The 132,022-nt window shown below is 44.2% G+C and overlaps 3 protein-coding genes across 3 annotated transcripts in view; 2 read left to right on the top strand and 1 right to left on the bottom strand.

The window, feature by feature from the left end:
- Window positions 1–982, bottom strand: part of MAL (mal, T cell differentiation protein (MAL blood group)) — a 5,165-nt gene extending 4,183 nt beyond the window's left edge. The window contains exon 1 of the mRNA XM_075046402.1: window positions 866–982. Coding sequence (XP_074902503.1) covers window positions 866–952 — 87 coding nt within the window. The 5' untranslated portion in view covers window positions 953–982. The remainder of the gene's footprint in view (window positions 1–865) is intronic.
- Window positions 983–23,760: 22,778 nt separating this feature from the next.
- MTCL3 (MTCL family member 3) lies at window positions 23,761–68,626 on the top strand. Its single transcript, XM_075046913.1, has 9 exons — window positions 23,761–24,717; window positions 25,070–25,294; window positions 28,783–28,941; window positions 53,610–53,681; window positions 54,319–55,494; window positions 56,395–56,409; window positions 56,783–57,118; window positions 64,112–64,210; window positions 68,603–68,626. The coding sequence occupies exons 1-7, from the start codon at window positions 23,761–23,763 to the stop codon at window positions 56,891–56,893; spliced, it is 2,715 nt and encodes a 904-aa protein (XP_074903014.1). The 3' UTR covers window positions 56,894–57,118; window positions 64,112–64,210; window positions 68,603–68,626.
- Window positions 68,627–68,666: 40 nt separating this feature from the next.
- Window positions 68,667–77,298, top strand: KIAA0408 (KIAA0408 ortholog). Its single transcript, XM_075047027.1, has 5 exons — window positions 68,667–68,801; window positions 71,583–71,921; window positions 72,268–72,347; window positions 73,683–75,057; window positions 77,230–77,298. The coding sequence occupies exons 1-5, from the start codon at window positions 68,667–68,669 to the stop codon at window positions 77,296–77,298; spliced, it is 1,998 nt and encodes a 665-aa protein (XP_074903128.1).
- The last annotated feature ends 54,724 nt before the right edge of the window (window positions 77,299–132,022 follow it).

Genomic DNA, 132,022 nt, shown 5'->3' with positions numbered 1-132,022 from the left:
AGTGCGGGCTGAGTTGCGTGACAGGAAAGGACTTGGCCCCAGATGGCAAAGTTGAAGTTTTTAGGGTGAAATAGTCTGAATGCCATCCTACAACACCCAGCCAAACCCCTCAATGTCAGATGAAAGTGCTCAGGCTTTGGAAAAAGCCTCTCAAACTGTTGTGAGAAGAGCAGGTTTTGTGGGTGGGTGCAGAGGACAGAGGAAAAAGGTTCCACTTGAAACTTTCCCTCTTTTGGTCAGTGCTCACAGCAACTGCTTTTAATCCCCTGTGCCAAATCCATTAAGATTATGATCTTCTCCTGCTCAATGAACTTACAATATGGGAAGAATTTACAAGGTGTTTGTTCACCATTGCCCACATACCCAGGTCCAGCACTTTGCACCTCCAGCTCAGGAATTTTGGAGCTAAGCAGTGCAGCTTCGACAGCCCAGGCTCTTTGCTGCTGCGAACAATTACCTCGGTTAGCCTTTACCCCCTGCTTTAAGCAAGCCCTTTATCCTCTGCCTGTATCAGCGGCTAAAATCATCTTCCAATTAACTTAGTGGCTCAATTTGGCAATCTAGTTTAAAACTGCCAGCAACTCCTTCAACTTTTTCAACTAGGAAATGACAAAACCTTTTTACAGGTGCCACAAAAATCCCTTGCAGGCTAAAGGAGCGCTGCCGAGCCCCAGCTCAGGGCTTTGTGTTTTTTTCTTTGCGGGTGAGCCCCATCAAGGGCTGTCCCCAGACCTTTGTGGCTCAGTGACCTGGTGTGGTTCCTGAACGGTGTCTGGTCTCATGCCTCCGACACCTGCAGCACCAAGAGTGCTGGATGCCCCCACCAGCAGCATCCGCCCTCCCGCAGGGAAAAGCCAGCACTCACAATTTCAGGAATGAAGAGCACATCTGGGAAAGTCGTCAGGACAGCCAGGCCGCTGGGTAAAGAGGCGGTGGAAGTTGCCGAGGACATGTCGAGCCTCTCACGGTGACTGTCAGCTGCTCTGGCTCTAGCTGCCGGAGGTAGCTGCCGAACGCAGCCTCCTTCCTCCCTTCCCTCCCTCCCTCTTCCTCCTTCCGTCCCCTTCTTCCTGCTTTTCCTTCTTCCCTCCCTCCGTCCCGCTGGCAGGTGAAGACAGCTGTGAATGGCACGGTTGTGGCCAAACCCTGCGACCGGGGGTTACTCGGTGGCTGCCGGGAGGTTTTCAGGAGACGTGGGCAGCCCTGAGGCGTTTTCGGAAGAGCTGTCTACACAGGCTGAGCACACAGGGCAAGTCCCTGGGCGGTGGTGGGTGGCACTGGCTTCCATCTGATGGCGATAAGGAAGACCTGTGCCCATCCAGCCGGGCAGCCTCCAATCCCCTTTATTTGCGCAGTAAATCAGCCCGTCCCCACCCACGTGAGCTGGCCACAGTGTGGGCTCAAGGCCAGCGGGCGGCCAGGGCAAGCCAGGACATGGCAGCTACCGCCGAGGAGTGGGGCTGAGAAATGTCTCATGGCCGGAGACGCACCCCAAGGCAAACCACTTCTGTCGTCTCAGAAGGAGATTAGATATGCCAAGGTGTTGTTTTGGGTTTGTGTGGTGGGGGTTTGGTAGAGGAGTAGAGGCTGCAGGGCCGGCTCCTGTCAGAAGCTGCTCGAAGCTCCCCCGGCTCGGAGCCGGACCCGGCTCTGGCCCAGGCCGAGCCCCTCAGCGACGGCGGTACCGCCTCGGGGAGAAGAGATTTCAGAAGGGGAACGCCCCGTGAGGGAGTCGGGGGAGTGGGACGTGAGAGGAACCCCTCTGCGGATGCCGAGGTCAGGGAAGGAGGAGGGGATGCCCCCGCAGCCCGCGGGGAGGCGGCAGGCTGTCCCCCCCAGCCCGTGGAGGGGAGCGGGGGAGCGGATGTCCCCCAGGATGGCCGCGACTCCATGGGAAAGCCCGCGCTGGAGCAGGCTGTGCCTGAAGGACTGCAGCCCGTGGGAAGGACCCATGCTGGAGAAGTTCATGGAGGACTGTCTCCTGTGGGAGGCACCCCACGGCGGAGCAGGGGAAGAGTGTGATGAGTCCTCCCCCTGAGGAGGAAGGAGCAGCAGAGACAACGTGTGAGAAACCGACCCCAGCCCCCATTGCCCGTCCCTCTGCGCCACTGGAGGGAGGAGGGAGAGAAATCAGGAGTGGAGTTGAGCTGGGAAGGATGGAGGGGTGGGGGGAAGGTGTTTTAAGATTTGGTTTTTACTTCTCAGTAGCCTTCTTTTGATTTGATTAGTAGTAAATTAAATTGATTTTGTTTCTTTCCCAGGTTGAGTCTTTTTTTTGCCTGTGACCATAACTGGCCAGTGATCCCTCCCTGTCCTTGTCTTGACCCATGAGTGTTTCTTTATATTTTCTCCTCCTCATTCCACCGTGCAGGAGGAGTGAGCAAGTGGCTTCGTGGTGCTTTGTTGCCGGTTGGGCTTAAACCATGACACAAGGCAAAAAAAATTACCTAAGATAATGAGATTGCCCAAGCCATTTGGCTTCCTTTTTTTTTTTTTTTCTTTTTTTAGTCTGGAGTCTATGGGAGTGAGTCATTCCCCTCTCCATAATATGGAGTGTTTCCTTCTTTTTAACATGCTTACTTGTTAGCAAAATCACATAACTCTGGAAGCTAAGGACAAAGACATGACACATCAGGAAAAGAAAAGGAGCAATGTGGCAATGCACATTCCTGTGGTCCAGTGACCCATGGAAGAAGTGCCCATTTCAGCCAGGCCCTATATATGGTGCTTGCCCTTCGGCAGCTGTCCCCATGCACAAGTCTTTGGTGCAGGGTGTGGAGCAGGAGGTAGGACTGCCTCATTCCTGGCCCCACACACCTGGCACATTGTCCTGGTTTCAGCTGGGATAGAGTTAACTGTCTTCCTAGTAGCTGGTACAGTGCTGTGTTTTGAGTTCAGTATGCAAAGAACCTCAATAACACGGATGTTTGCAGTTGTCGCTAAGTAGTGTTTAGACTAAAGTCAAGGATTTTTCAGCTTCTCATGCCCAGCCAGTGAGAAAGCTGGAGGGGCACAAGAAGTTGGCACAGGACAGAGCCAGGGCACCTGACCCAAACTGGCCAACGGGGTATTCCATACCAGGTGATGTCCCATCTAGTATAGGAACTGGGGAGTTGTGGGGGGGATCGCCGCTCAGGGACTAGCTGGGTGTCAGTCGGCGGGTGGTGAGCAATTGCACTGCGCATCATTTGTACATTTCAATCCTTTTATTACTTACTGTTGTCATTTTATTAGTGTTATCATTATCATTATTAGTTTCTTCTTTTCTGTTCTATTAAACCATTCTTAAGCCCACGAGTTTTACTTCTTTTCCCGATTTTCTCCCTCATCCCACTGCGGGGGGGGAGTGAGTGAGCAGCTGCGTGGTGCTTAGTTGGTGGCTGGGGTTAAACCACGACACTCATGCAGCCCCGATAACTGCCACCGTCAGCTCTGGCCAAGAGCCTCCAGCCCCTCCTCACAGCTGTGACGGGGGGCACATTCCGGCATCGCTGCTTTGCTCCCAGTGACGGCAGCAGCTGGTGTCGCAGCCCTGGGGCAGGAATGGGGTACCCTGGGCAGCACTGAGCGTGGTGGCGAGGCTACGTGAGCCAGCTACGTTGGAATAATGGTGGCACCTGCACCGTTGGTGCAGATCCTTCTGGCTGGGAGCATGACGGGTACATTTTGCAGCAGGCTGGCAGGCAGGAGGAAATGGGGAGAGCTCTGCAGGGAGGAACAGAGTAAACCCCTGCCCTGAATACAAGGGAAACAGAGAGACTGGGGGCATCAAGTGCAAGAAAGGAAGACAGTGTGAAAACTTTCCCTTACAGAGGAAGCAGTGGGGCAGATGGCTGGAGGAGGCTGCAAACTCAGAAAATTTGGACAAATGCTTTTAATAAGCAGATTAAGGGAGGGGGATGGTCCCCACTTTAGGGACATCCTCACCTTATTTTATGCGACTTGCACAAGAGTGTGACCAGAAAGGGAAGGATCCTCTGGCATAGGCCTGAGCCCAGGTTGTTTGGAGTACCAAACCTGCCTGAAAAACAGTCATCACCAGGACTTGCTATAAGCATTGCAAGCACAACGAGCACATGTTAAAGTCCCTGGGCAGCCTTGGCAGGACACACCAGACAGGGTCCAGGGGTGCTTGAAGAGGCCTTAGGGGGTAGGTGAGGGTGAGGGTTAGGTGGTAGAGCAAGTGCAGAGCCCCAGTGTTGGTGAGACTGTGAAGGGGTGTGAAGGAATAACCCTTACTGAGATCTTGAGCGCTCCCCTTTTTCTTTTCTTCCCCCAACTAGTTCATTGAAGCAAGACAATTTGAGTGGGTAATTCTATGAGTTTTCTTCTGATGACGTTTTCTCACTTAAATGCAGAGTCCATGCTGACCACTCCCTGCCACACGTACCATGCAGGGGACTCATGACTTCTTCAAAGGTTGGAGAGTGATTTTGCTGTATGTGCCTAATTTACTGCTTATCTAGTGAGATTACATGTGCTATAAGATTACACAGGTATACATATGTATAAAAACTTACCTATGTGACAGACATACAGACTGGTCAGCAAACAGGTAGAGCAGAAAGCAGTGGGAGTGCAGGCACAGACCTGCACAGCGACAACTTCAGAGCGGGGATAGCTCTCTCTGTAAGGGGTAGAGCTCAAGCTACGTAGCCCTCCTGTTCTTGGGACCACGGGACTGGTCCTGTCCCGAGGACACCAGTGCTTGGTTCGGTTCAGCAGGGCTGAGTAAGCTTTGAAGAACCCCTTCTTTGCTTGTTATTAGAATATAATTTCTTGAAGCTATGGCTTCTCCTATTTTGTTTCGTGTCCTCCTCTGTTGGCTGGGAAGCAGCATGTTACTAAAAGCAGCTATCAATATGTTGGGAGTTGCCACACCACTGCAAAATTGTGACCTGGTGTTGTTGGTGGTTCTCAATACAAGAGAAGTTTTCTTAGAATTGGTCCGTAACAGTTGACTTTCCCAACTGCAATTGATAATTTCCTTTGCAGCTCTCTGTTCCTTGCATTATGGCATGTAAACCATAATTCCTTCTTCTCCTTCTCTTCACTTGGGGTACCACAGCTCTCTTTGAAACTGCCTCTGAATTCTCCTTCCATAACATCTCAGATGCATTTCCTTTGCCTCATTTCAAGCCCATTCCTCCTTGTCCTCAACACAGTGCACAGGGAGAAGTTGATTCCCTTTTCTCTTTGCAGCATCCTTTTAGAAATGTAAAGGCCCTCACACAGCTCTCTTCTGCCTTCTCTTCCTGACCGTAAACAACAATTCCATTCACCTTATGATTAATCCTTCTTCAGAGACCATGCTTTCCAAAACCCTGATCCTTCTCAGTCATATTCTCCGGATGCCTCTAATTGGCGTGTACCTTTCTTGAACGGTGATCCTCAGAAACGGACACCGTGTCAACGGAGAAAGACCAGGAGCCCCCAGCCCAGGCATGACTCAGCCATTAGCCATCAGCCATTAGTGATTTGATCAAGACTAATGCCTGTTAGCTTGCTCATGGGAACATCAGGTGAGAGGGTGTGGAGGCTTTCTGGAGTCCACATCCAGGTACCTGCCCTTGATAAGGTGTTACGCTCTCAGAAAAGGGAACTGGTTTGTTGCTCCTTTCTCACAGTCCCCTCTTTGTAGTCATTTTTGGTTGTGATTGCCTGAATTCATGTGAACTATTGGATAATTTCTTTCTTTGAGTATTTTTGTGGGTGGGAATGGAAATTTAACTCATGACTTAAAATAATGTGATTTAATTTCTAAAGGAAATTAATGAATTTTCAACTTGATTTAATTTTTCTTTTCTCCTCCTCCCTCTTATTATCCATTCTTCACCTTTGCTGTATGTGGCGCTCTGTGCTTGAAGCATAGTGCCGCCCACAGTTATATTTAAATGGGCATGTTTTTATGAATGATATTTCTATAAAAGTACTGATATTTTATGACTGTCAATATAGATTTTATGTCTGTCAACATCCATATGTGGATTTCTACAAAATGTACGCAAAGACATTTGTAATTAACATGGGAGGGGGAATGTCTCTGTATGAGATACTGTCAGCTTGGTGCTTTTTTGGGAGTTCTCCACCCTGGGGCTTTTTGGACCTCTTCACCATTTGTTTAGGAACCCCTTAAGGTTTGTTTTCTTCCTGGAATGCTACAACACCCAGCATTTTTTGGAGTGCTTCGCAGCTGCTGTGGAGGAGTGCTTCACCACTGCCACCCTGGAGGAGTCCTTCACCGCACCTGCCTGGAGGAGTGGATCAATGTTTGGTTTTCTGGGAGCCCTTCACCATTCGGTTTTTGGGAACTTTCCACCCCGAGGCTTTTTTGGAACATTCTGTTGCCTGGGTGTTTAACGAGCACTCTCACCCGGAGATTTTGGGGCATGCTTCAGCTTGGGGCTTTTTGAGAGGTCTCTGCCCCTGGGCTTTTTGCAGTGCTTCATCATTTTGGTTTTTGGGATCCCATTAAGGTTTGGGGGGTTTTTTTAGACTTCTACAACACCTTGTGTTTTTGGAGTGCTTCACCATGCGGCCCTCAGAGGAGTCCTTCATCACCATTGCCCTGGAGCAGTGCATCACTGCGGTGTCCTAGAGGCATGCACCGGCGTATGGTTTTTCTGGGAGCTGTTCACCATTGGGTGTTTTTGTTTGCTTGGTTTTTTAGTAGCTCTCCACCCTGGGGCTTTTTGAGAGTTCTCCACCCGGGGGCTTTCTGGAGCTCTTCACCTTTTGTTTTTTGGGGATCCCATTAAGGTTTTGTTTTTTTTTTTTTCCTGGAATGCTACAACACCCAGCATTTGTGGAGTGCTTCACCACTGCTGTGGAGTGCTTCACCACTGCCACCCTGGAGAAGTCCTTCACCGCGCCTGCCTGGAGGAGTACATCAGCGTTTTGTTTTGGAACCCTTCACCTTTTGGTGTTTGGGAGCTCTCCACCACCCAGCTTTTTGTGTGTTTCAATGTTTGGACATTTTGAGTGCTTCACCCCGCTGCATTTTAGGGCTGTTGCACCCTGGGTTTTTTTGTCAGCTCTGCTCCTTGGTGCTTTTTTGAGAGTTCTCCACCCCAGGGCTTTTTGGATCTCTTCACCATTTGTTTTTTTGGGATCCCATTAAGGTTTTGGGTTTTGTTTTCTGGAGTGCTACAACACCCAGTATTTTTGGAGAGCTTCACCACTGCTGTGGAGTAGTGCTTCACCGCTGTCACTCTGGAGGAGTTCATCGCACCTGCCTGGAGGAGTGGATCAACATTTCTCTTTTTGTGAGCCCTTCACCGTTTGTTTTTTAGGAACTCTCCACCCTGGGAGCTTTTTGGGAGGTCTCCAGCCTCAGGGTTTTGGGAATCCTCCAGCCTAAGGCATTTTGGGAGTGCTCCAGCCTGTTGTTTTTTTGAATCATTTTATCATTTCTCTATTTTCAGCGCTTCACCCTGGTGGTTTTTTGCATGTCTCCAATCTGGGGGCTTTCTGGGAGTTCTCTACTCTGGGGCTTTTCTGGAGCCTTTGATTGCCTGGGTTTTTGGGAGCATTCCAGCCTTGTGCTTTTTTGAATCCTTTTACCGTTTTGATATATTGAGCACTTCACCCCGGGCTTATTTGCATGTCTCCACCCTGGGGGTTTTTTTGCTAGGTGTCCATCTGGGGGCTTTTAGGGAGCTTTCCACCCCTGGGACATTTGGAGCTCACTTTCACCTGGGATTTTGGAGCTTTCCAGCCCCGGGCTTTTTCAGATCACTTCACCCCAGCACTTTTTGGGAGTACTATGGCTTGGGCATTTTGGGAGCTTTCCACCCTGTGGCCTTTTTGGAGCCCTCCACTGTTTGGGTTTTTTTGAGCCCTCCACTGCTGGGCATTTTTGGAGCACTTTGCCATCTGGCTTTTTTTGTGGGAGCTTCACTGTTGTCCTTTTTTGAGAAATTTTGTGTCTGGCTATTTTGGGGAGCTTCATCAGTTAGCATTTTTTGGGGTGCATCACCATGCAGCTCCGGATGAGTGCATCACCGTGCTGCCCTGGAGCAGTACTTTACCATTTGGTTTTTTGGGAGCCCTTCATTGACTGGATTTTTTTGAGCACTCCATCCCAGGGCTTTTCCAGAGCGCTCTACCTCAGTGTGGCACAGAGAATGGTGAGTATGTACATTACACTGGTATCCAGTATGTATATATGCAGAATGATCTGAAGGTGGTGAAATAATCTGAAAGAAACGCAATAATCTGTAATTAGCTGTATTCTATGAAGTAAAGGGTAACCAGCTACATCATTAGTTAGCTTTTTAATGAAACGGATCTGCAGAAACTGGTCTTGGGGCTGCAGTACCTGACAACTGAATGTGCTTTGGCTGTATTTCAGGAACAGTTTTTATGAAAAGGAATCCTAGTGGTGTATTTTATTAACCAGATGAGTGTAGGTTAACCACGCAGCAGTACCTGATGTCTGCCCAGAATGGGCAATGCCTTACCTGGAGCTTTGTTTGGGCATCAGCGATCAGATGCACAGAAAGAAGGCAGGACAGCTGAAGGGGAGAGTAAAGGTAGTGTAGTCTAGGCTACAGAAAATTGGGGGCGGAAGAGGAACGAAAGAAAAGGTGCTGCAGAGAGACATGTAATCACCTTCTGGCTCTTCTGTAACAAGAGGCTGGGAATAAGGCCAGGAAAGAGAACTTTCTGAGTGAGGAGGTGGCTAAGTGCTGCAGCAAGGGTCAGAGAGAGATGGCACAGCTTTTCATGAGAGCCTTAAACATAACTCCCAATTTGTCAGCATCGAGTAGGGCGCTTTTGTTGATTCTGTCTCTTCAAGAGGAGAGAGACCCAACTCAGTGGTCTCTGGGAGGTCTCTCTCATTCTGTATTTATGATTCATAACTAGAAGACATTTTTGTCCCTACAGGAAAAAGGGCTGTGGAGAAAGACAGTGACAACGATGATGAAGATGAACCAAATTAATACGACCTTAATGACCACTTGATAGATGACGAGGAAGAGGTGTGTGAGCCTATTGATGAAGACTCTGACTGGGAACCAAGTTCAGAAGACAAGGATAGTGAAGATGTTGCAATGCTTTTGCAAGGAGCACGTAGATTTATTAAGACCAAAAGGGAGCTGCACAGAAGAACAATACAAAGGTCCAATCTGGTTGTGTTAAAACATGGATGTGCAAGGAGAGGAACTGCTTTGAGAACTGTTTGTTTTCCTCAGTGAGGTAGGCACTACAGGAAGATCATAATGGGAGCGAGGGGATTCAGCAATGCCTTTCTTGCCCATTTGTATTATTTTGGTGGCATTTTTTGTTTGCTGTCTTAAGTGGTGGAGCCAGAGGATGGAGCTCTGGGATTATATTCTGTGGCAGCTGAAGCAGGACTTTTTTAGAAGAGAATTTTCTCAGCTACTGCTTTTCCAGCACCATTGGTGTCTCATAGTTTAAACTATACTTTTAAAGGTTATTAATGCTTTATCTTCTGGTGCTTGGAATAAATATTGGCATTAGGGAAGTCTTCAGGCTTTTTTTCTCATTAGAGTAGTACCTCTTTCTATGCCTGTACATCACTGGAATTGTGTTCAGTTCACCACAAAGCTGAAATCTTGATGACTGTATTTTTACACCATTAAATGTATAACAGACTGTGGGGAAAACTTGTAACTGTCTCTGTGATTTCTAAGGACTTTGTTGGAATGTCTTGCCTTCAGTGTGTTCACCACTTTCCTGAGCTTTCTAGAACAAAATTTGGTCTGCCTTGAGTTAAAACGTTTAAGCGTATTTGCCGGCAGATGACTGGAACCATGTGAATTTGGCACTTTTTGTGGACACAATCCTGAAATTCTCGTGGGGCTCTGGCTCGCCTGTGACCATCTGCCCAATTGTGGTGGACAAGGGACATCCAGATACACTAGAGTTTACAGCTGGGTGGCAAAATGTTCTCTGCAGGTGCCCTTCAGGGAATACCTGCTCCAGCTGTTGTGTGTGGTGCAGCACAGCCCCAGCACCAACAGCAGTGCCACAGTCCAGGGCTTCAAAACCAGCAGACCCTTGTAGTTGTCCCTTCTGCCTACTTGGGCTACCGTGCAGGATCTTGGAGCAGAAGGATTTTTCTTCACTCTGCTGTCAATACTGTCCCCGCCTGTCCCATTGCCCACTTGCGTTTAGTGTGTGAAGCCAGTGGAGGGTGCAAGGGTGTGCGTCTGTAAGGAAATAAATGGGACGAAATACAGGAGGCTAAAGATCAGAGGAAAGGAGACAAAGTGGAGAAGTGATGTGGAGTTCAACTCCCACAGAAGGCTGATGTTCAGGTTTGCATTTGAATACAAAATGGGAATGAAGTTAGAGCATTCACGGCCTCAGAGTGCCCGTGTGTTGTTCTTAAAGACCACATATAGTAATTTCCTATCTCTTTAATATGGTTTTGCAGTCTTACAGCTTTTAATCTTTTCTTTTTGAATGCAATTGTATGTATATCCATGCTTGAAGAGGTTGAATTACATCAGAAGCAAAATCTGCTGTTTAGATCTGTGCTTGGACATTGTCATGTTCTTGCAAGGTCTTCAGAAAATCAGTTAAATTAAAATGCATGTTGCTGCAAACTGGCCTTGGGCTGCTTTTGGCTGCAGGATAATCTTTTGCCAATTGTGTGTCAGAAGTTTCTCTGAAAGATTGTACATATTGAAAATCTAAACATTCACGATGGGCAACTGTTCAGCCTTTGGAGAACGTTGGATTCTGTTGGCCAGTGGCATAATGTTTGTGAAAGCTATTTCATACAGAAAGAATCCAGTTGGTGTTTTTTTACAGGTCTGGTGATTTCTGTGACCGTAACCTTCCTTGAGCAGAAACACTCTGTGTCATAGTGGTATCCTGTGAATGGCTTTTCAAGCTCAGTAGCTACTAGCCTTTACTTTGAAAGTAGAAATAGCTTTTTAGCACTGGGGGCTCCCAGTCAGATACATAATCACAAAAGCAAACTTAGAAGTAATTATTGGATGTGCACGATAGATCAAGTGTTATTACTGATAAATCAGGCTGAAAAAATGAAGTATGACCAAAGCAGCACACTGGAAATGTCAAAGCCCTAATCAAGCCACTCCATACTGGTAGACTGAAGCTATCTCCATTAGGTGTATTTTCCTGTTCTTGTATTCTTTCCTTAACAGCAGAATATGTTTTTATTCTTCTGGAGGGATGAACTTGTAACTCCAGGATGTTTGAATATTGACTGAAACTACTCCATTTGAGGTGTAGGTGAGACAACTCAGACACTCCCCAGACCCTCCAATGTCCAGTGTTTTTCCAGTGAGTCAGGAATGCATCACAACTGAGTGGGCTCAGTCTACGGATAGTCCTATGGTTAGACTCACTCCGGCTAGAGTTTATTCTGTAAATCTATTATTACTGCTTTGGGAGGGATCTCAGTGTGATCTGAATTTAAACACCAACATGAAGCCAAAGTGTGTCATCAAATGTTTCAACCCTTGGTTGTTCCTATGAAATGTGACAAACTAACTTTAAAAAAGTAGCTTAACTCTATTAGGGTTGTTCTGAAACTTCAGAAGTTAACCAGAGGCTTGGCTTGCCAGTCTGAGATGTTAAGACAGTAACTCATAAGAAAGAGAAGCCTACATCAATTTAATGAAATTGTTCCTGTTTCTGAAAGAACCCTTGAAGTAAAGTAACAAAGAATGTGAAATACAACATGTGAGTTGACTTCAGATCTTTTCTCCTGCCTCTACTGCTGCCTCAGTGTGCTGGTTTTGGATGGGGTAGAGTTAATTTTCTTCACCCTAGCTGGTATGGGGCTGTGTTTTGGATTTGTGCTGGAAACAGTGTTGATAACCCAGGGATGTTTTCGTTCCTGCTGAGCAGGGCTTACCCAGAGCCAAGGGCTGTTCTGCTCCTCACCCCACCCCACCAGCGAGCAGGCTGGGGGGGCACAAGGGGTTGGAGGGGACACAGCCAGGACAGCTGACCCCAACTGACCCAAGGGACATCCCAGACCACGGGATGTCATGATCAGTAATATAGAGCTGGGGGAAGAAGGAGGAGGCAGGGGGACATTTGGAGCGATGGCGTTTGTCTTCCCAAGTCACCGTTAGGCGTGATGGAGCCCTGCTGTCCTGGAGATGGCTGAACACCTGCTGCCCATGGGGAGTGCTGAGTGAATTCCTTCATTTGTTTTGCTTGTGTGTGCGGCTTTTGCTTTGCCTGTTAAACTGTCTTTATCGCAGCCCACAAGTTTTCTCACTTTCATTCTTCTGATTCTCTCCCCCATCCCACTGCAGGGGGGGAATGAGTGAGTGGCTGTGTGGGGCTTAGTTGCCGGCTGGGGTTAAACCAGAACGGTTGGGTTTAGTGATCCTCCACTGTTGGACTCTCAGCAGAATCCGATTCTGATTCCTGTTGTGGGATGATTTGCATGGCCCTTGCCTGCAAGGCCTCAGAAGTGTCATGTGTGTGGCTCTTCAGTGTCCCAAGAGGCACAGAGCAGACAGTGGCAACATTACTGAGTAGATCACAGAAAAAAAGGAGGTTAGAACTACCCAGCAGTCTACTGCAAAAAGGAGTGGGTTTCAGGGAAATCATTGAGTGGACCCAGCAAAAAATCACTGAGAAATCCTGTCAAAGGCAACCACTGCTGTAGCAAAGATGTACGTTCTCAGGTAAGACACAGCAGAGCAGCTGTGAAGGCTGTTGCTGCTGTTGTAGAAGAGAAGAGAGATCTGCAGTGGTAAGAGTTTAGTATACTTGAATTACCAGAACGATAGAGCACAGGGGTTTATAATGCTCTTCTAGAGCCTGAGAGCAACTCTGGTCCCTGTCAGTTGAGTATGATAAGAGTGTAGTTGGTTTGTAAAAATAAGTCAGTTGTCTTGCTCCATAACTAGTGGAGAGCCCAGGGCCCGTCGAGCTCTCCTGCACACCAGGATCTCCCCTTGAGTAGGGACACCTCTTATGGTTACTCCTCGAGGTTGAGAGAATCCTTATCACAACAGGTCCTTGGTAAGTGATTGATAGCACACTAAACTTTGAAATCTTAGCTGAGGAGTATAAAGGATTGATTGCGCACATATAATCCTTTAGACATAAACCGTTGATCAGGTCTGGGACTAAGTTCGGATCCAGCCGCAGCTAGATCCCTCTCTGAGAAGGAGTTTAGAAAGCAAGGGGGTCCCTTCTGAACCTTGTGACTCAAGAGGAGGGTCTCCCTGACAGTTTTGTCTGACCCTGTCCTTTGTGCAGTAAATATCAAGTGAATCTTGCCATCCCATCTTGTTAAACCGCTGTTGCATTTGCTATCAAACTTTGTTAAATTGCTGTTTTATATCAATAAATATATTGCTACTTCTCTCTTATGAGTGAAGTGTGTCACTCCATCAGCAACAACAGCAGGGTAAATTTATGTGCTTTCCTTGGACTTTCTCCTTCAGTAATCAATGAAACCTGTAGGGCATCCTCTCCTGTATATATATATATTTCATTAATAACTGATTAGTTAGGCCAAACAAAAACACTTGGATTTATTGCTGACTTTGCTAGGACAGATAGCAAGTTAACCCCATACTCAGACTCAGAGGAAAGGGAGAGAGAAAGAGTCACGCAGCAGCACCCTTTCCAACCCAAAGGCATTACCTTAAGCTTAAGGGTACCCTTTAATCATGGTCTCTAGTGCCTCAGATCAATAAAGGATTATCTCAGATCTGCCCTGCAGGATTCTGATTCTTCGCCGGCAGCAGCATCAGCTGCCCAGGGTTTACGTTTTGCTGTGCCAATCTGACCCAGAGTTTTGTCGCTGCACTCCGACGTCACCTGCCCTGCCCTTTCCCCACAAAGCCTGATATTGTTATTTTTGCTTGTAATAGAATTACACCAGGGTAGCTGTGCTGTGCTGAATGACGTTCCTCCACCGGGACTCCGAAGGCGCTCAGCCTGTCAGCGCCTTGTCTCTGCCGAGTTTCCGCGAGCTGCATGGCACGCAGGAGGGAGTTAGCCTGGAGAATCCCAGCACCCTCCAGAGCTTGCCCTGCAGCAACAAGACCTCTCCTATTCCCGTCCTCCAAGACTACCGTAAGGGCTCCAGAGGTAACACACCAACTCGGATTTTTCCCAGGCTCCTCCTCGGAAATGCTCCTTCCTCCCCTCCACCTCCTCTCCCTCCCCGCCAGCAGCGCAATGGCGTTGAAGAGGGGCTGCTCGAGGGGTGAAGTCACCATAGAAACAGGGATTCTGGCCTCCTTCGCACACCCAGCTGCTCCCCAGCAGCCCCGGGAGAGCCCCAAAGCTGTTGTAGGTACAGTCGCAGCCGATCGACACCGCCTGTCGCTCAACACCCTGCAAAGCGGTATCAGCCTACGCAAGGAAGGGCATTTGGGGCAAATCATTTTTCTCAATTGCTCTTCAAATATGCGGTCCCCGAATCAAAAGCCACGCAACGTACCTGTTATATGTACTTCTCGACACAGCTACAGAGCTTTTTCCGTGCACACGTACCAGGTGGAAAACCTGATATCCTGATTTTACTATTTTGATGTGTGCCAGAAATCCTCTAATTTCTCCAAAAGCACTAGGGTGTTATGTAAGGAGCTTGGGTATGATCCAGGATGGAGATAACAGCATAACAGGCGTCACAGAAAGCCCAACAAATTGGTGAACAAAGGATCTGATTCACTGTTCCTTTATTAATTTTCAGCTTGCCTAATTATGGTGATTTTTCCCTAGCCTTTGCAAGGGTAAATTAACAAATAAAATGTCAACTCACCATATTAAAAAATCCATTAAGACATAGGAATGAAAAAGCTTATTTTCAAAATTACTTATGTTGAGCTCTCACAGGCATTTAGGAGTATAAAGAACAGAGACAAATTTGTCAACATTTTCAAAAGTTCCTACTCCAAGAGTTAGCTCCGAAAACAACATTAAGCTCACAAACAACTTAGATCTGTACAAAAATCCACTGATCTTGAAATACAAGCTGTAATGAATAATTGCCAGAGTGACTAAAGACAAAATAAAAAGACAGAGTATCAGTAAGAAGAGAGTAATTCAGGAGGAACGACAGGTAGAAAGGCAACCAATTGTCTAACACCAGCTCTTGGAAAAAATCTATGTTGCATTTTGCATCTGGAAGCTTATCTGTATGGTAACGTGACGCCACCTGGAAGTCAGCGTAGCAAGACACAGTTCCAGCCTAAACAATTATACACATCCGTAAGTTATCAAAACAAGCATCCCAAATTAACAAGGAGGAAATAAAAATTTAATTAACATTAAATAAGGAATAAATAAAAAAGGAAACACTCTCAAGCCTCTCAGCTAACAAACCACAGACTGTTTCATCACCCGTTCCCTCACTTCAGCCACTGCCTTTTCAAGGCAAGGGCTGAAGTCCCCCAGCAGTCCGGGGGAACTGGGCACTTTAGTGCCTTCAAAGTTGCTCAGCTTCATTTTACGCTTGCCAGACTGACGCAGTGGCCAACTGCTAGGCTGTAATGGATTAAGGAAGAAAAAATCACCTACTGCGGAGACCTCTGGAAAGGACTTGGCCTTGTTACTGGCCAGATGTATGAGGCTGGGATGGCCCTGCTTCTCCCAAACTCTCTTTAGGCACAGAGGAAGGGGTCTGTAACCCCCCGAGGATGCTAGAACCGCTCTTGCCACTTACTTTAAACTGCGGTAAGAAGCTCTGCAACCTGCTTGAGCAAGTCATGATAAGGACTTTAAGGTGAGCAACAAAACCTTCATATTGACCATGGGCCACCGCTCAGTGCGATGAACAGTTCGTGGCACATCGTCCCTCGTGGGAGGAAGCAGGCAGACCCCGGAGTAGGGCCTGTTCATGATTAACTTCTTTTAAGACCACCCATTTAATGCTAGAGAAGAGCTCTGAGGTTACTTGCCATCATTGTCCTTTATATTTGAAATCTCTCCCTGGAAATGGCTGTTGGAGCATATTGGTACTGTGTTAGTGCCCAAACAGGAATATTGTTTTTCTTCAGCAGCCAGTGAGCATGTTATATAAAATGCAATGAGATGGGTTACAAGACTGGTTAGAGAAATTCCATATTTTGGTTTTCATTCCTACAGTCTTAGCTATAAAATTTTCTGTACTGTTCCTCTCCTGTTAGCCTCATTAAGTAATCAATGAGCTTTAGATACTAATGCAATATACAGACTATGCAGATATATGCATTCATGGTAGGGTTTATGCAAGTTTGGTATAATCCTATCCTCTGAATATGAAAAAGTAGAGTGGCAGCAAACACAGTGATACAGAGACTTTTTTTCACCGTAAATAATGTCTTAAGTTCCAAATGATTTTTTTTTTTTTTTTTTTTTTTTTCCAAATCAGTCTAGTGACATAAGGTATAGCAAGTCCAGGAGAGACTGGTAGAGGTCGTTTTTTCATTAGAAATGGTTCAGCAGCAACTGGCCTGTTTCAGAGCATGCTCAGTTCTGTCATTATCTCTGAGCAATAGGTACAATTGATTGCTGTAGGAATAAAAAGCAGGAGTATAAAATTTCCTGAAGCCTTCAGAAAAGCTGAAGGAAATGTTTGATAGCAAAAATAGAACTAAGCTTTTATTTTAAAACTCTAAGAATTGAGTTCTAATACGCAACAGACCCAATTTCACCTAGTTTTATTCTCCATTGACAGAGCCGAAGATTCCTCTAATTTTCATTACAATTTCATTTTTTTGTGCCTTCTCACCCCCTGTGAGGCTGAGAAACCAACCAGGTGTTGGAATGCAAGGGTTAAACCAAGACAGGTACGACACAGTGCCTGACATACAGACTTCCCAAACCAGGATATAGGAGATCCCTTACAGATACGAAGGCAGAAGCCGTTTCCTCTACGTGGTGGTGAAAAGCAGCATGACCTACTTCTGCCATTGGGATGAACTGTCAGGGAGGGTGCAGATGGTATCGCTGTCCCTTCGGTGGGGCATCCCGTCCCCAAGGTGGGGTCTGTGGGTGTGAGGACATGGATGAAGAGAAGGCGCAGCCTCAATGTGCCATGCTATAGCTATCTCTGGCTGAGGAGCAGCCATTAAAGAGGAGGAGGAGGAGGAAAAAGGAGACACATGACAACCAGCACCACCATGATTTTATCTAATGATCTGGTCAAACGAGTATGCCAAAATATGCCCGTTTTAACAAACTATTTGGTGCTGTCAGCATGTTTCTATTCGATGAGTTGTATGAACTTAAAATGTTAATTTGTTTCTTATCTTTGCTTTTTCACTCAAGTGTTATTCCTCTTTAACATAAAGCTTTCTTCTTTTTGGAATATCACGATTTGGTGCTGTGCAATTCTTCTATGCAGTACGTGTGGAAAGCTTTTCCATTTCCAAGTAAATAGGAAAAGAGAACAGTTATAAAGTATTCATTGTTTATTCTCATATTATGTCTTGGTACAATAGACATCAGGGCCCTTTAGTCAACACATTAGAAATTGGTGAGTTAAAGTCTCAGACTTTCAGTTTTTCATGGACAGAGAAAAAGGGCTCTGGTCTGGTGTATAATTAGTCGTGTCCGGCACATCTCCTTGGGCAGGGAGATAATCTGCAGCCTGTGCCAGCTGGGGCAGCGCCAGTGCCATGAACTAGCACAGCACGCTCCAGCAGCTTCTCTTGCTGCCCCAGCATAACCCAGCACATTCCCAAGAGGGCAGAGGAGGTGAGTAAGCAAAGTGGCAGAAGTACAGCGAGTGCGTGACACCCAGGCATCCTCCTGGAAAAGCATCCTCTCCAGCCCGCTTCTGAAATCTCTTATTAAAGCATTCTCTGCTGAAAGCTAGGAGGTCACGCTTGGGTCATACTTTTAGGGTGTTATGTAAAGGGATTCTCATCTTAGCTTAGGAAAAGAAACCTATATGACTTAAACTGAAACTCTGCTTGGAGGAGAAATTCTTCCTCTCCTTCCCCTTCCGCTCCTCCTCTTTCAGCCATGTCCTTTCATGTCTTGCACAGCTACATACAACTGAATGCAATTGTAGGCTGAATAAAAAATTATATGTCTCTATGTGAGCAAGCAATAATGGGGACTAGAAAACAAGGTGTTCACAGCTCTAATTTGAGTCAAAATACTTTTAGCTTTTGAAGGCAAAAAAGTACTGAAAAAGTCATAGGTATGCTCTAGCAGGGTGCAGCAAGGTTACCAATGCTCTGCATGACAAGAAATCTAAGGAGGAAGAATGAAAAAGAAATTAAGAAAATAAAAGAAGGTGGGAAAGAGAGAGGCAGCGCTAGAGGGTGATACTAACAGGATAAGAATTTTCATATGGAGCCAGATCAAAGATCTTTTAGCTTACTAATAGGTATCTGACAGTTGTCAATAGTGGATGCTAGAAGAGAACACAAAACCACATACCGATATCTCTCCCAGATGATTTCCCAGCAAAAAAATTGTCAGTGGAGAGGTTTTTTGAGCTACATGTTTTGCCTTTGTTGTCCCCAACTGATTTGTCTTCCAAGGCTTTGTTCAATCACTTTTTAAACCCACGTAGACCCTTATATTCACAACAACCTGTGGCAGGGAGTTGAATAGCTTAATGACAAGGACCATATTTTCTTTTCTGGTTTTTTTTTTTGGAATCCATCACCTGCTTGTTTCTCTCATTCACATTTGCATCTTTGCACTACTTGTACGGGAAAAGACTGTGAGTAACAGTGAACCTTTTACCCTCGTTTACCTTCCTTACTACAGGTTGTAGGGACCTGCGTTGTATTTCTCCTCAGTGACCCTGTTTCCAGCCTGAAGACTCCGACCATACCCAGTCACTCCTTGAGCGGAGCCACTTCAGCCCCTGGCTGCCCCGCTCTGTACCTCAGCCCCTTGCACCATGCCTGGTTTGAGATGAGGGACCAGAACTGCTCTCGGTAATCAAAATCTGTCTGTACCATCAAATTATACTGGAGCAATAATGAGGTTTTTCTGGTTTGTTCTCTATTTCTCCCTAAATAATTTCTAATATTTGATTTCCATTGTTTTGGCTGCCCATGACATTTGAGCCCATGTATTTATGCAGCTGTTCAGCATCATGTCAGTGCTTCATACCTGAACAGTAGCAGTCAGCTGAAAGCCCCTTGTTTTCTATGTGAAGTTAAGATCTTTCTTTCTGTGTATTATTTCCATCCACCAGTTTTTAGAGACTCTACAACAAAATCTTATTATAAATGGAACTTCTACTGTATTAACTTTTCTGTATAGGTCTCTTCATACTGGACTTATTCTTGGGTAGACATAATTATTCTATCTATTATATCATGACCTGCTGGTGATGTAAAATGCCTATAGAGGTCTAGCAGCAAGTTTCCTGATGGAAGTACAGCTTTTATTAGTGAAAGAGTGCTTTGGCTTGTGTAGATTGCACCCATTCCCTCCAAAAAGTAAATGATATGAGCAGAAGCATTTTTGTGCCCATGTCAATTTTTATAACTGTGCCAGCACAGACGTTTTAGGCAGAATAGAAATTCAGAGAATGAAGTGAACAATCCCAAATAACTCTGAGAGATGGGCAAATTTTTCTACCATAAGATTGGTCTCTACTGTCAGACATATGGCCTGATAATACGGGTGGAGATAATCTGATGACCTGGTTTTCATTTGGACACTACTGTGAGAAAATAAGGATCTATCTCTATCTTTCCAAATGCACAATAAATAATAAAATTTGTTGTAGGTGGTATGAGATGTCATCACATCCCATTTTTGTTTTATTGGGGAAAGTCCATCCAGGGATCTCATCCACCGAGGGAGCAGAAGGGATGCTAACTGCTGTCTGGTGCTTAAAGGAAGGAACTGCTGTGCTTGTCCTTCTGGAGCATATTGTGTAGACAAAATGTTATGTTATTGTAATGACCTCATCACTGCTATTCTGCATATTCATTGGGTCAAGGAGCCGAGGTGTTCTTCTAGCAGAATCTATCCACCACTTTCACTGGAAAATTTCCCAGCTCCGCCTGCAGAAATATTTTGTATTGTCATTCCTCATGTTTTCAACCAATTATTCTGTTCAGTTGGTATGACTGCAATCAATATTTATGAGTTTCAAAGGCCTAAGAAATCATTAAATATTATGAATTTTAAAAGTAGCTTTTCATCATCCCAGCATAAATCCCATCATCTTCAGCATAAATGTTCCATTTCTTATTTTCTAATTGGCCTTAACTCATCACATCTATATATATATCCAGTTCACACAGTCCCTGGGCTCAAGGCTGGAGGACATGCATCTGCATGGGGGGGGGGGGGGGGGTACCTTCCCACATCCCAGGATATGCTGTTCCAGATGTGTTGGGTCCCGCTTGCCGTATCAGAAGAGGTGGAGAGGACTGTGGGATGGGGGCAGCTGGTCTCCCCAAGCTTGCCTTCCCCCAAGGGCTGCACAAGGACCTCACAGATATGTATATATATGTAAATACAATATATAAAAACATGCATATAGATGTATATTTTATATGTGTGTTCACATGTGCGTATGCACACACATTTATGTATGCACAGCGTGTTTGTGTGTATATATTCTGTACATGGATGTATGTGCGTATGTATATGCTGGTATACCTATGGGCAGGAAATCCTCTGTTAATTATCCCTGGGGAGGAATTTCCAGCCGGGAAACCCAGTCTCCCCCAGCTGGAGCACAGTCCCGGGCCAGCCCCACCCCCCTGAGAAAGCACTTTTGGGGGCTGAGGCAGAGCCCAGGACCTCGCCTGGACCTGCCAGCTGCTGCAGGAGGAAGGAGAAAGACCCCAAGCCGCGCACTGCTCCCCCCAGCCTGTTCTTGCCGGGTGTTCCTGCGGGGACACAGACACCGGTGGGTCCCGGACACCCAGGCACAGCCATCGGATGGAAGTACTCCCTCCTCGGAGGGCAGGGGAAGGGAAAGGAAAGGAACGAAAGCCTTTTTTCCTGCTTTTCTTTGTCTCTGTTTGGGAAAGACTTCAGGTGCCAAGTCTTAAGAGCCATCTAAGGTGCTTCAGAGCAAAGGTAAATTCACCTCATGGTAAAATACAGAGGTGAACCAGATGACCAGCTCCGGGGTTTGCCCGCGATGGGAGCAAACGGCGGGCGGCCCATTAGCCCCCGTCTGTATTCACGCGAATAAATAACACCAGGGGATGATCTTCAAGAGAGCAGAGCGGCTTGCCTTTGTTTCTCCCCTTCCCGGGGTAGTGGGCTGCTGCCGAAGGGGCGCGGGGAGGACCCGCTCGCAGACGAAGGCGGGGAACAAAGGAAAACCCAGTCACCGTCCCGCTGCTGGTGCAGAAGGCGCCCGGCATCCCTGCCTGGTCAGAGCAGGCTCCCCTGAAGGGGACACTGAAGAATTGATCGGAGACGATTGCCAGGACGCGCTGGGGAGGGAAACGGGGAGCATCCCTTGCACGCAGCCTGCTCCTTCCCCCCCATGTGCGCTGTAATCCTATTCCACCATGTGCAGCTAGATAAGGGGACGCAACTCAGCCTTCAGGCCTGGGCGGGGTTCTTGCCGTTTAATCTTTTCTCTTCTCTTCCCTTCGCTGCTTTCATCCCTCCCTCCCCCCCGCCCCCCTTTCCGTCTCCCAGGCCCAGTGAGGTCAGCTCATGAATATTGCTTCATTTTCCTGAGAGGCTCTGGCAGCGCCGGGTACCTCGTGTGCGGGTGCCCGTCTCTCTGTGCATGCATTTCGCCAGCCCAGCAGCAGACAAAGTGGTGGTGAGTAATGCGGCTGCTTTAGATCCAAGCCTTTCTTTTTTTTTTTTTTTTTTTTCTTTTTCTCCTCCAAAAAGGGAATGTTACTCGGGATTCAGATGCAACAAACCCGCTAGGTATAAAGGGGGACCAGCAAAAATCCTCCTGTGCCTTTATAACCCGGACAAAAGGCAGGAGCGTTCCCAAACCTTAAGCCGCGTTTGCAAATTGGGATCTCGCAGAGGGAGAGGTGAGGGGAAGGGGGGCCGGGGCCAGGGAGAAGCCCTGCCTGAAGCCCCCGGCTGGGGAGATCCCCAGGCCGGCAGCTGGAGCCACCAGACTTTGCCCTTTTGTTGCTGCCGTTTATTTACCTCTTTTTTCTGCCTGGGCAGCTGTTCCAAACCTGCGGAGATGCCACGTGGGTCTGCCTCTGGGGAGGAGGCTGTGTGGCGGAGTTTTGTGAGGCCGGAGGTTTTGGACTTGGGCTCAGAAGGGGCTTTCGTGGTGCCAGTTAAAAGCAAAACAAACAAAAAATATACAATCGTCCAACTGAACCATAGGTGGTGGCCAGGCCTGGAATTGGGGGCATGCACGGTGCGGGTTGTGCTCCCGGCAGATCACGGCTGAGCCTGATGACTTTGCTGCAGTGAAACTTCCCGAAAAGATCCAGGTATAGTGTAGGGTTCCCAATTACTATTTTTAATTTCATTTTGAACAGTAGGTAAACGGCAGAGTAATGAGTAAGATAGAGGATCTAAGCTGCGTTCTGGCTTTTTGCAGTTTCTTTAGGTTTGGATTTCAAGAGTGGCATTTTGTACCTGTACAGCTCTGAACAACAGTAGTGTGGGAATTAGGTTTGTGATGGGTAACAAACAGAGATGCAAAGCAAATCTTTTGTGAAGTGTTGTGATACAAGTGTAAGTTTTGATAGGTTTACACTCCCATGCTCCCTTTTTACTAATTAGTGCCTGGGAAGTTTCTGCCAAATTGTGTTCTTTTGAGCATTAATTCCCAGTATATTGGTTAAAATCAGGGCGATAATGACAGTGCATTTGAGAAGACACCCTGTGCTCTTGCCAGTGAGAGCAGAGCAAACACAGTCTCATTGTCTAGTATGTTCCAGGGAGTAAACCAATCGTCAGGGTACGGTATAATGTCTACATTGACTTTGCCCAGTCGTGTTTCTTTCTTTATTCCCTCTTCTAGCAGGGAATGGTTAAGCCGTGTTCTAGGAGGGAATCGTTAGGCCGTATTGGGAATGCTGCCGTTTCTACTTTTGCCGGTGTTTTGCCTTTAAGGAGAGTTGAATAAAGGCTATGTGAAAGCAGTTTGTGGATCATAGCCATTATTTTCAGCATATATTAAGGAACGGTAGCAGCACGATGTGGCCTTTCACAGCCCTTTTTAATGATCTGCTGTGGCCATGAAAACTCTGGTTTTGCCACTACGGGGGGGAATCGCCACGTGAGCACCCTTCGGCAAACACCCCGTACCATCTCGCGCTGGGCGAGGGTGTAGTCCTTGCTTCCTCTGACCTGAAAATCTGCCGGAGAGATTATGCCTCAGCCCTACGTCAGCACAACCCGCACCAAACCTGGCTGAGTCTGGAGGCCTGACAACGCCTCTGGAAACCAAGCAGGGGCAGGTCTGGGTTTAGAAGCTGCTCGAGGGGCCCCCTTTTCCTCTACGGCCCTCGATTCCCGAGTGTCGGAGGCCTGGCCTCGTCGCCGTCGAAGCCGAAGGGAACGCCGCTGTCGCTCGCAGGCTGCGGCCCCTTTGCGGAGCCGCCTGTCCTCGCTCGGCCCCCGCAGACACCTGGAAGGGGCCGAGGAGGAGGCGGGCGGCCGCGGCGGCAGCCCCGGGCGGCTCCTCCGGCCTCGGCAGCGAGGCAGCAGCGGGAGGGAAGGCCGAGGGCGGGCGGCGGGGGCCGGGCCGCGGCTCGGGGAGCGGACGGGGCGCGGCGGCGGCCTCCCCCCCGGTCGCCACGCCGACCGCCTTCTCCCGCTTCTCCCCTCGCAGCTCTCAGGGCGGCGGCGGCGGCGGCGGAGGCGGAGGAGGAGGGCGCCGCCGGTGATGGACGTCTCCCCGAGATAGCCGCCGCCATGAGCCAGCCGCCTGCAGGGGGCGCAGCCGCCGAGCCTCGCCTCCACCCCGAGGGCAGCAGCGGCGGCAGCGGCGGCAGCAAGAAGCAGCAGCAGCGAGCCTCCTCGCCGGCCAGGGCCCGCGACACCCCCCTCCGCCCGCCGCCCGCCGCCGCCGCCGCCTCCCGCCTCCCGCCCGCCGCCAAAGCCGCCTCGGCGCGATCGCCGCCGGCCCCGGCCCCCAGAGCCGCCCGCGGCCGCGCCGCCGACAAGGCGCCGCGCTGCGCGGGGCCGGCGGGAGCTGTCCAAGCCGGCGCCGGTGCTGAACCGCCGCCCGCCGCCGCCGCCGGCAAACCCGCCGCCGCCGCCGAGGAGCCGCCGCCGGGGCCGCCGGGGCCGCGGGCCGCCGAGGAGGCGCCCCCTGCAGGAGGAGGCGGGGGGGAGCGGGAGGGGGCGGTGGCTCCGCAGCCGCCGCCGCCGCCGCCGCCGCCGCCGCCCAGGCAGTGGCGGGGGAAAGCGGGGCGGTCTCCGCTGAAGGGCGCGGGGGAGGCGGCCCCGGCGCCTCCGGCGTCTTCCTCGGGCGCGGGGAAGGGCCGCGGGGCGGCGGGCGGCGGCGGGTACTGGAAGGAGGGATGCCTGCAAAGTGAGCTCATCCAGTTCCACCTCAGGAAGGGGCTGGCGGCGGCCGCCCAGATGCAAACCAAGGGCAGCAACCACAGCGGCAGCGCTTCCTCCTCCTCCTCCTCCTCCTCCGCCTCCTCCTCCGCCTCCGCGGCCGCCGCCCCGGCCGAGACTCCCCCGGCCGCCTCCGCCTCCTCGCCCTCTGCCATGGCGGCGGCGGGGGCGGAGGGGCTGCGGCAGGGCGAGGCGGGAGGAGGCGGCAGGAGCGGCGGCCCCGAGGGCTGCCTGAGCCCGCAGCTGCAGGAGGAGATGCAGGAAGAGATGGAGAAGCTGCGGGAGGAGAACGAGAGCCTCAAGGTGAGGGGCCGGGGGCGGCGGCGGGGAGGGGGGGGAGAACCGGGGCCGGGGAGGGTCGGGGGGGGGAACCGGGAGCGGGCGGCCTCCCACCCCCGCGCCGGGAGGAGGCTTCCCCGGCTGCCTCTCGGCCGGCGCTAGCGCTGGAGGCAGAGCGAAGAGGGCCCGGTGGTGGGGCGGGCGGGCGGCGGCACTTCTCCGCTGCTTTGCGGTGCTTTTCGTGAGCTGGGTTGTGTTTAGCTGGTGCGTCCCTGCGGGCAGGAGCTCCGTTTCGGCCGTCTTCCCCTCTACCGGCTGGCATTTGTGCTTTTGACCCACCTGTTGCGTCCTTGTCCCCCTCTCGCCCCGGTGCCAGAATGAGATAGACGAGCTGAGGACAGAGATGGACGAGATGAGGGACAGTTTCTTCGAGGAGGACGCTTGTCAGCTTCAAGAAATGCGCCACGAACTGGAGCGAGCCAACAAGAACTGCCGGATCCTTCAGTACCGGCTGCGCAAGGCCGAGCGCAAGAGGCTGCGCTACGCCCAGACCGGCGAGATCGACGGCGAGCTCCTGCGCAGCATGGAGCAGGACCTCAAGGTACAGGCGTGAGCAGGTGTCGAGGGGAGGGAGCGCCTCGGACGGAGACACGGCCGTGCTCTCGGTCCTCATGACTCAGGCATTTCCATCCCTTCTGTCGTACGCTCTGCACCCAGTGCAGCTCACAGGATAGCAATGGCCAAGCTCACCTCGGTAACAGAAGCCCTTCGGTACGTAGGTAGGCTATTTTCAGCTTTAGTCCGATAATTTTTTGTGAAGTTAATGTGCAAGAAGCAACTCAAATACAAATTAGGATCTAGAGGTCTTGGATCTTTTACGACAAACACGAGACATACCCTACCACTGCAAAATTAAACCAACCTCACCGAATAGTCCCACTGACTTTGAGGGGATTATGGTACTCTATAGTAAAGATTTCAGAGGACTGGCGGATTGAATACTTGCAGAGCCACAACAGAAAATCCTGACTCCATTGGTGTCAGTGGAAAAACTGCTGTTATCTTTAGTGAAGCCAGGATTTTCCACATCCCCCTGAAACCATAGACACAACCCATCAAATTTCAGTGTGTAATCAACTGTATTTCATCTATAATGTCTGAATGAACCACAGCCTGTTGTTGAGGAAAAGCTTCAGTCCTTGTTTAAAGATTGCCGTTGGTAAAATATCCATCATTTCCATTCTAGATTGGTCCAATTACAGAAAAAAAACCCCTTTCTTGTGCTAGTTGGAAGTTGTTTAATTTCTGCTTCCGTCCACTAGACTTTGTGAAGGCTGCTACTGAATCAGGACTCCTAAACTTTTTCAGTTGACTGGTCTCCTGCCATTTCTCATGGAAGTTCAGACCTCTTTTAGCAAATGTGAGCTTATTGACCACGCTTCTGCCTAGGACTCTAGTTAACTATGGCTCATTGGATTCTGTGGACTGCAGTTGGAAATGCTAAGTTAATACATGATCAGGAAGAAGGTAATTTTCAAACTTCTTTCTGATCAGTATAATGGGTTGAGAGTCTGCTATTCCCAGGCCTGGTTTACAGACTTGGATCATCTTTTCTGAATAATTTCCAGCTTGTCATCATTCTTATTAAACTGTAGAAACCAGTCCAAGACATGTATCAGTAATTTTCTCACTAATGCCATTTAAAATGCTAATATCTTTCTCTCTATTTCTGTTTGATATTCCTTTTCTGTATGTATTTCAAACCCATGTTTGCTGTTGTGGCTGTGACGGTTCTGTAAGTACAGCCGTCCGGGTGGCTTTTGTCAAAATAGTGTCTTCCTGGTCAGAAGCAAAACAACTCCTTTGTCAGGGGAATTTCTGATAGAAACGAGGGATGTTTTGCACATTCAGAAGGATGCTTAGGTGAATAGTTGAGACATGCACCTTTGCGGGCAGAATTTGAATGTGAGCCTTCATGTCCCAAGTGAATATTGTGATTCCAGCTTATAGAGTTATAGAGCTTATAGAGTTGATTTCTTTGTTGGCTCAATGTTGCTTTGTATTAACAAGTCATACATGCGCAGGGCCTGGGAGGCAAATGGTGAGGGCACCTCCGGTGAGGTGCTCGCCTGCAATAGAGGAGACAGCAGCTAAGGCCTTAGGTTGAGCTGGACAAAGGGCTCACTTTAACTAGGATTTCTCCCATGTCTTTCCCAATAACCATACGACTGACTCTTTGGAAAGGAATAGTGTTTTTGCAAAGTGTTCCCACAGATTGTGAATGTGTTCTGCTTTGGAGTAGGGATGGATGTCTAATGCCAAATTTCTGCCCAGTTGAATTCCGGGTGCTGGCTAACCATAGTTGTAACTCATCTGCAGTTCTCTGTAGTGTACCCAAGACCTCTTCTGAAGAATTTCTAAGCATAATAACATTGTTTATTTTGCATGGGTAATATATTAGGGGACTTAATCCTTCAGAGATACAGTCTTGCATATAGCTGTATTAAAATGCATCTTGCATAAATGAGTCCCATTTCCCATGTGATCTAGAATGCTCTGTAGGATTTCCCTGCCTTAATTGCTACTCCACCAAATTTTGTGTCAAAAAATCACTACCAGTAATGGTTTTGTTATTTGGTTGTATTTACCGAGCCAGACTGTATCTATGGACTGAAGACAGATTCTGATAGGATGCTGTTAAAAATGTCCCCCATGATTTTCCACTTACGTTGGTTGGACAACAAGATGAGCAGTTTAATACCGAGTGGAGGAAAAGACATCAAGCTGTAGCCCTGTGGTGTGATTCTCAGCTCATCCTGCAGTCTCTTCGGAGTATGGTTATAATTGAAATTCCCCTCCACTCGCTCTTTCTGTTGGGCATTATGTGTCTTGAGTGCGTGTGCTGTGGGGGAGGTTAGTGAATGATCTTGTGCTACACTGCAGTGTTGTATCTGTAATTCACACACACTGGGTTTCTTGTCAGGGGAGGCTGAGTCACTTGCTGCTGCTGTTTTCTGATAGATCGGATTCTTCTAGACTGCTTGCTTAAAATTATTTTTTTCTTTAGAGTTTTAGTATGACAAAGAGAGTTCTTTGACATAAAAGCATAAAGATCGTTCTAGTGAAAGCCATAAAGGATAGCTCTCAGCTCCCCTAGCTAATGCTAAGAAAGATCAATTATACTTTCCAATGTTCTAAAAAAAGCAGGACATTAGGCTTTTCAAACTATGTGTCTAAATCCCCATCATAACCGTGATTAGTGTATATTTAAATATTTTTGGTGCATGATTGTAGTTTCTGGTGGTTTCACAAAATACAGTCCTAGTGGCTTGAATAGCAAAATCCTCAATACTTCACATGAAGAAGAGGAATTACATCTTGGCATGTGCCTTTTAACTCTATTCCTGTGAAAATGCATTAAACCAAACCCAAACCCCAAAACCTTAGTGTTCATTTTCATTTTATGTCCATCATTGGACATCTTTCGGGTGAACACAACATCAGTAAAAATGTTGTTTGTTCATATTTTACTCTTCAAATGAACCAATAGTAGTACATACCAGATATTTAGATTAACTGTCCATGAAGGAGAGAGAAACTAGCAGGGTCAAAATAAAGATGTGTCCATTTGTGCTCCTATACAAGGCACAGGTGGGGAAGGCCTGGAGAAGGTGGCCCTTGCTTTTAGATGCTTCTGCATGTCGAGTGTTGGAAGGGCATATGCCTTAGTGCATTGAAAAACATTAGCTAGCAGTGGTCGAGAGAAAATAGATGCTGCACTGTCTCCAGGAATAATGAAGGTCCAGTTGCACCGTTGACGTAACAGAACCTAGGAAGGAGTTGGGGTTTAGTGTCTAATGTGGTCCCCAGTGAAGTCCATAGGAATAGTGTACCATTTTTTGGAAGGAATTGGCTTGAATTTGGAATAATTTAGAATTCTGTCTGTAGATGTCCTTGTCTACATGTTTCCTTACATACCGCTTCCATCAAAACATCCAGAATTAACCTCTAAGTGCTTGCTTAGGCACTAAGAATTGCAGCAGTAATTCTTCTTTTTTAATCTTTCTTTTGAAATACCATTTCATTTAGGTTGCGAAAGATGTATCGGTGAGACTTCATCATGAGTTAGAAAACGTGGAAGAAAAACGTACTGTAACAGAAGATGAAAATGAAAAATTAAGACAGCAGCTTATAGAAGTTGAAATTGCCAAACAAGCACTACAGAATGAACTGGAAAAAATGAAAGAGGTTAGTGTTGCTTTTTGTTTCTACACAAAGTATTTGAAGTTCTCAAATTCTTGTTGCTGAACTAACTGTTTTTCTTCCTATAACTTGTTTTGGGGGCAAAAATACGGCAACAAAATACAGCAGGCAAAAGCTGAAAGCTGCAAAGAGTGCTGAAGTACAGCTTGGTGATTGGGAAGCTGAGAGCAAACTAAAATATTTGGTGTTTCCTAGGCCAAATGGAAACCAAACTATGGTTTTGTTTTTCCTATACAAGGAGGGAAATGTGGAACTGATGGTAACAGAGTTCAGAGGCTTTGAGGCATTCTACTTACCTTAAGAGACATGCAGAAAGAGTGCTGGAGGGAGTCGGGGCATCTAACTTTGCAGATGATGTTCCCCACATGTTTTTACAAAGACCAGTATTTTCCCTTGCTAACTACTACTAGGGACTAGTAGGCACACGGAGGCTGGGGATCTAGCCACCTCCCCATCTTGTTCAGTCATGCTCTTTGGAGTATTGGGAAGTGAGAGACTCTACCTGGCCTTTCAGTCTGAGCATAATTTTACATTATATCTAATTCATCTTCAAAATTACACCATTCACCATTATATAGATGCAAGATACTGTGCCATTAAGTAAGCAGAAAATTGTATTAGAGCAGTAATAGCTTGGCCGGCAGAGATAACAAAGCATGCAGTAAAAAGAGAAACTGTTGACTAAGAATGACTTCTCAGAACAGATTTTAGAAACAGCTCTCCAGTTCAGTGTTCAAAATTCAGTGAATGCCACTGATTTTCACTTTTAGTAGTATTCCCTAGCAGGAATGCCAATGTCCACTTTGATCTTGTATGAAACAGAAGAGATGTATTTCAGTTGCTAAGAAAGGCGGGGAATTTTCAGTTGTATGCTAAGTTACAGTATTTTTAGGAACTGCAAGTGCTTACTTTAAGTGATGTAGTATTAAAAATATTCATATGTTTTCTTTACAAGAACTGAATTTCAAACATGTTAGTAGAGGATAAACAGGTGGCTTTTTCCCACCTTCTGCTGCTTTTCCAGATAATTGCAGATTTGAAAAGGGCACGAAATCTGAACTTATTCAGCTTCCTTCCCCTCTGCCTGAGACTTTCTTCTTCCCTTTTCACTCTGGCTTCTGCCATCAAATGCAACTCGGTTTCCAGGACCATCTTCTTTATAAGAGCATGATCTTTCTGCAATTATCCTTACAGCTTGTTGTTAAGCTTGGCTTTACTCCAAATTTTTCATTTTTCTTGTCCATTCAGACCCAACTTACTTGTAGATTCCCATTTCTGGATCCTTTCCTCCTACCCTCTAGTAGGTTGCACCACTGTAAGCTTCTTTTGCCTTGCTGCTTCATACGCGTCTTTGGATTACAATGAAGTGCGTGGCAATTTAATAGCTTATGTCCTTTGGGAGCTGTGTACCTGCAGGAAATTAACCCAATAAGTAGGCTTCTTTGTCATCAGTAGTCACTTTCTCCTTACCCTGATTCTTCCCTCTGGCCCACTATGCTGAACTATGGTTCTGTGGCTCTCACGCTGCTCTCCACTTCTTTCTTTGGGTTAGGTGTTTGCCCCTTTCTGTCTTTGCTGTTGGTATCAGTGGAAGGATACTGAAGACTCCAGGAGAAAGGAGAGTGTCAAGTTTTCAAGAGCTAGGGGCTCTTCTACACAGTACTGTTTTCATGAAGCTGAAACAGATGGGTGATTCCCACTAGCACAGATCGGGGGCACTGAGCCAAAATGGAAAAATGCAGTAAGACTTTACGCCAGAGCAGAGGTGGAGTGGACAAAGAGTCAGAAATACATCTGTGATGGGTTGACCCTGGCTAGATGCCAGGTGCCCACCAAAGCCGTTCTATCACTCCCCCATCCTCAGCTGGACAGGGGAGAGAAAAATATAACAAAAAGCTTGCGGGTCGAGATAAGGACAGGAGAGATCATTCACTAATTACCGTCACGGGCAAAACAGACTCAGCTTAGGGAAAATTAGCTCAATTTATTACAAATCAGCCAGAGTAAGGTAATGAGAAATAAAGCGAAATCTCAGAACACCTTACCACCACCCCTCCCTTCTTCCCGGGCACAACTTCACTCCCAGATTTCTCCACCAAGCCCCCCCAGCGGCACAAGGGGGACAGGGATGGCGTTTACGGTCATCACATGTTATTTTCTGCCGCTTCACCTCCTCAGGGCGAGGGCTTATCACACTCTTCCCCCGCTCCAGCGTGGGGTCCCACCCACGGGAGACAGTCCTCCACGAACGTCTCCAACGTGGGCCATTCCCACGGGCTGCAGCTCTTCATGAACTGCTCCAGCATGGGTCCTTTCCATGGTGTGCAGTCCTTCAGGAGCACACTGCTCCAGCGCGGGTCCCCCACGGGGTCACAAGTCCTGCCAGAAAACCTGCTCCATGGGCTCCTCTCTCCGCAGATCCACAGGTCCTGCCAGGAACCTGCTCCAGCGCGGGGTTCCCACGGGGTCACAGCCTCCTTCAGACACCCACCTGCTCCGGCGTGGGGTCCTCCACAGGCTGCAGGTGGAGATCTGCTCCACCATGGACCTCCATGGGCTGCAGAAGGGCAACCTGCCTCACCACAGTCTTCACCACGGGCTGCAGGGGAATCTCTGCTCCGGCGCCTGGAGCATCTCCTCCCCCTCCTTCTTCACTGACCTTGGTGTCCGCAGGCTTGTTTCTCTTACATGTTCTCACTCCTCTCTCCAGCGGCTGTTTTCCGCATCCCAACTTTTTTTTCCTTCTTAAAAATGTTATCACAGAGGTGTTACCACTATCACTGATTGGCTCGGCCTTGGCCGGCGGCGGGTCCGTCTTAGAGCCGGCTGGTATGGGCTCGCTCTCTCTCGAACACAGGGGAAGCTTCCAGCAGCTTCTTACAGAAGCCACCCCTGTAACCCCCCCCACTACCAAAACCTTGCCACATAAAACCAGTACAACATCCTTATACTGAACTGGAGAGGAGAACTGCCATGCCCAGTCATTATATGTGTCATCATAATTAGGCAGGAGTTTTCATTTATGTATTTCGAACAGGCTGCTGAGTGCCTTTCAGTAGGAGAAGGCTGTTTTTCAGGCTAGGACTTTGAGCACAGCATGGGGGAAGTTGGAGGATGGTTGAGGAAGTGCAAGTCAGAGAAAAGCAAGTTTGAAGTGAAGCCAAATTATTACACACTTTGCAAGCATGCCATGACTGGGGGGACTGATGGAAGGATGCTGGTGAAGAATACTAATTCTTACAGACTTGAAACTTAGAATCTGTGAAGAAGCTATAAGAATGTTAACATGAAACAACAATGAAAACAACCTAAAGCAGTCTGAAGTGCATTAGAATTTTTCTGTGACAAATGCCTTTTCTTCTTCTCTGGCAATCGAATGTTTCATGCATCTTAAATGTCATTGGCAGGTAGTTGTAATGTTATTTTTCTATTTGCTTGTGAGTTATTTCCTCTAGTTTCATGGGTTTACAACCCTTTCTCATTTCAGTACAGCCCTTATAACCAATGGAAACTCCTGCTTAAGGAAGTTCTGCTCAGCGTAAATAGAAATACAGAATCAAGGCCTTTTGTCTGGATTGTGATCTTCACTTTACTGAGCCTAGAATTAATGGGAGAGTTAATCTCCAAAGACAAGGAAGCATTTTTATTTTACAGCATAATAACAGGGCTCAGAGCATGTAATGACTGATTTCTGTACTTTTATGTCATCAAAGGTACTGCAAAACCACAAAACTTTCCATTCTTGTTAAAATCTATTTATGTATAACTGCCATGGGAAATTTGTTCTCCTTTTATAATGAACAGTGTGAGATAGCAGAGAATGGTTAAAAGACTTAATAGAAAATGTTGGAGGCAGAAGCATAATTTTTTCTTAGGTAGTCTCTAGAGCAGGACCAAAGCCAAAGTTCTCTCTGTGTGGATTCTATATTGTTCTAAAAAGCGTGGTAAACTTGACTGGAAACATGTATAAAAGATAAATGCTAGCAGATGTGTTCATGTAGAGACAAATCTAGAGTTCTCCAGTAAACATTTGGGTGAATATAGACTTGTGAATGTATTAGTCCATTAATAGAGAGAGATCATTGCTGTTTGCTTCCTGGGTTTGGAGCTTTTGAAAAAAATAGTTATGATATATTCCATGACAAATAGAAGTTGTTGTTGATGGCAGCAGTAGCTTGCAAGCATCCAGGATTTGGAAGGTGTTCCAGCAAAGCATACATTTTCTATCAGTTACTTCTACTTTCAGTTCCCCAACCTGCAGCTATTTCATTTAGTGTTATTCCTGCATACATCCACACAGAAAGACGAGATTTTTCATCTGTGTTGTCAGTTCTCGGAATTTATTTGTAGCAACTGCTGCCGATTTCCTCTTTATTAGTTGTTTAATTGTAATGCTTTTTGCGAAGCTGAAAACAAAGTAGAGAAATTGTTTCTTAGAAGAAAGAGAAACCAAGTGTAGCTAGGTGTAATTTTTTCAGATATAAAGAATTGTTAATGATTTGTTAATTAATTAATTAATGTTCATTAATTTGTTGGTAACCATTTTTTAAAGCCTAACTTACTCTTGTAGAGCTTTTTATGATCTTAGCATAAATGAAGAATTCATACATTTGCTATAGCTATGTAGGAAATGCCCAGTTAGCCATGCTTTAGATGGTATGTTGTGAGCCAAATGAAGTAGGGGGAGAATATGACAGATGTAGTGGACCCTGGGCCTTACAAATCCTCACTGCAACGGACATGCGTAATTGCAAGAGGCACAGTGTTTTTCAGAGACATATGTCTTTCTGGATAGAAATAGATTGCTCTGCTAGTGCTTCAAGCTGCGCAGATGCAAGACAGCTCAGTTCTTACAGCCCCATTAGGGTGATGTTGTCAAGCTACCATTTTCTTCTTCTAAGCATAGGTTATTAGCTCAGATACAGAGTTTGCAATAACCATGGCTACATGACATGTGAACCAGAGATGCCTTTTGTCCCTTCAGTTCAGACTGCAGGCAGAGGAGTTTATGCCTCCCTCCATGGGTCTGTGTTTTACTGGAGTGTTACCTGTCTTGTCAGTCAGTCTGGTTTGTATGCTGCAGGGAGGTGGAAGAAGGCGGCAGGGTCTGGGGAACTGGGCACTGGAGCTGGGAGGAGGAATCTGAATTCTGTTCCTGATTTTGATACTAACCTGCTGCAGGACCACAGGAAAGTAATTACACCTTTCTGCTTGCCCTTACAACCTTTGCCTGCCCTTTTAATGCACAGATTAGCTCTCTATACATCTCTTAAGTGCTCAGGCTGCAAAGAAATCAGGAGGGTAGCTGGAAATTTCACAACAAAAGCTGCTGTAAAAAAACCGCAACAAACCCGAACACACACACACACACACACACACACACACACATGAAAAAACCCCAAACCAAAAACTGGAGAGCTGTGAAAAGAACTGGTGAGGGATGATCTTGTCCCAGTCCCCTTGATCACCTATATCAGCTTGCCAACTATGTCTCTCTGATAAAAATCCAGTGTCTCTCCTTTCTCACAGCCCTTTCTCTAAGCCCCTTCTCCTGCCATTTAACCACAATCACTTATTTCCAGTCTTTCTCCTATAACTCACAATGTCTCAGATTCTCCAGGTTCTCTCTCTTGGTCTTGATCTTATTTCTGGTTTTGTGGGTTTTTTGTTGGTTTTTTTTTTTTTTTGTGTGTGTGTATATGTGTGTCTTATAGTAGTGGCTATTTTGCTGTGTTCTGGTTCCTGAGTCCCAGTCTTGTCCTCCCTTCCACTCCCTCCTTCCCTGCATCTTCTCAACTCTTCATGAGTGTCCAATCTCCTCCTTGGATTTCAAGTCTTTTCCAGTTCATTTTCCTCTTATTCTACTCGAAGTATATTGTCCCCATTTCTTAGTTACAGCTTCTCTCTTCTGTGAAATTTGTCCTTTTCCCCTGATTCTTCCATCCCCTCATACAAATTTGCCAAGCTTCCTTGGTTTGTTCTGTTCCTTTCCTTGTTTCCAAGCCTTAGTTCTTCACTTTTGCATCTGGACTGAGAGCAGTGGAGGATCACTCACTGTGCTAGGAAACAGCAACTCTATCAATCACTGTGAGCACTGGAGAAAAGGTTTCTGGTTCTAATGCCTAGCCTCAGCTTCATCTAGACCTGCATGGAGCAACAATTGCAGGACTAGTTAGGCTTTGCCTTCTGGCCTGGAGTTGGAACATAATCTGTCAGCTGGAGAAAATGTGCAGATCGAGAGCTGGGGTGTGAGAGGATGTGGTAGTTTGTAAATACAGAATTTTCAGCAATTTGAACTGGTAAACTCCAAGAAATAATTCCTTGGTAATGTATAGGAATGGAAGATTTCTAGAAGGTTATGGTTTGGCCAGACATGATTTGGATGAATTAGAAAAGTATGAGGTATATATCATATACAGACAAAAATGTTCCAGAGCACAGGCGTACTGGAACTTCTCAAAAGAATAGTTGCTAGAATAATTTCATATGAGCAAACCTGGATATTCTTTTCTTGGAAAGAGCTGAATAGTTTTGCTGAAATTTTCCAAAATACTAACAATGTTGATAACTTATCCTGAGATAGATGCTTGGTGTGGAAAATCTGCACCATCCAAAACGTGGTGAGCTTGTAAGAAACTGGAAACAAGTCTCATAATGGGTGGTGGTTTGCAAGATTTCCAATAGGCAGGGCAACCATATCCAACAGCACCATTACGTTTTTGGATGCCTTCAGAATTGAAACTTTCTCATCTGCTATTTTTCTTGGTCCCTTCGCTCAGGACCTTAAACTTCACGATCGGACAGTTGGGACTGCCAGTGCTACCATTGGCCATCAATCCCCTGATCAATGCTTCCCTATTTGCAAGAGGTCCATTCAAAGTGATTGCCACAGCTGACTTACCACCTGTGGCAAAAATTGTCTTCAATCCATTGCAGAAATCATGTGATGTCTTCTAGTTGTCTGAAAAACGCTTCATCTATTTCCTCTTATTCATCAGATGGTCTCTAGAAGATACCCCAAGTGATGCCACCGATGCTTCTCTGTTCTCTGATTCTTACCGATAGCTCACAGCTGGCCCATCACCCATTACAAGGCAATGCTACATGCAATTGAACTGCTCTTTTGTGTTGAGCACAACCCTTCTTCCTCACCCTCAGAGTTTTTATCAATCCATGGCTGCACTCCAGGCATGTGAGCTATCCCATCATGTCTCTGTGATCCCAGTGCGGTCATAGCGATGTAAATATTCATGGATTCCTAGCTTCTGTTTGTTGCCCATGCTGCACGTATACAAGTCACTCGAGATGCTTTGCAAAGGAAAGTTTGAGTCTCCTCCATCATGCTGTCCCCCAAGCACTTCCTAATTGCACCTTGTCTTTTCATTTCTCTTCAGAGTCTGAGCCTCATTTCAAACAGCTGGTAATGGAGGGACTAGGGACAAGGCAGAGAGAGAGATGAGACGCTGGTACGCCTGCTGATGCCCCTTATCAGCTTCACAGGATCAGTGTAGTAAACGGTACTCTTCGAAGAGTTACAGTAATTTACTTGCTCCTGGCACCAGATGGCAGCAGGGGAGGATTTAATAGGTCTCTCACAAGCCTGGTTTCTTCCTTGGGTCTTTTGGAGGACCCAAATATCAAATCTATCAGCGACACTTCTACTAAAAGTGCCTTTAAGCAGAGGGTTTCCATGATCTGGAATCTCAGTTTGTCGCCTCATGAAAATTCAATTTGCTTTGGTGAAAAGAACAGGACAATGAGGAGGGTTGTTGTTTTTAAAGAGATGAGAAACAAGTCTCTGCCTGAGCTTATACAGGAGAAAGCAGAAAAGTCCTCTGTCTCCAAGCACGGCTCAGTGATTCTCTAAGCACCACATCCCCACAGATGCAGAACCCCCAGTCACTTCTGTCAGACTTACTTGTGTGAAATTCTGTTGCCTTTGGTGTCCTGCCCAAATATTTTGTTCCTTTAAAAACAGTACTCGGCAGGGATGCTATTCATCATCTGTGAGGGTGTGATTCTGACATCTTTGCTCAGAGCACACTGTGATCGGTTCCACAGATTTCACAGTGAGCAAGATAAGCAGAGTTTACTTCAGTTTAGTTCTTTGAATATGGGAAAAGAATCATAATGCAGAAAGAAATGAATTTGTTACAAAATCTGTGGTAGTAATTGTCTGAAAATATCCTGCCATAAACAGGAAAAAAAATACATGCATCTGCGAAGCAGTTTACACTTAAACCTCATAAAATTACATTTTAATTATGTATCAACCATCAGGAATTCACATGAGCCATTTGCTTCAAGACAGTTTATCAAAACCGAACAGCCTGATGTCAATAATAATATAGCTCCAAAACATATGTAAGAAATAATGAATGATTTCAAAAGAATAAAGCTCTATAAATATCTTATTGTGAAGAGGTTTTGTGAGTAAAGATGCCTAGAGGCAATTTTTTTCAGTCATTGAAGCTGGTGTGCTGCCTTGTGGATTCCTGTTGAATTGTCTTAAAGTTTGCAAGGATGTGTAAAAGGAGTGGCAGGATTGCTTGCTAATGAGGAATTAATAATGAAAGAGTGGCAACTGTAGTAAAAAGAGTGTACTGGAATATGTCTAAAACAGAAAAGAATTTAACCATTAAAAACCAAAGTTAAGTTTGATCAATTCTTTTGCATCTGTAAACTTAATGCTACTTCTCTGGTTTAATGGGGGCATGGGAGTCCCTTCCTTGTGGCAGTGTTACCTTATTTTCTTTCCTTCCTGTGATGAATATGAGCATTCTTAGATTTGCAAGTTCTCTTGTCAAAGTTGTTATTACTGATACTACATACAGTCTCCAAGTAATATCAGAGTCTCTTTGCAGTAAGCTCTGTGTAAAAAAAAAAAAAAAAAAAAAAAGAAAAAGAAAAAAGAAAAGTAATGACCTAACCAGAACGGAGTCACAGAATAAAAGCTGAGTTTCCAAACACATAGAAACTCTGTGTTAGAGAAAGGACATGAGTCCCTACAGTCTGGTCTCAAGTCAGCACCTGAGACCATTTTTTTGCTTGGGTCATGCTTCTCAAAGTTGTTCTTTGCTACAGATTTACTTCCATTAGTTGACAACTAGGTTTGTAAAGTAAATCAGGCTAAGGAAGGGCCCACGCACAGGCAAGCAATGCTAGCACATCCCTCAGATGGTTTTAGCCTGGGTCTGCTGCCACTGCTTCAGTGCTTGGGCATGATTTGGGGTCTAGCCTGGGGCAGAGCTCGTATCTGATTGACGGGTTGGATGCGGTCATGCTTGTTTGAGAGGAAGCTGTGGGGGAGTTTAGCTGTATTGTCATTGCAGCTGAAAGGACACCAAGTTGTGGAGTGCCAGTTGGCATCAGATCCTGAGAACAGTCCCTGACCATTTCATTTACTAGTGTAAAAACTAGGCAAAGGGTCTCTGGCTTGGTATGGAGCCAGATGAGATGGCAAATGAGACACAGAACAGCAAGTCCAGTCCATTGCTGCCATGTGAATTGCTACTGCTGAGAATTACTGGCAAGGGGCAACCAGAAGCAGCGACAAAGCCAACACAACTGGCACGTCCAGTTGTCTGTGGGAGTAATGGACCATGCGGTAACAGTGGCTCAGGTGGTGGATGGTAACCGGTTACCAGAGAAAATGGTTTGTGAGCATGAACTCACAGTGGGGCAGGCTGGAGAAGATGTATCTCTGTTGCCTCGGACTTTAGAGTATGACTTCCTTGAGATCTAAAGGAGAAAGAAGATCTTTCTAAATCTCATTACCTAATGAGGCAGTGTTGCTAACGACTTCACTAAGGTCCTCAAAGTACCATACCACATTAACAAACAGAGGAAAGTTTGGGAAATCCAGTATCGCTTGGTTTACATTTAGTCATCTCCTAATCTTTTTTTGGCACTGTGCTGTTTGTAAGCCTGAGAAGTTTACAGATTTTCTATGAAAAGACATAAAGCTTTGTAGGAGTCTGTAATGATCCTCAATCACAGAAAACAAATTTTTAACTTTGCACTTCCCAGTTTCAGTTGATAGATGTCATGCTGCCTTTCACAGTTGTATGTATAGTTGTATCCATAGACAGTACATAATCCACATTGGTTCTTTTGTTGTTGTTTCACTTATGTTTTTTAATAATGTTATGTTTTTTAAATTCCAACTATAATTTTATTTATGACCATTTTGTCATTTTTGGCAGAGCTCTGGAATTTTTTTGTAAGACACTGTGTATGATTTGCGTAGTTTCTTAAAGAAAGAGATTGCATGATAGAGAGGCCAAATTCAACCCCTTTGCACTGCTAGAAGAGTGCGAAGGGGAGTATAGAAGTAGGCCACGTTTCTCTAGACTTAGAGGAAATCCAGATGACTTTGCAAAATTGCTCTCTATCAGCTGGAAGGCTTTATGGAAGCAGAACAGGGTCATTTTCTAAGCGCTGAACCGGAGGTCCAGATAAACGTTTTCGTACAGAATCTATATACACCAAATGTCAGAATCTTACTGGAAGTCTCACCAAGGCTTTGATGAATAATAGTAATACATGATTTCTGCCCCTTATACCACTGTGTTCGTGGTGGACTGTGTGTCCACTTCTTAACTGTGGACTTAACTCCTTTCAAAAAACACCTGGAAAAACAGCACTTGCAATGTGCTGATACAGGTCAAAGCTGAGCATGTTTCAGATTGAAAGGAAAATTACCACAGCTTTATTTTTACTTAGTGCGTGTGCTCGCTGCTGGCTTCGGGCTGTCTTTCTCATAGTCTTAAATTGAACTCTTCAGCAACCCCACATGAAACAGTTTTCCGTGTTTACATTTTCTGGTGCTGCTAGCAAGTCCACAGTTAAAAAATCTGGGCAGTATGTAGCCTAGTAGATTTATTAGTTATTCTACACATAGAAATTCCCAGTGCATCTTTGAGGTGCCTGCATTCCTGATGGCTCTTTGGCAGAGCCTCACAGCCCTAGGTAGTTTGTCCTGCCTTTAGGACAGTAAGCAGAAAGTAGCACCATGGAGGTAAGTGCTGTCCTGTGTTTCAGCTGAACTCAGCTGCCAGTGTGAGGAAGGAGAACCTTCTCCTGTCATCGTACAGATGGCTATTCTGGAGCATGGCATGGGCCCTCGGGGAGTAACCTCAGTGCAGTTTCCAGCGTGAAAACAGGTGAAAGAGATGGGCAAAACCTCAAATGGGAACAGAGACAACAGAGCCATATGCAACAAAACTACCACAGAAATCGCTATGTTTACTATTCAATATATTACTCATGACTTCTTCAGAATGATGGTTCTGAGAACTTGGGTGGCTAGCATAATTCTTACAGAATCAGAAAAGCCAGCTGAAGCAAGTACAGCTTCTATATGTGCTGCTATATATGATTAGTGAGTAGTTCCTGAAAGAGAGAAAATACCGTTTGATTACTAGTGTGCTAATGGCACATAGTAGGATGCAAAAGATGTAGTGTGATACATCTAGGCTTTTGATTGGACTGTAAGTCTTGGTCCTTTTCTTTGAAAGTTGTTGCCTAAGCCATCCTTTTTCCCCCCAAAAAAGAGGTAATCCAACTTAAATGGCTTGTTGCAAGTGCTTGATAAAGTCTCTTGTGTTTGTCTCCAATGCACTTAAAAATAAAAAAAGTTATGCAGTATGGTGAGGCTATTGGTTGCAGTGTTGTGGATTTTTGAGCGATCCATGCCAGTGTGTAGGAAATCAAGTAAAGGTGATCCTAGAAAAAAGCAGAGACACTGTCCAAATATACAGGGATGGGGTTAGAAAAGCCAAAACTCACCTGGAGCTGAGTTCTGGTGAAGGACATTGAAGGTCAACAAGAAGGACTTCTACAGGTGTATCAGCAGCAAAACGAAGATGAGGGAAAACGTGTACACTCTGGTGAATGGTGCAGGGAATCTTCTTTGCATTGGTTTTTGCTGGTAAGACCAGCCTTCAGGAATCCGAGGCCTCTGATATCAATAGGGAAGTCTGGAGCAAGAAAGACTTACACCTGATGGATGATGACCAAGTTAGGGAACATTTAAACAAAGTGGGCATGCACAAGTCCACGGGGCCTGATGGAGTGCTGAGGGAGCTGGCTGATTGTCATTGCAAGGCCAGTCTTGATTATCTTCGAAAGATCATGGTGATCAGGGGAGATTCCTGAGGACTGAAAGAAAGCAAATGTCACTTCTGTCTTCTGGAAGGGCAAGAAGGAGGGTGTGGGTCAGCCTCGCCTAGATCCCTGGGAAGGTGGTGGAGAAATAATTCTGGAAACTATTTCCAAACATACCAAAGCCGAGAAGGTAATTTGAAACAGTCGGCATGGATTTAAAAGAGGAAATCACGCTTGACAAAACTGATAGGCCTCTACGAAGAGATGACTAGCTTGGTGGATGAGGGGAGAGCACTAGAGGTTGTTTATCTTGACTTTAGTAAGGCTTTTGACACGATCTTTCATAACGTTCTCCTAGACAAGCTGATGAAGTATGGGCAGTGAGGTTGATTGAAAACTGGCTGATGAACTAGCAGGCTCAAACAGTTGTGATCAGCAGCACAAAGTCCATATGGAGGCTGGTGACAAGTGGTGTGCCTGTCAGGGAGCAGCAAGGGCCAGCTGCTCTGAGGAACGGGGAGCCCCGAGCCAGGCACAATAACACAGCCTGTAGGGCTGGGGCCCCACCAGCCAGGGCCCGTACCTGAGAGAAGTGACCAGAACATGGCCCGGGGAAGGCAGCTGGGATCAACCAAGTGTCCAGATCATCCGACAGGTTTGTGTGACAAGGTGGGTCTGAGACTAAGCCGGGAAGTCAATCCACAGGTCCAGCAATCATTAAGTAAGTGGTGAGGCCAGTACAAGGCTAAGCCGGGAAGTCAGGCCACAGGTCAGGGTTAAGATCAGGAGAGTCCATGGCCACGCACAGCTATGACAGAGCGGGATACAGCTACAACATAATTCGGGCAGGGACTCAAGCATCTGAGGAGAGCTGGGTCCATGAGCAGGGTGTGGGTGTGAGCCCCTGCTGAAGCTCGTCAGGGTGATGAAGCCCTATTAACACACTCAGGCCTCCGGCAGGACCCCAGGGATCAACACTTGGCCAGTCGTGTTTAACGCCTTCGTTACCAACCTGGACGATAAGGCTGAGTGCACCCTCAGCAAGTTTGCATACGCTACAGAACCGTGGAGGGGTTGATACCTGTGGTAGCGTTACTGACATTCGGAGGGACCTCGGCAGGCTGGAGAAATGGGCTGACAGGAGCGTCGTGACATTCAGCAAAGAGAAGGACTAAGGGCTGCACCTGGGGAGGAACAACCCGAGGCACCAGTTCAGGCTGGGGGCGAATTGCCTGGAAAGCAGCTTTGTGGAGAAGAACGGGAGGGTCCTGGTGGACACCAACTTGGCCGTGAGCCAGCAATGTGCCCTTGGCAGCACAGGCGGCTAATGGTGTCCTGGGCTGCATGAGGAGGTGTGTCACCAGGAGATGGAGGGAGGTGATCCTTCCCCTCCACTCGGCACTGGTGAGGCCACACCTGGGGTGCTGGGTCCAGTTCTGGGCTCCTCAGTACGAGGGAGACATGGACACACTGGAGAGAGTCCAGCAAACGGCTGTGAAGATGACTGAGGGATTAGAGCACGTGTCGTAGGAGGGGAGCCTGAGGGAGCTGGGACTGTTCAGCCTGGAGATGTTGGGGAGCAGCGAGGGCTGGCGGCTCGCGGTGGGGTGGGGAGCCGGGCGGTGACGCAGCCGGCAGGACAGAAGCGTTGCCAGCCAAGGCCCAGTGCCGCTGTACCCAGACCCGGAGCTCGTGGCCAGGTTCAAACAAGAGCCATGGTTACCCAGCAGGTTCAGGTCTGAGGTGAAGCCGAGAAGGCAATCTGCAGGTCAAGGCCAGATCAACAGGGTCCGTGGCGGGGAGCAGGCACAGCCGCGGTGAGCTGGAGACCCGTACCCCTCTCACATAGCTTAAGCGGGACCTGAAGCCCCCCGGGCTGAGCTGAAGTGGGGGTCCTGGGCCCGTGGGCAGGGTGTGCGGGGAGTCCCCGCGTCAGGCTGGTCAAGGCCTGTGGGTGCCCTCAGGGCCCTGACAGGAGGAGTAGGGGGCTCTGTGTGTGTGTGAATCTTACCAACGTGTATAAATACCTGACAGGAGAGCGTGAAGAAGAAGGAGTCAAACTCTTTTCAGTGGTGTCCAGTGACAGGAAAATGAAGAACTTTTTTTGTGAAGGTGGTCGGGCACTGAACACGTCGCCTATAGAGGAAGGCGTCTCCATCCTTGGAGATATTCCAGACCCCCCCAGCACATGGCTCCGAGAAGCCTGTTTTAGTTGACTCTGCTCTGAGCAGGGGGACTGGATTAGATCTCCAGAGGCCCCTTTCAGCCTCAACTGGTCTGTGCTTTTTCTCAACTCTGTGGTCTGTACTTGTTACTAACAAGCAGAATCTAATTTCTCATTTTGCAGCAGAGCATACAGGGGTTAGAAAAGGTCACTCCTGGAAGGGGACAAAGGAAATGGTTTCCAGGTTATTTCTGTTAAACAGGAAGAGTTCATGGTCTGTCCAAGCTGTCTTTCTTCTCAGGCAAAACACAGTGAGTGAACAGGAGGTCAGAGGCGGGTATGTGCCACCAAGCAGGGCATTTTTCCTGCTGCACTGCTACGCACGGTGTTTTGCGCAACTAGTTGTGTTCTGTGCAATACAGCTGTACGCGTGTGTGTCTGTGCGCGATGTAATAAACCTTCCATCAGGTGGATACCTTACACGCAATAAGGGGAGTGATGTACGAAGAACAACAAAGAGAGTATTATACACGGTACAGTGGTGAGGAATACTGCCTAACAAATGGCTTCTGTGGCCGTGCCACAGGAGTAGAGACTGTATGTGATTGTGCAAAGCAGCCAGCTGATTCTTCACTACCAGTGTGCTACTTGTGCTCTACCTCTGACCTGCTCTGTAAGTACTATGCTCCGGGAGAGCAGAATGGCATGTTTTGAGCCACATTCTTTTTTAGACCCTCTCATTTGCACACATTTATAGCCATATTCTATGGTGTATGTCACTGCATGTTAAATAGAGATGAGTCACTTGACAAGGAGAACACCCAGCTATAGGGTGCGCGGGGCTCTGGGATCAGCCCAGCTGCTCTTCTGAATTACGTGGAATCAATACTAGCCAGGAACAAGAACACCAGGCTTTTGATGTTTGTTCACTACAACCTGGAGGTTTATTTTTCACTTACAGCAGTGTTCATAATATCAAGAAAGGCAACCCCCTGGCATTTAGGCAGATTCAGGTTTTGATAACGCTCCATAGTTAAGAGTTCCAAGCACTGCATTACTTAATTTGAAGTAAAGGACAGTGGCTTAACCTTTTAGAAGTGCAGGTGTGCTTTTCTGAACTGTTTGTTTCTGCTGACATGTTTTGACATATTATGTGATTTTTTTTTATTTTTTATTTTTTTTTTTTTTAACAACAGCATATATTGAGATGTGTAAAATGAGACCTTTGGGTATCAATTCTATTATGCTTTGTCTGATCCTAGTTGTATGGTTGTGTTAATTGACTTTGGTTATCTCAGCAATGAATCCAGGTTAGGATAATAACCAAGCTCTTTGCTTAGGTCACAGATGAGTACTTGCACTTAGAAGGTATTTGCCATGCATCTGTTTCCATCAGTGTTGTGTGTAATGAGAGGCTTCTACATCACTGTAAAGCATGACTGATGATGACATCCAACTGGCCCAATTATCAAGAGTGTTTTATATTACAGGCTTGGCTGAATTATTTTAATTTTCACAGATGCTAGCAGTTTAGATCTTTGATTACATGATTAATTAGAAGCACCAGTAACAGTGCCCCAGAAGGAGTTTTGAACTGGAGCATTGCCTTGGTGGTACACATAGATACACTCAAATGTTCATTTGCCTTGTGGTGTGCTTCTGGGAGTACTGTTGCTGAGTTCCCAAACTTTGGTCAGGTTTCATGCGTTCAGAAATTGTGAGGCCAGAACTGTACAATATGATCAACCAGTCTGGCCTCCTGCATAACATGGGTCATAAAATACTCCCAGCTATTTTATTTAAACTGATGCCTACTTTTCAGAAAAGGGTGCTGGTCTGTGTTAAAAAATGACAGCTGAGAACAGTCTTCCACAACTATTCCTGAACTGTCCCAGGAACAGTTAAAAATTTGCACGTCCCTTCTCATCTGAATTTGCTGAAAGCTGGTTACCAGCCAGGAAATGTATGTTCTTACTACCATGCTAAATTCAAGAATCCAACATCAATCCTTTTGTGTTGTTTTTTTGGTTTTTTTTGGTTTTGTTTTTTTTTAAATCTGCATGCTTAGGATTGATATAATTTAGTCATTTAAAAATTAAGCATTTAACCTAAGTTAGGAATTTGGCCTCCCTCGAAGGAGAAAGATGGGCACTACTTGTCTGAGGGTGGTTTGACTCTGGTGAGGCACATCCCTTTCTAGTTATTGCACAGTGAATCTTGTTTTTGACATCTACATCCTCGGACTAAATGAAGCCTTTTGGTCACAAAATTACACTTGGACATTATTTCAGCTGATTATGCCTGTAGTCTTTTTCAGAGATGTGGCTTTTCAAGAGATCTTCTCTATTCTCTAGGCTGTTTTTCTATTGTCTTAGAATAGGTTTCACTCCTTGTTCTTACATGTGTGTCTTCATATTTAGTTATATTAAAACAGATATTATTTGATCGCACCAAGGTTTGTATCAGTGACCATCCTTTTCAGTATTTAACATTTCTCCAACCTTTACTCTATGTGCAGTCTTTACCCAATATTATATTATGCTTTTTCCAGGCAGTGGCAAAAAATGTTAATTAGTGTAGGACCAAGAACTGATTCTTGTGTAACCCCATTAGGACTGCTGTGGCATTAATTTGCAGGTGATTTGCTGGTTCAGTGACATTTATGATAAATGCTGAAGAGTCAGATGTTTGTTCATGATAGCTAGTTAAAAATGCATCCCAGTGATCAAATATTTATAATGAGCTGAAGACTGTCAAACTCCATTTCACAATGAGATTTTTCACATTTCTAGTAAAGGGAACCTTTAAATAACAGTCTCAAGTCAAGCTCTTCATGAAGGTTTTAAGTCAGCCTAAGAGCCGCAGCCCCTTCCTGTGCTGGGAATAAGCATTTCCCTTAAGAACCTGAGCAAGTTTCATTTAGGGGGAAGAGTCATCATTTAGGAGGATGAGGCATGGGTATCAGTCACAGGTCTTCTGAGCCTTTTGTAGTCAGTGAAGCCACTGGACACTGCTCCAGCTGGCGCTGCAATGTTCTACTTCCCCTCATCTCCGTTTTTGCATGGTTGAAATACCAGGAAAAGCACTGGGTGCAGGCTTATGGGCGAGCAGACTGGTACCAGAGTGAGAAAGGTAGTTGTGGGGATGTCCAAACTGCTAAAATGTCTTCCTTCCATTTTAGCTTCTAGCCTCCATGGTTTATTTTTTCCAGAGCACCTTCTTTACATGAACTGCTCAACAAAACTTAGATTAAAACTTAGATTTAATTTGTGGCAGGATCACACTGGCATAACTTCAGAGCACTGCAGAGTCTGATACTCTGTTTTCAATAACCTAAGTTCCCAAACATCTTTGAAACTTCTCCATATGTTGTATTATGGAAAATATTTTTCAGCCAATTTACAAACAGCTAAATTTACAATAGAACTTTCCCAAGTAAACACAGACAAAAGAAGAGACAAAGAGTAACAGAAGACCACACCTTATAGTCAGAGTTGTGATTGCTGACATGTGAGAGATGGAATTCTTGCCCCTGTTAACAGAACATCTTCTGCTCACTGCTCAGACTTCTAGACCAAGTGCAGATTTCAGAATTTTTCCTACCTGAATTCATCTTAAATTTTTGCATCCTCTCAAAGGAACTCTAAAATCTGATTTTTTTTTTTTTTTTAATTTTTTTTTTTTTGGTGAGGTATTCCTGTAACTGGAGGTGGTGTCTGAGGTGCACAGTCTGGTAGGGCGAGCTGCAAAGCCCCTTTCTCTGCTGTGTGCCTACAAACCTACACAGATGTGCATGTTCTTGATGCTATCCTGCCCTGTGAATCCAGGTGAGGGACTGTAAGAGCTGTCTGTGTATTTAATACAACTCTTCAGCATGAAATGAGTTTGAACGCAAATGTGCACGTGTGATCAGCCCACAACTTTGCAGAACTGGCTTCTGTATACATTTCCAGCAAGTGGTATAGAGGTGCACATTGTGTGCAGAATCATTCTTATTTTCCTTCTCATTACTATTCATTTTCAGACTAACCTTTTTTGTTGGGATATGGTAACTACACTTTGGTTTATATATTTGCATTTTTGTAACCAAGGCAATGAACCTAATCTGGTTGCTTGCACTTTCCCATTCTCATGAAAATTTCTTTGGAATCTCTTCTGAGACATTCTTCTAAGAAGACTGAAAAACTCCACGTGTGATAATAGGTGTGAGAAAGAAAACTCTTTAGATCTGGCAAAATCTCGTATGTATTTAATTCATAATTGCCGTATCCAATGTGACTGTGATTTTTGCTATTGTTATGTGGTGGTGTTTTGAACTATGTTGACACGCTGTCTGTCATACTGGCACTCCCAGATAAAGACTGGGACAGTGCATTATATTAGGCATTGTGCAAACCCTGACAAAAAAACCTGACTCTCTCCTCCCAAAAAAGACAAATAGCTGAGCTGACAAATAAACAGCAACTTAGGAAGTCCTAGGAAATAGGTTTAACTAGCATCACTTTGCAATAAAAAACCTTATTCCAGCGCTTTCCCTCCAAAGGATGCATAGTGTTCTGAGATTTGCTTTTGTATTTCAGGATTAGGAAGCTGAGTGTAAGCTGACTGTGATCTCTGCATCCATAATGAGGCCTAGTTGGATAGTGCTGGGGGACTAAGCACATCTAGGTCTTCCATCTTTTGAAAGGTTCAAATGGCAGGAGACCTCTTCCTCTTCAGAGAAGTTGCTTCCACTGTTTTATAGCATCCTGGTGGGTGAGGGAGTGTGCAATCACAGAAAGCAAAGTATCAGAGTTTGGCTGGCTATTTGACCAGGTCATACGGAGAGCTTTGAAAGACACCTTTCATCTTCTACTGCTCAGGACTTTTTTTCAAATAAGAAAAAGAAGGAAGCAAATGTAATGGAAGCATAAATGTGCTGCTTCATTTTATGCACTGCAAAGAATGCTTTTACCTGGTTCTATCACAGAGTTGCTATTATTTGCTCTAGCAATGTGGTTTTGGTTCAAAATGCAAAGGTTTCTCTGGGTAAAGTGCAAATGTTGTGTATCTTTTCTCTCCCCCCTTTTTTTTTTCTCATTTAATTGGCAAATGAATAATGGCAAAGGATCTGAAAATGATAACTGAAATAACTCCTAAATAAATGCAAATGAAATAATACAAATACTGGAGGGCAGCTCCTCTTTTCTCTTCTGCAGTATGAAGACTTTCAAAAGACTACATAAGAACTATTTTTCTCTCCATGGTGAAGTAGAAAAGATTGCTTTCACTTTCTATCATTCCTCATCAGTGTTTTCAAATATGCCAGTTTTAATATGAAGAGAGCATTGCTAGAGCTAGTAGGGATATGCTTAGTGTTTGCTTTATGGACAGGGTGCTGTGCTTCTTCGCATTTCACTGATCCCCTGCTTTTTCTTTCCTGCCTTAATTTTGCAAACAAGTAGAGTACTGAAATATGCAGGACTCCTCCTGCCCTTCAAGGAGGGTGGAAGGAGTAAAGGGTTGTATCATTCTATGTACTTATGCCGATGACAGACAAAGGCAGTGTCTTGAATTTGTTGCTGGAAAATTGCACTGGTAGAGTTGCAGAATAAGGGAGACATTTTAAACACAAAGTTGTTTGTGTTTTGGTTTTTTTTTTAGGAGAATATGCATTTTCAATTTGTCAACACAGATAGTGTCCATTTAGTTTTTACTACATATTCTAATACATTGAATTAAATTTGGAGGCAGTAAACAAAAAAATCTGTCTTGCTTCTGTTTTGATCCAGCTCCATGAGCTACCCAACTGTATTGACTGAAGGGAAAATGCAGAGAGAGTCTTGGGGCAAATTTCTATTTCCCTGGTCATAGTCACTCTGTGACAGACAGAGGCAGGTTTGTGCAGCCCAAAAGTTGTTCCAATACTCAGCAACATTTCAAGACTGTAAAGATGGTGTTCGGTTTGCTCTGATTTTTGAAAGCTCTGCAGACCTGTCACAGCAGTTGGGAGGCAGCTAACTGTAACTGTGTACAGTACAGTTGTGCGCAGAGGAGAAGGTTTGGTTGTAGCTGTGGAGATTCAAGCAGCAGCACACCCTTTGCCTTAGCCTGCTCTGTAAGGAGGGATAAAGGCTTTTGTGGGGGCTCTGTGCACCCATAAATCCCTTTGTGTCAGGAATTGCTCCTGTGGTTGCCTACATCATTTTTTAGATCATATATCCCCAGATCAGGCTTGAAATAATCAAACGTAAGCATCTTGAAAAATCTTGGTATGTTTTGCTTAGGGCTTCTTTATTAATTGCTGAGAGATTTACTGTGGCTTAGGATCAGGTAGTGAGAATTTGAGTTCATTTACAGCTTTCGTACTCAGTGGAGTGTGATGCTATTATTTCTGCATTGTGTTACTCTCAGAGTAGATTTCAGGTCTTTTTACACCTGAGAAGCACTGAGCATCACAGGTGATGTTAGGACTGCACATTTGGCTTTCAGTTTAGGGCTGGCAAGAGAAAGATTATACCATCTGGTCTTGAGAAGTGCTTAGCATGTCCAGCAAGACATTGAATAAACTCCAGTGAAAGTCACTAGAGAATTGATCATCACAACAGAATTGGCTGTTGCCTGTGATCTGGTGTGCACATAATATGAACGTTATCTGTGGTCTTATCTAGGCTGTGGAAACTTCCCAGCATTGCCAGAACACGCGTGCAGCCCCACGTGTGCTGGCTACAGTGAATGCTCGAATAGTCAGTCAAACCCAGTTTTACCTCCTAGTCTTTCAGAGGTAAGAGATTATACAAAATAATAATACATGCCTCAGTTGCTGGTCGTCTTATCCCCAGTGCTGTTGAAATAGTTCATTAGTAGTTGAGCAGTTTAGCAAACTCCCCACTGTAGAGACAGTATTATATGCATTTTTTGCTTATTCTTTTCTCCTGCAGATGGGTACCTTTGTTCAAGGGTATTAAAACCATAATGCTGTCTGCTAAGCATTACTGATCAGATAGAGACATAAGACTACTTTTGCACTTACTTTATCTTTGCCTTTTTTAACTCATAATCATTAGAGTGAACTGAATATGATTTTTAAAATTATATGGCATAAGAATTATCTGAGCCCTCAAATTATCCTTCACAACAAGCTCTTAAAACCAATTCTAGAATATGAGGGGCAGATTTTTTTGCTACAGTTGAGAAAACAGCAGAGGTGGCTTTTAGTGGCACTACAGTATGCTTTGTGGTACTCTGACATGGGAAAAGGATCAACAAGTGGTGAATTATATTAAAAGGAGATCTAACACAAAAATTTTTGAACACACAGGTTTTGTACATGAAGGTGGCTGAATCATTCACTCACCCTGTCTAACATTTGTTAGTATGTCAAAACAAGCAACACGCAGACAGTTTTAATAGTGTCCAGTTGCAGGGATAATATGAAGATTCACTTGCAGAAGTCTGGGTTGCTATTTTTCTTTTTGCCATATGTTTATTTGAACTTTTTTTTTCCTTTTTCTGTTTTGTTTTGATGAATTTCTTCCATTAGCAGCAATAAATTGTTTAATGTTGAAAATTGGATTGGAAGAGTGGACTAGTACAAGGCTTGAGAGAAATGATAGAAAGAGTAGCCACTGTAAGTTGTGAAATGTACCTCTGAAAAAGCTCTCAGAAATTTATTATTTATAGCAGGATATACTGCTTGATATGTGGCATTCTTTGATCAGTATGAGTATTGCCTCAGTGCCCTAACATGATGTTATGGGACACTGTGATTCTGCAGATGTCATCTGTCAGCTGAGATGTGCAAGTGAGATCTTGACCTCTAGTGATCAGAAATTCTCATGGTGGTTTTCACAAGAAAAGAGATCATACCAATTCCAGCTGGGCCTAATTCACTTACCCAAATCATCCTGCTAATTGAATTGTGCATGTTCTTCATTGCTTTCTGCTACAAAATTTTGTTGCTAAACACCATTTCATTGGTGACTATTACAAGCTCTGAGGACTGTTTGTTGTAATTCAAGTAGAGCAGAATAGAAAGTAGTGGCTATTCATTACATAGACACAGCTATTGTCTTAATTAAAATATTGCTATCCTGACTACCAAAAGGAACACAAAAGATACAGAAAGAAAGGAAAAAAACAGATTTTTTAATTTATGTCAAAACTAGGAAAATACCTTTGCTCTCTGTAGTTTATCTTTAGGTGTTGTTTTATTTTGTCTTGGGAAACTTTTTCATATATCTCATCTTCTGAAAAGTTGTAGGGTACACAAGAAGTTGCAGGTCAGCATTTCAGAACCTCATTACACCTGGAGAGATGCTGAGCTCGGCAGGATGAATAGAAGGCATTTGGGTAATCAAGCAGAAATATAGTTTAACTATCCCTTAGTTATTTTATCAGTGGGTGGTATTGGCAAGAATCTGGAGCAAGAAGTTTGCAGTGCTAACTGATTTGAAAAGGGTTTTTTCAAAGTGATAATACATAGTGGTGTAATTAGTGGTAATATAGAGGAGGAAGCTTCTCCTCTGAAAGTTTATCGCTTTATAAATTTGCCAATTCAAAAAGAAAAACAACAAAAACCCCTCCACATGCATATACCATTTCTGCAATACTGTAACTGGTGGGTGACCCTGGAGAAGAAGCATTTTGTTTGTAGACTGGATCCCAATTTGTTGGCTTTATATTTAAAGGAAAAGTGAGTTATTTAACTATTTTCTGTGTCTTTTCCTTTAGAAGCCCATGATTCACAGCTATCCAGATATATGGCTATCATAGCTGATGATCTTTGATTGGTTTTATTGTTTTGTTTATTGAGAGCATTCAATGTTTCTGCAAGAGACATAAAAATTTTAACTTTGGTTCTTGGTGGACCCATCTGTGAATTTTAGTTCTGATTCTGAATGTGAGGTCATTTTTCTTAATTCTTGCATAACTCTATAGTAAATTTGAGCAAAAAGCATCATGAGAAATCATCTCTTGTGGTTGCTCAGATTTATATGTGAGTCATTTCTATGGCATTGATTTTTCCTTTGGAGTGAGCAGGTCATGAGCTTAGTATTTGCTACGGGGATGATCTGCAGAAGAAAGAGAACAATTGGTACCAGCAGGTGAATAGTGCACAGGATTGTTATGTACAGCATACTTGCCCACTGTACTCTGTTCCTTGAGGATTATGAACGTAATTTAATTCCCACCGTATGGAACTGGATGGCTTTTAGCTGGATTCTCCCCTGGCTGGTGCAGGGAAATGCATGTTTCTCTGCAGCACAAAGGATCCTTCTACTAGAGAATAATCTCAGAGGGAGACGGTGTTGGTTGTATCACTGCCTGGCCTCAGGGCCTACATTTTACCAGGGGAACATAAAAACTGGTAACAGCTGCAAGTGGGATGTTATGTATTAACATACTCTCCCACTCGCTTTCCTTTCTCCTGCTGTTTTCTTGATGCTCTCTATTGAGTGTTGACGGTGGGGTGGTTGCAGTTGTTTTCCACTGCTACCGCTTGCCCACTAACAAACTTTCTACTGTCAGCAATTACAAGATTTTTGCTGGATATGCTAGTAGGCTTCAGTGCCAGTGCATCCTGCTCTAAAAGCAGGAGTTTCTTTTCTACTCACTTTGGCTACATAGCAGATGAGAAGACACCAAAGCAGCTTATTCATGTGGTGGTGTGTACATGTGTTTGTGTGGTGCTGTTCTTAAGCTAATATGCTTTGTTTCGCCTTAGGACTTTGGAGTCCAAGCAGCTTTAAATTGTGTTTACTTGAACATGTTCTGAAAACGGAACAAACCTAGCGACCAGATATATGTGTGAGTTTGTCTGCACAGAGTTTTGTCTACAGTGCACACCTACAGAGGTGTGACTGCGATACACCGCAAGCTTGAAGTCCATGGGTGGGACACAGAGAAAGGTGCGCTTGTAGATGTACACTCAAGTCAGCTGACGGGACCTCAGTGACACTGTTTTATGTAGCTCACCTACCACAAAGGCTAAGGCTGCATGTCTGGCTAGACGCATCTTTAAGTGCCTTGGCCCTAATAGGGTTGATATCCAATGGGCAAGCGCGGTTGCTTGCCTCAGCTTTCCATCTGTAAGTTACCACTTGGGACACCTGCTTTCTTACCTCTCTTGTCATGTGCTAAACATTCATTATGCACTAGTCTTAAAATGTGTTGAATAAAAAAGGTAACAGACTGATTAAACCAATACTTTACTTGTATGACATTGCTGTGTCATTTTGGGGCAGCTGTGTCTCCCCTCTATATTTGGTATTTGAAGGATCACAAGAAATTAATTCCTTTATAGTTGCATTTGACTTGCTATCTTTTAAAATGAATGAAATATGAATTATATACCTTTTTAGTGAAATATTCAGCACATCTCATTTTGTTGTTGTTGCAGCAATCACTGAAAAGAAGAGGGAGCAAAGACCTACCAAAATCAGAAAAAAAGTCACAGCAGACACCGACAGAGGTATGTTGTAATAACTGTAGCCTGGATTCTCATGTGGAGGCTTCAGGGACACTGTGGAAATGATGTACATGACTTGTAGATTTGCACTTTGCTTGCTTGTTTGCTTTGTTCTTTGTTTTCCTGTATTCTGTGCAATGGAGAGCTCTTACCCCGGATCTGCAGTCAGACAACACTATGTCAAGGACCACCTAAACAAACTGCTGGTGTTGCAACAGAACCCACCAGCTTTCATGTACTCTATATTTTTGGCAAAATAAGTAAATGGGAGCACCAGTGTAACAAGATTATAGGCCCTTTGTGTACTGATTTCAGGATTTTTGAACACTGTAAAGTCTATTACAGTGTTGCAAACCTAGAAAATATAAGGATTTTTTACAAGCCACCCCCACCCCCACAATGTATTTTCTGGGGACTGTGTAAACATTAGTTGCAAGTAAAATAGTCTGTTCCCCTCTTTTAAATTTAAGTATTTATTTCCCTCTCATTTATTGGTCAGTGAAAAAATGATTGCGGGAAAATCTCTTAGTATCTAAAGCTGTGTACCTGTGATTGTTAATCTTGTAATTGAAGGCCATCCACTGGAGGTCTCCTGTTTTACATCAGGTTTCTTCAAATACTACTTTTTCTTTTTTCTAAGGAGGACAATGAAGATCTGAAATGCCAGCTACAGTTTGTCAAAGAAGAAGCAGCCTTGATGAGGAAGAAAATGGCTAAGATTGATAAAGAGAAAGACAGATTTGAACACGAGCTGCAAAAATATAGATCATTTTATGGGGATTTGGACAGTCCCTTGCCAAAAGGCGAAGCAGGTGGGCCACCTACCACAAGAGAAGCTGAACTCAAGCTTCGATTGAGACTGGTGGAGGAGGAAGCTAACATTCTTGGGAGGAAAATAGTGGAACTAGAAGTAGAAAATAGAGGACTGAAAGCAGAACTTGATGATTTAAGAGGAGATGATTTCTCAGGGACTGCTAACCCGCTCCTGGGAGAGCAGAGTGAATCCCTGTCAGAATTACGACAGCATTTGCAGCTAGTAGAAGATGAAACAGAATTGCTGAGGAGAAATTTAGCTGATTTGGAAGAACAAAACAAGCGCATAACAGCTGAGCTGAACAAATACAAGTACAAGTCTGGGGCCCATGAGAGCTCTAGGCACCATGATAATGCCAAGACAGAAGCGTTACAGGAGGAGCTAAAAGCTGCACGAATGCAGATCAATGAGCTGAGCGGCAAAGTCATGCAACTCCAGTATGAGAACAGAGTCTTAATGTCCAACATGCAACGCTATGACTTGGCCTCTCATCTTGGGATTCGTGGCAGTCCCAGAGACAGTGATGCGGAAAGTGATGCAGGAAAAAAAGAGAGCGATGATGATTCCCGCCCCCCTCACCGCAAAAGGGAAGGCCCCATTGGTGGGGAAAGCGACTCCGAAGAGGTACGCAACATTCGGTGCCTGACACCCACGAGGTCTTTTTATCCGACACCATCTGGGTGGCAGAAGAACTTCACTGACAGACAGCAGATGAAGGACATTCGCTCTGAAGCTGAGCGGCTGGGCAAGACAATAGATCGCTTAATTTCTGACACCAGCACCATCATAACAGAGGCGAGAATTTATGTAGCTAATGGGGACCTCTTTGGACTGATGGATGAGGAAGACGATGGCAGCAGAATACGCGAGCATGAGCTTCTTTACCGGATCAATGCACAGATGAAGGCCTTCAGGAAAGAGCTCCAGGCTTTCATCGACAGACTCGAAGTTCCAAAGTCTTCGGATGATCGAAGTGCAGATGAACCTTTGTCAGTGAGTCAGGTAGACTTTTACTTATTACGGCCTACAGGTAATAAGGCTCTGCCAAGTGAATTAAGCCTTAAATTCGATGTATGGCACATGAAAATTCTTTATTCTAGACAGTGGACAAAAATCTCCATTTCTTAAATTATTTTAAATCCTCATTTGGCCATATGAAACCTTGTTCTATCAATGGGGCTGTTTTTAAACAGTGAATAAGTCTGGTCTCCTGGAATTTAAAACAATTATGCTCTAGGAGGTGGAAGTTTGTGCTCCTTTCTGGCTTCGCAACCGCATTTGCCAGAGTTGTGCCTTCATCGCCAGTAAAGGCAGCGCAGAGAGCATTTTTGGCACATAAATGAACATGATTGTTTTCTTAGTGGTTGGGTTCCTGTTAAATGAATAAAAAGAAAATTTTATTAATGTTAAACAGGAGTAAACATTAGATTTCCAAAATTATAGACAATATGACAAACCACAGAGAAAAATAAACCATGCAAATCGACTTTACAGAGTCACAGAGCCATGTGGTAGCGTGAATCTTGGAATTGCTGTAACTGTTTGTATCTTGTTGAAGGCCTGTGGGTCACTGCTTACATGCAGCAGTGACTAGCATCTTTTCTGTAGTTCATTTTTATACAGAATTGTTCCAGAGAGGTTTTGGGGAGCAAATTCCTTGCTGACTTGAGATCTTTTGCCATGAAAAATGAAAATTACCTACCCTTATCTTATCATGCAATCCTATAGTTGGCAAATCTTGTTATTGCTCATGGTATTATCCAATGTTTTAGTAAGTCTCTTGCTGTGTTAATTTACTTTGTGCGGTCGTGCTAGTTTACAGTCAAAGTAGTTACCAGGTGAAGCTGAAAGCTATTTCTTATTCCTATGCTGACTAATTAGTCTTTTGTTTCCTTGTATCAGAAAGTCACAGACGCAGTGAGTTTAAAGTTAATCAATTACTCTACATGTATTGCATGAAATCAAACAGAAACGGCATTTAGCATGCTCACTTTCTGATCTAGCAATAGCTCTGAGCTTGTAGAGCTCCCATTAGCTTAAAGGCAGAGCACTGCATGGGCTTATACAAATTTAAACCAAACTAATTAGTATTTTCTCTAAACAAATAACAGCAATAGTTAAATTGGACATATTGGGGCTTGACCATGCAGAACTCCTACTGAAGTCAATGGGAGATGGACACTTGGTCCCTCCACAAGCATAGTCTGGTTCACAATTTATTTTGTTGAAACTTTGGACTTGCTATTCCATTAATTGACTGTTCTCTTTGTCTTTGTATTTACCTTCCCAGATGTTCCAGCCTATCATTTTACTTATTCTCATCCTTGTATTATTTTCATCCCTTTCATACACAACAATATTTAAACTTGTCTTCCTTTTTACACTGTTTTTTGTACTGTAAGCCATTCATCATTTACTGTTCGTTGTAGTATTATTTTCAGTTTGTTTATTTTGTCCACCCTCCAAGATAAGAAGTGCAAGAGACATAGTTTCTGTAATAGCCACTGCTGTAAAAACACTGAAGACTACTTGTTTGCCAAAACCAAAACAAAATCAAAAAAACTGCAAAAAACATACCAAAAAGTCACCCAGTTGAATAGGAAACCCGCTCACCACAGTGTTCCAGGTAAGCAAACAGAAAATGATATTTTTCACTTTATCTGGTTTTATCATTTTTTAATAAAAACTCCCTGAGTGACTGGAACCAATTTAATATTCATTAATTTGCACCAAATCAGAAGCGAACCAGAAATATGCAGAGTGGGTGTGAGGAGTCTGTTCCTTTCCTCTTCCCACTCCCAGAAAAAGAATTTGTATTCTAGCCACATATGAATAGTAAAACCACATTCGATGTGTATTCTGCAATTGTTTGTCACAGCTTGTACATATTTTGCATGATTGTGATGATAATGATTTTCAGCACTGTATTATGTGGATTAGACACCACGGAGGGGACAAGATCAGAACAGTTGGTATATAGAGCACTAGATCTGGAAATATGGCAAAGAGCTGGAGCCTCTGAGAATGAGATGCACAAGGAGGAGGTATCAGAGTAGGCGAGGAGTCTTCTGAGAGATGTAGGCTGGCTGCATTCTCTCTGTGCTCTAGAAAAATGGCCACGCTACAGTCTGACTTGAACTGAAGAGAGTGATGCTAGTCACCTTGTCTTATGTCAAATATCTTTTCCTAACAACCTAGTTTATCAGATAACATTTTCCAGTCTGTAGCCGCCAAGGCTCTGGATTCTGTCTCCAGGTTTCAGAATGAGTTTTGAATGAACATGGTAACTCTTGGCTTGCAGAGTGATCCCCATCTGACCATGCTGTTGGTAGTGAGCGACCATAGGTGAGGGAAGCTTGTATACATGGGTGGGCATCAATAGTCACTAAATATTCCTGTCTTGCCTGTGAGAGGCTGCACTGAGAGCGCAGGTGACTCATGATCTTTCTATTACACTGAACATGGTTCCTACAAACAGTAGAGCTCCCACTATGAAAACCTCACCTGAAATGCCTAATGAAGCTCAGTTTTCTTTTCTGTTTTATTCAACCCATATTGAAACCACTGAGTCCCACAAATTTGCATTCTCCAAAGGTGATCGTTTACAAGTAAGTGTATTAATGAATTTTTTTTGTGCAGATGCCCTGATAAAAAAATCTAGTAATGAATAGTGGTAATAAATAAAGCAGCTGTTTTTCTAGCTGGCAATAAGGATTCCCTTTGATTTATCATGCTAGCACTTAGTTCACTTAACACATTCCCCAGTGAGAACAGTTCATCTTCGTGTGTGGCTTGTGCTCTGCTACCTGAAATAGTAGAGAGACACCGTTTTGAGGGAAACCCCTCAGACGGAAGCAGAGGTAGGGCAGTAAAATTTATTTTATGAGAATGAAAAAAATAGTAAACTCAATATTCAGTATTAAACAAAGTTTGTGTTTTTCTCCCTGTTTGTCTAGCTTTCCCTCAGCATACTCTGCAGCTGTAGTAACCTTGATCAGTTAAATCATTTAACCTTCATTTAATCCAAATACTTATTCCTACCAGGGGATGTTGTCATCAATATTTATTTTGTAATTAGCAAGATATGTCTAAAGGAAATTATAATCAATGTATGTGAGATTAATAGACAGCCTTGCCTGGTGTCCTCATTAAAGAGAAAGTCAGGCCCAAAGTAATTTCAAGGAGTTTCTAAGCTGCTCTAATTTATGCTCAGTTGCCTAAAAGTTAAGTTCCACATATTAGAAACTATGACAAGATATGGTCAAGCATATCATCCTTTCACAGTGATTTTCTGTTACTCAAAAGATAGTTCTCAAACCACTGGGAAAAGGCCCTTCTGCTGCTTTTCTTTCAGCAAGTGCTGTAAGAAATTTTTCAGCAATTGCTCGAGAAATTCTCCCCCCCCCCCCCCCCCATGGATTTGCAGTTTGGACATTAAAAGTATAATAATTTGAGGCTTAAACTTGTCATACTAAATCTTAGCATGAGACTGACTTTTTGAGTTTCTTTCTGTTTTAGTGTCTCTCTTGGGGGAAGAGAAGATCATTTGGGTTTTGTTAAATATTACTGGCTCAGTCCCATAAAAGAGAATAAATCATACTTAAATCTGATCTGAAGTTTTGGGCTTTCAGGTTTTAACCCACACTTGTTTATACCTTTCTCAGCCTTGTATGTAATAAGGATGAGTAGAGACAGTTTGATTTACACTGAGTGTATCAGTAACAGTACTACTGTAAAGTAGTAGGAAAGTTTAATACGTTGAATTCATATATTGAATACATCTTGGAAGTAATTGGGAAAGAATTGCTTATTTCTCAGAAACCAGAAAAGGTGAGGATGAACCTCCTCAGAAAAGTGGAGATAACCTCTGCACAGGACTGGCGATTATAACCCCATTGATGTCTCACAGTGTTTTTTCTGGTGTTTAGCTGGAACTTTCCTCATCCTAATTCTGCCAGGCATCAACAAAGCAAATCAAAGCTGAGACCTTTTGGGACATTTAGGGAGCTATGGCACAAGCTACAATCTGAAATTAAAACATACCGAAGCATACAAAATCACTTTAGAAGCTCCCCACAGTCTTTGAATCTGTGATGAGCAAGGAGAACAGTGAGGACCTCTGCAAACCTCAGTACAGAGAAATCTCAATGAGAAAAGAGATGTGTTTTTCGTGTTCTTCTGCATTCAGCTTGAAGGGAGTGATTGGAGCTGCTTCTCTGTTTCACACCAGATATTGCAGGGAAGCTCACAACCCTCCATTTTTCACTATTTTAAAAGCTGCTGAGGAAGCTAATAAAATCAGTACGGACACCTGTCCATAGCCAGAAGATAACATCTAGCCAGAGAAATTCTTGCTAAATTGGAATAACTTGGTCTCACAAAGAAATGCAATAATTATACTTGCCAAGAAAGGAAGCAGATTCTTCCCACGCAGCTACTGGCCTGGTGGGCAAAGTCCACCTCGCAGGTGAGTGAGTAAATGCAGCTGAACATGTCCACATCCTCTAGCAGGAGTGTGGGGGAGTCAGGCGGGACAGAGCCAGCCAGAACACTGCTGATTCACTAGGTTCTGTCTGCCGCATAGCGTCTAAATCTGCAGAGCGATAATAAGAAGAATATAAGATTTTTGCTTTTATGTGGCAACAAGCTGGATATGCCAGGTTACCTATCAGTTCAAATCTTACTTAAACCACTAGCGGATTCATAGTTCCTATTTTGGAATATTCTGGGCAAATATTAATATTCTAGCAAAAACGGCATTGACTTTGAACCCCAAGATTGCCTTAATTTTACATTGCTCTGAAAGATTAAATTTCTGTTTCCTATGTTCCCAGAGAATTCATTCTATGTTCTTTCAGAAAGAAGAGATCTTGCATCTATAGATCTAATTCTGACATTTTTACACTTGTGTAAATTGGCAGTAACTCCAATGAATTTTTATGCCGTTTAGAAACTAGAGGCATTTTTTCCTTTAATGCAACCAGATACATTCAATTAAATTTGTTTCCTGTTCAGAGTCGGCTCTGAATGCCCTGACAAAATACCTCTACAACTATTTTCTTTACTCTTACTGAAAAATTCCCATGATACTAGAATGATAATCTTCTCCAGGATCAGAGATACTTCTTTCAACCAAAAAAATCCATGCCTGAAGCTCCAGTTAGAGATAGAATAAGTGTGTGCTGACACATGTCACCAGTGCTTCAGAATCAAAACTAGAAGAGAGCAGGTGCTATAGTGCAGAAATATGCCTGGCAGTCGGAAAATAGAAAATTGCCAAAAACATGGCTGTCTAAATATGTGTTATAAAAAGAGATGAACTGCACATGAACTTTGGGAGTTGTTTACAAAAACAAGCAGAGCTTTAGGATATTAGATGCCCTTCTCCTTAATCACCCCAGAATTTGATAGGTGAGTAGGAGACTTCTAAAGGCATCAGTATCAGGGACGTAATTCCCATTGGCTTACATTTCTGTCTCTGATTTAATGCCAGGGGAAGTGATATTCAAACCCAACTTTTGCCATTACACATGCAGTTGCCTATGGGGAAAATTACAGTGGCTCTATTTAAAGTAAACATCTAAAGTATCTGCCACCGATTTCCAATGTAACCTTGGAGAAGTGACATGACATAACACTGTTGGCTCTATTTCTCCACTAAGTTACATACTATCGCAGAAGTGCACAACAGTAGGAGGAGACAGAATTTGTATTCCCTTCTGACCATTTCCCAATTTATATATTCACTCTTGAGATGTATTTGCCAGGATTATCAAGGTGTACATCATTCAGGAATCTGAGGTTGTGGTTGGGTTGATTACAGTGGCAGCAGTGCTGTTCTTCCTTCTTGTTACCAAATTTATGTGGACATAACAAAATGGGTGTGCCATAACCAAGCTAGTACAGCAGAACTGAAGATGTTCTAAAGTGATCTTGAGCACAGACTATTAACCAGAACACACACTACCCTGAGTATAAAATCAGATTATAGCCTATGCTGAAACTCATGCTCCTTTGTCTTCAGTCTTGCATGATGAAGAGAAATTTAGCAAGAGGACTTGTTTAAAATGCTCTTGCACCTTTTTTGTTGAGATGCTTACTTTTAACACAAGCAGAGTTGACACTAGGTATGGACAAAGTACACTTTGCCTGTGGAAGCAGTGTGTCGGATGTAATAAACCTACAATAGCATTCCTGTTTATTTTGCCTGTGCCAGAGGCCAGAAAGCCACATTTGCTGCTTTGTCTGCTGCTGGTGGAGGAGGGACAGTCTCTGTTGCAGAACTTTTTTTTCCTCAAAAGCAAAAGTCACTACTGCTACACTTAAGGGTGTCCAGAGCAATGAGCCCAGGTTTTTAGAGCTCACTTCTTCATGTTTTCTTTGTCCCAACTTTTCTCTACCTTTCCCATATTAGCATGAGTTTAACGTGGCCCTGTGACCTATGAGTGGGGTCCAGCTCTTGTCTCCTAATGAGCCCCTCAGTCCCACACATTTCTAATTCCTCACACTGACAGAAATGTAGGATTTTGCCTGAGCAAAAGCTCAAGCCTGGGATTTAGTCCATTGTTTTCTTTAATTTTACTGTGTTCTGCTTCAAAGAGTTCGCGTAACAAGACGAGGGGCATTGAGTTAGCAATATTAAAGACACAAGAATAATAGCCTATGCTGACGGATAAGAGTAAAAAAAATGTCTTCAGAGTCTGTCTTGATTTGCGGTGGTGCAGCTGCGCTGGCTTCAGGGAGGAGGCAGGGCTGTGGCACCCAGCCTCCAGCTGTGGGCTCGGTGCTGCTCCCAGGCACTCGGGCTTCGCTCCCAGCCGTGTCAGCTGGCGTCTTGGGACGTAACCTCCCAAAAGAAAGTCACGCTGTTGCTTTATGAACAGGGAAGTTTTAAATCCTCAGAGTTTAGAGGCTGGGGATTTTCTTCAGGAACGTTCAGTTGTTTACTTGGGCAACTTTGTTCAATTTTTAGATCATCTTTTTGAAATTTTCACGAACGGCCCACGTCCCATTATTTATGTTACATGGGAGCAGAATAACCACCCCAGTAATGTATTCCCCGAGACTTACAGCTAGACCATATAAGGAGAAAAAATGTGTTTTCCCTGAAACCTGCTTTGGTATTTACTACAAAATACACCCAGAGCTAAAATATTTATGCTGTGCATGGATTTTATCACAGATAAAACCTTATTGTTCTGAAGAGGAGAGTGCTGACTGAGCAAAGGATGTGTGAATCCTCATATCATGTCCTTCGTCTCACTGATCCTCTTGTCATCAGCTGCTCTGCCCACAAAAACATATGCCACTCCTGCTTAGTGCATTCGAAGACGCCCATCTTATAGCAGAGTTTGTCCAGACTTTTATGCTGCATGAGTCAAGTACTTTGTGGCCCTTCTCCAGGGTACACGTGGGGACAAATGTTCCCTGAAAAGTGAATTTTCTGACTACAGGTGGTCTCAATCACTGACCGCAGCTGCACCCAAGCACAGGTACCTGGCAGGGCAGTGGTATGTGCATGAAGCTTCTGCCTCGGGTCTCTCTCGGCGTGCCAAATGAAAGCGATTTAACACACGGTGCAGCAGGAGAGTTGCTGTGGTGGGCAGAGACGCAAGGAGTGAGCCGAGCTCCTCCTGCCTGCGGCTCAGCAGGGGGAGCAGCTAAATCTCGCTGTGCTGCCTTCAGGGTCTCCCGTGGACTGTCACTTGCTGGCTCATTTTTTGTCACATACGCTCCCTTCCCTCAGCCCATGCCGACACTTGCTATGGGCACTCCCAGTGCTTTAAATTCAGGCCGAGGTGTTTTTGGACCTTCCTTGCTCGCCTTATGCCAGGGATGAGTTTCCCTGCGCAACGGAGATTCTCCATCCAATTTCAAGTCCTTTGCTTTGCTGAGACACAAAGTATCTTAACAGACTGGAGAATCTGATCCAGAAACTTTATAAAGTAGCAGGAATATTTGGGTATATCCCAAAGAAACTGTTATCACCATTCCCAGAATGCAAGACAGTAGGATTACAGAGTGCCCAATAATTCTGCACTTTGTAAGTGGTAGCATAGTTAGAAGACAGAAGAAGATTTTAGGGAGGAATGGTTTGCTTTTAGCTCTTTAAGATAGCTGTTAACCAACAAAACTGCTGCTTTAAAGAAAGTACCTTTATCAAGCAGTTTATGAGGATCAAGTTGCAAAGCTCAAAATGTTCATACTAAAAATATAAGCCTGAAAACTGGGTCTGGAAGGCAGCAAAGAATCTTCCTTTACAACATGGACGCTAATAAAAGAAACCAAAAATTGCCTATTGTCATAGCTTTAATATTAACACTGACTGCTTTGGCAAGCTTTAAAGACTGGACTGCACTATAAAACCTAAAAATGTCCTGGACTTGGAGTTGTTTACACAAAATATGAGGAGATATAAAGTTACAGAGCTGGGGGTTGGAAGAGATGGCTTTAAAACCATCCTCCGTGCACTGACGTCACGTGGAAGCCAGCTGCTGGGATGATGCTGAACGGAACTGTTTTTCAGTTTGCAAAAGTTGCGGAGTTATTCAAAGACAGTTGCAAATGCTGCCCCAGTTGAAAGGTTGTGTCTTGCTTAGCTTTCTTATTTCTTTTAAAGATCAAGATTCGCAGAACTGGATCCCAGCTAGCTATGCATTTCATTGCTTTCACTGCTGTTTAGAAATGGACTTCTAAAGGATTTCTTATTCCATGAAAGGTACGGTTACGGTTTATTTTAAATCAGTGGTTTTGAACAGTTAAGATTAAAAAAGAAAACAATTTACTAATGTGGCAAACAGTTATTTAAATATCTCTCTAATGTTATTTATATGTAATGTGGTGTTCGTATATGTTAGATATTGTCTTTATTCTTAGAGAAAGACTCTTCATTAGTTCAGTCAGTTTCTTCAGAGCAGGCACAGATATATCAACAGAACAGGGATGACAGGTAGCATTGTGAGCACTCGAGTCTCTTCCCTTCTTTCTTTCTCGTGCTCTCTCCCTCCCTTCCTTTTCTCCTTCTTTCTTCCCTCTCTTCTTTTTCTTTTTTCTTTCTTTCACTCTCTCATTCCTCCCTCTTTCTTTTTTCTTTCCCTTCTCTCTTTTTCACTGTCTCACTCAATAGTAGTTTATTTTTATGTATAAAGTGCACAGTATTGTGACACATGACACACTTTTGTAGTTGAACAAATACATAAATTTACAATTTCCTTAGTCATCTAAAATACAGCACTTTCTTGGAAATATAATTTAATCACTTTTTTCCCTGTAAAATCAGGGGAAGATTTGTGTATCTGAATGGTTGTGCACATCCAATCTAATTAATCTCTGTTGAAAAATAACTTCTCAGCTGATGTCACTGTAGATTATTTTCAGAAGTTGATAGAGGCTGGTTGCAAACTATGTTGCATTTTTAATATGTGGATAGAAAAGGCACAGGTAAGATATGGGGGAATAATAACATTAACATCAATTAGTTGCTTAAAACATTTTTTTGCTTGCAAGGAGGGAGGGCTAAAGGAAGAGTTACGGGAAAATGAAGCTGATGTAGGCAAAATTGATTATTTGTTTGAATTTGATTGCTGTAATGAGCTTCTGACCTTGTCTAGGACATGCAGAAAGTGCCAATACTGCAAGAGCACAGATACTGTTCTGATTCACACAGCAAATTATAATGTGGCATTTTACATCCCTTTGGGTTGCTTAAGCTAAGTGAAATACCCATGGGGACATCTTGGTGCACTATACAGACAGAGGGTATACTACCAGGACTACAAATTGGATTTTATTGCTAAGAGGGAAAAAAACTAAGCAACTGCCCCCCCCCCCCCCGCAAACCCCAAAACCAAATACAAAGAAAAAAAGGAGGGAGGAAGTCATAGAAATAAGAGTTAAAACTCTCTGAGGAATTTATCCACTGTACAATAGCAGCAAAACCGTATAGTCATCCAGCTGCTAACATCAATAAACATGAGTTTTCTTCTCAGAATTTATGTCAAGAGGAAATCAGAGAAGCATAAGAAGCAATACAAGTTTTTTGTGGATCTTAGAGCTACAAGTGCCTATCTGTAATTTCTGTAACTAACCTCTTCCAAGACTTGATTTCATTTTGGTGGTGTCCAATCCCTTTTTATAACCAGAGTCCCATATGAAACAACTTGGAAACTGTTAAGATGAATGCTAACATGGCAATAGTAGTTCCCCGCACTCAGAAACCACAAGGGGCCTTTTCAGTGCTATATGCATACTTGAGAGGAGTACATATTATATGTCTATTCTTATTTGTGTAAAGAAGAATATGCTATATAGTGTTGACTTTCTAGTAATATGCTGCTGATTGAAGCATGGTCATTATTACTAATAGTGCACTAGCAAAAATTACCATTTGTGCAAGCTGTAGACAGATTAGGCCTGCCTCTCTTGTTCATGACTTTACAGCATTTATATGTTTTTCTATTTCTTTCTGACATGGATTTGAAGGATTCTAGTGGAGTGGAGTTTTCTTGTTTGTTTCTCAGAGATGACTTGAAAGGTTATAAAGACATAAATGGAAAAGGAAAGGAAAGGAAAAAGGAAAGGAGAGGAGAGGAGAGGAGAGGAAAGGAAAGGAAAGGAAAGGAAAGGAAAGGAAAGGAAAGGAAAGGAAAGGAAAGGAAAGGAAAGGAAAGGAAAGGAAAGGAAAGGAAAGAAGGAAAGGAAAGGAAAGGAAAGGAAAGGAAAGGAAAGGAAAGGAAAGGAAAGGAAAGGAAAGGAAAGGAAAGGAAAGGAAAGGAAAGGAAAGGAAAGGAAAGGAAAGGAAAGGAAAGGAAAGGAAAGGAAAGGAAAGGAAAGGAAAGGAAAGGAAAGGAAAGGAAAGGAAAGGAAAGGAAAGGAAAGGGCGCAAATTACTGTACTAAGAATTGCAACCTTTGAATTAGCAAAGTGAGAAAGCATTGAAATGTTTTTAAAGTTCATTAGCAACAGATGTTTAGATTGCAACAGGTCTTAATTGCAGTGAAATTTTTTTCTAAGTTGTTTTTGGTCAACACTTACTGAAGCCTGCACAAAGCTGAAACATTGGCCTGGAGAGGTGCAGCCTTTATAGCCTGGCTGCCTTCCCTAAGAAGCCATGAGCAAAGCAGTGCTTCACTCCTTTTGTGATGAGAATGCTGTGCTATCTTTCAGCAGCTCTTAGTTTCAAGGAGTTTTATGGTTTTATAAAGCAGGTGGAGGAAAAGGGGTCTGAAATCTGTTTGTAGATAGTTGAGGGACAGATCGCCATTTCAGAGCTCCAAGGCAGGTGTGAGTCAGAGTTTGAAAGAGGAAGCTCCAATACCACGTTACATGGTGACATGGTTACACTATCGTGAAACGGGCTGACAGAGATGTTTGGAGAATAGTCAACTTGTTCTCTAAGTCCTCTGTCCAAAATTGCTTGGGGTAAACAGTTTTGCAACCCCTGAGTTAGGATTGGGCCCATGGCTGTCCGTTGAGAGACCCTGTAGCAGGACTTCCTATGACCCAAAGACCTGAATAACCCGTTGGGCTTCAGCTGAGCTCTTCTGCTTACTTGTTCATGAAAGAAGCTGACTCCAAGTTTGGCATCAGCTTCCCAGTCAGCTGAAATAACGCAGACACTGGTAAGCAGTGATTACACAGTAGCCACAGCTGAATCAACAAGGCTTGTCCAATAAAATACAGGATGGGGAAGAATTTTGTGTGAATCTCAAGAATGAATTTTTGCTATATCAAAGAAAATGTGGGCGATAAAATGGGCAGTTCCTGTGAGCTGACAATCATTGCCCATCGGTCAGGGAAATGAACAAATTCCATGAGGGTAAACTGGGCTTACGCCTAGTTAATTCTCTGGTAATTCATTTGCCTGCCTATATGCTTGGTTTCGGGCAGGAGACCAAAGCAATGCAGAGGCATTTTGTGACTAGAACTAGATTCCGTGTCCACCCAAGTAACCCAACAGCTGGCTTTGAGAGCCACAGTTAACAAACTCAAGTATCAGTGTGTGTGTACTAGCCATTATACCACAGGAGCTACCGTAACTGAGTGTTATTTTTGCCTTGCTGACATAGTAAATGTGCTGATGACAGTGTAGTTTCTATTGTAAAGCCTAAGGAAGCAAGAGGAACACCAGGCCCATAAAATCTGTAACTGTTTTGCTCCAAAGTCAGATGATCAGGTCCAAAATATTTCCCTTAAAATATACATATTTAGTGGTTCAATTGATAATTTTTCATTCACAGATACTAAGATACTAAAGACTTCTGAAGGGGAAGGAGAAATGGAAGCACAAATTAGTTAAATATTCTGAGCAAGGTTTTGAACTTGATTTGAGTTAGTGCTATTGGAAAATAGTTTCTAGTTTTCCCTATGCTGGTCCTGGAACTAACATTTATAGATTTAGATTTGTAAATCCAAAATACATGAACTCTTTAAAATGACCTATAGTTCTTTATATAGTGGAATGATGCTTTCTACTGTATATGTATTTGTTACGTGTTATTAGCTTTCCTGTCCTGTTTTCCTTCATGTATTCTAAAGCATTCATATAGCCATGAGAATTTTCTGCATGTATCAAGTTTACAGTCCTCAATTGCCAAAATAATGTCACAGTCTTTGTCATGCTACATGCATGTGTGAAAGGAGTGCACAAGCAAACATGATACCTTTACACTTGCAGTTGTCTTTTGAACAAACGTAAAAATAGCTTTCACCCTCAAGGGCAGATGTTGCAGGATCCCAAGGCCCTGAAGTGCCATTCAATATCATGCAGACTCGAATTTCATTGAAAACAGATTTATAATGAAGAATAATGGCAAAGATGCAAAGTGGCCACAGTACAGAGCCTGCTGTGGCAGACGTTCCTGAATTTTATGATGCCGGATGCGTGTCCCTCCTCCCCTTTCCAGACTGGGAATCTGCCTTTGCGCTTGTGTCCTATAATGTTTAGTTCGTCCATATTCTAGTTACACTCCAGGTATATATCATGCAATTGTGTGATGCTGTCTCCTGCAAGCACATTTCAGTTAATTATTTGGGGGTTTTGCTTGGTTGGTTTTTTTTCCCTGAAAGCTCGAATCAAACACAAGTAAGACTTGTTCTGATAAACTTCCAGGAAACATTCAGGGAAGAAAGACAAAAAGCAGAGCTATCTTCTTGCTGTTACATAGACTGTAACCATGGACCTGCGTAAACAACTGGAGAATACTGAGAGGAACTGGAATAAAGAGAAGATGGAATTGCTGGAGAGATTTGACAATGAAAGGAAAGAATGGGAATGTCAATGGAAGGTCATGCAGAAGAAAATAGAAGAGGTACTTTTAAACAAAACTCTGAACACTAACATTTTCACTTGGGGTGAAGTGACGAGGGGTTGCTTCAATTTATTTTTTTTCTGAATTATATCCTATTTCTTATCTGTCACTGGAAGTTTCTAATAGCTGATGGTAGGATGCAAAGCCTGGGGTTAAGCAGTATTTCCAGTTGCTCATTTAATAGTCATGAATACGAGGCAGGAGGTTAAATGTCACTTTGTGTGACGTTTGCTATGATATTGTTGGCTATATATACTGCTGCCAGTTCTCCTGGGCATGAGCCACACTGCTCATATTATACATGCTTTTTTCAAGGACATGCTGAACAACCACATATATGGGGTTTAGGAAAATGCGTATTTAGTAACAAAAAATCCAGGTATCATAATTCTCTGGCAAAAAGGAATTAGATGGCACAGGTCTGCTGGTGTAAATGGTAATATTAAAAAGAATGTCATACATTAAATGCTGCATGATGCAGAATTGTTCTGGCTAGAACCTGCTCCATTTATGGGTGACTTTTAGTAGAGAAAACAGCTACAGTAAATAGCATGAAAGTCCTGACATCACTTGTGTTTACACATACTAACAGACACTCACTTCCTGCCATTTCTAATGCATCTCCTTCCAGAAATAGTTAAGGATTATAAGAATAATTATTTATTATTCTTTTATCCCCAAATTTTCCCTGCAGCAGAACCCTCTGGCACTCTATAATGCATAAATTGAATCTGCCTTGGCAACATATAGAAGCAAGTTTTTTCACCACTGAGCTTTCCACATTTTTCATTCTAATATACACATGGAGTAGTTTTGCTTGCTCTCTGCCAACACCATCCCGTGGCTGAGCAACACAGGAATGTATGGCAGAGATTGCTCACATGAAAATATGAGAAGGAAAATGATCAGAGCCAAATGAATTGCAGCCATACACTGCCCGTTAAACCAGCCTGCAGCATACATAACTCCATAATGGCAGCTCTCTTATATTTACCTGCAGTTCTTGCAGATAGTCTTTACCACATTTTGTCTTTTGTGTTAGGACCTTTCTGTGCAGTCTTACCTAATTTCACCACCAAGGTGAGAGCGCTTCAAAAGTTAGTAATCTGATCTCTGTGGTTGAATTTCAGTTTGTTAGGTATGTGAGCTGTTTTGGAATGACGATAATGTGTTGTGAAAAGGTATTCTGGCTATTAGTAGTCCTGACAATGGCAGCAAAGACCATGTTTTTTCCATGTTTGTTATTAGCATATGGATTAGGACAGTGTGACAGAGACAAAAAAAGAGATAAAGAATGGAATGGGGCTGAGGGGAAAAGAATGAAGCAAATCACTGGGTACTGCAGGAACAGGCAAAACTGCAGATGATATCCCAAAGTTATTGGTATCCTGAGGTCCCCTCTTAAACTGAGACTATAGCTGCCCTTGATTTCAGTTGCCTGACATTTCTTTGCCAGAAGCACCTGGCTGGAGAAAAGGGGAGATACCTTTTAAATGCCATTATCTGTAGAGGGATTTCCTCAATAAAACTTGTGCTACCTTATCAGCTTGTATTTTTATTTGTTAGTTTTCTCTAGCCCACCAAAACCTAACTTAATGCCTGGATTCCTCCAGGAAGACTTACATGGTTTAGGAGATGATATTGTTGAGTTATGAGGTGTTACACTTCCTTTTTACTACTATGCTGAGTCCATATGAAGCCCTCATTTCTTGGAAGTGACAAAGTTCAGCCCTCAGGTTCCATGAGCAGCTGGGCTTTGGGAGTGAAATCTGAAAGCCCAGGATGAGGTCAACTGTCAAGTCTCTGGACATGAGAATACTTCTAATCCACAGCACTACCCATGAAATGGCCACATGTCCTTCATGTTGTTATTCTTTTTCACTGTCCTTCCAAAAGCTGTTGTGATGGCCTTGTGCACTGCGAGAGAGCAGGCAGGTGGCTGTTCAGAGGTCCCTGCTCTGCGGTTTCTTCATAAGAGCAAGTTAAGAATGAATGTTTATAAAGAGCCATGGGATTCTTGGCACTGGAAATGATACTGTAAGCAGAAGAGGTTTTTATGATGTTGCTATTTTTTCTAATTTATAATTTATCACAGTTTCCTAGTTTGAATGTGCTGGGTGACAGGAATTAACACCTTTTCATTTACTAATGAAGCCACTGGCTCTCAGCAGATAGCATGAAAGAAGATAAGAGGGTGACAGCACATCGCCAAACAGTACCATTCTGCAGTACTGATTTATCACTCCAGTCATAGGGAAGAATTCCATTTGCCTGAGAACCAGAAAAGTCTGCTCTAGTGCAGATGGCACTGTGTGTGATGAGAATTCACTTCCCCTCCTTAAATTAATATACTTTAACAGGCTGTAACATAGTCAGAGCCCTCTCCCTCCCTCCCATTCCCTCCCATTCCCCATCCATCACATCAGGGCTGTGTCCACCACTTAGTGTGCTGATATTACTTGGAAGACAACCTTACAGCTTCTTGCTCAAGGCAGGGCCTTTGACCTTGTGAGGTCTCTTCCAGTCCCATCCTATGGGTGGAAGCCATAGATTAAAACCACGGCAAAGAGTTTGTGAATGGTAACAGACCTTTCCTCATCCTGTGACAATAATGGTCTGTGAACTATCACACTATGTGACTCAACACTTTTCTACTAACACATGTATAAAATCTTTCTACCTGGTGTGAAGCATCGTTCAAAACAGAAGTTGCATATGTTCTTTTACCATAAAGTTCATCACAGTACCATGATTTAATAGACGGTTCTATTGTTTTTTCAGCTTTACCAGGAGGTAAAACTTAGAAGGGAGAGCAACATGAACGTCCATGATAATAAGGCCATTCAGAGCAAGATGCTGCAGCTGTCCATGCATTCCCCTACTTTGGAAGAGAGTGACACAGTGGAGCTGAACTATCAACACAATGTGGCAAATGACAGGATGGAAAAAGGGAGTTTGCTCAGTAAAACAGGACATGAATGTAAAGAAACCAGAGCCAAGAGCAGAAATAATAGTCTGTTAATGGAAAATCTGGGCTTTGACCGTGAGGAACCTGAAGATAGCCTCAGCATCAAAACTTCCAAGAAAAATGCCAAGAATTATATTGGTGATCTCAATGTAGTAAGTAAAGTATGAGCATGTTTCAGTTACAAAGGTGAAGAAAATACTGAGGGCTTTGGCCTGCCAGGTTAACCTAAAGAACCAATCTCCCTGATTTTAGCTTTCCAGCAAGGCACTGTCTCTACTTCCACCTTGGTTTGCTATTGATGAGCATCTTCTCACTGTTTAAATGTGTTAACTGCGGGCTCTTTACCTCTAGTCATAACTTGGGGGCATTTTTGTATCTTTCCTTGTGCTACTTTCCTCTGCTGTGAGTCTTAAATGCAAATCACCACAAGTTTCAAAATAATTCTGGAGATACCATTTAAAAGACTTATATTAAAGGACTGTTTTTATATTTATAAAGGCTCTTAAGGAACTTGCCAGAGTCAGTGAAGAATTATGCAGCTATCAAGAGGAAATTCGAAAGAAGTCCAACCACAGAAGGTAAAAACATATTTGGACTCTATAGCTGAGGAAGAAAATGAATAATGAGACTGTGTGTTCACTTTGAAGGGGTTTTGCTGTTGAATTTATTAGGAGTTGGGCAGTTTCTATCCTCCTAGTGTTTCAGTGCTCAGCATAAAGCATTCAAATGAAAAATACTGAAATATGATACAAGGGCACATTTTACTGGCAAAATGGAGTTTATCTATAGAACCTACAAAATGAAATTAGTATTTATATGAGATGAAATTGTACTTGTTTCTGATGACTATATAGAGGATTGGGAAAAATGAACAGATATTTCTGTCTGCCCTGGTCCCATTTCCATCTAGTTCTATACAACACTGTATGAGTTTGTTAGGCTGGGAAGTTTCTTACATTAAGCCTAGATCTAGCCTTAAGTGAGGGAGATGTGTCAGGGACTGACAATCCAAGAGTGCAAAGAAGGCAAGAGAAGGAAGAACAACCATACATTTGTACTAATGGCAAGATAGTAAGCCAAACCCTGAAAAGTATGGCAAATGAACATTCGGCCATCTGTTAAAAATTCAATGTTCATGGTCTCCTTTAGCAAGCTAAACACCAATCTTCCTCCCGAGTTATGCAGAAATTCTCAGAACATAAGACTGAACCCATGGTGTGGCAGGGTGCACACCATGAGAGAGATTGAGAAAGGCTATGTCTCAGCTATGCTGTGACACCATGGAATTCTGCATCATGGAAGATCTTCTCAGATGGTCCCAAAGAGCAGAAGGACTTCTTACACTCCCCCATGCAATCAGTTGGCTGGCTGTCACTAATTTATTGTTGTAGCTGGGTTAGTGTTTGCATCTTTAAAGCAAATAGATTCATAGCTGATGTATCGTTTCTAAATCCTGGCTGAGAAAGGTGATTTTTGAACAGATCTCAGAAGACACATTTGTACCATCATGTGTAATGTTAGGAAACCTACACGAGGGATGCACTGTGTCCTAAAGCTTTCTTCATTCAGTTCATAGTCAGGTAGACTCTCACTGGAGTTATTAGAATTCACAAGATCCCACTGTCCTTACTGTAGGATAGGTAAGAAAACAAGCAATCATCTACAAAAGCTCAGAAAAAGAATTTTAGTGGCAGGGGAAAAGCATACACTATTCCCTTTGCTGAGCTTTCTTGAAATTCCTCGTGTATGTTTCAAATATGCTGGGTGTATCAGCTGCAGCAAAACCGCTCCCAAATCTTTTTAAGCAGCCAGTGTTAAAACACCTGCTCATGGGGAGAATGAACCCCTGCTGAGGTCCCCTGGGGGAATACCCTTATTGCTCATCCCTAAAACACCTCTCCTTTTATTTCCAGAATGAAGTCACTTCCTTTCCTGGGGGAATTTGAGGAAACCCAAAACACAGTTATTCTGCCTGAGATGAACCATGTGTCCAGCAATGAATCACAGACTTCAGTTGCTTTTGAAACAGAGGAACGTAATAATAGGAAGAATCTGATGAGCTCCACCAAGGCTTTGAAGGACATGTCTTATGGTGGTCTTACTGGCGACAGAGGAACAGACTTCAGACCTTGGCAAAAGAAAGAGGCTCCACCAGTTCCTCCACGGAGCACTTCTAGGCACCTAACAAACTCACTTTCTGCAGTTGTACAGCTTTCTGAAGCACCAATAAGAGATCCAGGCATCAAAAGCAATTGCAAGGCTCAGGACTGTAGGATTGGAAGGAAACTGATGAATCCTTCACCTATAAACCAGAATGAAACTGCAGCAGCCTGTGCAAATGAGGGGCAGGCTGTGAAAGGTCCTGTGCTGGTAACTGCTGCAATACCTATAACCAAAAATGAGTGCAATGTACCAGCAAGTTTCTGCCACAACACGTGGGCATATGATGTGGGCAAACTTGGAAAAGTCCATAAAAGTGAACCTTCCCCACTGTCAGCCCAAAAGAGTTGTTCAGATGGAAATATGGCCCAAAGCAACAAGATGCACCAGAAACAAAGTCCCAAGTCTCACAGCAGCCCTTATTACAGTAATGACTTTTATGCCCCTGCTACCCTGCACAATGATCTTTTGGAAGAATCTAGGTATACTTTGGGAAAGACCCAAAGAAATGAAACTTTAGCAGCAAAGATCGATGAGTTTAACCGGACTGTATTTCACACAGATAAACGTAACAATGCTCTGCAAGAAAACCAGGTGCCTCAAACAGCGTCAGAAGATCACAAACCCTGCAGCCCACTGTGTGACTCTGCTGTTAGCAGGACAGAAACTGTAAATACATCTTCTGTTTCAAATCCCAAATTCTCTGCAGCAAAGGAGCAAGAAACTAGCAACCCCAGCAAAGCTGTCAGAGCGGCGGGGCAACAAAAGCAAATAAATGGACTTCCAAACACTAGTGGTTATAGGCACATGCTTCATGAGCATGACTGGAGACCAAGTAATTTATCCGGTCGCCCGCGTTCAGCTGACTCAAGGTCGAACTATGGTGTTGTTGAAAAGCTTTTGAAAAACTATGAAAAATCAGCAGTGACTTCTCCGTGTAATGCGAACTGCTGCAAAGATAAACGGACATGGGCAAATTCTGAATTCACCGATGGGGGTTGTGAGACATTGAGTCAGTATTTAGAAATGCTCCAGATTGAGCAAGGAAAGCAAGAATTTCCAAGGAGTTCAGCCAGGCATATTGGGCAGCAACTCAAGCAAGGAAAAGAGAGACAGAAGTTACCAGAGGTAAGGTTCATAAAAATGACAAGAACAAAATAATTCAGTTTCATGCTAAGCTTCAGATTCTAACATGAGGCAGGCTAACGTGATACTGTAAATAGCTATGTAAAAAAAATAGACACTTTAGGCCAGGATCTGGATGAATCAGGAGTATTTCCACTGAAGATAATAGAGTTGTGGGAGGGTAGAAGCATATAGGTAGAATGACCAGTGAAGATGTGTGCCAGATTCTGATCTCTGCTGCTGTTGTGTAAAGCTAGATTTTTAACTGCCGTGCAGTTATTCAAGGATTGAACTAGTGACTACTGCAATCAGGTTTTAACTCTCTCCCTCCTTGCTTTAGCTGATGAGTTATTTCATAAGCCTTCCCAAAAGGCTTAAGCACACTCGGCCATGTCAAAATCCTGGACAGCTTAGATAGCATTCTTCAGCATCCAGGCTGCTGCTTCATTCAGGATTTCCTTGGAACTGCCTATGAAAAGGGGTATTGTGGCTCCATAAAGTTTCCAGGAATAGAGTGACCTCCTCTTACTTATGTCTCAGTTCCAGGCTTCTCCTATATATTCAAGCATAGGCTCACAGAAACAGAAGAGTATGGCATGATTAATTAATTTATATTTGGCTGTATTTTATTTGCAGAAGTTTAGAAATATTGCCTTTGCCAACATTCTTTCTTGATGAAAAGAGAACAGATGGTTTTGAAAATACACTGTAAGTTGCAGGTTCTGTAAAAGGCCACAAAGAAAGAAAAATCATTTTTTCTGAAGAGCTCCTTGGCCAACAAACACAAAGAGATATGCCCCTTAGCATCTAGGAAAAGAGAAGGCAGATGTGTTTGGAGATGAGAAACTTATATGGGTTCAGACTGTCAGCTGGTATGCTTTAAACTGTCACAAATTCACAGACTTTAGTGGAGCTATGTGGATTTAAACAGCTGAGAATCCGATCATGCAGATTTTCTTCTGCATGTCTTTCTGACAGCCTTGCAGTGATGCAACATCTTGCTTACCAGACACATCTTTACTACAGCACAGAAAGAAAAAAACATGAAGCTTCTGATTTCTTTTTCATCTAATGAACTTTTGATAGGGAAACAAATTTTCATCAGTGAATATGTAGGGAAGAAATAATGACTAGGTAATGACTGACTTTACATTCATGTAAGCCCAGAATAACTTTACTAAGCCAATTGGATTTTTTTTCTCCATAGGCTCACACTTTATGTTGTCATTTCTATCTGTACAAACTAAGTGCAGAATATTGCCTGATTAGGGGGTACCATTTTAGGTCCAGCAGCATTCACATCACAAAGATGTAAAGAACTACACATGGCATGAGGCATTTGGTCTATTTTCATTATTTTCAATTTACATCACTGTAGCTATGATCAAAATCTGTTGGTTTTCCTGTGTATATAAGGCTCTGCTTGGAGATGTGACACTGCTTTAATACATAACAATGCTGAATTAGCTACCGAGTGTAAACAGCTTCACGTTGCACTAATGCAAACAGAGTTCTTAGCAAGACGTGACTGCTGAAATAGGATCTATCAAAAAATACCTGAAGATTATGTAGATCAGTAACGTAAGATGGTATTCTGAGTTCTACGTTTAGAATGGTATATGGTGTTCATTGACAAAAAAACTGCCAAAAATGAAAAGAAATGAGAAGTGAATGTCAGTTTTGCCTTGAATTAACATTTCATACCTTTCCTTGTGTCTGACACTTGTCTCCATATATTTTAAACCGCAACCGATGTGAGAGTCCCTATACATAGAAATAGCTGTTCTTTTGCATTCTACGCATTACTGTGCTCCTTTTAATAGCTTCAGACCACCTGTTCTGAGGTCACCCCAAATGTCTGCCGACATTCCTGCTGCATTCCACAAAAGCCGTAACTTGTTAAAGCAAGGAATTGCCTTTGTGTTCTAGATATCTGTGCCAGCTAAATGTTCAAGTGGGAAGGGTTTCTCCCGGCCCGCTCGGCCAGCAAATCGACGCTTACCTTCCAGATGGGCATCCAGATCACCGTCAGCACCGCCTGCTGTGAGAAGAACGGCGTATAACTGCTCTGTCTCCTTTCGGTCAGAGACCTCAGTAGTCTGAACCCAGAGCTTGGTTGGATGGTGGTGTGAAAGCTCTACGCCTCACTGTAACTGTGTTCGGTATGTGTTATAGCAACCAGTTCCACACCATTGTATCTTGTCCAAGAGTGACCCCCACCACATGCCGGACAAAGCGTTTTGAATCTTAGGTCATCATCACCATGGTCTTCAGTGTTTTTATTGAGATGAAATAACTATACCCCTGGTTTTCTCTGTTTTTTTTGTAATAGCTCACAAGGAATTTCTTTTGAGTGGCATCTTCCTTAATTTGCCAATCAATTTTGAGTTGAAACAATGTATAGTGCTGTATATTCTGACTCTTCTGCAAACAGCAGAACGTAAAGCTGTATGCATGATGATGTGTTTGTAGGTGCATGTGTTGGACTAGGAAGTATACAGGTCTGTATTTAGAAGAGGCAAACTGTGCTAGTGTTGACATTGAAATTACAACCTATACGCGTACATATATATATACTTTGTGTTTATTTTAAAAAGTTTGAATATACAGTCCTGATGACATTTATATTTTGTATATCTTTTACATAGGTTCACAGGTGTAGTATTTAATGTACAAAAACTAAATATGCATTTTTGTGACTGATTGCAGCGATAATGCCTTGCACAATATGTATCTGAAGCAGACTAGCTTGACTGATTCGTCAGTCATGCTTCACGGCATCCTCGTTCGGTTTCCTAACCCTTATGATGCTAGGTCAAAATACCCAAACATATTTTTTCTGAATTAAAATATTATATGATTTGTAATACATTAGCCTTTTTCAGCACCAGAGACATTCCTGAAATGTTCCAATCCCTTTAAAAAGCTTAAATGTGCCATTATATATATAGCATACTGTAAACACTTCGGTAGTTTCAACTAGTGTAACATACAATTTATGAAGGGAAGAAAAGGGTTGTGTATGCTCAATTCTGTAAGACTTACTTTTCCTTCTAGCATTATACTTTGAGGTTTGGCAAAGTCAGATAACAATGGACTTTACTTTCACTCAAGGCAGGAGAACAAGGCCCGTTGTTCCCAGTGCTGCAGCCACACTCCTTTTTTTACTCTCCTCCTAGACTAGAGTGCCTGAGCCACTTGCTAATTTACTGCTCCCGGACTGACTCGTGGCAGTCAGTTACGAAGTTTACTTGCACTCTGGCAACAAGCTGCATCTAGTACGGAAATATTGCATCAAGGTATGATCACAATGGTGCCCGAAATCCTAGACTCATGGCGTTGGAAGTATGTTTTTGTCATCACTTGACTCGGTATTATGGGCCATCTGTATGACGTGCACAGAGCCTGGCTTGTTCCTTCCCACAGCGTGAAAGAAATATGGATGCTACCCAGACTCTTGCTGAACTTTCAGAAAGACAGTGTCCTTCATCCTGGACTTTTTGCACCCTTCTCGAGGCTGTTGCTGGATGCGTAGTGCAGTAACAATCATAAATGTTACCTTTAAACAGCATGTCTAGGTTAAAAGGAGTAAAGAGGCACTTCTTCAACATCAGCCTGATCTTGTCTTGCAACGTTTCTTCTTCTCCTGGAGAAACATAGTGTGTTCAAAGGAATTTCAAAAATCATCCCAGGATCCATTAATGTGCACATCTTCTTATGTGAATGTAAAAAGGATTTGAGAGAGAGTGTAGGCTTTTGTCCTAGTGAATTGTATATGTGGCAATATAGGGAAAATTAATTGTGCTTAATTTGATAGTGATCTATTGTCCTACTCCAGTCATGTTGAGAATCCACGCCTTTTTCCTTCCTTTTAGGTCCTTTTTCTTCTTTCCTCCGCACAACTTTGGTTTTGCAGAGAGAGAAAACAGAAGGCCATGTGTTCTGATCAATATTGCCTGTATGGTAGTATCAGTAACTGTTCAGGCATGCCAGTATTGGAGCGAGCAGGCATTAGAGCCAGAAATCCCACCTTATCCTGCCATTGTGGCTGCCTGCATGGCAAAAACACACTCAGAGTAATTTGCCCAATCTAGACTTCTGGTCCTTTCTAGGTGTGAGTGGTGGGAAAATCCCACAACAATAAATGAAGCTTCAAGCAGATGAACAATTCATCAAAATTTATTCAGACATTATTGCAAAGTTGTTACCGGAAAAGATGCAAGGACAGAAAAGCTTGAAGAAAATTTATACAGTTTGGATACAGACAAAAAATCTGTGTACTTGAGTGAAAAATCAAGAGTACTATAAATTTGCCTGTTTGCCCTAATTTAGAGGTTGCACTCCATTAACTTCCTTAGAACTAGAAGAATTAGAGATGATTCATAGTGAGTTTGGAACATGGCTTAAGATTCTAGCTAACTGTGGAAATTAGCAAACTCAAATGCCTTGCAGACTGACCTTTTAAATGCCTAAGTAGTTGAGCAGCTTTAAATGCCTAAGGCTGAGGAAAGGGTAATATGAGAGAATTGTAAAAAAATACGGTTCTTAATTTCAGTCAGTGTTGACTGCACTAAAACTTCTTTAAATTACCTTCATGGTAAAGTTAAGCAGTTTTGTTCAAGCAATTTTGTTCTGAAAAATGGTGGCGTACTTTTGTTTGAAGTATGTAACTACAAAAGCATTTCCCTTGATTAGTCAGTGAAGGTGTTTCTTTAGTTCCCTTCAGTTTCTTTGATCGCCTTTGACATATATCACATTGTCGAATAACAGAGAAAGGATCAAGTATCTACAACATTCCCTAATGTATGTAAGTTTAATGAACAGAAGGTTTTTGAAATAAACTAATAGGTCAAGGACAAGTCCATTTTGTCAAGATTTTCTGCGTCCGTCTAATTACAGACATTGCTTCTGATGCCCAAAAGTTATTAAAACTGGTGATTTTGGTCTGCAGGTGGCTAGTTGGACATACCAATTTTAGAAAATTGACGTTGTTTATATAGTCTTTTCAGCTGCACTTGTAGCAGGTCAGTGCACTGTGGTGAATTTTTTAGTTCCCAGAACTGTGCTTACTGAACCATAGTAATGGCTTTATTGCACTTGTTTGCTATAGGGGGAAGAGCTCCGTTGGACTTTCAGGTTCCCCCGTGTTATCTCTGACAAGAAAATATAGTTACCTTGGAATCTCTGAAGCGAGAGACTCTCTACACACACACACACATTCATGCAAGAACCACAAATGATCAAGTATAACTTGACCTTTCTATTAATCCTAGTGTCACCTATAGAAGCGGTGAGTTTTGTAAACCTGTTTTTAAAATAGGTTTTTGATATTATTCCTCCATATGCTGTCTAAAGTCTTAATGCAGAAATAGGTTCTTCTTACTTGTGCTCTGAACAAGTCTAAGACTCTCTTTATTGCATATTTATGGGCTTTACTACTGAAATAAATGCAAAACTCCCTGCACACACAGAGTCAGCTGCCCATTGAAATGGGGATGTCACTAGGAATCAGCTGGCTGGTACTTAGTTGACAGAAAGGATCATTCTCCCTCCCCCTGGGAGATGGAGCCATAACCTTTCCCTGCCACGCTTTTAGGGAGGAGCGTGGCAGGGTAGAAACACTTAGAGGAGTCAGTTAGCCCTTATCTACATATGCAACATAGCAGGCTGCCTGAAGGCTGGAAAACTGGCCTGACTCAGAGCCTCTGCAGAAGGAGATAAAAAAAAAAAAAAAAAATCCCTTTAAAACCTCTGGATATCCTTCCTCAAACTCAGAGTACATTTCCACTAAATGTTTTGTCTTTCCAGTGTTAGTGATAGACCTCTTATGTAACTTTAAAATGTTGCTGAAGGGATGAATTTTGCTTGTTCTCCAGCAACACCACAATTATCTTTCACTATTACACATACAGTAAGGGAGTTAGCTGTTATATATAGCAAAGAATTGGCAATCAGTGTAATATAATTTTCCAGAGCATTCAGAGCACCAATTTATTTCTCCAGTTGTCCATTTAAAAAATTGTTTCTGTAAATAAGGATTTTATATCCAAATAGCTTCAACAGCATTTTAGCAAAGATCTACAGCAACCCAGCAGGCAGGCCATTTCCTTTAGAGTTTTGTTATTTCTGGACCAAGCCTAAATTTCCTAGCATTCAAGAACTTATGCAATTCTCACAGTGCTGCTATGCAAAGAATTTCTTTGGCTTTGAGATCTGTAATATACAACTCTAGCCATTTTACTGCTGATATTCTCTGTTGGACTAATCTGTAATGGTGTCTTTGGTTGTGTACATGCTCTTTAAACTGGAAGGCAGAATGCATTTGCTCTAAATGCACTAAATCAAAGCCCTTTGTTGCCTCTGGTCTTTCCAGAATCCTCCTTGGTTCCCAGTGGATGTATATTTTTATGTGGTTTTTTTGCCATTGTTCTATATGTATATGCCATACCATAGGGCTTTCTATCTGTATCACAGTCAAAATATTTTTTGGACAGCCTATTCTAAAAAGTGCTGATAATACTATTGCCATTCACAAATACATTAGATCTTGATCTATTGTTTTGCATCACTGAAAATGCACTTTCTTCATCAACTGTTAGTGGCATACATTATACAAAACTTGTGCTCTCGTTTTTTGAAATGATGATTAATCTGCTTTTGAGGTTTGCTTTTACCCCTCTCCCTCACACCTTTTCTGTTTTGCAAAATACTTGCATTGGCAAAGATGTATTTCTGATGTGTACCGTTGACCAGTCGCTGTGTGGCTGTGGGAGTTCATACCTAAGGGTGCCTTGCTAACTCTGTTACTCTAAAAAGAATTGTGTTAGAATTGCCATGGAGAAAGAGAGCTTGAACCTTCAATATGAGTGAAAGTCTGCAAATAAAAATCAGAAAGAAAACAGAAGAATCAAAGAGGAGGGTGCAAGATGTAGTAAATGTTGTGGCTAGTTCTTTGCTTCTAATGGAAGATCCCTCTGTGCGCCTACTTCATACCACCTGAAACTTTCCGTAATGATGTACTGTCTTTTTTCAGTCAGCATCTTTGTATGTACGCTTCTCCTGCTCTGTGAGCTCATAATAGCAAAAGGTACTGAAAGGCTGGTATTAGTATGTCATATTAACACCAGTCCTTCCTCTTCCCATATTTGATGGTATGGTGGTTATTGAAGAATGCAGTTAATTGTTGTTAATCCTTTCTGTGGCAGCAGTCAGTTTTACCAGGAGGTACATGGTGGTGCTCACAGCAGAACATTACAGAATGTACAACATGTCATGTCTTCCACCCACACTGGATTCCCAGCACTGTGCAAGGGCATACTCTGTCACGCTGCTCAAATGGGGAGATTCCTGGAAGATAAATGTGAACCAACCTCGTGCTTGTGTACAAGAAGAGCCAGACCGTGCCTCAACTCCACTGGTCGTGCCAGGCAGCATGACTAGAGTACAAGCAACTTCAGTCCTCAGTAAGGATGTTTTTTACCACACTGGGACAAAAATACAATCTTATGGTCTTTTCTGGAGGGATGGATTTTTTTTACCCCACTGTCACAAAATTACAGTCTTGTGCTGTTTTGCAGAGGGATGCCCTTCTCTAGGGACAGCTGGGGAACAAAGGAAAAGTAGAACGTGTCCTAGGATGGGGCATCTCCTGAATTTGGATCAGTCCCATTTCATGTAGTGTTAAATCCCTTACCACTTTTGAGGGAAAGGAAAAATGGGGGGGAGGGGGGAGGAAGTGAGTTCAATATACCAATTAGTGTTTATTCTTATAGTTTTCCTAGTACCTATCTAGGGGCTGCTGGTTTGTGCCTTTTCTCTAGTAACTGCTGCCTACAATGTTTCTGTTTAAGGGTCCAGAGTTTGATTCCTCCTACTGGTGCATGTTTGTGTGTGCATGGCCAGACACTGTAGGGGGGAGTCTATACATCTTACACTTTTAAATCAGATTATCTAATGTGTGAGCCCAAAATGCACTGCTCTATTGCATGAGATAATGTTTCCCTTTACTACAGAGTAGATGTGATCCCAATATGAATGGGGGGAAGAGAACAGGCACTGCACAGATACGGCTAAGGCATGTAACACAGGTGAGCAGGCTGTACTGGCTGCTATTAATGGGTGAGCTAAAATCCCTTGACTAGTCACCCCAGTAAAGCCAGAGGTTCTTTAATATTCGGTCGCAGTGGATGCATAGACTTCTACTAACTTGCTAACGTGTCACAGGGCTCTTAATGCTAAGGAGTCTGGTTTTGATTGCCCCTCCAACTGGAGGTATGCAACTGCCTTTGGCAGATGTGCCTGCATAGTCTTTTGCCAGTGCCCCTCACATTTCCCTCAAGTAGTTTACTGCAGCTAGAAGAATTTCTAAATCCTATTCACAGTAGAAAAGGACTTTAACTGAAGAAAATTGCACTCCTGTGTGAACTCTGCAAACATGACACTGCCAGTTGGCATGGTGACACAGAAAATCATACTGAGTTTTATTTCTACATCACAAGATACCTGCAGCAGGCCAGCTATTCTGGTACCATATATGAGGCAGAGCTGCTTAAGATATAGATGGAAGTGCACTGCAGACAGATATATGTGTACATACAGTCTGCTTGTTTCTTTGCAGTATCTTTCTAGTTTCCGCAGATATTCTGATTGTTTGGGGAGTTTGGGATTTTTTTTCCAAATTCACCTGAAGGCAGTTGAGCTACCCAAGCTATTGCTGGTAAGAAGTTATACAGGGAGTTCTTCTGAACCCCAAATGTCTACTCAGAGAAGTAGCTGGCTACCAAAAGAGGTAAGGTGTTCACAAGCTGGCTTGTACACTGTCACATCTCCTCTGTATATATATGACACATTTTCGGAATTTTCCTTCAGGAAGTCCTACTGTGTCCAATGCAGCTGTTTTTGCTGTAAGACTCCATTTACTGCATATATGAGTACCACAGTCAGATACATGGTACGTACAGAAAAATGATGCCTAATATTATATGTAAACAGATTCCTCCCAAGGAATGGCATTGAAATCCTTTACAGTAAAAACAGCATGTGACTTAATGGGATCCAGCAGTTTGTGAAAGCCCATTTTCATATAAGTAAATGCAATCAAATCTTTTAATGAAAAAAATGTGCTTATGCATGTCACCTTCTCCTTCCAAATATTGTAAGTCTACCTTACAGCTCTGAGCTTGATTTTGCCTCTTGTAATGCAGGAAAAAAAAAAAAAAAAGAAAGTGGAAATAGTCAGAAAAATCCTCTAGTTCAGGCACTGGTGCTGGTCTCCCTGTACATGGGTATGAGACTTTGACAGCTTAAGATTAAACAGGATTGTCCATGCAGAGAAGCTGACCATCCATTTCTCCTCTCTGTAGTTTTACTCCTTCCTTCCCTCTCCTTCCATTGGGAGGTGAAGATTCAACCACCCAAGGAGAAGAGAAATAGGCCTGGTAAAAATAGCTGTCTGGAAGCTTCTCTGCACTTTCCAGCTTCTCTTCCGCAAACCTCCAGACCTGCAAAATACATGACGTTTCCACAAACCAGCTCTGAGAAGTCAGAGAAAGATGCCTTTTGTGGTGTTTCTGCAACAAGCACTAAAGCAGCCAGTTTGGGGCTGAATAGTTTTATAGGGTTTTTTTTGCTATTGTAGTGTGGAGAAAACTTTTGCCTCTTCTATGCGGGAGTCTGTCTCCCTCTCAACCACCTCTTGGATGGGTTTCTGCAATTTTAATTCATTTTACAGCAAAATTTCACAGCAGTTTGGACAGAAAGTGAAGAATTCCTCATTCTCTATTGGAAGGTAGCCAGAAGCTGAACTAGATGCACAAAGGGCCAAGAGTTTAAAACTGTTTTAAAATCTCCAGCCAAAGCAATCTGCAGTCAGCCCACCAAGGTTTTTAGAACTGAACTGTCTAAGCTTGGCTCTGGGAAATAAACCAACTTGTTTCTGTTGTAGTGAGTGGAAAGTGGATGATGAAAGTAATTTGCAACACTCAGAAATGAAGATAACAGTGCTCTGGTGATTTAAGTAGCACTATGCTGCTCGTACAGCCTCGTATGAGTAGTTATGTGTTAGATATTCTGTTTTTCCTAGGATGCCATTCAGTGCAGCCCGTATGTCTTTTGGTCTAGACTGCTGTGTTTCATTTAAATATGCCAGGGAGAACCAGTCTGATGTAATGCTGGAGACACCATCTCTGTGATCTGCAACATTTGAGAAAATCAAAGCTCAGTAATTCAGAGTGCCTGCTTTCCTTTTATGTCTATACACACAGAGATATGTACGCACCACATGTATATATACACTGATCAATTTTTTTACTGCTTCCTTCTTGCTTTTGTGCTGTCACTACTCCACTGTATGGAAACAGCAACAGTGGGACCTGTACACGGTTACAGTCAGTCTTAGCTAAGCTGGAACAAGCAGTGGTGTTACACTGGACTTGGGATCCCAACCAAAATCCCAGTGAAAGGATATGTTGAGACACTTTATGGTAGGGAGTTGAACCAAGTCATTTATCATTTATTTCAGCTAAAGCAGTCCTAATCCTTTCTCATGCTATTCTGTTCAAACTTTATAGGTTTGCAGCTGTCTTTACAGGGCCACTTTGAGTATATTCATATTTTTCCCTACCTACATTTTCCTGTGATTTGGAGAAAGACAGGCTGTAGAAAAATTACTTTGAAAAAGATCAAAGATTTCCCAAATTCAGGATGATTATATTCAGTTCATTCACTTGGCACGCAGGGGTCAAATGTAAACTGTGTCTGACCAGAATTTATTGAAAGTTGGAGAGGAACTGAGTCTTCAAATTCAGACCTTTGGTTTCGTCTAATTGCTGCTTGAAACTCCCTAAAATCCAAAAGCAAATCACAAATTAATCTGCCAGTCCTGCTACCTCTCACAGAGTTTGAATTTTGAATGACCGCAGAGAGAAACTTCAAATTTTACATGCATGTGTAAGTATTATCAGCATGCAGAGACCATAATGAATCTCAAAGCACGTCACGCAGCTCAAAAGTTCCTGCTAATGTTTCACACTGGTGATCTCCACTCTAGCCTGTAAGACCAATTGTGTAAAAGCCATGGACCCCAACATCCAAAGGAGAAAGAAGAACAACAAAACCACCAAAAAACCCCCACGGAAAAAAACCTAAGCTCCAGCCACACCTGGGACATCCCTACTAAAACAAGGAAGCAGATACCAGTTTTGCCGCACGGGCAAATAGAGCTTTGCTGCGCTGACGACTTATTACCATGGATGTGGAAAAGGATTGGCCTATTTCTCATGTACAAAGGAGCATTGGAGGGACTTCTCCGTGTTCGTAGGTGGATTCCCAGGTTGCACCAACTTTCCTGAAAGAGCAACAACTGGCAGACCTGAATTGAAATGAGTTGCAATGAGCAGAATTGAAATGGCTCTTGTGAAATGAGTGGATGCTGATGTCATTAGTCATCATCTTTGTTCCAGAACTCCTTGCTGTTACTACCGACCAAGAAAGGCAGAAGGCGAGAAGGGTCTTCTTGCCACCCATAGCAAGTTTAGGATTGCTGAAGGGTGAATCTTAGAGCATTTCTTTTCCTAAACACAGTAAAAACCCCAATAGCCTCACTTCTACTCTTTCTGAAATGCTGTGTGTACACACCTAGTCACTGTTGACTAAAACTCTTTTTCATGACAATGTTATTACCCACTGTTGACTAATTGAGTATTACAGAAAAGGCCAGCTGCAGCAGGTCAGGAATAAGGAAATGCCATTCTTGAATTTTTTATTTCTTTGGCAGAGACACAGAGAATTTGGTTTTCATTACACACACAGCTTTAACTTTCAGTTGGATCTAGAGGAGAGGGCATTCATCCATCTCCACCATTTCAGACAGCTCTTGATCTGCAAAACTCTTTAATACTTTCACACAAGAAGAACTTCTGATCACTAGACTTTGGAGGTAGACTAAATGACTGTGATCCAGCTAAGTCATAAATCTGGGGGCTGGGAAGACCACCCTTCTCCCCACAGGCATCTCACAGTGTGAGAGCATGCTAGATACGAGATGTTAAACCTTAAAGCACTGCACTGGTACATGTTTATCTTCTAGCTGGGTTTTCTGCAGCCCTGTGGAGCAAGCATTAACATTCCTATTTTTGAAGTGAAGGAAAATGAAGCAGAAAAAGAAATAGCAGGAAACTCTTGATTTTCTAGGAGGAAGTGGGAGGAAGGAGGTGAAGCAGAAGCTCAGAGCAGAAACAGCTGTAGTGACGTAAGATGTGCCATGCTCTTTTTTACTGCCCTTTCAAGAGGAAAAGACTGAAACCTCCACCGCCTTACAAGCCAAATACTCAGATTGATGTCAGCTCACCTAATACTGGGGAAGGGAAAACCTAGCTGATTTTGCATCGAAGCGGGTGGGGGACTCGTACGATTCACTCCAGCAGCTCTTCCCAGGAAAGTGGGTGCCTCCCACGGAGGGAGGAGAGGCAGCTGGTGAGAAGGGGGAACCTGCTACGGAGCCAGCACCGTTGTGCCTGCTGTGCTGGCTCACTGCAGCCTAAGCAGACTTCCCCTGCCCAGAACCGTGCCCCAAAGATGCTACTGTGCCATTAACATGCCCTTGTTGTGGTACAGAAGATTTTCTGTCACCAGTGCCCTAGTAGAGTTGCTCAAATTTGGTAATGCATTAGCCTGGCCTGAAACAGGGAGTGAGGTGTGCTTGTGCACACCCTGCAATAGGGCTGGCAACATGTGGATTTGTTATAGCCAAAGGCAGAATAGCCAAGTGGGGGGTAGAAATCAGCCCCTAGTGATCTGTACCAGGATACCCAAGAGTAAGTGGCAGGTCTCTGGCTAGATCGCTGAACAGATGAGAAGGCGGACCTGTTGTCTGGGCTTTGCATCTTGCTTCTCCGTGTGGGACCTCAGACTCTTCGACCTCTCCCTGCTTCCCCCCCAACGTGAAATATCAACCTATTAAGTAGTTCAAAGCTATATTATATTAATGCTAGATCTCACTGGAGGCTGAGGAGGTACCATTTGCTCTGTTTAGACTCAGTTCACAGTGAGTAACTTACTGGTTGGGTACAGTCTTTTTTTCATAGATCGGCAAGGAAAGAATTTTTCAGAGATTTGGTCACTATCTCAAGTAATTTGATAACTCCGTCAAGTTTATTCTAGCCAGCAAACTGTGTAGCAACTGGGTAAGTAATTCTGTAAATCTGTATCCACAATCTTAAGAGTCTTTTTTCAAAATGGATGTATGTTCTCCAGGGGTTCATCCTTGTATGTACATTTCTCGTCTAACAACCGCATGTTTATTATTAGTTTTCTGTTCTTGTTCATCCGTAGGGGCTTAATCCAAAGAACAGAAACACCAGCAAGATGGGTCATGGGACTGGGCCTTTGGAGATCTGTGCTCAGTTTTGTGATCTATCAGGACAACCCCGTAGCTGCTCTTGCTCAAACCACTGGGTGAGATTCTCAAATAGGGACCCAGTGCTTGCTTATTTCTACAGGAGGGAGTGAGGCACTTGCATAGTTCTGCAGGCCTCAGCTTTTGTTCCCCTTGTGCAAAATAATGGTTATAATAATACTTTCTTTGGCTGACTGGTCTGTTTAGATTATGTTAGCCACTCTGCAGACGTAGCAGAGAGACAACAGGAACTCCCTTTTGGTGCGGAAGGAATAGTAACAAATCCAAAATCCACTGAAATCATTAGATGTCTTCTATCTTGGATCTTGCCCTGTGTGTTTAAGATCAATTTTCAGCTAATATTTCCTACCATTGAATTTGTGAGAATACTAAGGAAAGGAGCCATGAAAGAAGGACCTTAACAGATGCAAAGAGCATTCTTTTCTTTGATTAACAAATATCTCCCAATTACATTTTTTTTTTGGCAAAATTTGCTGAATGTTAGTCCTAGTTCTGCGAAAATGTGGGTATCCCAAAGGACAGCTGACAGCCTTGCAGACTGTCATCAAAAGAACTTACTATCAAGGTAGTGGATAAAGTTATTAAAACATTGCTGAATTTACCATATAAGGCATATTGGATTCAAAACCAAGCTGGTCTGTGACTGTCAGTATGATTTAACAGATTCCATGCAACAGGTTCCAAATCTGCAATACTTTATTCTCCCGCCCCTGATTAAGGTCTTGGATCCATACAACTCTCACATTTAATTGCACTCTTCTCAGTTAAAACACGTCTTTAATCAAGTGCTGGGCAGCCACAGTTAGCACAATCAGATGTTCTAACGAAAGAAAGAAGTTGTAGGTGTTGCCAGCAGAGCTCACACAAAGCACGCTAAAAAGGCAGGCAAGCTGATGGCTGGAAAAGTTTCTGTCTCTTCTCTTCTCCTTAATCACCCCTCCCCTCTCCTGCTGACATTTTCTAACTAACTCAGTAGAAGCTGCCAAATCGCAGATGGTTGTGGGGCCTGCGTGAATCAGAGTAAAACAAGGAAGCTAGTATTTGTAGGAGAGATTGGAACAGCAACAAATAAGACTGACCTGATTATTCAAGCATGGTTGGACATAATGCCAAACTGCGTCTTCTGATATTTGCTGTGTGATTTATATACCAGTATATACTGCAGAATGCAGTCAAAAAGTGCTGCATCGCCTTTTTTCTCCTCTGGTGTGAATCTAGTAGCTTTCTGGTGCTCTGAATCTGCTGACTTCAGAATTTTGCTACAAGAAGTGCCTCAAACACAGTTTACAGGGGGCAGCAATACCAAACCAGATAACGTTTGCTCACATACTCATAGGTATAGATATTTTGTGACCAAGATTTTTAATTGCTAGGCAACCAATATTCCATTTTGATGAAGATGTGATATTGCATGCTGGGGCTTGTCGTTTCAGCACTGTGTCAGTGTATGGAAGTAAAGGATCCACACATTGTTGACAACAGCTGGTTCCTAGATTCACTCCGAGGTCACTTTTGCTACCCTTTCTGATGCTTTGTTATTGAAGGTTCACGCTGGAGAAAAACATATGGATATAGGTTGAGTTGCTGAAGTTTAAAGAACAGAGGAAGAGGAGAGGAATGCTGGGTCACAGGCAAGACTCATCAAACACTGCTTCTGCCCTCCTGACTCTCTGGCGATAGAATAACCTCCCCCAGGAGCAGGACTGCTGCTGCAGTACGAGCCCAGCTAGACCTTGGTAGCAGTCAGCAGAGTCATGTGCTCTGGGGGAAGGAGAGAAAAAACACCCAACCAACAACCAAACAACAAAAACCCCAGAAGTAGGAACATGAGTTAATTTGTTCTGAAGATAATGTTTGTCCTATTCTTGGTCACAGGAATATGTATCTGTGCACATTGATGGATTGGCCCTTTCATATTTTTTGGATGGAGCGCAATGCCATTGTTCCCACTTTGTAGCTGGAGAGCAGAGGCACAGAGAAACCCGTGTTTTAAAGGCATTGAACTGTGTAATTCCAGAGAATTCTCAGGGGAGTCAGGTTTCCAAACCAAGTTTCAGCATCTGGCCAGCTATTGTCTTTCCTCCCTCCCTGGCCAAACTGTGATTACAGGGTAGAGAAAGAAATTGAACCCACACCTCTCACATCCACCATTATAGCTACAACCCCACCAAGATTGGGATTGGGCTCTTATGAGAGAGAGAATGAATGCAACTTCCCGATTCACTTTCTCTGTCTGGGTCATTTTATGTGCTTTTAGTCATGTTTCTTTTTATTCAAAATTTTTTATCCAATCTAAGAAAATGGTCCCAAACTTTTCAAGCATCCTTTAAGAGGAATTTTGCCTTGCCTCTAACTATGCTTTGGAATTGCCTCCAATACCATTCTGTCCTCCCAAAATAGGCAGGACTAAACAATGTGTTTTGGATAAGAAACTCTCCCTGGATCATCAAATGACACAGAACATATTTCATACTGTTTTCCATCCCCTTCTTTTTGTATTCTGACATACATCAGCTCTTTCCACCACTGCTGCAATTTGGGCAGAGGTTTTTGGTGGTTTGCTATGCCAACACCAAGTTAATTCCTAACATGGATTACAGATGCCCTGGGACACATCCACACAATGAAGTGGAGCTGGGGCATGCACCGACCTGAGAGATGCTCAGCCACCAAATGTCACTTTGTGGTTGTCTCTGAGTCGCTTCAACACAGCTTAGTCATGGAATTAACACCTGGGTCCCAGTTAGCGAGCCCTGCAGGGTCATGTGGTGCCTCTGGAAGATGATTTTCAAGAAGGTCCAGATGTTCACTCGCAGACAGTGAAATTGCCATGTCTATTTGTTATTCATGTGGTTAGAAAACACACATACAAAAGAATAATCTTTCCTTTCAGAAACTTGTCATTTTGTTTTGTATAGCAGTGGGCTGCAAATGCTAATGAGAGACCAAAAACCATCACACGGACTAAATGACATGTCTCTTCATGCAGCCAAATTTAACTTGCATTGAAGTTCATGGGATTTTTGCCCATGACTAGTAGAAATACTAGAAGATCCTCAGGGTCAGACAAACAGTAAAACTACATAGAGAAAAATCTAGCTGAAAGCTGCACTTGAAATATATATGTAGAAGTTAGTCCTGCTCGTAAGAAGTTCACTGGCTGGGTTTGCACAGCTGCTCAGGAGCAGCCCCTGGGCGAAGCACGGGGCTGAGTTCACCCTGCTGGCACCACTTGCCAGTGGGAGCTCCTCGGGATGTGGCTCCAAGGAAACCCAGATGATGCTTCCAAATCTGAGCCCCGCGCTACGGCAGCTTCCCTGGCACACCTCCCTGCTGTGCAAAGCATCCCATGGCCCCATTGCCTCTGGTAGTGGCAGACCACAGGTGGAAAGGAGTCGATCCTGGATCCTACCTGGGAATAATCTCCTTAGCTCTTCCTAGAAGAGCCACCTGACATGGGGCAAGTGATGGTTGAAAGGAGCCTAAGATCAAGCCAAAAACAGGGGTGCAAGTTCAGCCTGCAGAGGTACAAAGTAGGTTAGCCCCTGCTCTGAAACACACTGTTACGAAGTTTTTGTGGTACAGTCTCGTTAAAGTTGCTACTTTTCTTGTTTGGTAAAATATAACCCTCTCTCCCTTTAAAAAAAGATGATAACTAAAGCATGCCAATGCAGTACACAGAATCCTGTTGGCTGGACCTTGATCCTGTTTAGTGCTTCTGATCCCTGGCTTCATTAAAGAATTGTTTAAGTGAATAATTTTGTTTCAGTAAGTGAACTGTTCTCTTAGATTACCAGAGAGTATTTAGTGTTCTGCCAAGCTAGGGTTAAGAAAAAGATGCCCTTTAAAATGGGGTAGGCAAAATAAAGTAGGAGGGTAATCATACACTGGGTAATTGTTTAAAAACATCAGAAAACTAAGAGACACACATTTTAGCATGAGAAACACAAATCTAGTTGAGTACTTTTTGGAGGCACCAGGGGAGATTCGGACTGCATCGTGCCAGACACATACAAACACACATTGATCGGAATTTGTAGGCATGAACAGTATACAGCATTAAATGGACAAGACAGAGAGACAAAAAGAAATGTTTATCCTTGTGCTGAAAGTTCCTACCATAGGCAGAATCAAATAGAAACTATCACTGGAAATGTTATAACCAAAATAAGTATAACTACTGCATCACCAAACACTCTAGTGTAATTTATCACACCAAGAGACATCCTACACCCTGCATTTCTTATAACTGTGCAGACAAATATTGAAAGACGTTTTACTGCAAAATGATATCAATCTTCTTCCACATGAACTCACAGGCTCACCAAGGTCAAGAGATCAGCAATGGCTCATTTCTGAATGACTAGGTCATAGCAGAGGTACTAACTGGTGTCTGGTATTGAAAGTATCATATGGGACCACCTCCTAACATTGTGTGTTTATGTATTTACCCTGGCAATGCTATTTACCTAGCTGTGCTCATTCTGCACCTATGGGGCTCTGTACTGTCTGTGAAACCGGACAGCTTTGCCAGCAATGGAGGGGGATGTCACCTATTGACTGTGATAGTTTAGCACACCCGGTCCTTATGTGGCATGTTAGATTCCCCAAAGCACTGGGCAAGCAGCGATCTGATAATGTCAATTCACATTTTATGTCAGAATAACCATTGGACATCCCTAGTAAAAGTGTAACTTGGTACCTGTGCTTGCTTTGGGTACTTGAGTACTACCAAGACTTCACAAAGCAGAGGGGAAAACAACTTTGGCAAAATGGACATCCCAGTAATGCACAGTTTCTCTGTAAATCAGGGTCCAGACATTAGCAACTCCCCAGGACACAGTCACAGTCCATAATCTCAACAGTCAAGAGGTACAGACTGAGAGCAAGCCAACCTCCTCTTTCTCAAAGGCAATGCTATTTTGGGATCCAGCCTGCCAATAATGTCCTAATGGATATTTTCAGGTCCTGGCTTCTGACGTCTGTAACTCACTGGCGGCAGCAAGCTTCCTCTCACCAAAGGGCAACTGTGTCCAAGAGACAAATGGATCTGCTTGGTTTATGTCTGAGGGAAGCTTATGTTTTGGTCTTGACTGCTACCTGTTTCTCTCGCTGCCTCTCAATCTCTCTCTCCATGTTTCTCTCCTTGCCTGGCAGTTGAAAAAGGCAAGAAAGCACAAGCAGTGTCTTAAAATTTCCCCCTTTAGGAAGACAAAAGGAACTTTATACTATTAGTTGCTGTAGGCAACCTCCACGTAGATGTGAATGCTCTCCTGGAACACCAAATGTGTTCTGCCTCCCTGCTTTCCTCCTCCCAACAAGCCATCCTCACCAGCTGCCAGAAAGCGTTAAGTGCTCTGGAGAAATCAGGGATGTAAATGCTGCTATGGAAAATAGATATATGAAATTATAATAATTACCATTGTACTCGCCATATTGCAGTATATAATTGAAGGGGTTTTTTTAAAAGCATTAGCCAAGCTTTTAAATCTCTTAGGAAAGAAAGATAAACCATGCACTTTTCTCAGTGTTTCTCAACACTTCATTACTGAAGAAGGAAAATGGCTGAAAGTTAAAACTATGTGCTTCTCCCAGGTCCAGTTCTCATTAAGTGTCAGTATGCAGTATTTGGATTTTGTCTACTTGTGTTCTGAGTATTTGAAGTCTGCGGGTTGATCATGCTCTATGAAGGTTTTCTTGAAGCTCACATGGACATGAGGTCTCTGCCACATGACTAAATTGTTGGTTAGTTGCCATGTGCCACCTAAGACCTGGGTATCACTAGTAATCCTCTGTGTACCAGTTGCTAGTCTGCCGTAGATACAAGGTAATGCAACATAGCTCAGACCGTTCTGAAAATAAAACATGGTACCCAAGGACTGCAGTCAGACCTAACAATGCAGGGGTTAGGAAACTTGAGGATTTTTCCTCTCTCTGCCACTCATCTGCTGTGCAACTTTGGGCAAATCACTTTGACCTGTCATCTTCCTCTCTTCCCTTTTACTTTTCTTCTCTCTCTTGTTTACTTAGGTTAAAAGAATGAAGGATCATACGCACTTGGGATCTCTAGACTTCCCCATACAAAGGATTCTTATGTTTGTCGGGGTTTGCATCCAGCTAGGATATGAACCTTTTGGTTCATACGACCTTAGAGAGCGCTCAGACAGCCACATATATAAGCAGGGAGAGTTCAATGAGGGGATTACGTATTAACTGCAGCAAGACCAGTGGATGGTACAGTGCCTGAGCACAGAAAACAATAGCCATTAGTCTAAAATATTCCTAACTGAATCTGACTCCTAACTAAACAACTGCTGTGAGTCACAGCAGTTCTGCAATGTAAATACTTTTCTCAGAGACAATAAAATATAATTGGAGTCAGCTTGTTGTTATTGATTAGAACATAATGCATTAGAGAGCATCCTTTTCCATACGCTCTATTTATAGTGTCTGCATCATGGAACAGTCGTTACAGCTTTTCCATCCTCATTGCACAATCATGAACAAAGCATTAAACATGCATTCCTCTTAGCACATTAACTCAGGCCTGTCAAAAATGACAGGGACTAAAGTCAGTCAGAGAATCTGGCGTTTAGCATTTCTGTAAGAATCTATCCAAGTAGAGTGAAATCCAGGGGAAAAGGGGTGTGATTTAGCAAGGGATGTTAGCTTTCTCTATATGGGGTGTGCTACACGTTGAAGACATGGTATATATGTTTACACCGCCAGAAATATTTCCAGGGCAGATGGCACTACATGAGTCCTTTCTCCCTGCAGAAGTGGCTCTGTGCCCAGCTCTGCAGCTTTTCCTCCACTCCCTCCATGAACCCGCAGTCCCAGGAGAGCCTTTCTTAAAGAAATTTGCTGTGGAAAGCAAGGCTTGTGTTCTGCCAGACCCAATTCACTTTAAACTGTAGTCAGCCGAATGAGGTACATACTAACAGGCACATAAGCAGGAAAATACCTTTAGGCTAATGCAGTGCAACTGCATGCACAACTAGAGAGAAACCAATGTGCTGACAAAATACTCTTCCTACCCTTTGCTTTGAATGCCATGGAGGGTTCGACTTTGAGACTGCTGTCTTCAGAGCGGTTGCTGCAGGGTGGTAATAGTGCAGTATCACGCAAAGCCTCTGATTTAGAGTCCGCTTTCTGCAGAGGACACGGGCAGTTGCCATTTCAATGAGGTGTACATAGGCTGAGACTGACGCTGTGCCAGCATGATGTGTTCCCAGGGGAAATAGCAACTGTAATGCTCTTGAACAAGTCAAGTTGGTCTAATGTTTGGAGTAACCTCACAGAGTCCCAAAGGTGAGGTTAGCAGATGCTTATCATCATACAGAACCCTCCTTCGTGATATGAAGCAGGTAGTTAATAATCAGGCTCCCAACTGAGCAAAGCACGTAAGCACATGACTGACTGCTTGAAGTTATACATGTGTCCAAGTACTTCGCTGAGCTGGAGACGAAGGATGGAAAAGGTGATAGCAAAGGGAACATTCAACTGAAAAAGAAGAAAAGCAGCATGTTACTGGAAACGCTCGTGACAATTCTTTCAAGTTCCTATACTCAAAATATAGACTTTATTTTGTCCCTGCTTGCACCCTAGCACAGCTATGCAGAGCTAAGCTGGAGTGATTCACCCTGGAGGGGTCTCTGTTTCAGTGGAAATTACTTTAGGAGTGTAATCTACTCTGATTGTTAGTAGTAATTGTGTACTTTTCTGGCAGAGAAAGTGAGTAGTATTTAAAAGTGAGTAGCATTTAAAAGTGAATAGCAAACAGCAGTGGAAGAAGACCTACAATAAACTCTGTGGTTTACTAGCCATGAGCAAATACAGCTTGCTCCAGATTGTGCATCCTTCTGCTACAGCAGACCCCGGACCTCAGAGCACCACAGAGCAATGTACACCTGCTATAAATAGCCACTGAGGGCTGTCTGACAGTCTTCTGAAGGTACTAAATATTTTTGCAGGACTAGGTCTTCATTTGTCCTTCATGGTATGACACAACATGAAACTCTATTGCTATGATACATTAACTTGGATATTTTGGGGCTGGCTGTCATTTAGAGCAAAATAGGCAGTAAAAGCACCAATCAAGCTAATGCAGAATTTATGTCTACTTCAAGGTCTTTCACACCTTCTGCATCATGTAAAAAGTGCCAACAGCAGCCACGTTCCTCAGTGACGTGCTTGTCACGCCCTGAGTTCCCCGCGGCCTCAGTGGCGCCTGGGAGCAGGACCATGGAGCAGTGCTCCTGCCTCCTCCTTGCAGGAGCTTTCATCCCACACCTTCAGTGACCATGGTCCATCATGACCTTCTAGCTGTTAAGGTGCAAAATACATATCCAGAGGAAAGAATGCATGTCGTTCCCAATGCACAGGGCAATGTGCCGGAGGGGGTGCAGGAGTGGGTAAAGCCTGCTGGATCATCTCACATCACATTCCTGCGGGTCCCAGGAGAACATGGGGGTCCCACTCCTCACTACCTGTAGTACATGAAGTTACGTTGAGCAGTCTGCAGAGCCGTGTGAAAGATTAGCGTCTGTTGCATCTGCAAAGAATAGTTTGATGCTAGCAGTGTCTTCTAGTTTGTGAAAAGGTAGGCATCATCCTTTGGTCCATGTGGTGTGGGATATGAGTTTAATCTTAAGCACTATATTGTGTCAAGAGGTGGCCTATAGCAGCATAAGAGTGTACTGGAGAGCACACCCAAATTGCTGTACAGCAACACAGGATCTGTACAAACACACAAACTTTCACAGGGCCACTAGCCAAAGGACATATAACATCTCCAAGGGATCACAAGAGCGTTCATTGTTTTTATGGGCCGGAGCTGGGTTGACCGCATGGCTGTTAACGCAGACAAGCCAAAGCTGTCAACCCCAGAAGCTCCTGCTGGCCCACTGCTTGACACAGAGGACATATTGTCCAACAAGAGCTGAATTTTTCATAAGCTGCTCCTCATGAACCTCCTTGTAGTGCCTGAACTCATGTGCAAAGGGCAAATACATCCTCGGAGGCTTTCTGTCCTGCTGCTGCTTCCCTGGCACCTGACAGACCGACGGGCATCAGAGCATGCAGGAGTTGAACGAAAGAGAAGGTCACCCGAAAGGAAGCCAAAAGATCAGGCGCTGTTCCAGGCATGGCTGCTGATGTATAAAATATAATCCAATTGGCATGCAAACCCTTGTAGCTGCCAAACATATCCCATGAAGAGCTCAGGGTGGTCTCCAGGGCTGGACCACTGAAAGGAAAAAATGCACTAATGGCAGCAAGATGGGGAGGCCTTGCCAAGTCAGGACAAAAATCATGTGTGTACCAGTTTCCGTGCCTGTGAAGACAGCTCTGTTGTGTCTGTGAGAAAGGACCTACAAATGGACATGGTCACGCACACATATGCACACGCTTAGCTCAGACATGCGTGGCCCGAGACCCCTCGCACAAGTGTCGCCCTGCGATGCCATCGGCACCAGACGGGGCTGCTTACTCAGCCCGCAGCGTGCGCTGCTGCCAAAGGGGACTTTACTCCCAGCCGCACATTCCCAGCACTAGGAATGCTTGTGCCCCTGCCTGGCAAGCAGGATCTGGGAGAGGTCCAGCTGAAAACCAACCCGGAGGGAAAAATCAAGACTCATGGTCAGTCTGAGACGCTCCCTGACTCAGTTTGCCGTGGGTCCCCGCTTCTGCTGGTGACAGCGCAAGGGAGGCTTTGGACGTGTGTGGCAGGGCCAGTCTTGTCCCTTTTGATAACAGCGTGAAATCAGATCTGTGTAACCGCACATGAAACCCCAGGCTGGTTCATGCAGGTCAGACTTGGAGGAGCATTCGAGGGTTTGTTTCAAGGAGACTGTTTGTTTATATCTGGACTGTCTTTCTAGACTAAAATAGAAATAAGCATTAACCATGAAGAATTTTATCCCCCTAGGTACTTAGATGAATTTAGGGCACTTGAGAGCCCAGTTGCTGGCTGACGTGGCTTCTCTCCGTTCTTCCCTTCACCCGCTCCTTCCCAGTCGTGTCCTGCCCCCCTTGCTGTAATGTCTCTGGGGTCTGCAGAACCCCATGCTGATCGGTTCAGCGTGTTAAATCCTCAGCACATTAACCCATCCAAAGAAAATGAATTCCTCCCAAGCAGGCCAGGGTGCTGGCACGCCTTTTGCACAGCCTCTGACAAACACCAGAAAGGGGTGGAAACACGGGGGTAAGAGCAGAGACGGCGACGGTCTGCAGGTAAACCAGCGTAGGCTCCCCTGTTGGGACAACGGCCCCAGGAGACAACGGTCACCTTTTGGTCTGAAACTGTGCATTTCCTGACCTCTTTTGTGAACGGCAAAAATAGCAAAAGGCAATTAAAGGCTAGCCTTCGACCTTACTAGTGCTTTGCAGTTAGTTTTGAGTGAAACAATTGCAATTTAAAAATGCAGTGGATTTGCTTTCTTGGCTTTCTTTCTCTTGGTGGCCAGCAGACAGGAGGTGTTGACAAGAAATGTCTCATCCAGCTGGAGCAGTCGATAGATATTTGGGATCATTTCTTTCGGGAGGAATAATTAATTACATGAATCACCTGTCCTTCAGCATGAACATCTTTAACCTACAAAGCACGAAGCCTTGTTCTCCGGAGCACAGTTGGGAGGAGCGGGCATTTCCCATGCTCAGCACCCCTGGCCTGCCACGCCAGCGAGCTCTGTGCCCACAAAGCCCCGTTTCTGTTGCCTCCCAGGAAGACCCGTGATACTTTCTCTTTGTTTTTTTGCTGTCAACACACATTTGTCTTTAGCTCATACACTCATCCCAGGCTTGTGACTCGGCAAACTTCAGCACCACAACATGCTGTGCAGCCTTCGCTGGTCGCTCCGCTTGTTTTCATGAGGTTTTGCTAATGGCAGCTGGTGGCTGCTTCCACTGAGTCAGGAGAAGCACACACCACATCTCTGGTTTGCAGTCGTGTCCCTCCTGTAGTCTTGTTTTAGCACAGGCAAAACTGCCAGGGCTTGTGGACTCTTGAAGGCAGATCTTCAAGAGGTTGATTTCCTGATGTCTCTTCTCTGCGTAAGTCCCCTATAGAGGGAGGGGAACAGCCCCGTACAGCCCCTCTTCCTCTCATATATAAGGCAGTGATTCACTCTAATGCAGCAAACCCATTCATGGGCTACACAAAGCTCAGTCCTGCAAGTATCTCATGTCTGCACTGGGCAACACTGAGGTTAGTACTTGTGTTCTGTTTCCTGTATTTTTTTCTGCTCTTCAGCTTTTATGATGTTCTGGATCGCTCTCTCATTTGTTCATGCCTGATCCAATTGTTTTCTCTTTACGCTACACTGTTTCTTTCTGTTATGTTTTTGTCTACCAGGAAAGTGTCATTTCCAGTTGCTCCTTTCCCTAACTCCACGTACAGCCCTGCATACCCCTCTCCCCATACACCCATTTGTTTGCTACTGGCTTGACCCAGACTGGTCACCCAGTTTCTGGGAGCTGTTTTCAACTACAGCAAAACAGTCTGTACAGACTTGAAATGTCAGTACATGCACAGACTTGGGATTGCTGGTAATGGGCATTCAGAGGCCAGAGAACTTCCCTGAAACTCAAACCAACTTGGAGCCAATAGTTTTTGATAATAAATTACATCAAGAAATAAAATAGTATTGGAAATTTAGAAGCATGTACATTTACTTTTCCAATATTTTCCATTTACTTTCATTTTTTTTCTGCTCTCTTCTAGAAAGACATAAATCTATGAAATAATGATCAGTTCTGGCCCTGCAAAGACTGGGAATTAACATTATGGGGTGTCTTGAGGGCATTACCTAGGAGGAGTACTCTGACTGTGTGTGCACGTGTCTCTGCATGTGACAGGCATGTGACAGTGTGGTTCCACCAAAGGTGGCAGATGCAAGCCTTGCATTGTAACAGAGCAGATTTTCCCTAAAAAAAGGTTCAGTTCTTGTATATAGAAACATCCTAAATACAGACATTTGCATTTTCAGGTTTTGTCACCGTTCATGCTTCCAAAAGAGAAAAGTAACCCCCAAATCTCTAAACAAAAAATACTGTTATAAATATTGCACTTTAATTTTTCTGAGTGCTCCAGTGACTGCCCAGTGTCCCACTCTCCTGGATTATCAAGCCTCACACCAACCTGCTAGATTATCTTTCTGGTACCAAAAGGATGTGAGAATAAAGGTGGTGAGTGGCACTGGAAATACACTGTGCCCGATCTGAATTCTTGTGTGTGAAAGAATAACAAAAATATTTATCTGCCCTCAGTATGCTGATAATTCATTAATTAGCATTTGTATTGCACACCGAAATTCTCTGGTGGGAGGCAGGACTCTGCGGTTACCCTTAGCAGTAGTGGCAGGAGGGGTTTTAGCCATGCAAGCGGGACCGGTTTGGTGGCTGAATGCAACACCGTGCCTGCTGCTCTCATGCCAAAAACTCGAAAGTTCAAAGGTATTTCGAGGGTCGTGTTACTTTGGCCGCTTCTCCCCATCTAATATTGAAATCTGATGTGTTTTTTGGAAGAGGCAGCTTCCCCTAAGCCGGGAGGACTGTTTTCTTTATAAACAAACCTCTCGCAGTAGGGCTGGAGCCTGCACTGCTTTGTGCCTGTTGGCTCCAACGGCGGTTCCCCGGGCGGCACGGAGGTGGAAAGCGGGTGCCAACACCTCCGGGCAGCAGTGATTGCTCCGGCATGGCAGCAACCCCTGGGCAACCCGCCTGGACCCCGGCGGCCCCGTGCAAATCCCATGCCGCATCAGTGCCAGCCCCACCGGAGCATGAGTTAATGCGGGGGGAGAGTGACGGAGCGCTGCTGGATGGGGACCCCGGCTCCGGTGGCAACCGAAGGAGGCACGAGAGAGGGCTGGGGGTGGTGGATGGAGGCAATGGGGAGAGGGAAGGGGAATCCTGCGTGGAAAGCCCCCGGGGAGATAAATGGGGATGGAGAAGGGATGCTGGAAGGTGGCTGAGCAGAGGGACAGAGAGCTGGGGGACAGGGCAAGGACAGGGGGCTAGGAAAGGGAAAAGGTGGTGACATGGGAAACCATGGAAAGGAGGGCAGAAGAGGAAAATAAGGAGAGAGGATGATTTCAGAATCCTGGGAGGGGAATCAGATGCTGGGAAATGGAAGGAGCTCTCTGGGAGGACAGAGGCACACGGGGAGCAGACCAGCATCGGGGACAGCATGAGGACTGACGGGAAAGCTGTGGGCAAAAGAGAGATGGGGCAGAGAAAAGGTAATGGGGAGAAGGCAAAGGCAGGCTGGACTTGGGGTAAGAAGAATCAGGACAAGAAAGAGGGAAAGAAAACATGCAAGAGGTTAATGTAATGGAGAAAAATGAAGAATGAACATCAAGAAGCAAGGAAGTGCCCAGGACTTTTAGAAATATCAGCTCATTTTGGGGGCGACTCTTGGGATGGGCTCGGGATGGGTTTAACACAGGAGCCTGTGTTAAACCCTGCTTTTTGGAAATTTCCTTCCAATAGTAATGAAGCAGGATGCTTGAAAACTGGCATGTTTCCTATAACACAGAGGAGATGGAAGGAAAGAAAAATAATAGACTTGTCCATAAAGACAGTAATTACAACCACATGCTCTTAGAGCAGAACTATTTTTAAAGGATATCATTCTAGTATTTTTGTTTATTAACTGTCACTGGGGAGGAAAAGGACCGTAGTGTAGTAAGGAATTAACCAAGCTGTGTTTGCCGCACTGCCTGCTGCTGGACGGACTAGTGCCTGGGTGGTGGAGGATACGTGCCCGTGGATTTACGTCGTGTGGTAGCAGGCGGGGAGCCGAGGTGCAGTTTCACCAGTGGTTTTTAGTCAGCCTGGTATTGCAGTGCTGCTGGTCGGGCTATGCTCCTGGACCAGGAGCTGGGGGGGAAGAATGAGACCCTTTCCTGGCCGGGGAGCCATGCCCCCCCCTACTCTGCCTGGGGGACCCCAGATTCCTGCCGGGCACCGGCCGGCTGGGAAAAGGCTTGTTTCTAGCCAGTTCCCGCTGGCTTGGCTTCTTCTGCCTCAAAGGATGAACAAAAGCAAGGGAATTCAGCCCCGAAAGCAGCCAACTCTCCGCGTCCTCTGGTCCTGCCAAATTCTCGGAGCAGAGACTTTAATTGCAGGCAAGCAGTGCCGTGAGAGCAAGGCTGAGACCGGAGGGCAGTCTTTCCATCGGATGTCTTGCTGTCATGAGCTTCACAAGGTGCCTACCTGATAGAGCGATGCTGCTTTTAACCCTTAGCAAGCTCCTCAACCCTGAGCGTTTGAATTTCAGCTGTTTGGTTCACAGCTTACCCCATTCCTGGCACGGGGAAGGAAAGGCCGCCCGCAAAAAAAGAGATGCACGTGGGGCTGCCCATGGATTTTTGGCTCATTTCTGCAGCTGCTGATCCTTGAAGGCTCTCTGCCAAAGCCCCGAGGGCTGCAGGAGCTCTGCCACTGGCACCAGTCGGTGCCACGCATACTCCCGAACCTTGCAACCCGTCCTCCCTGTGCCCCTGCCCCGCCATCGGGGGTATGTCTGCTCTGACACGTGTGCCAAGGACAGACGGTGAGCGGGGCTGATAACAGGGTGGAAAAAGCCTTCCCCGTCTGGCACCACCGACTGTATGGAAAGCCACCCTCCCCAGCTGCACCAGTGCCTTCCTCCTAGCGCCCATGGAGATGCCCACCCCTAACAAAAGCCACTGTGTTTTAGCACCCCAGAGCAAAGGCTGTTGATGAATGGGTTCAGCAGATGGCACAGGCTGACATCATGCACTGGAGCTCTCCTCCTAAGGAATTTCTCTGCCCTAAAGTGTGTTGAAAGCTTTAAAAAGCATTAGCAAATACAGCGGTTAAGTACTCTCCTGTTTTTTAAATATCTTGTTTACTGCATGTGACATGAGAGCCACATTTTAAGGTCATGTCCAGAGAGGTACATATGCTAGCATGCACCAAAGGAACTGCTGTGCAGTAGCCCTGCAAACAGACTAGAGGGGTGGCGAGAAGTGTGCCTGCGATGCTGCGTGGGCAGGCGTTTGCCAATGGCAGCAACTCCATTAAAGATAGCAGTAAAGTCAAATTCTGTAAAAATCAGAAGTGGCCAAGCAGCAAGGTCTTTTGGAAATCGAGCTGGAAGAAATGGCATTCATTCCATGAAGATGTAATGAAAATCACTTAACAACATAAAAACAGAGCATGCATTTGATGAACTCTACTGAACATGAAAAAATAGTACGAATACCTGGCACTAAGAGTAAAAATTCTCAGCATATTTGACTCTTCAAAATCTCTGCTTACATATGTGAAAACAGCTTTGTTTACTTCATAACTGTCAAGGTTATAATGTCTTAAAAAAAGCGTCCTGAGATCTTCATCTGGTTTTATAGGTCTTTCCTTACTGATGTGTTCTTGGGAAATGGGGTCGGCTCTGGCATCTCATCAGAAATAGAATTGTATTGACTGAAATAGAATTGTATTGACTGAAACAGACTGTAAATAAGCCTGTGTACAAGCAGGCTGTTTCTTGCCACCATCCATATCCTCATACTGCAGTCATGTGTTGTTTTGGGTTTGTGTGGCGGGGTTTTGGTAGCAGGCGAGGGTCCGCAGGGCCAGCTCCTGGGAGAAGCTGCTGGAAGCTCCCCCGGCTCCAGGCTGGACCCGACTCTGGCCCAGGCCGAGCCCCTCAGTGATGGTGGTCAGCCTCTGGGAGAACAGATTTAAGGGAAACCTGCAGCAGGGGAGGAGATTAGAATGTGAGAGAAACCCCTGTGCAGATACCGAGGTCGGTGAAGGAGGGGAGGAGGGTCGCCGGAGGAGGGGATGCCCCGGCAGCCCCTGGAGGGGAGTGGGGGAGCAGTTAAAAAAGCTGATACCTGCCAATGTTCTTTGAACAAGTGGGAGCTGGCAGAGTTTATTGGTGTCAGACTGGTTTCAGGGGGCTGGGGATGTTTTGATCCAGTACTAGGAGCCCTAACTTCCCTAGTCTTAAAGGTCTTTTATTACCAAACTGCAGCCTTAGGTGTGCAAACACTCCAGCTCCTCCAGCTCCTCTCCTTGCCCCTCACCACTGAGCCCTTTCCCACACCCCTGCCCGGCTTTGGTGCTGTGGGGATGAGAATGGGGGGGTGAAGAAAAGCAGCACAGGGCGGAGGGTGATGAAAAGGCTTTCACCGATGGTGTAACATCTGACCTTTTATTTAGCAGTCGCTCCCTCTGTAAATAAGAAATAAATAAAAAGGATCGGTGCATTGAATCCGATAGCATTGGTCAAAGCAAGCGCTGTACTGGTTCATGGAGGAGAATGCGGGCACAAAAATCTTTGCCCACCCTGGGGCACCGCGCTTGCTGGTTAGCTGCCGGGTCACTGCCTGCGTGCAAGGGTTGTTTTTATGCGGCAGCTCGCAGCCGGGCTGTGTGTCACGGTCCTACGGGTGATGCCGGCCGGGCAGGCATCCCGGAGCTGCTGGTGCTGTGCCGAGCTGCAGTGCCTTGCTGGCCACCGTGCCCGGACCTTACACCCACCTGGGGGGCTGTGAGAAAAAAGGGCAAACTCCCAACTCTCCCCCATTGCCCCTTTGGGAAGTCTGGTGTTGGGAAGCCTATTATTCCCATGCATAAATAGCATTTCGCCTTCTCTGATGGCAGCATAGCTCTGGGACTAATACTGTTAATCAAATATCGCAAAAGGAGGGTTCATACGCACTGCCACTTCATAAGTTCTGCAACCCTTTTTGTACTTAAAAGGAAAACCAAAATTATACAACCACACAGCTCAGATTTATTGTAAAGATGGATTTTTTAGAATTAAAAAATGATAGAATTTAGGGGAAAGATTAGTTACCAAGAGAACAATTTTCATCTAGATTATCTCTGTGGGCAGTTTTGTAGGTTTATGTAAGAAGTGAAATTAATCCATTCAAGATGCACACTCAGCCCTTTCCCACAAATAAAATAAGGCATCCAATCACATTTTGACAATAGGAAACAATATGTGTGTTGCAAGCTGGTCTGGCTGGGACTGAGTTAAATTTTAAGTTATTCCCATCTGTTTCAGATATCCTGATACATTTATCACAGTAAAAATACTGAAGAGCACCATTTCATGACAACCAGAGAGAATAAGCCATCACTTTACCTGGTTCTATGCACTCTCTCCCCATTTCCCTGAGCTGTGAAAGTCGCTTTACAATTTTTATGCAAAGAAGCCAAAAGCCAGCAAAAATGTGGGTTGCCTTGGTAGAGAAACTGCAGTGTGTGCGTGTGCGTGTGAGGGGGGGTGCTTGCACACAGACTATCCTGAGCAGACAGGTTTTTATGTCCCTCTGGCTCTGGTTGTGCTCTGACAGCACTGGTGGCTTAAATGCAGTAAACAAGTCTGAACAAAGGTCTTGTCTGAAACTTGTGCAGGACTGTTTTCAGGCTTTTTCTACAGCAGGGACCCTTCTGGCACTCATATTCTGTGGAGGGCAAACCAAAACAACAGGACTGCCCTGGAGTAGGAGCTTTGATGCAAAAGCCTGGTGGACATGAAAGCAAATGTTGCAAGGAGAAAGGGAAAACCAATTCTCCATGGCAATAGCGGGTTAGACAAGAAGGAAGAGTTTTAAATGAAGTGCAACGTCAGATGTCCTGTTTAACTTTTGAAGAAAGCTCTCCCAACATTACCGATAGCAAGGCATGGGAAGGGAGCTCTCTAAGGCAGTTCAAGTTTGGCTTATCTTGCCTTGATATTTGAGACTGTTCCTGAAGCTGCTTCCATCCCTATTTCCTATCATTTTATGAGCTATTCCAGAAAGCAAATACCTTTTCCTGGGATTAAATTAGCCTAAGCAGTGAAATTGTCCTCTGTTTCAGGCCTTGCATCATACAAATACAATTTTTCTTTTATTAAACCTCACAGCACCTGGGAGTTTCCCAGGCTATTCCATGTGCTAATAGTTTTAATGTCATTTCCTTATGTGCCAAAATACCTGTAATTCCCTGGGAATTCCTGCTTTAGCAGGTAGTCCTACATCAGCCAATAAGTTAAAGTCCACAGAAAGTATAGCTAATGTCCATATCACCTATATATGGCCATATAGCTAATATAGCAAAAAAAAAAGATAAAGAAAAAAAAAAGAGAAACAATGGCAGCTCTATAGCACACTCTGGCAAAGCCACAAGCATGTAAACTCACAGGCAGCCCCTGCTGAAGAGAAGCTAAGCTAGCCCAGTGCTTTCCAACTTTCTTTGTTTTGAGAGCACCAGGCATTTCCCAGAGGAGAAGGAGACCTTTTTTCTTGCTTTCCTTAGCCTGCTTTTTTCTTCTATGAACCCTTCAAGAATCAGTCTATGCATACAGTTGACCACAGATATTGCTCTGGGTGACAGCTTGTTCAGACTGCATTTCTGAGCTAACTGGAAATGCCAGGATGCAGGAGGAGAAATGGACTGGCAGTTTCCATGGTAATTCACTACCCTATTAAAAATAAGGAATATAATGATACTTCTTACAAGTAGCAATTTGTTAACACAGAGCACAGAGCAGGGAAGCAGGGAGCAAGGTTCATGTTGTCTACACCATACCAACATGGTGTTCTCGACATGCTGAAGTGGAACCAGCAAAACAGAAAACTACATTTGACCTGATTTTTAAAAGGTTGGTGCATCCAGAAATGTTCATGACATGAGTGGGAATTGCATGTGTCAGCATCTCTGAAAAACAAGGCCCTAACAAGTATATACATGTTTAAGTTTAAGCCCAGCCAGCAACAAAGCACCACACGGCCGCTTGCTCACTTCATACCGCCCTCCTCCCAGTGGGATGATGATGAGAAAATATAAAGACAAGCTCGTGGGTCAAAACAAGGACAGGGAGGGATCACTCGCCAGTTATGGTCACGGGCAAAAAACCAGACCAACTTGGGGAAAAAACAAAATCAATTTAATTTACTACCAATAAAATCAAAACAAGGATAATGGAAAGTAAACCCAAATCTCGAAACACCTTCCCCCCACCCCTCCCTCTTTCCCAGCTCAACTCCACTCCTGATTTCTCCACCTCCTCCCCACCAGCAGCACAGGGGGACGGGGAATGGCCTTGGGGTCCGCTCATCCCACCTTGGCTCTGCTGCTCCTTCCCCCTCAGGGGGAGGACTCCTCGCTCTTTCCCTACTCCACCATGGGGTCCCTCCCACTAGAGACAGTTCTTCATAAAATTCTCCAATGTGGGTCCTTCCCACAGGCTGCAGTTCTTCACAAACTGCTCTGGCATGGAGCCTTTCCGTGGGCTGCAGTCCTTCAGGCACAGACTGCTCCAGCATGGGCTTTCCCGGGAGAATAAGTGAATAAAAGGGGGGTGGGGGGAATGCAAATCTCCAGGGAAGACGTAAAAGTGGAGCAATAATAAACTCCAGATAAAATTCTTAGGGGATAAATGGCCAAAGTAGGCATGGTGAGGGGAAAGGATAAGGCCTGATATTTTGAAGAACCCTTCATCCAAAGCACTTCCTAGTCATCGCTGACTTAAAAAGAGGCAGCATATGAGATGGGTAAACACTCGTGCTCCCATTTTACGGTGAAGACGGGCATATGTGGGTGGTGGGTTTGTCTGGAGTCTTGCAAGAAACCTTGGCAAACCCCAGGCAGCTCTCTCCAGCCCTGGCAGCAGACAGTCCCCACTCTCCAGCTGGGAGCTGAGGAGCCATGGCAAACCATCTCTGCTTCCCGCAGGAAGGTGTCCGGCTTGCTGGGTGGCCGGAGGGGGCACAGCTGAAAGTGAAGAGTTGGAGGAACCAAAGAATCTGCATTTCCCTCCATCAGCACAACTTCTGGCAAGTCTTCCCAGTGAGCTTTCAGTACCTGCTAGCAAAGGCAAACTCTGTGTTAATGGGAAAACAACCTCATGGGTAAAAGAGCCGTGCATTTTTCAAGCGGTGATAACCTCATCCAAAATGTGTTCTGGCAGTGGGCTTTTGTCTTTCTTCATGTACTTCTGCTCCTGAGGACCTCCTCTGGCAGAATCAGAAACAGCAGTGAAAACCAGCTCCTCAGTCTCTGATTTAAGCACACTACAGGGTTCTCTTAGAGGACTTGGACCCACACTAACAGTAGGCTTAAGTGCACATGAAACTACTTTTCATTTTAATGCTTCTCTGTCTCAGTGCTTTCTGCCTGAATTTCGTAAGCAGGGCTCAGAAGCTGAGATCTCAGCATGGTGTGGGCCAAGGGGAAAAAGAACAGCTGAGCGCACCGATAAAATAAAAATAGACATGGTAGCCATGCCAAGAGGGGCAAGGCTCTGCAACCACGCAGTTCAGCTCAGTGTTGCCCTCGGATTGGAAAACCAGGAGCGGGAGGGAGGTCTTCCTATATGGCTTCGCCCACATCCTGCTGGGGAAAGATCCCATTTCTTTAACAATGTGGATCTGGCTAAGAAGGAGCCAGAACAGTAAATATTGATGTGGGCAGAGTTCATAAAGCCCTGCTCACTTTTGTTTTCTTGAAGTATTATGTAGCTACAATAGTAAGTGGATCCCTCTTTTCTTTTAGATGCCTTCAGGGAAATGTGAGGGGTTTTTGATTTTTTTTAATTGGGTGAAGCAAAAAACTGGAAGGTGGATTTAATAGTCTGAAACCCAGCATGTTTGAAACTATTCCAGAGCATTTCTGGGCTGGGATGTTTTGGGGAGAGCACCGCTGGATACCAAGAAGCTGTTCATGGCATTCATCTGGAATTTGCCTTTCCTCCTTTAATCTTGTCCCCTTTGGGGAGATTTTCACAGAATTGCATCAGCAATTCTGATAGGAGAGCTAAAGTAATATCTTTCTGCTTCCTTTACGTAGCAGGCAGGACATTTAGCCATTTGATTGCTACTGATTTCCTCAGGAATTAGGCACCTAAGTTTTTGGGGGATTTGAGCCAAACCTCTGTGGAGAGGTCTCCTTTTTTGCACTTATAAAATTTCTGGTCAGTCTATCCACAGCTAAGTGCCATAATCTGCCTTAGATCTTAATGTTCTCAGCCATACATCCCATATTCCTTTGCCGAGTTTGCCAGGACAAAACCTACCCTGAGTGTTAGAGCTGTAAGCTGTACAGCTTGGTTGGACATGGTGTGTGGGTAGAGGGCATTCATTCCTCTGCTCCCCGCCAGGTCGTGGGGTGGAGAGCTGCTCCATGTACTGCCAGCTCAGGGAGGATGAAAGGGGGATACGTGGGGATGTTCTTCAGAGGGTGAAAGTTGCTCAGATGTAAGTGAGGTCACACAGAAGGCTAAAAAAAAGTAATCCCCAAAGCAAACAAAATATAGCTGGGTGCAATCGCTAGTGTGAGCTCTGTCCATTCTCTGGCCACTTTGGGTTCTTACACCACAAGTAGTCACTAATGGAGCTTTTTGATAAGAGAAAAAAACCGGCACTTTAGTGCTACCTCGGCTGCCTTTAAAGCATGTGCTTTCTTGCAATGTTTCTGCAGAGTGGATTTTGGAAGACAGTTTGGCTTTGACAGTGTGTCCTTTTTGAAGGGTTCTGCTGACCTTTCTTGAGAGCTAACAAGCCAGAATTGAGCTGCCTGCATCATTTCCCCCTCACTCCTTGACAGCTCCATATAAATAATAATACTTACAACTGGCAGCTGACATTTACATTGTCTGAAGCAAATGACCTCAAAGGAGAGAGGGCCCCTGACGTGTGAAGTTTGTAAAATTATAGCAAACTTGTGTGTTCTGCAAAGTAAAATATAAAAGTAGGTGGGACCTGGTGAAGGTGGAATAGCTCAAGTGAAGTTTGACAGTTTTACTATGTATCTGTGCTGCATCACAACCCAAATCACTCCTTTCTGCCTTTAACGGCCGGATTAGCTTCCTCACTAGCGTTTCTATTGCAGCCAGCAGCCAGGAAAACCGGGACACGCAGAAGCAGGCTCTGAATTTGCTCTGTCTCCTGGCTGCTGGGTTTTACTGTCTGCCTCTGAAATCCAACTTCAGCCCTGGGCTTTCCCCGCTCATTCACTTCCTACCCTACTAAAGTCTTCTTGCAAACGCTGGTCTCATACGCTGGGCACTCCCATCAAACCAGATCCCTGTAGCACTGCCAAGTCTAAAGCAGTGCTAAGGCAGTATTTGAACACACTAGCAGGTATCAGAGTACGTGATGGCCTGGATTTCTGGATGGATTTCTGGACAGATTTCTGGATGGAGCCGGCTGCCGCGCTTGCAATGGTGTTGCCTACATGAAGAAAGACTCTGGCCTCTTTCTGTACCTGGGATTTTCCTGGCACTTACATTTCAGCCTTCTTGGGGCTGTCATCTCTGTGTGCCCCTCTGAGGGACACGGTCGCCTGTCAGTGGCTGTCCTAGCCTTCTACACACATCGCTGCAAAGAGGTATCACCAAGTATTTACCACTTGCACCTGGGCATGGTGGTTGGAGAGGAGCTTTCCTGAATGCTGGAGAGCTCCCTGATTCCAACAGGCACAAGCATTTCTGGGTACTGCTACTGCGCCGTGATTGGCATTATATGCTGTGAAGATAAAAGTCACCCAGCCCTAACCGCTCAGCGTGCTCATACTGCCTTGAGCAGAGTGCTTTTACCTAGGGTTTGTAGACTACTTTTAAAAGGTCTGTGAGAAGGCACTAAGGAAGGCACGCCTGTTGTCACTAGGTTTAAATTCAGTGGCAGGCTAGATGCTTAAAAACAATAAAATTAAGAGTCAACAAGTCAAAAAAGGTTTCAACACACTGTCCTAGGATATATTCTCTTGCATGTGAAACGTGCAAGTTAAAAATCAGTATTGAACTATAAGGTCCATTGTCAGTCCTTAAGTAGGTATAATAAAGATTTCTATTCTTAAGGTTTACTGTTGCTATTGCAAGTCATGAAGGTAATAGGCATGAAGGACCCTGGAAGAATTTTTAGTATCATACTGAGGATGATATAGTTTATAATCTACCTCCTTTGATTTTTACCTTTTGTCTTTCTCCACATGACTCTGCTCCTCGACCATCTAAATGGGAAACCTGTTTAGATTCTACAAAACATGTTGGGGATCTGCTTTTCACATGTAACTTTCATTTATTGAATCACTATGTATGAATAAAACCTAAAAGAAACAAGTTCTTGTAAAAAGCTGCGTCCAGCCTTCTGCCACGCAGCAGGTAGTCCCTTGGTCCCCTCAGCCCACACTGCCTCCCCAAGCCACTTCATAAGCCACAGTAAAAAAGACACACTGCCAAAAAAAGGATGGCAGATCCATGAATTAATCCCTGGCTGGGCACAGAGGAATCAAGGGTCTCTGAACATGTGGCCACAATCTCCCATATCATGGTGTTTCCACAGAATAATTTTGGGGCATCAATGCAAAACAGGAGCATCTGTGCTGACTGAATATTTTGTTCAGGACTGGCTTTTTGAATAATTGTTGTTAATACTCCTGCTAACGGTGCTGGTTTGTTGCTTCAGTGGTTTAAAGGAACTGTTAGACCTTCGAATCTGGCTTCCTGTAAAACAACATGCCATTACACTTCATCCAGCTATTCCTGTACTGAGTCCAACAATTCATTTCTGACCCAAAAGTAATGTGTTTAGCTAAGGCTTCTGGAAAGAAACTAAAGACAACAGCGATGGAGAATCTGTCTTACTATTTAGTGTGTTCTGGATTGCTGGGTTTATATATGTATACACGGATACACACACACACATGCACATAAGTGAAGGGAAGTTATAGGTATGTGTCTGATTTCTCACATTAATTAGTTTGGCTTCATTTTCCAGCCACTGTTCTTGTAACACCATGTCTACACAACTAGAGATATTTTAAACCCTTTGTATTTCCTCATGAAATGTCACCATGTAACCATGTCATCTTTGTTTTTAATGATTGAACTCTTTAGGTCATTTTGTGTGTTTGTTTGTTTGTTTCCTAGGATAGTGCCTTTCAGTCTGCTAGCCTGGCTTGTATCTCTTCTTCCTTAACCTGAAACTTTGCAGGTTTGTGTTGAAGCTATTTTCATTGAATAGTTCCAGTTTGCCAAATGATCAAGACCACTATGGTTAACAGTCTTAGCCTGATCTTATCTATTTCTTTCATCTTGTCTCAACCACCAGTTTTAGCATCAGTATTTTTATATTTACTTCTTGGTCCACATGAAAATGGTGACTATTGCTAGACTTGACCTGAGGTCTGCAGAAGCTCCCCAGGTACGTCCTCTTTCAATGATGATTCCTCACTAACAACCAGTTTGAGATATGGGGTCACATGTCTCCTTGCCAGGGAGCACTCATTTTTGAAACAAGAATGTTGTGTGTTTTAAAGCTGACTGCATTACACAATTGGACAAAGTTTTTGGTTCAGGTCATATCACATATTAGAACATCCAAAATCATGAAAGGTTACATATGTTTAATATCTTTATCAATGATCTGGATGAGGGGATCAAGTGCACCCTCAGCAAGTTTGCAGATGACACCAAGTTGGGAGGCAGGGTCGATCTGCTGGAGGATAGGGAGGCTCTACAGAGGGATCTGGACAGGCTGGATCGATGGGCCGAGGCCAATTGTATGAAGTTCAACAAGGACAAGTGCCAGGTCCTGCACTTGGGTCACAACAACCCCATGCAGCGCTACAGGCTTGGGGAAGAGTGGTGGAAAGCTGCCTGGTGGAAGAGGACCTGGGGGTGTTGGTCGACAGCCGGCTGAATATGAGCCAGCAGTGAGCCCAGGTGGCCAAGAAGGCCAACGGCATCCTGGCCTGTATCAGAAATGGTGTGGCCAGCAGGAGCAGGGAGGTGACTGTCCCCCTGTACTGGGCACTGGTGAGGCCGCACCTCGAGTACCGTGTTCAGTGTTGGGCCCCTCACTGCAGGGAAGACATGGAGGGGCTGGAGTGTGTCCAGAGAAGGGCAACCAAGTTGGTGAGGGGCCTGGAGAACAAGGAGAAGGGTCTAGAGAACTCGTGAGGAGCAGCTGAGGGAACTGGGGTTGTTTAGTCTGGAGAAAAGGAGGCTGAGGGGAGACCTGATCGCTCTCTACAACTACCTGAAAGGAGGTTGTGGTGAGGTGGGGGTCAGTCTCTTCTATCAAGTAACAAGCGATAGGACAAGAGGAAACGGCCTCAAGTTGTTTCAGGGGAGGTTTAGATTGGTTATTAGGAAAAACTTCTTCACCAAAAGGCTTGTCAAGCAGTGGAACAGGCTGCCCGGGGGAGTGGTCAAGTCACCATCCCTGGAGGTGTTTAAAAGACGTGTAGACGTGGTGCTTAGGGACATGGTTTAGTGGTGGACTTGGCAGTGTTAGGTTAACAGTTGGACTTGATCATCTTAAAGGTCCTTTCCAACCTAAATGATTCTGTGATTCTACATGTGCAAGCTACTTTTATCAGCTAAACTCTTCAATGTCTTACACTAAACACTTTCCATAAACTATGTGTCTTGACACTGTCCACACATACTACATTGAATGTGATATCAGGGTAGATGACCTGTAATTATTTGAGTCTTCTTTTGTGTTCTGTTTGAATACTTCCAGACTTGGGCTTTTCTCAAGTATGCTAAGACTTATCAGAAATAATGACAGAAGGCCATTGATCTTTTTAGTTTATTTTTCTGTGACTCCTGGATGAAAGCCATAGACACTCAGGCTGTATTGCATATTCAGATTTCAAAAAAATCCTATTTAAATCTTTTTAAGAAAAATACATTATTTTCTGGAACATTTTGTTCATCTGTTGATTGCAAAATTGTGGGGGCTTTTTTAAGGAAAGCTGACTGTAGTTTAAAAAATATCCTTTTCATTGGTTTAGGTAAATTGAATTCACTTACAGTAACATAGACCAAAGCAGGATTGCTGAATCCAAATCCATGACATCAGAGAAATGTATTCGTGGGCAAGTGCTGCTTACTACTGCAGCTGGGGACAAGGATTAGCTTTACAAGAAAGGTGCTGCCTGAGGAAAATGAGAAAAAAACCCAACTCCCTTTTTTTAATAGCTTTACCATGCAAATCAATGCACTTACTTAACTTACACTTACCATTTAATACAGATAGTGCAGTACATAAATTCAGCACTGTAGGTAAGGTCATGTAATCCTTTGGTAGCACCACCATTAGAAGATGATAAAATTTGTAATTTTGCATTTTAATTAGTTATGAGCCTTGCTCTCCTGGGAAGTCACGGCTGCAACTTGTAGTTGGGGATCCTTTGAATGAACACTGGATAGAAGGAAAACTCAGAAATATTTCAGGAAATTTCAGGAATATTCCCACTTTCCCTAAGAAATTATTCTGGATTTACATTTCTTAAAAGAAGAATGTGAAACCAAGATTTAACTGCAACTTCCCTTGTCTTCTTTCCTGTTGACACACTTATTTACTCACTATGTGTGAATAATTGCTAGTGACCAAACTGCTCGGCGAACTTGATCTTTATTTGCCTGCAGTACAGGTGGGTTTCTTCCAGTGTGTTTCTTGGCTAAATTTGCCCATGTGGGGTGCTGGCATTATTAGAGCTTGCGAACTGGACACAGAAGCCATTCCCCCTGACATTGCTTCTTGCTGGGCTTGCTCTCAGGAGTGACATGATTCCTTCTGATGGCTGGCTGGCTCCAACTCTGGCTTAAAAATCCCACTAGAATTTTGATTTTTTTTTTTCCCTGGGAGACGCTGACATAAACAGGAATAAGGAACTCCAGAAACTATGAAATCATTTCTTTTCCACCCAAACAGGCTGTATGTGAGACATTTTTCCAACAGTAAAGAGGGTTCTGTCAGATTTATTGCCTGGGTGCAGTTTGCATTTACTTTTCCCTCCTCGCCATCACACAGGTTTATTGCCATGTCCATACGGAATAAATAGCAGAACTGGAGATCCAGATCCCTAACATGCCTTCTACCACTGAGGCAACTCCTCCTATTCAAAGGGGACTTAAAGCATCTTTAATCCTTGCTCAGAGGCAAGACACTTAACCAGAAGACTTTCTTGAATAATAAAGAGCAAGCAGAGCCGGGCTGGAAGATGGAGAAGCCAAAATCCCCTATGATCCATCTGTTCTGGTTAGTGAGATACTGCCTTGGTTAGATAAGTCCATGTTTTACTAGGTAGGCACCCTAAGGCTAGTCTGGTTCATGCCAGAAGTTGGTTTGTCTTCTGCATACTTCAGGGTGATGGATTGGTCATAGAAAGTGCTCCTTGGTGAGCCAGGAGACAACTTTCAAAATAGAGCCTGAACCTTGGTTCAAAAGAAGAGGCAAGACTCATTCTGCTGATTTTCTAACTGTAGAAATTGGGCTAAAATCCTCATTTGGCGTGTTCATTTTTTTTTTATTTTAAGGGCTCATCACAGAGCCTTTCTACTAGCTTGGAAAGCTACGTCCCATTCCATTTGACTTTCCACACTGTCACTGAGGGCAAAGTCTGTTTTCTGGCATGCTCCTGCAAGAAGAAATATTTCTTCATTGAAAATGAACCTTCCAGAACCATGGGAACAGCTGGAGTTCATTGATTTTTGACTTATGACAAACACCCCTTGTTATGTTTTGCAGTATGAACTCAGCTTTCGTTACTTCCTGAGGAGAGAAAACGTTACGTCTGCCTTCCTGATCAGGCTGCAACAGTTTATTCATTTCCCAGGAATGCTAATTCAGTGCCTCTCTTCTTTCTCTTCTTATAGTCAAACCATTCAGGCAAAAGTTTGGGAACATCCAAGATGATTTTAAAGCAATTCACACTCCATATTTCATTACGCTGTCTCATTGAGCTGCTCAGCTAAGAGCATCCAAATGACGACGTCATGCAAGCATGTCTTCATTAAGTCAGCCCATGAGCATAATGATGCTTGTATATGTATACATAAATTTCTAGCAGTTACGGCCCATAGGTTGTAAAGCTGATGTGCTGATCTGAAGCAGAAGGTGGTTTGGCCTCCGCTTCTTTTCTGTAAAACCCGGCACCATATCGTCATGCGGGTGTGCTCTGGAGCGCAGCGCTAGCACAACGTACAGCTCTGCTTGCTAAGCAGGCGCTGCTGCCTTTAAATGAACCTGAAGCGTGTGGCTGGGATTTTCACAGACACTGTTAGAGTGATGAGAAAAAAAACTTTTTAAAAGGACAGTCGTGCCCAGTGAGCCTACAGGCACATCAACTGGCCGTGCTGCCACTGCGTGCCTCTCTCAACCTTATTGGGGCTGGTTTCAGTGATGTGTTATTAAAAACAGAGGAAGTATTGCCAGTTGTAGAGCTGGGCAATCTGTTAAACTGAATGCTTACAATCTTTTGTTGAACAGATTAACGGAAAACTTAAGCAAAAGCAGTTTTCCTAAGAGCCAACCTATGCCTGCTTTTGAAAGGGCCAGACTGATTTTGCATGGGCCAGTTTGTTGGGGTTTTTTTTCACCAATACGATGCAAAACTTCAGTTTGCCCCTTCTGGATACAAACCCACAGTTGTTTGAAGAGTTTGACTGAGTTTTCCTTGGGTCTTAGGGACTTGTTTGACCCTAACCTTTCTCCTCTTTCCCTCCCTGCCTCACCCAACAATGGGTTTGTAGAACAATCTCAGTCTTCATTTGACTGAACAAACCAAAGGTTTTAAAGGAATGCTGCCCTGTAAATAACACGATTCTTCCCCCTTGTGGCATTTCTAGCAAAAACCACAATTTGTGATGATTACAGTAAATATTTTGCAAACCTGACAGACACAACCCCTTGTGTTTCATTTGTAGCTGCAGGTAGGGAGAGGGAGGAGGAGAGCACAGGTCTGAAGCAACATTTGAAGGTGACGTCTGTCACTTTTGACAGGAGTTCAGGGTACAGCGGTGCTGCACCTCGAGGTACGGCAGAGACAGCGTGCAGGGCACAGCCTGACAGGCCAGTGTTGGGCTCTGCCGGGAGGCTATTCTGTTTCCAGGGGGCTCTATTCTGTTTGTTTTCAGGGGTCTCTATTCTGTTTCCAGGGGTCTTTATTCTGTTTCCAGGGGTCTCTATTCTGTTTTCAGGGGTCTCTATTCTGTTTTCAGGGGTCTCATGCTCTTCCAGTGACACCATTTAACTCCACGCTGCCCCAGCAATCACAGGAGTGGGTGGAGGTAGCGTGCCCCTGCAGCAAAGAGGCATTCCTTGGGGGTATCGGATCAGCATCCTGTTCTTCTTTACCCTGATACCCCACCGTTCATCTAAATAGATGCTGTGGAGGCCACCAAGGACTTCTGGCAATTGATATGCTGTCAATGCAGTGACGGTGCGGTGCCTCAGAGGACGTCGCTCATTCCTCTGCCTCGGGGCAGTAATGCCAGAGGATGCATTTTTCATGTGCCATTGCAGAGCACGAAGGAAGTTTCAGAGGAACTGCAAGTGAATTTCAGGATGTAATAGCATGTCATTAATTTTACGAAGTTACCAAAATATAACTTAGGGGAGGGCTTTGCTTGTTACTGATCTTCCTCTAGTGACTTGGCATAATAAATCTGTATAGCAAATAATTCTGCTTCTCCGCATTTATCCTCATTGTTTAATGCTAGATCCCTGCATCAATATACACCTGAGCTGTTTTAAGTTTGTGAGGAAAAAGAAACTAGATTTCCTGGGAAGGGGCAGGAGGGGACACATACATGCTGTCATGTCACATCGCAGCAATTCTGGTTTGAAGCTCTGGTTCTTACTTCAGCCCCAGCACATCTTCGAGGCCTGTGAACAGTATTTAGCCTCTCTTGGCAACCTGGTATCAGTGTGCAGCTCTCAGGGGTTACAAATGAGGCACAGCAGTATTATAAGAGCAGAAGAACACTCCTCCCGTTAAAAGTCTCTGCAACACCTTTAACTAAGGCAGAGCTCTGCTTCATCGAATAGCATCTGCACCTTTAACTTCTTTTGCTCTGTACTGCAGGCAAGGTAAGAAACACACACTTCCACAACAATTTTTCCTGCTTGGAAAATCAGAGCCTAAGTCTGCTTTTGACATGAAAAATAAAAACCCATGTGCACTTTTCAGTCTGTTTCAACAGTCTGGCACAGAGACTCCCTGTAAATTCACTCTGCTGCAGCAAACCAGCACGTTTATTTTTCATTCTAAGTCCTGAAATAGTAGCAATCTCCTATTTAATTTCCCTGGTAACTGTATGGAAGAGAATAGAGTATTCCCTGGCATAGATATGCAGGGCAATAACTGAACTTCATGATGAGCAATTTCAAAATATCATCAGTCTTTGCCACTGCAGGATATTTTTTCCTCAATTCTCCCACCAAACGCTGCCCACAGTCAACAGTTTTTACACTCTCCCATTTGTTCCCACACAGATTCCCAAATATTTGATTACCATGTTGGTCAGATCCATCCGTCTGCTGCAGCTGTTTTGTAGTACCACAGGTATACACTGGCCATAAACCTGAAATGTGCTTCGTAGCTGCTGTGCATTAGTGGAAGCCCCAAGTCATTAACTGAATACAGCTGTAGACACAGAGGGCCTGGGATCTGGTCCTGACACGGCAGCTTGGAAAATCTCAGCTTAAAATGACAGATATATGCACTTTGCACAAAATATTAGAAAATTGGCTCTTTGGTCACCTTCTCTGGTCAAATCAATTAAGCACCACAAGAAGCTGCATCACTAAGGAAAAAAACCAAGGCTGGGCTGAGACAGTTCAGTCTAGGGTGGTGGAACTAGCTGCTCAAACCATGGCCATTTCGCAAATCACTAATAAAAGCCAACTGTTGCAGGCTTATAGAGCACCGGTTTCCCTGTGCTACTGATCACCTCTTCTATATAACACCTTGGAAAAGCAGCTCGTGGCCAGCAGGCAGCTGATTCCTTCCCACAACAGGACTGGGAAAGTCTCCTGCGAGACAGCTGAAAACCCATTTCGTGGAGCACATGTTGGATTATAGCACAGTGAGATGGGCACCTATCTGTCTCTGTCCGATGAGTGTGTCCGGGCCGTTTTATAATTGCGGTGATGTAACTCCTGCTGCCTGCCTGTGAGGGCAGGAGTGGAGGCAGGCCAGCTGGGGGGTGATACTGGTTTATTGGATTACAGAGAAACAGTGGGCAGCTCCCACTCCGGCTGCCACAGCTGCAGATCAGCTTTGGCGGACAGTCACATTTTGTAGTTTGGGACGCCACTGACTGAAGTTTAGGTTATATCATCATACATTCCCTGCCTACACTGATGTTTTTTAAACGCTTGTTTTTATCTGCAGGGAACATTTGGCCTTCTGTAACACAGTGTACTCAAGATGGCATTCGGTAGTGGACACTGATTCATAAACTCTGAGGCCAGGACAGACTGGGAATGGTCTCATCTGACCACCTGAACAAAACAGAGCATTGCACTTCACCCATTTATTCCTACATTAAGCATAGTTGTTTGGGAATTTGAGTGGAAGTCATCTGAGCCAAATGCACATCAAGAGCTAAACCCCCCACTAGTTCCCTTGGCATCTGTTCTGACGGCTGATTCCCCACTCCACCCCTGCACTTAAAAACCAGGTTTCTATTTTCTCACTTAAAACCATGAAAGATTTCTCTCCTGGTATTAACTGGTTCACATTGGTTCACATCATGACTTTTTCTCTGCTGGCACAAAGGGCCGTGTAGAAGCTGGTACCTCCTCCTGGTGCGGGCATGAGGATGATAAAATTGAGCCCAGGCATATGTGATGACAAGGCTCATGTGAGCTTCCCCTGGTGCAGATGAGTGCTGCAGGCACGGGCTGCCTGCCTTACCTCCTCACCCTCACCAGCACCTGAAGAACTGCCTGTGAGTGTAATTACTCCGGCATCTCCACTGCAGAAAGCGCGGCCATCCCTCACCGCTACGTGAAGACAGCAGTGAACGAGGAGCTGAGGTGTTTTCCTATTAAGAAGCCGCAACTCCTGAAGTCTCCACTCTGAGGTAAGCCTCAGGTGCAAGGCTTTGTGTTCTTTCCTTCTCGAAGTCAACCCTGTCTTGTGAATACCAGGCCAAACTAAAATGCGTATTGATTGCTGTGTTGCCTTCCATGGAGTTGTATCATTAACATCATCAAAGCGCCAGCTATGATGTCCTCTGTCCTGCTGTAAACATTGGGTTTCCCCATTTGTCTAATCTTACAGGGAATTTGAATTGGCTTATTGTTGTAGGAAAACTGTATTCCCGTTTTGTTTTGTTAAAGTATCGCTCAGTTACTTTGGGAGTGCATGTAACTACTATTAATGATTAATAACTTTCTTTAATCTGGAAGAAATGCTAAGACAATCAGCAGCTTCTCCATTATTTGTTTTAAAGCAAACCCAGTGACTGTCCCAGGTTGTCCCAGGTGGCAGCAGGAGCACCAGAGCTTGCAGCCTCTGCTTCTGGCCTCCAGGAGCTGGGGGCAGCCGTGCTGCAAGTTCTCCCCCCGCCTGCCGTGGCTGCAGCAACTCTTGCTGGGAAGGGAAGGGGCAATTCCACCCCTGTGCTGGGGCAAACATCGGCTGAGTCTGAGACAGGGCCGCATGGTGCGTATTGCTGTGAATCACACTGTTTCTATGACTTCCGAGTCCCTGGAACTAAAAGGAGCCCCTTATGACATTTTCCTCTAGAAACTCAGTGCAGCACCTGAACCTGAGGCTGAAGGATGTTCTTGGACAATAAATCTGTGTCTGCTCTCAGCATCCACCGTTAACTCCAAAGACAGGTCTCAGACTAGAGTGGTCCTGCTGCTAAAACTATCATTTACGTTGAGGCAAGGCTATGTATAGTAGGTACCTCAAGATTATCAAAATGCGCCATTATTTCAAAAAGCATGGTGAGGTCAAACTGGACCAATATCATCTGTATACACACACCCCTCTATCTATCTCTCTATCTCTATCTATCTATCTATCTACCTACCTACCTACCTACCTACCTATCTATAATACAGACTATTTCCTAGTTTCTTCTGCAGCTGGGTCACCATGAAGTCTTACATGCTAGAGGAATTCATCTTGGTTTTCTTGCCCAAGCCTCAGTGAATGGATCATGACCTGTGTCATACAGCCACCCCAGGCAGGAGGACACCTGGGCATTGATATACAACACAGACAGTGTTTACCTATCAGCAGAAACCCCACAGCTGCAAAGCTCAAAAAGCATGGCCACAGCAAGGGATCTTTTTGCTTCATGTCAAAGGCGTTGACCAGCCAATATCACCTTTGCAAATAGATTTGATCATCTCCTGTCTTGGTGAGGTCAAGTAAGCTCTCTGTGCACAGCACCTCACCCATCTTCTTCCCCTCCTCCTCTTTCTGTTACTCTCCTGACACTTCCCTTCTGCCTTCACTGTATAAACTTGCCATTGTTATTAATTCCTTGCTCCTTGTTCCTTCCTGCCTTGACTTTATAAGGCAAGAACAGAGGAGCAGCCCCCATGGAAAGAAATAAATGTTATTACTACGAGAGGATGAAAACTCCACTGCTCCTGGGTCGTAGGCTCCCACATTGCCATTGTGTTTCTGGGAGAGCCAGAAAAGGCAGCTAAAGTCCTTAAACTGCCCATACCATATGAGCTATAAAACCTGGGAAAGTGTGCCGGGGAGCCCTGAACATCTTGGGCAGGTGATCCTGTTATAACAATAAATTTCTTCTGTGAGCTCATTCTGCTTGCAGGTGACAGGTATGCGTGCAGTCCTATGATTTAGCACCAGCCTTATATGTGTAAGTCTGGTGTCAGAGAAAAGCTATATTGACCAGAAATGGTGCTAGTATCTGGCGTGTCTGATTGCCCGTGTACGAAAAAGTGGAGGTTTCCCTGATGTGAACTGCTGTAAGGAACATACAGCTCCACGTATCAGACTGACGGGATCTGGAAAGGGATCTCAGAGCACAGGGCAATGCAGACGAAATGTCAAAAAGACATTAACATACTGGGGATTGGAGAAAGCAGGAAATTTTATATTTATTCTGTTGAAAAAGCTGTTACAATAGCTCAGACGTATGCCTTGGCTATGCTGTGTCATTGAAACAGACATATTATTGTTGAAACTTATTTTATTTTTAAAAAGACAGAAAAGCTGCCAAGAAGGGCTAATGTCTCTATACCTTAGTGAAGCAGGAGATAATACGTGGTGCAGGACTGATCAGAATTACTAGTTACTGCTAAAGCAGCCTGGGTTATGGCTCCAGAGACCTTTATTGTGCAGCAATGCTTGCTGAAGTGGCCCCTTCTTGCTTCTCACTTCGGTGCCTTGTTCCTACACCGCACTTCCCTCTTTCGTTGTGGCTGGCACAACTGCTTGTATAGTCATGCAATGAACTAGACCAGAGAACTTATCTGTCTGCAAGTCAACATGCATTTTCTTGGCTGTGCTACTTTTCAGCCAAACCAAAGCATCGATTCAGTTGATGATCGGGACACACAAACCCTTGTGCCATTGGTTAAGGCTAATGGTGTTAATGGGCCCCATTCCTTGGTCTTGCTTCCCTTGCTGCATCACGATTAGCTCTGAAGTTCTTATGCTGTGCACAAGTAATGTGTTCAGATCCATGTATGTTCAGGGGGTGATGTAATGAGGTAATCTGACAATTTGTGACAAAGTCAGACAAATCTGACTTGCTGAAGCACTAAGACTAGCAGCAGCCATCTGGCCAGGTGGGGTCTTACAAAAGCATCTTTATGCGTCAAAATGGAAGCAAAGATAGACAAACCTCCTTCACTGCAGGAGCCAGGAGCAAAACTAATGCCATAATTAAATCAGTTACCAAGAACAGAAGGGGTAGAAGTGGGGCAAAACCACAGAAAGTAAATTTCTACTCCAGGCGATCCGGCTCACTCCAAGGCTTCCCCTTCTTTACAGGTTGCCTTGCTGCTGACCTGCTCTCCCAGTGCCAAGCACTGCAGCGGGAAGCCCTGGAGCCTGTGGGGATTTGTCCCTCTACCAGACTGCACAGCAGTGGCTGCAGGGGCTGCCAGCGAGGATGTCAGCCCCAAAAAAACCTCTCCAAGTGAAAAGCCTTACCTGTAAAACGGGGAAGAAGGTGCTCAGCCACCAGGATTTCCCTGAGCCTACAGCATCTGTTAGAAGTAGGTGAATTCTAATGTGCACTTACCCTTACCTGTCTGGTAATGACTTCATTTTCAAGGAATTTTGCCAGTTTAAAATTCTAAATGTAAGTCAAATAATTATGTGAGAATAGCCATTTTTAAGTTTTTAAGTTCATTTTTAGTCCTTCTTTAGCAGTTTCAAAAATGTGATCCAAATTATCATAGTGACTCCAACGAACACAGATAAGAAACAAAATGTATGTGTGAAAATCACATTTATTACTAAGATTTTTAGCTCAAAAATCAGTTTTATGGGATTATGCTGTCTGTACATCAGTCACTCCCCTTACAGCTTCTGAATCCTTTGCTTTATGTCAACCAAGTCTGACAGAGGTCTCCAGGCCTCAAAGGTATTCAGATTCCTGAAAGTTTCATGTAAATCACTTTAGGGGACTTAAACGAATTCCCCTTCAAGGGGAAGTTAAGCAAAACATCCCTCTTTCTGGCAGTGGTCACCCAGCACACTGGCAGCCACCCCACACACATGCTGGGGTGCACTGCCTCCGCCTTGGGGTGCCCTACAGGGAACATCGGGTTGTTGCAAAGGAGATGGAGGAGCCATCGGGCAGGCACAAATCCGTAGGAAAGCACATCGCCTTGTTTTTCTCGCTCACAGAAAAAACTGCCGGGTCAAGTGCCAATACAGTCTCCTGGGCTTGGAGCGCAGGGGGTAGTGAGTGCTGGTCATGCTGTGGTCCGTTGTCTTCTCTCACAGCCTTAAATATACATCACAGTTTAGTGAATTAAGATGGAATTTCAGTGCTGTTTGAAACGGTACTGATTCCACTTCAAAAGCAATGTGGTAGAGTAGAGGCACAGTAGTATATAAGGGACCTGTGAAGTCCCAGGTTGTTAAGTGGTAGCAGGGCAGGGTAGGAGAAGGAATGAGCTCACATGGCAGCTAATGCAGAGAAAAATTTGGAGAATCACTTCTAGTGTTTTCTAATTTTTATTTGTGGTGTTTGACAAAAAGAATCCTGAAAAAATGGTCTCTCAAAATAAATGGTGGCTTCTGTTCCTAGGCCAATAAACCCGCCTTTCATCTTCTAGTATGGAAGAGCTTATTTGCATTTATAATTTGTATTGACAAAGGCTCTCCAAGTCATAGCAGGACAGATTTTTAATAACCGCATGGAACAAAAATTTCTCCTTTCTGAGAAACCTTTGTGAGAAGCACTGGCTCAGCTCCTGGTTCTGAGTCCAGACCACAGCAGGAGCCGAGCGCCGCTGCGAGGACTCACCAGTAGCTGCACTGGAGCCCACTGGGAGATGGGATCTGCCAGCTCCCACCGCATTTTGGGTGGAATGCTTTTTCCACCTTCCTCTAAAGACCTGTATCGCGTGCATTTAAGGCAGCACTTTGGCTTCTCTTCTACGTGGTAAGGACGCGTTGTTGTAGCTGTTTGACGAACGGCTGTGACGCACCACAGAGCAACAGAGGGAGAGGCTGGAGTGCTGTGGGAGCCACACAAATACACGCTCACACTACTTATGGGGGTCTCTGCCCTTGCTGTGTGACCTGGCACCTGACAGACAGAGCCTGTCCCACGCACCGGATCCTGACAAATTTCCTGGTTCACTTTTTTCCTGGGTGTCCCATCCTCCCTCAGTGACATTTAAAGCACAGCAGCTGCTCTGAGGCTCCCAAACGGTTGCAGACAGGTTGGGTGCCAGGTCCCCAGGCAGGATTTTAACCACCTAGGGCTTGAGACGAGGCTAATTCCCCAAGTGCCAAGTCTGTAGAAAGATTCATTTCTGTTATTTTCATTTGCAGGGTTTTTTTTAAGATGTGATTATGCTCCCTACCCATCTCTTCCTGCTTGGATGAGGAGACAGCAAATGGAATACTGCACAGAATGCCAGATTAGAAGCTGCTAAAATATATATGGCCACAAATGTCTGATCACGTTTGATGAATAATAATACCCATACCTAGTGTTACAAAGCCCTCTCTAAAGGATGTCTGTCTAGCCATCCATCCATCATTCTGCAGAAGGGGAGGTAAGTGGAAAGGCGGGAGGCTTCCCTTGCCAGTGCCCGTTGTCTTCATCGCGGGGGAACGGTTGCTCGGTCTCGGCAGAGATGTTGGCTCAACCCCACGGGCAGAGCACCCCCCGCTGCCAGCTCACGTAGCCCCCCTGCCTCCCGGTGAAACCGCACCGAGGCGTGTGCTCAGCACCCTGCCAGTGCGCACGCCTGCACGCACGCGGGGCACCGACCCTGCGAGCGGAGCGACCCAGCCTGCCTGGCTAACGAGTGGAGGGACGACCAGCACAAATCCTGAGCACCTTTGGGAATGATGACGGGGTACCTCATCGCCAGCTTTCTAGGAACAGAAAAACAAATTTGTCTGCATTAAAGAAATTATTAATTGTGATTTATTCACTCGAGTCAGCAGTTAAAAGCTTGTAAAATTTGCTTTCTTCGTGTATTACTGGGAAGTACGTGTTGTTTAAGCACCAGAAAGACAGAAAGGCATTCTGTGAAGATTCAGGCTTTTTGTTAATATTTTAAATCCTATTTTATTCACATGTATCTGAAAGGCAATAAAGAGAGATGATAAAATCGATGAAGTCTTCTTTTCATTTCTTTATGCTATTTCTTGTCAGGGTAGGCTGGTCACATTTTCAGATGTACTCCGCAGCAGCATCCTGAAATAAAGCTGTCTGAATGCACAACCAGATTATGCACAACCAACGCAAGCAGGAGCAGCCCTGCCTCAGGGACACAGATCATATAAATTTACGCTCAGGCTGACTCCAGCCTGCTGTCCCCTGGTTACCTTTGATAGTCCAGGGATTTTGCACTCCTGTTACTTCAGGCCAGCTGGCAACATGCACCTATCTAGATCAACTTAAGTAAAATGAGGTTTGACTGCACTGCTAGTGAAAACATAGCGAGAATTAAAAACTAACTCATGATATTTATATTCCAGTGTTATTCATGTTAGGTGTTATTTTAGGCTTAAATTATTTATTTTAAAAAACACCCAGTTAATTGAGATTTTGTATGTTCTTTGTCCAGTTGTCATCTGTCAACGGGGGAAGCGGGTCAGCACAGGAAGCATCAGTAACACAACAGGAATCTCGAGAGTTTTATTTTTCTTCCAAATCTCTCTGCATGTGGTTTTAGCTTCGAATTAAACCACAAAAGCAGTAAATTTTCACACTGTAAAAAAAGTGGTGGGTTAGAACATTAGACCTGTACAGGATTATGCTTTCAATAGAGGAAAAGTGCAGGGCCTGGTTAATCTTTAAAGGCTTTAGGAACAGTAGATATTCATGGTTTTTTTCTGTGAAAAATGAAAAAATATATACAAACCCAGCATTTTACAATATTAAAAAAACACTAACATGTAGGTATAAATGAATTTATTCTTAAATTAACTACTTCAGAGACATGATCACAGCCATTAACAGTTCTTTAATACTATTAAAATATCTAGATTTAATACCATGAAATCTCTGGTGACAGTCAGAAGTTTCTTTTTATTAATTAACTCTTTTACCATTACAGTATTTTTACATGCTTTCTGTTTCTATTTAATGTGCTCTACTACAGGATAAGCTCTAAGCTGGTCAGTTTTCCCATGTAAAGTCCAGTAGCCCCAGTGAAACCGGGGTCATAGCATTCAGCAGGCTGCTCTGCCCCAACCCAGCTAAGAACCTCATTATCCATCTTTTAAAATATTTCAGCTGTAGAAGTGATACACTTATGTAACACATACTTCAGAAAAAGAAAAGCATCTCTGCTTTTAAAGAGGAATGCTCTGCAGCTCCTCCCTCCACTTAATTCTCACAGTTTCCTCTTTCTCTGTAAAGTGTGAACCAGAAAAATGTTATGAGCAAAAAATAGCGATGACCAGAAAAGACAGAAGAGAAACGATGAAAAGGCAGATGAAAGAAGGGAATAATGCTACCTTAAAAAAGGTACCTAAAAATATTCCAGTTCTACTCATTTATCAACAATCCTCACATCGCATCACAGTGTTTTCCATTTCACCCAGAACCGCTTACTATCTCTTCATGTCAAAACGGGAACTAGAACCACGTATTGAACAAAAACAATATGAATTTAGCATTTCTGCGACCAGTGACCGTAGGAGCTGAGGCCGGGGAGCTGGCGGGCAGCATGTCAGCCCCCCACTGGTGCCCGTCCCAGCCGGGAGCTGGGTGCACCCACGGGCGATGGATGCCCCTGGCACGGCGGATACATGGGCTTCTCCTCGATGGCTGGATTTCAAGAGGTCAGTCCCGAATCAAGGGCTGGCCTCTGCTTTAGCTGTGAAAATCTGGCCGCTGCATAGATGAAGACCTTGCCATGGATGCAATGATGGGTGTCTGTGGCGGTGTGCTCAACCGCCCTTCGTGGAAATGAGGCAACACTGCTGTGAAAGACTGAAATCTTCAGCCAGATCTCTGCATAGTTTCTTGTAGATGGACCTCCTGCATAGGTATCTAGGCTAAAAGTGCCAACATCTACCATGATTTCACCTTACAGCTACTGATAACAACTGGAACTGCTCTTCCAAAATCTCTAACACACTGTGAAGCAAGAAGGAATGAGGTTTGGCAGGCAGAGCGGACCTGATTCAGCCAAGTGCTTATGTGTCACTGAAATCAATGGGACTATTTAGGGGCTTAATTGCTTTGCTGAATCCAGGCCAAAGAGACAAAAAGCAAGATGGTTAAGCTGCAAGGCTTGGATATATATATCTTTAGGCTGGAACACTTGGATCCTTTATTAATATTACGATTCTCCATAGTAATTCACGGTGGTTTAGGAAAGTTTCAAAGGAAACACATGCCTTACTTTCTGGCCCTGATTTAGCAAACATTTTGGTGTCTGTGTAACATTATTCATGCAGATAGTGCCATTTTCTTAAGAACAGAAAGACACAAGTGAAGTGCCACAACACGCTGTTTTCACAGGTCAGAGCTGTGTTTTAATATCTACAGCATTTAAGCATTCCTACCAAGGTTATACAACTGCTAGAGACATCTGGACCCAATACTGAAATGTTCCCTGTTGCAATCTGTGTGCGCGTGAATATTCCTGTGCCAGAATATTTATTTTAAACTCTCTTTAAAAGAAAGAACAGTAAGTTCAGGGACTTACAATTTTTTTCGGTTGTTTTTCTTTCACTACCAAACACACCTCAGGCAAATAAAAATGAAGAATTCCAATACTGATGTTGAAATAATGCTTTTACTTACTGGTTAGTCAGAACCCATACAGAACGGCTGCATTTGCCCTAATTAATGGCCCATTTTCAGGAGAGGCTTTAATTAACAGCTGACATTTTAGCAGCACTACAATGTGCTGTGCAATTATCACCTGGCCTACTTCTGTGCAATTCAAATGCTCTTGCAGAAAAAGGCAGGACGCCTTTTTTTCCTGAAAGTTTTACAGAACTGAGCAGCAACAGAGAACTGAAGAAGAGGGAGGAAACACAGCCGGATCTTCAAAGGGATTTAGGGTGGAGTTTTCCATGACAATTATCCTGACCCAGCGACCGGCTGCCCCCTCAAAACAGGGGCACCTGCTCATGCATCTCTCGGCTTTGCCTTGGGCCACGTATTTCGAACACACTCCCTCTCCTCAAACTGGCAATGCCCTGAGCGCCACTGGGAACATCATTAATAATAATACAGCCGAGCCCGTTTGCTAGCTCAGTGCCACTAAAACGCGATGGCCTTCCTCCTACGGTTTCCTCTGTCTTCCTTCCACTGTTTTGCGCCCCTGAGGCTCACCTGATAGCAAGCCAGGCTGGTTCAGTTCCTTAGCCCTGGAATCAAACCAAAAACTTCTTGTCGTGCTAAAGCAGTCTCCTGCCAGTTCGGTGAGCTCAACCGGCTGAATGCGCAGTCGCTCCCGGTCCTCGCTCCCAGGAAGGAGGAGGAAGAAGTGTGGGACCACCAACCCGCAGTGGAGATGAGCTGGTGTTTGAAGCTATACTGGAAATTGAGCGGTCTTGTGAAATCCCATCTTATCTTGTATAGGAAGGTAAACCACACACAAGCACGTTTTTGTACTTTTCCTGCCAGAAAATTAATGTCTAATCAAATGACAGTGCTGGTAAAGTGAAAGGTGGGAGCACGTGGCAGGGGCCTGCTGGCCCTTTTGGCTGGACTGATCCCGCTCTTCCAGTGGTGAGCCATAACCAGAGAGAGGACTTTGCAGAGCAAGAACATGCTTTACCGTACCTGTTCAAACTGGTCTATGTGGCATGCAATAACTTAAGTAGCTATGAATGTTTAAACGCATCAATATTTGCTGGGTCACCGAGGGCGTGAGCAAACACCAAGCTGTGGCCATGCCGAACCTCTCTCCTGCTCTCTGGCCTGATGAATATTTCATTACGCTATACCAAGTGAAACAGCTTTTGGCACGGGGGCCTGGGCTCGTTTCCCTCAGCTTCCCCAGAATACACCGCAAACCTGCTGATCAGAGCACCTTGCCCAGAGAAACGAGCTGGTTTTCTTGGGCAGAAGAGGGCATCGAGCCCGGCTGGGTGACACTTCTCATGCCGTGCTACAGAGGCGGGTGTTGCTTTGCCTCTTCTTCCAGCCACGTCTTGGTGGAGCCCCTGGTCAGCTCTGCTGGTTCTCACCAGGTCCACAGGAGGAGACCCTTAAACGACATGGGCAGAGAACATAAAATCAACACGTCGTGGTAGGATGGGTATGAAGCTACCTGGGAAGAGCTGAGCCCTTTGCGGATATGTCCGGTGATTAATTACTGCGTGGGAAACAGCCCCAGTCTCGCACACTGGTGGGTGTGATGCATGGGGCGGATGGGCTGACATACGAGTGCCCGAAAACACTGAAGTTCCGAGGTCTGGACGGTGACTGCCCTGTCCCTGGGCAGCCCCTGCCTCACAAAATCAACCCAAATTTAACCTGGCATGCAGGGCTGCATTTAGAAAGCTGTGGCAGCTCAGGGGTATTTCAGATATCCACAGTGGGGACAGGAGAGACAGCTGGGGTGGTAGTCTTGTCAGCTAGCCTGATATAAATCGTCCCTTCCCATGAATCACAGCTACCAGGCACCAATGGGATTTGGGAGCCTCCAGGGTTAGGCTGTGAAGAGAAACCGAGTGTCATGATTTTGGATCCCGAAATCTAAATTTTAGAAAGATTTCAGAAATTTAGAAATAGAATGCAAGTATCCATGTCTTTTTTTTGTGGATCTAGTCTTTGGAGCATGCATTAGGCCATCCTTTAGCCTGTTACACTGCCACACAGAGCTGATGATATTTGCCTCCTAAAAATTAGTTAAGGGACCCTTTATGAACTGACTGTGGGGTTATGTGTCAGTTAGTATCCAATAATTACTGAGAACTAAGCCCGGATCTGTCATCGGTTTGTTCCATGGCTCTGAAAGGAGGTTGTAAAAATAGCACCAGGGAGCTCTGTATCTATCGGAATTCAATATTTCAGTCTGGCAGCCCTGGATCTGAGAGTGAAGCGCTGCTCTTTTAGCCAGTACACTGTCGCCAGGTTCTGGGTCAGTGAGAGGGAATGGGAACATACTAAATTATTCAGGTAGTGACCTGACTCTCCTATGGCAGTGCTGCTTTAGCAATGCAAGGAGAAAGTGTTATTGAAATCAGTGGGATTGTTTACATGAATAAGAAACTTTGCAGGATTGTGCATTTTTTTCTTCTGTTTTGCCTTTCTTTTTTTCCTTCTTATGGTACAGTCAAACATGCAGGGACTAGTGTCACTGTCCTGCTGGAAGTTACAAGCCTTAAGGGGTCTTTAGTGTCTGTTTTCAGAGAGGATCCCATTCATCTCTTCTTTTTCCTACAGTTCTCATTCTGCACTCCGAGTATATCCTATTCTAATCATCACGTCGTATATGATACAAGGCAATAAAACCAAAAGTGAAGCAAACTGTTTATGGAACTGGAGGTCAGGTTTGTGCTACTTTCGCTAAGTGCTGCTAGGTGGCAATGTGTTACCTAGAAAACCACGAGTTTCCAACCACCATCGCTCTCCTCTGCTTCAGACCTAGCTGGGACGTGTCTGGGCATTGCTCTGCTCCAGAAGAGGACAAGGTCTTGGAGCAGGACCTGGGGAGAGCTGCTTCATGGACACAGATTGCTAACTCGGTAATGAGGTTTTCCAGAAACACATGCAGGACCGAATCCTACTGGAAAAATCTCTCTTCTGTGAACCCAAGAGGAAAAATAAGAGGCAAGCCCGCCTGATGCAATATTTCTGTTTATACTGGGAGCATTGCAATAAGGGAATGAATCCTTCTGTTGTATAAAGATACTGCCACCTGGGACTAGCATATTTCATATTCTCACAGAATTCTCTTAACAATACAAAATTGAAAATATCTGTTCAGAGTGCAAAGATTTTCCTTTTCCAAATGCATGATTAATTGAAATCCTCTACATGTTCAATCATAATATTTAATCAACTAGACCAACTTCAGGACATTTGTATTGACAGTTGGGTTGAAAAACAGCTTTAATAAAGGTGGAGAAGATGTATTGCCGGATACATCCTTCAGTCATGCTACAAATGCTTAGAAGTGAGTC

This window comes from Buteo buteo, chromosome 15, assembly GCF_964188355.1.
Source record: "Buteo buteo chromosome 15, bButBut1.hap1.1, whole genome shotgun sequence".
In the NCBI taxonomy this organism is placed as follows: Eukaryota; Metazoa; Chordata; class Aves; order Accipitriformes; family Accipitridae; genus Buteo; species Buteo buteo.
This window is presented reverse-complemented; position numbering and strand designations above follow the sequence as displayed.

Bases quoted from the DNA above. Each gene is read 5' to 3' on its own strand.
- MTCL3 (XM_075046913.1), top strand. From the start codon at position 23,761: ATGAGCCAGCCGCCTGCAGGGGGCGCAGCCGCCGAGCCTCGCCTCCAC. The intron at 28,942-53,609 runs GTTAGTGTTGCT...TTGTTGTTGCAG, and splicing joins AACTGGAAAAAATGAAAGAG to CAATCACTGAAAAGAAGAGG. The intron at 53,682-54,318 runs GTATGTTGTAAT...CTTTTTTCTAAG, and splicing joins CACAGCAGACACCGACAGAG to GAGGACAATGAAGATCTGAA.
- KIAA0408 (XM_075047027.1), top strand. From the start codon at position 68,667: ATGGACCTGCGTAAACAACTGGAGAATACTGAGAGGAACTGGAATAAA. The intron at 71,922-72,267 runs GTAAGTAAAGTA...ATATTTATAAAG, and splicing joins ATATTGGTGATCTCAATGTA to GCTCTTAAGGAACTTGCCAG. The intron at 75,058-77,229 runs GTAAGGTTCATA...TATGTGTTATAG, and splicing joins AGAGACAGAAGTTACCAGAG to CAACCAGTTCCACACCATTG.